At 51.0% G+C, this 121,454-nt stretch overlaps 5 protein-coding genes, 1 long non-coding RNA gene and 1 pseudogene across 11 annotated transcripts; 3 read left to right on the plus strand and 4 right to left on the minus strand.

Annotated features, from left to right (window-relative positions):
- Nucleotides 1-3,802: 3,802 nt before the first annotated feature.
- On the minus strand, nucleotides 3,803-6,004 carry LOC148118420 (NADH dehydrogenase [ubiquinone] 1 beta subcomplex subunit 2, mitochondrial pseudogene; annotated as a pseudogene).
- Nucleotides 6,005-8,247: 2,243 nt separating this feature from the next.
- On the plus strand, nucleotides 8,248-16,136 carry Podnl1 (podocan like 1). The gene is given in 11 exon segments (XM_048444483.3): nucleotides 8,248-9,283; nucleotides 9,420-9,638; nucleotides 10,238-10,331; nucleotides 10,613-10,677; nucleotides 10,792-10,901; nucleotides 11,683-11,839; nucleotides 12,097-12,212; nucleotides 13,496-14,153; nucleotides 15,543-15,665; nucleotides 15,667-15,692; nucleotides 15,764-16,136. Coding segments are annotated over 11 exon segments (1,761 nt in total). The 5' UTR covers nucleotides 8,248-9,238; the 3' UTR covers nucleotides 15,912-16,136.
- A 251-nt stretch (nucleotides 16,137-16,387) lies between these two features.
- On the minus strand, nucleotides 16,388-33,490 carry Cc2d1a (coiled-coil and C2 domain containing 1A). Of its 2 annotated transcripts, none has more exons than XM_048444479.3 (29): nucleotides 33,226-33,490; nucleotides 31,872-32,007; nucleotides 30,148-30,260; nucleotides 29,990-30,055; nucleotides 29,613-29,747; nucleotides 29,305-29,518; nucleotides 24,816-24,934; nucleotides 24,521-24,593; nucleotides 24,246-24,317; nucleotides 24,024-24,154; nucleotides 23,882-23,954; nucleotides 22,846-22,979; nucleotides 22,293-22,404; nucleotides 22,035-22,207; nucleotides 20,617-20,739; nucleotides 20,477-20,535; nucleotides 20,285-20,401; nucleotides 19,395-19,468; nucleotides 19,262-19,320; nucleotides 19,110-19,161; nucleotides 18,563-18,662; nucleotides 18,389-18,479; nucleotides 18,134-18,271; nucleotides 17,985-18,046; nucleotides 17,462-17,525; nucleotides 17,251-17,377; nucleotides 17,000-17,076; nucleotides 16,856-16,903; nucleotides 16,388-16,788 (listed from the first exon to the last, which is right to left on the minus strand). In XM_048444479.3, the coding sequence occupies exons 1-29, from the start codon at nucleotides 33,283-33,285 to the stop codon at nucleotides 16,768-16,770; spliced, it is 2,823 nt and encodes a 940-aa protein (XP_048300436.3). In that variant the 5' UTR covers nucleotides 33,286-33,490; the 3' UTR covers nucleotides 16,388-16,767. The 2 variants fall into 2 exon arrangements, with proteins under 2 accessions (XP_048300436.3, XP_048300437.3); XM_048444480.3 differs by having other exon boundaries at nucleotides 31,872-31,979; nucleotides 33,226-33,489.
- Nucleotides 33,491-33,599: 109 nt separating this feature from the next.
- On the plus strand, nucleotides 33,600-54,881 carry Brme1 (break repair meiotic recombinase recruitment factor 1). Of its 2 annotated transcripts, none has more exons than XM_087900192.1 (9): nucleotides 33,600-33,949; nucleotides 34,386-34,436; nucleotides 40,819-40,996; nucleotides 43,767-43,845; nucleotides 46,434-46,538; nucleotides 48,612-49,724; nucleotides 52,443-52,540; nucleotides 54,118-54,210; nucleotides 54,507-54,881. In XM_087900192.1, exons 2-9 carry the CDS (start codon nucleotides 34,406-34,408, stop codon nucleotides 54,631-54,633), a joined length of 1,824 nt encoding a protein of 607 aa, XP_087756318.1. In that variant the 5' UTR covers nucleotides 33,600-33,949; nucleotides 34,386-34,405; the 3' UTR covers nucleotides 54,634-54,881. The 2 variants fall into 2 exon arrangements, with proteins under 2 accessions (XP_087756318.1, XP_048300439.2); XM_048444482.3 differs by having other exon boundaries at nucleotides 40,822-40,996.
- Nucleotides 54,882-55,863: 982 nt separating this feature from the next.
- Nucleotides 55,864-66,375, minus strand: Nanos3 (nanos C2HC-type zinc finger 3). 4 transcript variants are annotated; one of them, XR_015735911.1, is made up of 3 exons: nucleotides 66,044-66,375; nucleotides 56,651-61,257; nucleotides 55,864-56,096 (listed from the first exon to the last, which is right to left on the minus strand). XR_015735911.1 is itself a non-coding variant. In XM_085682191.2 (3 exons), exons 2-3 carry the CDS (start codon nucleotides 59,460-59,462, stop codon nucleotides 56,029-56,031), a joined length of 537 nt encoding a protein of 178 aa, XP_085538317.1. In that variant the 5' UTR covers nucleotides 59,463-61,257; nucleotides 66,044-66,373; the 3' UTR covers nucleotides 55,864-56,028. The 4 variants fall into 4 exon arrangements, 3 of the variants coding, with proteins under 3 accessions (XP_085538317.1, XP_085538318.1, XP_087756319.1); XM_085682191.2 differs by having other exon boundaries at nucleotides 58,994-61,257; nucleotides 66,044-66,373; XM_085682192.2 differs by having other exon boundaries at nucleotides 59,006-61,257; nucleotides 66,044-66,367.
- Nucleotides 66,376-82,680: 16,305 nt separating this feature from the next.
- On the plus strand, nucleotides 82,681-90,900 carry LOC146890351 (uncharacterized). Its single transcript, XR_014999223.2, has 2 exons — nucleotides 82,681-83,130; nucleotides 89,834-90,900. It is a non-coding gene; the product is annotated as an uncharacterized LOC146890351 (long non-coding RNA).
- A 1,233-nt stretch (nucleotides 90,901-92,133) lies between these two features.
- On the minus strand, nucleotides 92,134-114,908 carry Zswim4 (zinc finger SWIM-type containing 4). Its single transcript, XM_085682193.2, has 14 exons — nucleotides 114,740-114,908; nucleotides 112,860-113,061; nucleotides 110,191-110,547; nucleotides 108,580-108,728; nucleotides 108,353-108,503; nucleotides 107,088-107,255; nucleotides 106,157-106,510; nucleotides 104,217-104,354; nucleotides 103,700-103,954; nucleotides 103,205-103,340; nucleotides 100,163-100,317; nucleotides 97,627-97,790; nucleotides 95,176-95,257; nucleotides 92,134-93,970 (listed from the first exon to the last, which is right to left on the minus strand). Exons 1-14 carry the CDS (start codon nucleotides 114,875-114,877, stop codon nucleotides 93,111-93,113), a joined length of 3,309 nt encoding a protein of 1,102 aa, XP_085538319.2. The 5' UTR covers nucleotides 114,878-114,908; the 3' UTR covers nucleotides 92,134-93,110.
- Nucleotides 114,909-121,454: the final 6,546 nt, after the last annotated feature.

A 121,454-nucleotide genomic window follows, 5' to 3' on the forward strand; every position in this document is an offset into this window, starting at 1 on the left:
TGCCTGCTCCTGAGGCTGATGACCTGAGCCGGGTCTGCAGGCCCCGTGTGATGGTAGGCCAGGACTGATTGCTAAAGTTTCTCTTACCTTCACATAAGCATCTCTGCAAGAATGTGTACACATGTGCACACACAATAAATTAATAGCATGTCATTTTAAACATTAAAAAAAAAAAGCAGTCAGGCAGTGGTGGCACACACTTTTAATCCCAGCACTAGGGAAGCAGAGTCAGGCAGAGTGAGTCTGAGGCCAGCCTGGTCTACAAAGTGAGTTCTAGGACAGCCAGGATTGTTACACAGTGAAACCCTATCTCAGAAAAATAAAACAAAACAAAAACCAAACCAAAACAAAAAAAAAACCACATGAGATCTTAAAGTATAAATTCTAGCTGTAGTCGATGTAGAGTACACACTAAGCTACTGGGTTCCTTACAATCCAAGTTCATGTCTACAGTTAGCTTATAATACAATCTGTTTGGGTTCAGCACCATATCCCACCAGCTAAGGGCTTAGTCCCACAAGACTGCCATAGTTCTCAATACTAATTGCAAGTACATGTTGCTACATGTATTTCTGATTAGTCATTGTCTTTGGGTTTCTGTTGCTGTGATAAACAACACTACCAAACATAACTTGAGGAAGAAAGGGTTTATTTCATCTTTCAACTCTGTGATCACATCCTGTCTCTGAAAGAGAAGTCGGGGCAGGAACTCTAGGCAGGAGCCTGGAGGCAGGAACTGAAGCAGAAGCTGCTCCCTGGCTTGCTCAACCCGCTCTTTGTATACTGAAGACCACTGGTGTGTAACAACCTAAACGCACTATAAAAGAGCCACAGGGGACTAGGGTGTGTCTCAGTGATAGAGCATTTGTCTGGAGAGCATGAGACTGATGGGTCCCCAGAACCGCTGTGGCTGCTGTCTGTTCACACACATGTAAACACACACTTGCACACACACACTCACATGAGTAATTTACCTTGCTTTTAGAATTGCGTCCAGATAAATCTATCATAAATCGAAGCTAATTGAGTTGACAGTGCATTGAGCATGTCTAACCCATTGGGTATTGGTTCACAACCCATCCACTCTGTGCACTGCAATGGGGCCCTCTGTGTACTCCAGGATCCGTCTACATCCCCGCCTGTAACATGGTCTGAGCCAGGATCCGTCCACATCCTTGCCTGTAACATGGTCTGAGTTATCCCCTGCATGCTTCTTCAGTTCTCCACGCATGCTTGACACAGTCAGCCTTGTTTTCTGGTTGCTGTTGTTGTTTAGTTTGGTTTTTGGTTTGTTTGAGACAGGAATTTTCTGTGTAGCCCTGGCTGTCCTGGGACTCGCTCTGTGGACCAGGCTGACCTCAGACTCAGAAATCCGCCTGCTCTGCCTCCAGTGCTGGGATTAAAGATGTGCGCCTCCATGCCCAGTACAATCAGCCTCCTTTAAATGCGCTCTCCGCCTCCATGCTCAGCACAATCAGCCTCCTTTAGATGCGCTCTTTGCCAGCATCATCTGTCCTCTCGGGAACATCTGAACTACACATGTCTCCTAGTTATCAAGAAGATGCACCCCACGTGTGTCAGTACAGATTGCTGCAGCTGCAGCCCTGGGACACTGCACGTGTTCTGGTGTATTCTTCTGTGTTCTGGCACAAGACTTCCAAACCCTCAGATTTTACTTTTGTGGCTCTTGGAACATGGCTTGTGACTCAATGCTTGGGGTGGCTCAGTAGTCAAAGCCCGTGTAATACAAAGACAAAGACCTGAGTTCACTCCTCAAACCACATAAAAAAAAAAAAAACAGGTGTGGTCATTTAAATCTGCCAGCCCAGAACTTGGGAGACAGAGACAGATGGGTCCCTGGGGCTGCCTGGTCGGCCAGCCTAGCATAATCAATGAGCTCCAAGCCAATGATGAGCCCTGGTTGCCTGAGAAACAACAGTTGAGGTGAACATTTACCCTCTACATGCATACACATGTATACCTCTCCATGTATTCCCATACACATGCATATTCCTCACATACATGCATGCATATACACATCCACATATACATGCATATCCCACATATACCCATATATGTGCATAACCACATACATGCATAACCACATATATACACATACATATACACATATATGTGCATATACATGAACCATGCCTGCATGATTCCAGGGATTGACCTTTGGCGTGGCAAGAGAATGAAGAGACAGAGACACAAAGAGAGAAAAAAGTGATGTAAAGTGGTCTGGGCTCTCAGATGAAGCAGTACTCTAGAAGCCCAGCATGTTATTAGGAACAGATAAACCAGGAGGTGGGGTTATTACTTGAGGCTGAACAAGAAGGCGGAGTTGGCTAACATTAGCAGAAGCAGGCTCCATAGGGGAGAAGTCTTCAGGTTGTCAACATCTGGGGAAGAAAACCACAGTGGACGTTTTCTGCATAAACTCTCAGCGTTGGCACTCAGGGCAGAGAAAGGATTTGCTATCGCTCCCATTCTCAACAAGGAAAGGTTTTGCCACTCCCATGGTTCTGAGGCATTAGGGTTCATGACACCTTGTCAAAGAGCAAACATTCACTCTGGGCTTCACTTCTTACTCCACACGTATACATTTCCACACACGTGGACACACATGAATTCCTACACACATGTATACTCTCTCAGTTTCTTTGCAATTGGTGTGATAAGATACCGTGACCAAGGCAGCTTAGAAAAGAAAGAGTTGAGTTGTGCTTACGGTTCCAGTATGTTAGAGTTTGTAAGAGGCAGAGCAAGGACATGGTGGCAGCAGCTGGAGCAGCAGCTGAAAGCAGCTGAAAACCCACAAACTGGAGACAGAGGGCACTGAGCATCTTGGAATCTCAAAGCCCACCTCAGTGACACACCTCCTCCAAAAGGCCACACCTCCTAATCCTTCCCAAACAGTTCCACCAACTGGGGACCAAAGATTCAAACATAGAGCCTAAAGGGACCATCCTCATTCAAACTACACACATACTCACACAAATGTGTATACACACGAATACACATATGTGTGTACACATGCGTGCTTGGTCTCCAGAATCATAGTGCTGAGAGCTGTCGGTAACTTTAAGAGGTTTTTAAGGAGAAAGGGGTTATTGTCATGACTGTATTACTCATAAGAACGGTCAAGCTACCTTGGGTATCCAACCTCCCTTGTCTCTTGTCCTTCTGCTGTCCACCAGAACTTAATGTGACACATGGCTCTCACTCAAAGCCCACAGATGAACTGCCTGATCTTAGACTTTCAGATCCAGGATCTCTTACTCTAGAAATGACCCAGCCTCTGGTGCTCTGTGGTAGCAATGAAACGGACTTGGACAGTGCCCGAATAAACCGGACCCCATGGAGTTCATCTGACCCTCCCGGCCATCTGTGAGCTGAAGGTCGGTCCTCACTATAACCAATCTCCCTGGAATCCGGTTCTCCCAGTCCTCAGCTCTTCTCACTGGGAAACAGTATTTAAAAATCGAGAAGACTCTATTGTGGTGGCTGTGATGTGCGCCAGTCCTCAGTAGATTGGGGCAGGAGGATCAGGAGTTACATGCCAGTATGGACTCCATAGTGAGATCCTGTCTCAGTCAACCAAGCAACCAATCCATTAATTGATCAGTAAACCAAGAGTCCAATGTTAGGTGTGTTCAATACTATCGTAATGTCATAAAGGGTACACTTTATTCTATGGTTCTGGGGATGGAACACATCCCCGTGCACGCTAAGCAGGATTTCTGCTGAACTGCACCCCAGTCCTAGGAAAGAAGAGACTTTTTTTTTTTAACTTGGCAAACCACTTTAATATACAACTTTAAATATGAAGGCTGTAATTTCTTTTTTTTTAAAGATTTATTTATTATGTATACAGTGTTCTATCTGTCTGTATGTTTGCTGGCCCAGAGAAGGTACCAGATCTTATTATAGATGGTTGTGAGCCACCATGTGGTTGCTGGGAATTGAACTCAGGACCCCAGGAAGAGCAGTCAGTGCTCTAAACCTCTGAGCCATCTCTCCAGCTCCCAAGGCTGTAATTTCTTGAAACTTCTCACCTTGCTCTTGTCCAGAGTTGAGTTTATACTTTCAGGCCTCATCATCAGGAGGGACCCCCAGTTCTTCATCTGTTCACTGCGAAGGATCTGGATATGAAAAGTGACCCAGCACAGCGTCCGAGTGGCGCCAAAAGCGCCAGAGAATCCAGACCCACATGAGTGATCTTAAGAACTCACCCTGGATCACCTGTTCCCGGGTAAGTTGGGGCAATTTTCTGTACTTGGGTGGAATATGCACCTCACCGCCAGCATTACTGACTCCACGATCTCTCCAGCCAGCCTGTGCTCAGCAGTCCCCAGCAAGCAGCCTCCAGCCTCCGAAAGGTGCAAGCCGCCGAAAGGGCAGACAAAGTAGTGGTGAACGGAGAACGCTCTGAAAGAACAAACTTTTAAACTTTTTTTAGTGTATATTTATTTTGATGTGATGGTGTATGCCTTAATTTCTAGCACTCAGGAGGCAGAGGCAGGTGGATCTCTACATTCAAGGCCAGCCTGGTCTACAGAACACGTTCTAAGACAGATAGGGCTACACAGAGAAACCCTGTCATGAAAAACAAACAAACAACAACAAAGATTTATTTATTTGAATGTTTTGTCTGCATATGTGTACTATGTGCATGTCTGGCACATGTGAGCTCAGAAGACATTGGATTCTTGGGAGCTAGAATTAATGACGTACTTCGTGGGTCCTCTGGAAAACCCAAGTGTCTAACTGCAGAACCTATCTCCAGCCCCCTAGAAGACATTTTTAAAAAATGTATCATTATATTTTATGTGTGTGTGTGTGTGTGTGTGTGTGCTCGCACACGTGCGCACACATATGCCAGGGCATGTGTATGGTCTGAGGACAATTTTGAGGTTATTTCTCTCCTTCCATCACGTGGACCCCAGGGACTGAACTCTAGTGCTCAGGTTTTGTGTCAAGGGCCTTGACCCCAAGCCATCTTGCCAATACAGAATACATTGTATTCAACACCTCTTTCAATCTGTGATCTGTAACGTTTCCCTTCTGACCCCTCAGGAGGCCTCCAAGCTACCCACCTCTTCAGTCTTCTCTTTCACAGCCTTCTTCAACTAGGTGACCCTCTCCCTTTGCCAACGTTCTCTCCTCTTCCCCGGAGGCTTTCCTTCCTTTCTTGTGGACTGTGGGAGCTGGAGAGATGACTCAGGTTAACAATCTGTACTGCTCTTTCAGAAGACCCCAGGTGATTTCCAACAACCATGTCAGGTGGCTAAGAACCACCTGTAACTCTAAACTCCATGCCAGAGCCCCTGTGGGCACCTGCACACATGCACATACATTTATATAGTTAAAATCAATTAAAAAAAACCTCAAAAAATAAAGAAAAGGTAGGGCAGTGGTGGTGCTCGCCTTTAATTCCAGCACTTGGGAGGCAAAGGCAGGCAGATCTCTGTGAGTTCAAGGTCAGCCTGGTCTACAGAGCAAGATCCAGGACAATCAGAGCTACACCGAGAAATCCTGTCTTAAAAAAAAGAAAAGAAAGGAAGGAAGAAAGAAAGAAAGAATGAGAAAGAAAGAAATAAAAATTCTACAGAGCACAGGCTTTTTATTTATTTATTATTATTATTATTATGATGATGATGATGATGATGATGTATATATGTCTTCATTAGGGTTTCTATTGCTGTGAAGAGACTCCACAACCATGGCAACTCTTTTTTTTAAAAAAAAATATTTATTTATTTATTATGTATACAATATTCTGTCTGTGTGTATGTCTGCAGGCCAGAAGAGAGCACCAGATCTCATTACAGATGGTTGTGAGCCACCATGTGGTTGCTGGGAATTGAACTCAGGATCTCTGGAAGAGCAGCCAGTGCTCAAAACCACTGAGCCATCTCTCCAGCCCACTACGGCAACTCTTACAAAGGTAAACATTTAATTGGGTGCCTTACAGTTCAGAGGTTCACTCCATTACCATCATGATGGGTCATGGTGCTTTACAGGCAGACAAAGGACTGAAGAGGTAGCTGAGAGCTCCACATCTTGTGCGGGGCAACAGGAAGTGAACTGAGACATGGGATATGGCTTGAGCATATGAGGCCTTAAAGCTTGTCCTCCTCCAACAAAGCCACACCTCCAATAGTGCCACTCCCTTATGAGCTTGGCGGGGGGGGGGGGGGGACACGGAATGGACGGACCAATTATACTCACACTACCACAGTGTGTTTGTACCATGGCATGTGTGTGGAGAACTAAAGACGACTTGCAGGCATCAGCTGTTTTTACCATGTGGGGCCCAGGGATTGAACTCAAATTATCAGGCCTGACAGTAAGTGCCTTTATCCACTGAACCATCTTGCCAACCTGGCATGTTTTTTGTTTTGTTTTACTTAGGGTCTCATGTAGCTCAGAGTAGTCTGAACCTCATGATTCTCCCCTGCCTCCTCCTTTTGTGCTGGGCTCACAGGTGTTATCACTGAAGGCTCCCCATGTTTCTGGTCACAAGACACATTCCAGAAGACAGCTGTCAGCATGTCCCAATGACGTGGGTTCAGATGAAAATTACAGCAGTGTACAGTATGGCAGACCACACTTTCTGTCCTCTGAATCACTAACCAGACGCGGAAAACAGGCCCAGGGTACAAGAGAAAAGCACATGAAATTAGAAATTATGTAACCCAATGTCTTGGTTAAGGCTTCTATGGCTGTGATAAAACACCATGATCAAAAGCAACTTTAGCAAGCATTTTATCTTACAACTATCAGGTCACATTCCATCACTGAGGGAATTCAGCACAGGAGCTCAGGCAGGAACCTGGAGGCAGGACCTGATAGAGGATCCATGGAGAATCCTAACCTAAGCCTCATGGCTTGCTCAGCGGCTGCTTCCTAACCTAAGCCTCACGGTTTGCTTAGCTGTTTTCTCATATAACCTACAGCCACCTCCCCAGGTTGGAATTGCCCAACCCTACAGGCCAACCTGATGAAGTGGCTTTACCAACTGAGAGTCCCTCTTCCCAAATGAGTCTAGTTCAGAGCATAAAACTAGTCAGCACACACAGGCCGGCCTGGAACTCAACACGCAGCTGAGGACGGAATGCTGGGATTCTAGGTGTGTACTATCAGACCTGGCTTATTTAGTGCTGGAGATGGAACCCAGGGTCCAGCGTGCGCACTAGGCGAGTACTCCACCCAGCCATGCCTTTGGCCCTCCTGTTTTTAGGTTATTTTATTTTAATGTGTATGACTGCTTCCTCTGCGCAGTGTGCAGGCAGCTTGTCTAGTATTTTGCAGTCAGTGCTCCTAAGCACCTTAGCACTCACAAGGCCCTCAAATTCTGAGTCTTGTTTTGTTTTTCAAGACAGGGTTTCTCCCTGTAACCTTGGCTGTCCTGGAACTTGCTCTGTGGACCAGGCTGACCTTGAACTCACAGAGATCCACCTGCCTCTGCCTCTCAAGTGTTGGGATTAAAGGCTTGTGCCACCACTGCTTGGCCAATTTCTGAGTCTCAAGGAGCCTCCTTTACATAGCAAACTTTCTTGTAGGACTATCTTTTGCGGGACCATCAGCTCCCCAATAACGACCCAGAGACTTACTTTTAATTATGAGAGCTTGGCATTAACTTAGGCTTTCCCCCAACTTAATGAACCCATATTTTTTACATATGTTCTACGATGTAACTCTGTTACCTCTTCTTAGTAAGGCACATACATCCAACTTCATCCGAGTCGGCTGGCGAATCTGTGCACCTGGATTTCTCCTTCTCTTTCTCCCCGGAAATTGGCCTATCTTCTCCTGCCTAGCTATTGGCCATTCGGCTCTTTATTCCACCAATCACAGCAATACATCTTCACACAGTGTACAAATCTCCCACAGCACCTTTAGAGCTGCTTGGGAGTTCTAGTTTCTTTTCTATCACTGACCAACGCAACTTAACAGCAGAAAAAGGTTCATTTTGTCTAATACTTGTAGCTCTCAGTCCTGTTGCTGAGGGACACTGGGGCAGGCACTCACAGGGGCTGCGTGCAGAGGAAGGCTGCGTGCTAGTCTTCTCTCTGACTGGCTCAAGCTTCCCTACCTGCTCAGATCTCCAGGAGTTCCATGAGTGCTGGGAACTATGGTCTGTCCTCCGGAAGAGCATCAAGAGCTCTGAACCACCTCTCTAGCCTCGGTTGTTTTATTTGACAGCCCTTTGAGGAAGGGTTTTTTTGTTTTTTTTTTTAACATACTTCTGACACCTTGTTTGTTTTTGAGACAGTGTCCTATGCAGCAGGCACTGGCCTCTACTATGATCTTCCTGCCTTAGTCTCCCTCAGCTGGGACAGCGGGCGGGCTGTGCTACACACCACCCACCCAGTTCCAGCATGAGCTTATTGAACTCTACAGTGTTTCTGGAAGGTGAGACAACCTTGACAAAAGGGGAAGCTGAAGCCAGCTGATGGCGGTGCCTACCTTTAATCCCAGCACTTGGGAGGCAGAGGCAGGTGGATCTCACTGAGTTTGAGGCAAGTCTGGTCTACAAAGCAAGTTCCTGGACAGCCAGGACTGTTGAACAAAGAAACCCTGTCTTGAAAAAAAACAGAAACAAAACAAAACAACAACAAAAACCTCAACAACAACAAAAAGGGAAGTCGAGGCACAGAGACCCGGTTCAAACAGGCTGACCAGCTGCGGGCTCACATGGACAACCACCAGCCTCTGCTTCCTTTGCATTTATTTCCTTCTAAGAGTAGTGACTGTTTTGGGGGTGGGCTGTGGTTGCCAGCCAGGCATGAGAAGGGAAGCCCAAGCCTCCCTTGAGCCCCCCTGGTTGGCTTCATCTCCTTGGGGACCCTCCACTGCCTCCCCCATCCACTGGCACCCCATTCCTGCCTGTGGTCAGCCCAAATACCAGATAGGGTGAGTCTCAGCCATTCTCAAACATTCCTCATCACTGTGGCTCAATTTAGGCTGGCTGAGGTTATGAAAATAGAGCGGGGCGGTTGGAGCAGGAGGGAACTGGAGGGATGGGCTAGATGGGCCTTGCCACCCTATCCAGCCCTCTGCCTCCTCTCTTCAGGGAGGGGATGGTTATCCCCTCAGGCCCTGTGGTATAGCTCTGTGTGTGTGTGTGTGTGTGTGTGTGTGTGTGTGTGTGTGAGCATGCGCGTGTGTGTGTGTCCTGTGTTGAGAGATGGAGGACAGCTGTAGTCACAGGGGAAGTTGGAGAAAGTGAATGCTGGAACGGAGCGTGAGGAGAGGCAGCACTGGGCTGATTATGGTAAGATGGGCAGGGAGGGTCTGGAGCGGGTCTGCCCACCCCTGGCTGACTCTGGTTGCTGGTTAGGTGGCCAAGCCTACCCTGTATGGGGGAACCCCTCACCAGACTGGCCTGTTGATCCCTTGCTTTACCCCAGAGGCCTCAAGAGCTGCTGCTGCTCCTGATGTTGAGGTGGGCCGGAGCACAGATGGAAGACCCTGCCTTCCCACACTTGGGTGACAGCTCACAGCCCCTGTTGAGGGCCTGTCCTTGGCGCTGCTCGTGTCCCCGAGACGACACAGTGGACTGTGCTGGCCTGGGCCTGAGTGTGTTCCCAGACAACATCACCAAGGCTGCTAGGCACCTGTCCTTGCAGGTGAGGGCCCAGGCAGGGTCCAGGTGGGAGGTCCACGTGCCAGAGCTGAGCCTGGCCAGGCCAAGGGCAGACATAGAAGCACTGTGTGTCTGGAGAGCTGAGTTTGGGGTCCGCATCTTAGAAGGAGTAAAGTTGTTTTAATCAAAACACCGAGTTCCGAGTCAACCATTGTGATGTTGGGGGTGCTTTGGGAAGATCTGGGAAGATCTGCTGGTAAGGATTCTGAGGCAGGAGGATGGACACGAGTTTGAGGTCATCCTTCACTGCATAGTAAAGCCCCTGTGTGGGGAAAAAAATGGCTAGGGAAGTGTCAGAGACCAGGTTGGAAATTAGCAGCCTGTGGGGCTTGGGGACTCAGGGTAATTGTGTTGACTGCGGGTGTAGTAAGGGGCCCAGTGCCTTGCAAGTCTCAAGGTTGTTTGGGGTCAAGGAAGGGGATGTTTTCTTTCCTCCTCCTCGTCTTGCTTTTGGAGACTTTAGGGATGAACTCAGGGTCTGCGGATGCTAAGCAAGGGCTCTGCGCCCGGCCACACCTCTAGGTTACTAGTGGAGGAGCGAGTGGCAGGCCTTGGTGTGAATGTCTTTTCTCCATGCTGCAGAACAACCAGCTGCAGGAGCTCCCCTACAACGAGTTGTCTCGCCTCAGTGGCTTGCGCACCCTGGACCTGCACAGCAACCTCATCTCCTCAGAGGGTGAGGACCTCGAGCTTGGAACAACCAGGTCCCAGCTCCTCTCCACATCCGCTGTTTGCCCGTTGTGGCCAGCTCTTCGGGGGTTTCCACAACTGCTGAGCACGGTGGAATTTCAAGGGTTGGGGGATGGTAGTGGCTGTGGCTTTTGAATAAGGACAGGATGTGTACGGGGTGGGGGTGGGCAAAAGCCTGGGAACCTCTACTAGTCCCGAGCCCTCGGAGTTGGGGGGGGAGGCTAGACATGCCGGTTCCCTCATATTGCCCACCGTGCTCCCACCCAGGTCTGCCTGATGAGGCCTTTGAGTCCCTCACCCAGCTAGAGCACTTCTACGTGGCTCACAACAAGGTGAGCCTGTGAGAGGGTGCATCCTGGCTGGGGTCACCCAGCATGCAGGACCTGGGTGTGGGGCTGGGGAGGTGGGAAACCCGGCCCCGGGACCAGATGCTGTTGCTGTTGCAGCTCTCTGTTGCACCCCAGTTCCTGCCACCCTCCCTGCGTGTCGCCGATCTGGCTGCCAATGAAGTGGTGGAAATCTTTCCTCTCACCTTTGGGGAGAAGCCTGAACTCCGGTAGCCTTAGCGCTGGCTCCGCCCCCATCCTTTGATTCCAGGATCCTGCCCCCAGAGGCCAGGGAGAAAGAGGCCTGCTCTGGGAAGCATGCACAAGGCTTTGCATAAGGAAAAACAGAGGGCAGCCCTGTTTTGGAGGGTCTGAGGCACAGCTCTGCCCTGCGGGTGGGGAAGCAGAGAAGGCTGGGTTCTGTTCTGGGAATCCTGGGACAGGACTCTGCGCTTGGGGGCGTGGGAGGAGGCGGGTGGCAGGGTGGACTCAGATCAGTTTTGGAGGGTCTCGGGCCCTCAGCTCAGTTTGTGGAAATATGTCCCTAAACTTGGGATCAGAAGGGCATCAACTTTGGGGAGTCTAGGGTTGTGGCCATGCAGTGGATGGGGGGGGCTTGAATGGTAAAATAGGGTCCCATACACTGTATCAAAAGTCTAGACTAAGCCCAGCAGTAGTGTCTCAGGCCTTTAATTCCAGCCCTTGGGCGGCAGAGGCAGGTGGATCTCTGAGTTCGAGGCCAGTCTAGTTTTTCAAAGTGAGTTCCCAGATAATCAGGGCTACACAGAGAAACCCTGTCTCGAAAGAAAAAAAAAAAGTCTAGACTAGGACAGATATCATCTACTTCAACATACACACACACACACACACACACACACACACACACACACGCTCACCCTTCTCTCTCAGACAGAAGCAGAGGGCAACTCCAGCTGCAGTTGAGGGGCAGCAGCGTTGGAAAGGGTGGTGTGCGCATGCCTGGGCTGGTAGCTGCAGCCTTACCCTTCTCAGGTCTGTATACCTCCACAACAACCGACTGAACAACACTGGTTTGCCACCTACCACCTTCCTCGGTTCGGAGGCCATTACCACCCTAAGTCTCTCCAGCAATCAGCTCAGCTACCTGCCACCCAGTCTGCCATCCTCTCTGGAGCGGCTTCACCTGCAGGTACCCTGCCCACCATACACACATGCCGGGGCCCAGGTCTCTTAAGGGCAGCCTGTGGGGTTCCTTTGCCTGCTCCTTTCCCATCCTTTCAATGGCTCCTCAGAAGCCCAGATGTTAGAACAATCAGTTTAGAAAGAAACAAAACGTGGCTGCCTTGTACAAACAAGACAAGTTCCTGGACACCTTCTCTCAAGAGCCTCCTGTGGCTGCTGTAGCTGTCCAGCCAGACGCTCCACTTCACTCTCTCCTTCCTCCAGAACAATCTTATCTCCAAGGTGCCCAGAGGAGCCCTGAGCCTCCAGACGCGACTCCGGGAGCTGTACCTCCAGCACAATCAGTTGACAGACAGTGGCCTGGATGCAACCACCTTCAGGTAGGCACACAGCAGTTCTGTGCTGACAGCAGCCCCCAACCCAGTTCTTCATTCAGTGAGTACCAGTGCACACCCAGCTGCCATGAACATGAATGGTATTAGTTTGGCAGTATCTCTGTCTCCTGGTACCAGTTCTTGAGATTCTATTACCCAATAGTTGTGTTTTCTTATTCTGTGTGTGTGTGGTGAGGAGATGGAATACAGGTTTTTCTTTCTTTCTTTTTCCTTTTTTTTTTTTTGAGATAGGACTTCTCTGTGTAACAGTCCTGGCTGTCTTGGAACTTGCTTTATAGACCAGGCTGACCTCTAACTCAGTGAGATCCTCCTGCCTCTGTCTCCCAAGTGCTGGGATTAAAGGCATTCACCCAGCTGGAATCCAGGCTCTTGCATATGCTAGGAAACAAAACAAGTCTTCCGTCTACACCACTATCACCCCTGCCACACACACACACACGAGTTCTAGACAGGGAGACAGCTGTACCTCAGCTGTTTTGTTTTGTTTTTTGAAACAGGGTTTCTCTGTAGATTTGGAGTCTGTTTTAGATTGTTTTGTTTTTTTGACAGGGTCTCTCTGTGTAGCCACAGCTGTCCTGGAACCCTCTGTAGACCAGGCTGGCCTCCAACTCATTTAGCTCTGCCTTCCTCTGCCTCTTGATTGCTGGGACTAAGGATGTATGCCACAATGCCCAGCTTAATTTACTGTTATGTGTATGAGTGTTTTGCCTGCATGGATGTCTGTGCATGTGCGCAATGCTTGAAGAGCTGTAGGAGGGTGGCTGATCTCCCGGGACTGGAGTGAAGGCGGTTGAGAGCTGCTCTGTGGTGCTGGGATCCTAACACTGGTTCTCTGGAGGAGCAGCCAGTGCTCTTAACTGCTGAGCCATCTCTCCAGTCCAGCCCTAGATCTTTTGAAAGAATCTGGCTTAATGCAGTCCAGGCTGGCATGGAACTCACAATCCTCTCAATCACCTCATGAGTGCTGGGATTTCATACCTATACCCACGGCTGTTCTGGCCTTCCATATGTATTTCTGTATCATATCAATCTAGCTTTGTTGCTACATCGCTCTCAACCTGAAATCTCCAGTTTAAAGGAATCCTAAAACCATTCCCTTCCTTTCTGGTAAGATCTATAGGGGTGTCCTCCCCCACCCCCGGCCTCGCACTCATAGAGATCCATTTGCCTCTACCTCCCAAGTGCTGGGATTAAAGACGTGAGTCAACAACGCCCAGCGGGGTTCTCTTTCTTGAAGTGACCATTCCATCACCCCTCTCTCCCATCAGCAAACTAAGCAGCCTTGAGTATCTGGACCTGTCCCACAACCAGCTGACCGCTGTGCCCGAGGGTCTACCCGGAACCCTGACCATACTGCACCTGGGTCGCAACTGCATCCAGCAGGTGGAAGCGGTGCGGCTGCACAGAGCGAGGGGCCTGCGCTACCTGTTGCTGCAGCACAATGAGCTGGGGGCCTCGGCGCTGCCTGCCGGGACGCTGAGGCCTCTGCGGGCTCTGCACACGCTGCACCTCTACGGCAACAGGCTGGAGCGCGTGCCCCCAGCACTGCCCCGCCACCTGAAGGCCCTGGTGATGCCCCACAACCGCGTGGCCGTGCTAGGTGCTCGGGATCTGGTTTCTGCGAGAGCCCTGGCGGAGCTCAACCTGGCCTACAACCGCCTGGCCAGCGCGCGCGTGCATCCGGGTGCCTTCCGCCGCCTGCGCGCCCTGCGCAGCTTGGACCTGGCCGGCAACCAGCTGAGTCGGCTGCCGGAGGGCCTGCCCCCAAGTCTGCGCTCTCTGAAACTGCAACGCAACCAACTGCGGGCCCTGGAGCCAGAGCTGTTGGCCGGCCTGAATAAGCTGCAGGAACTGAGTCTGGCGCACAACCGGCTCCGCGTGGGCGACATCGAGCCGGGCACCTGGCACGAGCTGCAGGCACTGCAGGTCAGGGGTTAACTACAATGTGGTTATCTCTACCACACCGTTGGCCCAGCTACTCCCCAGTTCTGAGCCCAGGCATGCCACAGAGCCCCATGGGAGCAGCATGAATGGCTAAAATAGACCCTGTTTGAGTTGTTGCTGGTATGTCCCCACCTCCTCTATTCTACCCAGCTGGGTACAAGACAGGGCCCATATGTAAGCACTGGGCTCAGATGGAAAGGGATCCTGACAATGCAGAACCAAGGAATACTGAGTGCTACAGCTCGGTGGAAGCTGCTCTGGCAGTCGGGAGCCAGGGCACAGGGCACAGGGCACAGGGCACAGTAAGGGAAGCAGCTTGCAGCCCTGCTCTAGGGACGGTTTCCCCAGGGTAACAGCTCTGCTAGGGCAAGAGAGGGCTTCCCCAGCCAAGTTGTTACAGCTCCGCTGCTCAGCTCCATTCTCCAGGGTAACAACTCTGCTCTGCTAGGGGAAGGTTTCCCCAGCGAAAGTGTTACAGCCCTGCTCTGATCCCTAGTCTCTGGCATCCCCCCACAAAGTAACAACTCCACAGCTCTGGCGGAAGGTCTTCACTCAAACCCTACTCAAGAGATTTATTGGGAGGGAAGAATCCAGGAGAGTGGCTGCCTCTGCCAGCGTGCAAGAAGGGCAGCCACAACCAGAGTATGAGCAGGGCTTATATAGGGCTTCCTAAGGGAGCAGTGTTTCCAGGGAGATTTTCAGGGTGGGAACTGGTCAGATTTCAGTCTCTTGAGCTCAGATTGGCTAGCTCTCTGCTCAGGGATTGGCTTGTTTCCCTGCACAGGGATTTGGGCTAAAGCATTTCTTTCACTGGCTTGGTTTTCAGGGCCAGGGGTGGGTTTCTTTGGCTGGCTCCTTTCTCCTACACCTTCTCTCTTTCTGACCCTAAGCATCCTAGTTAGGACAAAGGGCCATCTGGGCAATCAGTGTGATAGAAGGTAAGGAGCATGGCCAGATATGGGGACTGCACCTGGCTGCACAGCTCAGGGAAGGCTGAAGTAGGAAGGGGGAAGCCAGCTGAGACTACAGAAAGAAGAAAGAAAAGGAAGGGGAGGTGGGAGAGGTATGGAGGAAGGGAACTGAAGAAAAACCAAGGGTGTGAGTGAGGAGGATGTGAAGGACCACCATCCTCACATTCTGTGTCTTGTTGAATCAGACTGGTGGGGACCAGATCTACCTTCACATCTCATAAGTATAACAGAAATAGATCAGGCTCAGCAGATCTCTATGGAGTGAAGGAATTTGGCAACCATTATCAAATAAGAATCTGGAGGAAGCCTAGCTGGGCATGCAAGAGGCAGAGGACTGGGGAAGAGAGGGCTGGAAGCTCTTTGGCTGTGTGAGTCTGCCACGGTGCTGTCTGCCTGTCAGGTGCTGGACCTGAGCCACAATGAGCTCTCTTTCGTGCCCCCTGACCTGCCTGAGGCCTTGGAGGAGCTGCACCTGCAAGCTAACCGTATCAGCCACGTGGGCCCAGAGGCCTTCCTCAGCACACCCCCACCTGCGTGCCCTCTTCCTGAGGTGAGAACGGGAGTCTGGATAAGACAGTAGCTCTTCCATCACTGCCCTGACATCCCTGCCTCTCTGCACAGGGCCAACAGGCTTCATATGACAAGCATCGCGGCCGAGGCCTTCCTGGGGCTTGCACATCTACGTGTGGTAGACACTGCAGAAAACCCAGAACAGGTCCTGGTCCAGCTGCCACCCAAGAACAGGGGAGCCCTGACCCCCAAGGGCTAGCCAAGTAGCCCTGAGCGCTGATGTACTGTGGACTAAGGAAGTTCTCAGTTGGGGCCTTGGAGGCTGGGCCTGTTCTGTCCAGAGCTGGTCAAAGCACTATGAACAGGTGTCTACTAGGGGTGGGGGGTGGGGGCTGAAGCAGGAAGCATGCTGACCTGAACATTCTGGGGTGCAGACTATGGTGATGGGGTAAATAAACTGGACCCCTTTCCACGTTCACACGGACTCACCACCTCAAAGGACTGACCTTCCGTCCCTGAGATCAAGTTGGGAGACAAGACCCTAGAATTTGAAGTCAGTCAGTTTGGTCCCACGGCCAGTGACTGATGTGGATGACCTGAGACAGGTAATTAAACCCAAAAGGCCCAAGCCACAGGCTCACCCAGGCCTTTCCAGAGAACTGGGCAGTGTGGGGAGCCCAGGCCAGCCACTGAGTGGGCCACATCAGGGAAAAAAAGGCAGAGCGGAGGCGGGCATGGCCTTGGCTGTTTATTCTGTGTTGGCCCTGGGTCAGCACAGCCCCTGGAGAGTCAGCTGAGTTTGACAGCCGCAGTGGCATCTTTGGAGAGGGCTGTGGGGTTCAGACTGGGGAGGGGCAGGAAGTAAAGTGCTTGCAGGGCCCTCTGGGCTTGTGTCCCAGCCACCCTCTGCTCCAGATGCTCCTGGATGTGCAAACAGGACTCTCCAAGGCCTACCCAGATACACTGGGATGAGGGTGCTGTCGCAATGTCCCTGGGGCCGGCCTGGACAGGGTGAGTCCAGAACCAACTGTCCGCTGATTGTCTGCTTGTCTGCTCGGTGGCCCTGGAGTTCTGCCTGGCACTGGACTTTGGGGCCTGTAGGCCAGAGATGAGCCTCACCTGCGGAGTCGCTGCAGCTGGGGAAGACATAGAGGGTCAGGAGACCATCAGCACATATGCCCCCCAGCCCCTCTAGCCACTCACCTCGCTCTCCACCAGATTCCGCCGGTACAATGCTTCCTTCGCAGCCTCCTAGAGGAAGGGACGATTAGCTGACAGTCTAATTAATATAAAATAGGGGCAGAGTCTGCCCCATACCTGAGTATCCACCACATGGGTTCGGCTTACCCTGCTTCCGTCATAGCCCAAGCGCCGGGCGGCCTCTGTATAGAAGTGCAGCTGACGCTCCAGATGGGTTGCATACTCTTGAGAAGTGGCAGTGGGGTTAGGGTCAGGCAGTTGCTTCTCCCCACTCCCCACTTTTGTCTCTGTCCCATTCCATGGGATCCTCAGTTTCTGCACACAGGTCTCTCCCCAGCCCCCTTCTTCAGTTCCTCCCTCACTATAAACACCCTCCCCAGGCCCACTCAGGCTCCTACCCTTGCGGATGGCAGCGCCCCCCTGCTCCAGCTGTGCCCTCTGCCACTGGCTACGCTGCACTACGTCCTGGTACTGCTGGGCCACTTCTGGAGGCACAGGCCGGCGTGCCTGCCTCAAGGCCAGGATCTAGAGGGTACAAAGGGGACTCTGAGCCAATCTGAAGTCCACTCCTAAGCCCACCGCACTGAGCCCAGCAGGCCAGGCACCCACCTTCCTTTCTAGCCGCTCTTGGTCAAAGGCCAGCACACTCAGGCTATGCAGGGGACGTGCTGACCTGCAGGGCAGAGGAGAATGTCGGGCTACAGAGGAAGTGGTGGGGATCCAAAGGAGTCAGCTGGGCAGGGGCACAGGGGGTAGGGGATCTCAGAGGGGCCTCAAAGAGTCCAGAGACCAGAGAAAGTAGACCTGATGCTAGAGGTTCTGGGGCATGTCTGTCACCCCAACACTCAGGCAGGGGGATCATGAATGAGTCTGAGACCTGTTAGAGGAGAGAGACAGAAGTGGACATGTCCACAAACTGAGAGGAGGACAGAGTGAAGAAAGAGGGGCTGAGTATGTTGACAATGGGCAGATCACAAAAGGACACATAGAGGCTTCTGAACCCAATTCCCCAGGGGGAGGATTCGAGACCGGCTCTGAAGCCAGACAGGACACGGTCTGATGTGCCATGGAAACCACAGAAGGAGCTGAGAGACAAGAGCGTTCCCCTCAGTGTGACCTCTCCCAGGCTCACCTGTTCCCTGAGTCCCTCCAAGAGGTAGCAATGGGAGGCACCTTTGCTTTGGGACCAGTGACCTGTTTCAGTGGAGAGAGCCAGTCTAATGAGTTCTGAGTCCCTGAGCCCAGCCTTCCTCTCAGGGGTGGCTGATGAGCAGGACTCACAGTGGGCACAGCTGCTGGGAGGTGGTCAATGACCAGCCACCTCTCCGTTGTAGTCTCCAACTGCTGGGCTGTCAGTGGCTCCCGGATCCGGACCATCACTTCAAGTCGCCCCCCAGTGGGCCGTCGTCCATCCAAAACCTAAGTAGGAATAAGGGGTGCTGTGGGCAAGAGCAGTCATCTCACACAGGAGCTGGGGGTGGCGCTGGTGACAGCAGACCAGCATGCTCCAAGTCGACATGCACCCACTGCCCTCACCTCCAGGATCTCATGGACTTCACAAGCCGTCTCCAACATATCCAGTTTCAACTGGGCTGTGCCCAGCACCCTGTCGGTCTTGAACAGCCCCCTGTGTAGGAAGGTGCAGGAAGCTGTGAGGCAGGCAGGCTGCTCCACAACCCTGGAGCCTAGAACCTGCCATCTCTGGCTTACCCCTTGTGGACCACTTCGAACTTGATGCCCTTGGTTTGGATGGCCCTTCGGAAACCACGGTGGCCACGGTTGATGCAGAGTTTGAACTGTTCTTTAAATTCTATGCAGGGAAGGAGGGAAGAATGAGAAGAAACCGGCTGTGTGGGAGAGTGTGTGTGTGTGTGATTGTAGTGGTCAAAGCACCACCTCAGGTGTCAGTCTTCATCATCAGCCTTGTTTGAGACAATGTTTAATTTGTGCACCCCAGCCTAAGGAACCCACAGGCTTGCTTGTTCTCACCTCACTATAGGAGTGTGGGATTACAGAGGCATGTTACTGCGCTACCTTTAAGTCAGATCTGGAGATTCGAATTCACACACTTCAGCTTGCACTGCAATTGCTTTACCTACTGAGCCATCTTTCTGTGTTTTTTTTTTTTTTTTTTTTTTTTTTTTTTGAGAGTGCTAGGGATGAAACCTGGGGCTTGTGCATGCTGGGGTACACCTAAACTACAACCTGACTCTGGCCCCAATCCCAGATCTTCTTCTACAGCAGACAGGTAACTCACCAGGGGAGTCTGTATTTTTGATCACACTGGTCTTGTCTTTTTGAGCTTCTTCCTGTATCAGGGAGGAGGAAGGAATGATCAGATCCAGGCTAGACCTGGACTTCCTGCTTGTCTTGCTTCCTGGTTCCCACCTACTCAGAGATTGCACCTACCACATTGGGATAAGGGAAGTCAAACCGGACAAAGGCATCCAGGTCACTGGGGGACAGCCCTGCAGGTAAACAAGGGTCAGACCTTGGGAAAGAGACCAGCCCACCCTTGCTTCTGAGCCGCTGCCAACCTCACCTGTGGGTGTGGGCAAGTTGATGCCCTTCACGATAAATAGAAGCATGTCGTTGTTGCTCAGGTCCGGAAAGATCCTTTCAGTAAGCAGGGAAACAGAGGCGGCACCTCAGCTTGAGCCTGTAGCTCTCATTTCCCTCTAGACTGTGGGGTGTCACTCTAGGGTTCAGGCTGTAGAGTTAGGCATTCCCTTACCTGACTTCTGGGCTCTGTTCAGTGCTCATATATTTATTTGATACTCACTTCTATTTATGTTTCTGTATTTATTGTGTTTACATACATGTGCATGTGTTCGTGTGCATGCATGCAGGTGTGCCATGTCATACATGTGAAGGTCAGAAAAGAAGCTTTGAGAGTTCTCTTTTTCTTTGAACTCGGGTTGTCAGGCTGGTGGCAGGTCCTTTACTTACCTGCTGACCCACTTCACCAGCCCTCGTTGGCCAGTTTTATTTGTGCACCTACTGTGCAAACAGTGGCATTTTAGCTGCGCCGTTTACTCTGTATCCCTGGACCAGCCAGGATTCCAGCTGCTGTGGAGCACAGGCTAGCCAAAAACTTACTTTGTAGCCAATGATGACCTTGAATTTCTGATCCTCCTACATGTACTTCTGGTTCAAGGTCCTGGATTCCAGGATCTCATACATGATGGGTAAGCATTCTACCGACCAAGCTAGACACCCAGTCCCTTCCTTTCATTTAATAATCATTGTCTGAGTGTCTCCAGGTGTCAGCCGGGGACCTAGTCAATGCAGCACTGCATGCACGCCCAGAGCCTCGGCATGTCTGTACTCCTACCATGCATTTACTCTTGACCAGAGTTGAGTCCTGCAATAGCTTCCAGAAGTGTAGATCCCTCCCCAGCAGTACCCCAGTCAGGGGGCTGTGGGCCCTACTTGATAACACTGAAGGTCCTCTGCTCAAAGCGGGCAGCAGGTGTGGGCAGACTGCGGGCAAAGGCTTGTTTTAGGGTGTCCATGCTCCGCTTACAGTCTTCTGCCAGCTTCTCGAACCTGCAGGAAAAGGTATTGCTTGGGGCCCTGGTCAGCTGGGCTGCCAGCGCAGGTACCTGCGAGGCAGACACTTACTTGATAGTTTCAGCAATGTTACCCAGATGGGTGAACTGTGTGGCGTGGTTCAGACACATCTGCGGGGGAAAGCGCTGAGTATGAATGGAAGGCCAGGAGGAACAGTAAGGGACAGGATAGGGTCATGGGTGGGACCTCACTTCATGCTGCTGTCTCAGGAGTTTGGTAAGCTCCCCGTAGCGCCGCACAGCCTCCTGAGACAGGCCGGGGCCAGGCCGCTGCACCAGCACAAAATCGTCCTTGTTGACAGGAGCAGGTGGCACCTGTGGAGGATGAGGCTGGTAGGCAAGAGGCTGCTGGCCCACTAGGAGCAGCTTGTCTGGGGATCTGTCTTCTTCCCTGCCCCTTTATCTCCAGTGTCTGGGGTCTCCCTTCAGTTCCTACACTGCCTGACATAACAAAGCCATCCTCTGGGCATCCAAGCCTGTCTGGGCAGCCCCGTACATGTGAGGTCCTGATCCGTGGTTGGGGGACTAGGGATGCAGCAGTGAATAGAGACGGTGGCCAAGCACGGTAGCACACCAGTGATCTTAACACAGAGACGGGGGCAAGAGAATCGGAAGTCGGAGGACAGCATGGGGTACACAGTGAGTTCATAGCCTGCCTGTGTACAGTACAGAGACCCTATCTTTATTTTAAGAAAAATCAGAACTAGAAATATAAGAAGAGGGAGTTAGTCCAACAACTATCCAGCTTGGGGTGCACTCCAGGGTGAGAGGGCACGTGGGAAGGCCCTGAGGCTGGAGTGGGCCTGGGGTCTGAGACGGAGAAAGTGAAGGGTAAGGCAGATCATGCAAAACCATGGGCCACAGGAAAGCTCTGTGTGCCGCTGTGGTCTCCCTAGCTAGAATGTGTTGTTCAGCATTAGGTTCCCAGGACCCAGTGTGTGCTCCATACAGATTTTCTGTCATGGATGCTGCTGTCTATCATAAAAGGCATTCTGAGATCCTGCCTGATTTTCAGGTGGAAATCAGCTTTCAGGTCTCCGAAGACTAAATAAATGTTCTGAGTGAACAGTGCTAACCAAAGTGGCAGAGATTTGAGTCTCTTCCCTAGTGTTGGCATATAGCATTGCTCCAAGCCCCAGAAACCTTTGCAGTTCAGTATGGCCACATGGCTAGCTCTGGCCAATGGGAGATAAGCAAAAGGCCTGGGTTCTGGAGGCAGCAGGGGTGTTTTGCTGTAGAGAAATAGAGGTCAGGGCGGCGGTCCTGGGGCCTGCAATGACTCCTTTAAGCCACTCTGTCCTTTTACTCCACCCTTTCCATGGGCAGAAGGCAATGGGTTGGTGATCCATTTGGATCATAGGGACTAGGGTAAGTCCCTAGGAAGACGAAAAGCCTGGAAGCCACAAAAGGGGCCTGGGCCCCTCAGGCACCCTGTTATTGAGCCTAGCCTGTCCTAAGCTGACATGCAAGAAATAATTGTCTCCTTTCAACTACTGTCTTCCAGGGTCTATTTGTTACAGCAGCTTAGCTTAAAGGATGACCAATACATTCTAGGTCACATAGTTGCTAAAGGGCCCACAGGCGGTATGCGTTGAGTATAGAGGTCTCACCTTGGCGATGTCCACAGGCAGCCCATTGCGAGAGGCCTCTAGCATGGGCTCTAGCCCTTTGGCCTGGCGCAGATGCATCTTGGCGCCCTCTACGTCGTTCTTTTGCTTGGCACGCAGCGCAGCCTGCAGGAGCTGCTTCTTACGACCCTCCAGGAAGGCCAGTTGCTGCTGGGCTGTAGGTAGGGAAGCTTCAGTGGGGGCTGCCCAGCCCATGGGAGTCAGGCTGGCCTGGGTAGCCAGGGCAGGTGGGGTACTTACCCCTGGTGGATGTACCCTTTGGAACTGCTTTGCCTGTTGGGGCTGGTCCTGATGCGGGTGCTTTGGAGGGTGAGGACTTCAGCTGGGTTGTGGGGGCAGCAGGGGTATTTTGCTGCACAGGGATAGATAGAGGTCAGGGTATTCCCAGGGCTGCAACGACTCATTCTCAAGTGTCAGAACCCAAAACCAAGGACCTGTCTCTGTCCTCAACAGGGTGGCCTCACATTCATTATGTAGCCAAAGCTGGCTTTGAACTCCTCTCCAGGGCTGAGATTCCAGGTATGAGCCACCGTGCCTGGCTCATTCTCAGCACTGCCCACATCTACAGTCCTGCTACTGTCTACTCTCTGCAGTGGCCCTGTACAGGGCGGCTACTCTGCGCCCACGCTGTAGATGAAAGGACTAAGGCTCAGGGAGCAGAATGGTCTGCCCACAGCCCCACAGCCAAGGAGGGGCAGGCCTATGGTGTGGGGCTGCCTCACTCCTACTTGGGCCCAGGCCTCCCAGAGCTGTGTCCTGTTGTCACACCCTACCTCAGCCCTGACCCTTGCACCTTTTTAGGAGCCTCATCCTCTTCCTCCTCTGAGCCTTCATCGTGGTTAGCAAGCTTCATGGCAGTTTCCAGAACCCCCGCCAGGCTCTGCTGGGTGGGCTCTGCATTCTCCAAGCCCTGAATTGGGGGAAAGCCTGGACAGCAGAGTAACCTGGTCAATGCCTTCCGACTATTGTGAGGATGACATCAATCCCTCCTCCCACTCTTTTGAGGATGTCATCAGTCCCTCCTCCCTTAAGGAACCCAGGCCTTTCTTTTTGTTGGTTTTCTGAAACAGCCTCACTAAGTAGCTTGGGTTGACCTTGAACTTGCAATCCTCCCTGCCTTAGCCTCCAGTACTAGCATTATAGGTGTGTGCCATGCCAGTCTTCCTGCTTTCTACATACCAAAGATGGACTCTGGGGCTTTGCGCATGCTAGGTAAGTGTCTGACCACCGCTGGACCGTCCAGCCTGCCCTGAGACTGGGTGGAGGAGTGTGGGGTCCTCTAAGTACCAGACTCCTCCTTCCCACGGTACTTGCTTCTCTTGCTGAACCTCCAGGTCTCAGGCAGGTTCTAAGAGACTGTCAGGTGGGCCTCAGCTGGGAGAGGGCTCCCAGAAGTGGAAGATGACTTTCCACAGGTGACAGGTAGGCAGCTGACAACTTAAGAGGTTTCTACTCTGAGGACTGGCGGGAGGCTGAGGGAGGTTTTGGAAAGTCAAAGCCTGCGGCTTGGCAGGGGTGAATGGAATGAAGTCGAGAGGGAGGGAGGGAGACAGCTGGAAGATAGAATAGGCTCCAAAACAACCTCTTGATTTTGAGAACTTTCCAGTTTCCCTGATATAAACATTTTTGTCATGACTCACTTCACTCTGGTTAAGAGGCTTGCAAAGCTCCCAAGTGCACAGCCATGGCTGTGTGAGGCAGCCTGCAGGCAGGAACAGACCAGCAAAGGCCCAGTGGAAGAGGGTGTGGGATGGGGGGACTACCTTGGGATAGACCTTACCTGGGGGGAAACATAGTTGGGGTAGGGCCTTCCTAGAAGTGTGGCCTACCTGGGGGTACTGGCAGCTCAGTCACATCCACAGCACGGCCTGCCTTGTGGGCTCGAATGGCGTCTTGGTATTGCTACAAGGCACAGAGGTGTTAGGAGGACCTGAGAGAAGTCCTGGGAGCACTCATTGGACCCCTACACACCTTGACAATGCGTTCGTGCATGCGTGCCTTCCGCTGATCACCTTTGGCCTTGGCCTGGGCCGCAGCCACATGGTACCGCTCCATTCGCTGCTCCAGCGCCTCCAGGAGGCTCCTTGGAGGTTGGGGAACCTCTGGGCCAGAGGAGGGGGCAAGCAGATTAAGGGTGGAAGGAAGTGGAGCACAGGCCCCGTCTGCCCACCTCCAAGGATCTCAGCAGCCTACCTGGTCTGATGGGTGCTGAGGCAGGGGTCAAAGGTTGTGCTGCTGGCAAAGGGGGCTCTGGAGACAGCTGGTCTGGAGACAGAGAGGCCCAGCCCAGTGAAGGGCTTTGCTTGGTGATCTTTTTGGCAGCACCAAGATGAATAGAAGGAGTAGGAGAGGGCATGGGATAGGGTCCTCACCAGGAGGAGGGGGCATGGGATAGGGTCCTCACCAGGTAGAGGGGGCGTGGGATAGGGTCCTCACCAGGTAGAGGGGGCGTGGGATAGGGTTCTCACCAGGTGGAGGGGGCAGGCGGGAAAGGTCCACCAGTTCCCCACGGCTCAGAGCCTCCAAGACAGGGTCGAAACTCTGGGAGAAAGAATGAGATGGGTGGGGAGGGGGCTACCAGGATTCCAGGGGGTGTTCCATGCCCTGCCACTCCCTGGGGCCTCCCTCCAATGCCCTCCAATACTGAGGCATGATGCCGGGCACAGAGGAAGGCAGCTGACTAGAGAAGCTAGCAGAATGGAAGTCTGCCCTCTGTCTCTGTCTCCTTCCACCAGTAGGGCCCACCTGTGGGTCAAAACACACCTTGGCCACCCTCAAGTGTCTGGTGGCTGCAGCAGTGTCGCCCTGATGCTTGGCATGGAGGGCAGCCAGTTTGTACTCATGCTGGAGGCTCTGCAACTGGGCGAGGGGGCTGCAGGGACCTAGAAAGAAGAGGAACACTGCCCATCAAAATCCCTGCAAAATTCTTCACAGACCTTGAAAGAACGGTACTCAACTTCATACGGAAAAGCAAACAACCCAGGATAGCCAAACAATCCTGTATAATAAAAAAACTTCTGGAGGCATCACCATCCCTGACTTCAAACTCTACTACAGAGCTACAGCACTGAAAACAGCCTGCTACTGGCATAAGAACAGACAGGAGGACCAATGGAACTGAATCAAAGATCTGGATATCAATCCACACAACCTTCGAACACCTGATTTTTGACAAAGAAGCAAAAAAATATCAAGTGGAAAAAAGAAAGCATATTTAACAAGTAGTGCTGGCATAACTGGATATCAACATGTAGAAGAATGAAAATAGACCCATATCTATCACCATGCACAAAACTCAAGTTCAAATGAATCCAAGACCTCAACATAAAGCCAACCACACTGAACCTTACAGAAGAGAAAGTGGGAAGTACACTTGAATGCATTGGCACAGGAGACCACTTCCTAAATATAACCCCAGCAGCACAGACACTGAGAGAAACAATTAATAAATGGGACCTCCTGAAACTGAAAAGCTTCTGTAAAGCAAAGGACATGGTCAACAAGACAAAACAACAGCCTACAGAATGGGAAAAGATCTTCACTAACCCCACATCAGACAGAGGTCTGATCTCCAAAATATACAAAGAACTCAAGAAATTAGTCATCAAAAGAACAAATAATCCAATAAAAAAAAAATGGAGTACAGACCTAAACTGAGAACTCTCAACAGAGGAATCTAAAATGACTGAGAGACACTTAAGGAAGTGTTCAACATCCTTAGTCATCAGAGAAATGCAAATCAAAACAACTGTGAGATTTCACCTTACATCTGTAAGAATGGCCAAGATCAAAAACACTGATAACAATTTATGCTGGAGAGATTGTGGGGAAAAGGGAACGCTCCTGCATTGCTGGTGGGAATGCAAGCTGGTACAATCCCTTTGGATGTCAGTGTGGCAATTTCTCAGAAAATTAGGAAACAACCTTCCTCAAGACTCAGTAATACCACTTTTGGGTATATATCCAAAGGATGCTCAATTGTGCCACAAGGACATGTGCTCAACTATGTTCATAGCAGCATTGTTTGTCATAGCCAGAACCTGGAAACAACCTAAATGCCCTTCGACCGAAGAATGGATAAGGAAAATATAGTACATTTACCCAATGGAGTACTATGCAGCAGAAAAAAATAACAACAGCTTGAATTTTGCAGGAAAATGGATGGAGCTAGAAAACATCATTTTGAGTGAGGTAACCCAGACCCAGAAAAATAATTATCACATGTACTCACTCATAGGTGGTTTTTAAATATAAAGCAAAGAAAACCAGCCTACAAACCACAATCCCAGAGAATTTAGACAACAATGAAGACCCTAAAAGAGACATACATAGATCTAATCTACATGGGAAGTAGAAAAAGACAAGATCGGGGGCTGGGGAGATGGCTCAGCGGTTAAGAGCATTGCCTGCTCTTCCAAAGGTCCTGAGTTCAATTCCCAGCAACCACATGGTGGCTCACAACCATCTGTAATGAGGTCTGGTGCCCTCCTCTGGCCTTCAGACACACACACATACAGAATATTGTATACATAATAAATAAATAAATAAATATTAAAAAAAAAAGAAAAAGACAAGATCTCCTGAGTAAATTGGGAGCATGGGGATCTTGGGAGAGAGGGTTGAAGGGGAGGGAAAAGGCAGGGAGGGTAGCAGAGAAAAATGTAGAGCTCAATAAAAATCAATTAAAAAAGAAGAAGCAGAAGAAGAGGAACACACAAGCAGCCCAGGCCAAGCTCACCTCACACTGTCTACTTGATTCTCACCACTGAGTTTTGAGCCCATTTTATAGATGGACACCTGAGGCTTAGAGAGGGCATGCTCTCTGCCAACATCACTCAGCTTTTAGGTGGCATGAGGGACATTCAATCCTAGACCTGGAGGTTCTGCAGAATTCTTTAAAACCTGCTATAAAATCTGGGTGGTGGTAGTGCATGCCTTTAATCCCAGCACTTGGGAGGCAGAGGCAGGCAGATCTCTGAGTTTGAGGCTAACCTGGTCTATAAAGTGAGTTCCAGAACAGGCCCCAAAGCCACAGAGACACCCTGTCTCGAGAAAAACAAAACAAAACAAAACAAAAAACCCTACTATATCCCCTTTTAATCTGTCAGAGATCTTAAAGTTTAAAAGTAGCCAAAACTATTAAAGTACCGTAAAATTATGAGCATTATAATAACTATGTGCCTTTTCCCGCTTTGTGACATCTGGTGTTTTCAGGGCTGATGGTGGAGTGGAGGGCCTCCCACATCCTAGGCTAACTATACCACTGGCTCCAACTCCAGTCTTTCTGACCAGGAAATGCAGCAGATAAAGGCATCTGCTACCACCTGGTAGCCTCAGTTTGAACCCTGGAATCCACATTGTAGGAGATGAGAACTGACTCACAAGGATTATCCTCTGATCTTTGCAACCATTCCGTGGCATGGACAACCCCACCTTCAATTAAAAAATGAAAATTTAACCAGGCAGTGGTGGTGCACGCCTTCAATTCTATTCAATTCAATTCAATTCTTGAGAGGCAGAGGCAGGCAAATCTCTGTGAGTTCAAGGCCAGCCTGGTCTACAGAGTGAGTTCCAGGACAGCTGAGACTGTTTCACAGAGAAACCCCTGCCTCAAAAAGACCAAAATAAATAAATAAATAAATAAATAATAAATAAATAAATAAATAAAGTGAATTTAAAGTGATTGGAAACTCAACAACATATACTTTAATGAACAGGTTTAGATTCATTTGTTTCACGTGTACGAGTGCTTCGCCTGCAGACATATATGTGCACCACATGTGTGCCTGGTGCCCTATGAGGCCAGAGATGGCTTCAGTTCCTTTGAACCTGGAGTTACAGACAGTTGTGAGCCACCATGTGGGAATTGGGAACCAAACCTGGGTCCTCTTTAAGAGCACAAATGCTCTTAACTGCTGAGCCATCTCTCCAGGGATGAGACAAGGTCTTATGAAGCCCTAGCTGGTCTAGGCTTGCTATATAGACCAGGCTACCAGGCTGGTCTTGAACTCAAAGTGATCCGCCTCCAAAGCACCGGGACTAAAAGGTGTGTGTCAGCATGCCAGGCTCTACTTATTTTGCAAATTAGAGCAAAATACATAAAACTTACTTAAAATTTTATACTTTTCTTTCTTGGGGGGGTAGGAAAGGTGGCATACACCTTTAATCTTAGAGCTCAGGAGGCAGAGACAGTTCTAGCTCAGTTGAGTTCACAGCCAGCCTAGTCTATGCAATGACTCCCAGGACAGTCAGAGCTACACAGTGAGACCCTGACTCAAAATAAATAAATAAAAAATAATAATAATAAAAGCTTTCAAAAATTCTTATTACTGTCATGTGATGGTCAGCTGACAATTTTATGTACTTGGTTCTCTTTCCACCTCTTCTGGGCCTCATACTTTATCCACTTTCCAGATCTCTCTCTCCTGCTGAGGTGGGTCTTCTATAGCACCAGATGTCCTCCAAGTGCAATCCTCCTGCACCAGGAACTGATACGTATGTGTCAACGTGCCTGACTTGTTGTAACCACGCTTTTGTGTATGTTTTATGTGTGGATGTGTGCCTGTTGAGACCAGAGGCAAACATCAAGTGTCTTCCTCAACTTCTTTCTCAGACAGTCTCTCACTGAACTTGGAGCTCACCGACTGGCCAGACTGGCTGCCCAGCAGCCCCAAGGATCCTCCTGTCTCTGCTTCTCACTGCTGGGATTGTAAGACATAGATAGCATCATGCCCCTTCCTACACAGGCACTGGGCTTTGAACTCATAACCTCATTCTTATACAGCAGGGACTTTACCTACTGACAGCCATCTCCCTATCTATTAACTACCTTTTTAAAAGACAGGGCTTCTCTGTGTAACAGCCCTGGCTGTCCTGGAACTCTTAAGTTCATAGTCTGGTGGCATTACACACATCCACAAAATAGTGCAGCCACCCTCACCAACTCTATAACATATTTCTCCAAACTAAAACTCCACCCCCGTTGAACACTCCCTCCTGACCTCCCCCCAGCATGCCACCTGACATTCTACTTCCTGTGCCCATTCCTTCCTGGGAATGGGATTAGTGGCCTGTCTTCCATAGCTTCTTCATTTATAGTGTGTCCTAATGGCTCTTCCATGTGAGAGCACGCTAAAAAAAATGAAAACATTCCCTTTTATGGTCAAATAATATTGTAAGCACAGCCCGTGTTCTGAGGTCTCTGAAGAGCCCACATAGATCCTGTATCATCCTGGCCCTTCCCACCATTTACCGGGAGGCTTGGCAGGGGTTTGTGTGGTGCTAGATGGGGTCTCCAAGGTGACACTGGACTCTACGGCTGGCAGGTTCACAGGAGCCAGGTGGGGAGTAGCATGGGTGTGGCTGTGCCCGGCTGCTGGTCCCTTCCCCAACGTGACAAGTGGCGGGATGTCTGCTTCATTGATGATGTTGCCCTTCCTGGAAGAGGCCAGCAGGTTTTCCAGTGTCTGAAAGAGGGTGTGGGCATGAGTGAGAGGAATTCGGAGCTCAGTGCTCCTGGGTCCAGACAGAGTCCTAGCACCCTGCCCTTGGCCTGCTCACCTTGAGCCCCCGGTCATAGCGTCGCATCTTGGCACTGTCCCCAGCTTGCCTGGCACTCTCCACTGCAGACTGGTAGAGGACGAGCCTCTCCTGCAATATGGCCTCTACTCCTGGGTTGGAACCTGAAGGCTTTGGCTACAGGAAGAATGGGGGTACAATCTGGGTGGTAACCCCAATCAGACCACCCTAACCAGCCCCTCATAGTATGAACACGTGTCCCCTGGAACAATCTTTCCCACCCCTAATGATGGAGACACCACAGTTCAGAGGTTCAGAGGTAGTATGTCACCTGTGCCCAAGGCCACATGTAGAAGCGGGGAGAGGTGAGCCTTTAAACCCCAGACTGTGTGTGTATGTGTGACTTAGGGAAGGCATACCTGGGCCACAGACTTCAGGGGCTCCACAGCCTTCTGTTCCTCCCCAAGGACCTCATTTAGCTCTGCCTGCAGGGATACATGGCCAGGGTAGGAGGTAGAGGCTTGCTGGACAGGGCATTGGGACAGTAAACTGCCACATGTCCTGGCCCTGTGCTCACCAGCAGGTCCTCATCAGCCTCCACATCGTCCTCATCCGTCCCCTCCTCATCCTCATCCGGGTCCCTCATGCAGAGCCGGGCCATCTTCTCAATGGCCTCCATTGGCAAGGGACCTGGAGGCAAGAAAAAGGTTCAGCTAGAGCAGGAACTTCCCAGAGCCTCAGCCACCCCACACTCATGGCCCTGAAGAACAGACCCCTTTCCCTGAGCACCGTGGCGTACCACCATCACGGAGCCCTTCGAGACTGCCGCCATCTGCCGCCTGCCAACCCCAACCTCCAAGCATTCATTTCTTCCCTATCCAGTCTCAGCTATGCTGTCAGGCACCCTGAGTTCGAACCTCAGCTCTGTGATGCTCTCACTGTATGACCTTGAGCAGTTACTTCACTTCCCTGGGCTACGGGAGAGCAATAACTTAACAGTAGACTGTGGGAACTAAAGGTGAATTAAATTCTGGGAGCAGCAAAGCCTATACCGTCCCTGCCTCATCCGCAGAGAGCAGCACCTTCCTCCCAAGGCTTGTGCACTCCAGTGCTTGGGGATATGATCAAGTAAAATAAAGGCTTCTGTATAGCTTGTTGGATAAGCTAGACAGCCACAAGATAACTAGCAGGTCACCTGTGTGGCAGACACAACATGGATACACGAGACAGAATGACACTCATCCTGGAGAAGGCAGCTGAGATGTTATCCTGGCATCCAGAGCATCATGCAATTTGGGTTATCAAATGAACCTCCACACTGGATGTAGGGAGGTGAAAACACAGAAAACAAAACCACGAATCAAGCAGGCTTTTGTTGGCATGGTGTTTATGTTTAAGGAAACAGTAGTCTGTACAGTTCTATAAGAGAGTGATTTGCCAAATACCGGGAAATACTACTAGGGTTGGATTTTATATTTATTTAGTTTGTGTGTGCACATGCATATGTGCAAACATTGTGCTACAGCCCATGTGTAGAGGTCAGAGGGCAATTTTCCAGGGTCATTTTTCTCCTTCTACCATGTAGGTCCTGGAGACTGAACCCCCAGGACTGAACACAGAACTGTCAGGTTGGGGGCAAGCTTCTTTATCTACTGAGCCATCTTGTTGGTCCTCTGGCCATGTGTTTATTAACCAATAACCCACAACCTTGCCTTCTGTGTGCTTCTATCTAAAGATTTTCTGTATGCTGACGAGTGCACACTGAACAGGTGACCAACAGACCTGTGGCTCCCAGCTAACGCGCATGTTACTTCCCAAAGGGACAGGGTTACCACCCCAGCTTTGAAACACCAAGCAACACTGTGCTTAGGGCCACTGTGAATACTGAAATTACTCGGGGCTGGGAAGATGGCTTGGGTTACGAGTGCATACTGCCCTTGCAGAGGACCTGAGTTTAGCTCCCAGCACCCACATGGGGTGGCTCACAACTACTTGTAACCTCAGCTCTGGGAATCTGACACTCTCTTCCAGCTTTCATGTCTGTCTGTCTGCACATGTGGTATACTCACACAGACATACACAGACACACAAAAAAATTCTTAAAAAAAGGAAAGTTGTGGCAGAAAACAGATTGGATAAGACTCAGCAGCATCCACAACTGACCCTGTCACCTAGACCCCAGACTTCAGGAAGCGGGGGGCGGGGTATCTTGTTTTCCTCCCCCACTTCTAACCCAGTGCCCAGCTCCAAGTACTGTCCACAGCAGAAGCTCCAAGTTCTCAAGTGTGTTGAGCATCTCACCTTTGCCTTTGAGTTTCTCCAGGGCCTGGGGCTGGTCCCCCACCAAAGCCAAGAACTCAGACTCCAGTTCCTCATCATTTACCCCATCCTCAGGGATCATCAGGCCGTCTGGGGAAAAATCAACCAGCAGGCCGAGCTGTGGGTATAACCATTGTCCAGTTAGACCTTCCATACACCATTCAGCCCCAGGTGGCCAGGATGGATCCAGAGAGTCCCCATGAAAAGTAGGAACCAAATCTCTAAAAGTAAACTGTTTCTTGGGGAGACTAGGAGGCTGAGACACACATACCAAGCAACAGTGATTAAGTGCAAGCAAGGCTCAGCAGCGGAGAACCTGCCTAGAATGGACCAGAGTGGGGCTGGTAGATGCACTCATCAATAAAGTGCTAATTCTAACCCTAGCATGTGCAAAGCCCTGGGTTCCATACCCAGCATGGCAAGGAAAAAAAATTAAAAATGAAAGCCCTGACCACAACGTTGAAACTGGGTCTTTTCTATATTCCTGCCTTCCTGTTTTGGCTAATGACCAATAGAATATGATGAGTTACATGAAATTACCCTTTCTATAGGTCCAAATTGGCCAAATACTAGCAATTATGCATGGTTTCACCTACTGGGAATAATGATTACATACTATGTTCTAGCATTTTTCATAAATATCTCAGTAAGTCCTTACATTCGTCATGCCATTTAGGGACTCTTCCAGGCCTCCATTCCACAGGTGGTAAAACTGAGGCTCAGAGTTACAAATATATCTGTCAAACGTACCAAAGCCAGGAGGGAACCGGTGGTCAGAAAGATTCAGACCTGAACACTGAATTAGGCCCTGGGCTCTCTGGTTCAAAGTTGGGACAAATCAAAATCTCACAGGCTCTGTCTGGATCTGGGAGCATGACGTTGCGCCAAAGTCCTGTAGGCTTTCCTGTACGCCTCTGGACTGACATTTGTGTCTGGCCAGCCTGTTCATTCTTATGACCTTGGTTAGATGACTTCTTCTCCCTGAGTCGCGGTGTACTCATCTATACAATGGGAGTAAGGAGTGTGGCCTGGCCCAGTTGATTCAAAGGCTTGAAAAGCAGGTCTGATTGCTGTCTCTTCCAGGCTAAAACTGCTGCAGCAACAGGTGTTCTCCGTAACCAGGGTGGGGAGCCAGAAGCTGGATGGCCCAGGCCAGTAGGCCCTACAGTCGGGAGCGAGCCTCACCTCGGGGGGCGGGGACTTGGGCTCACCTGATGGCGAGAATCAGGCTTTTCTGGGGGTGGGGCACTCCCCGCGAGTGTGAAGAAGGGTGAGGCGAGACCCTGAGGAAGGGTGGGAGGAGACCCCCCAGGTGGGCAGAGGGTCGCACACTCACCTGGCGAGCGGTGACAGCGCCTCGGCCCGGGGGTGCCGGGGGTCCATTCCTCTTGTGCATCTTCCCGGGTCGAAGCCCGTACTACCAGCCCCGGCTCCTTGGCCTTGCCCTGCCTCTTCCCTGAAGCTGGGTCTCTGAGCTCGCCGTGTTCCTGAACTCGGAGTCCCTCCTCCGAGCCCGGCCCCCGGGATTCGCGAGTTCTGGCAGCCCGGCTTCCGCCTTGGCCTTCGGGAGCACGGCCGCAGGATTCGCAGGATCTCAGTCACGAAACTACAATTCCCGGCAGGCGGTGCGGGGACGCGCATGCGCCTAATATGAGGCGCGCGCGGAGAGGAGGCGGAGCATGCGTAAGGTGCGGTGAGGGTGCTGCGCGTGCGTGGGGCGGGAAAGAGGTGGAGGGCTGCAGGTGTGAGGGCGCAGTGGCGTGACGAGCGGAGGGCCGTAGCTCTCGCCACTGTGCCCTGTTCTGTCCCGCTTTGTGGGAGAGCGGGGGTGTTACTGCTGTCGGTCACTGTGGGGCAGGTTGCGGGGAGCGCTGCGTCCATGCTACCGGGCCTCAGGCCTTCGGGTCCCCCAGCGCCAGTCGACCACACGATTCCGTCTGTTGATGTTGTCATTTTCTCAAAATGTCACGCAAGTAATTTAGGCTATTTATTCCCCATCAGTTGGAAGCTGATCTCGTCCCTACTAAGGACAGAGTGACTTCGTCTCTGCTGTGGCCCAGGTTGGTTCTGGTTTGCCTTGAGTCCCACAGCCCGAAGACCAGAAGCGACACCCCTGCCTCAGGTGGCCCTGGTTAAAGTCACTTTGGTGGTTCACCAGTGGTCTCTCAAAAGCTTCCAAGTACTCCACATCCCAGATACATAACTTTAGGCCTTGTCGGGGTCGGGTGGGGCACAGTCGTCTTCATCCCAGAGACTAGAGTAGAGGTCCTGAGGAGGACAAAGGTAGTTCCTTCACACAGGGAAAGGGTGTGAATTCCTACCTGGCCATTGCCCAAGATGGCTATGACCCAGTGTCCCAGTTCGCGCCCTGCAGGAATTAAGCTGATCCCCCTCATCAGGTCGCCAGATGGGCCCGGTGGAAGAGGGAGACCACTGGGTACACACGGGGACATAAAATGCTGACAACAGCTATAGAATTTTGTTTGTTGCTTTCAGATTTCTCAGGGAAAGATAAAATGAATAAGAAGAAGAAGCAGCGAGACTCAGGTATTTGGTTTATTAAAATTGGCATTATTACTATTATGTTTCATTTTGCTTCATCGACACAGGGTTTCTTTGTGTAGCCCTGGCTGCCTTGGAACTTGCTCTGTAGACCAGGCTGGCCTCGGATTCATGGAGATGCAGTTGCCTCTGCCATCGCTGCCCAGGGCACCACCACTGTCTGCCTTCAAGTTGGCTTTTTAGTATTCATTTATTTGCGGTACTGGGCCTAGAACATAGACCTTCCTGCATGATAAATGCTCTGCCGTGAAACCACATCTCTGTCCCAAGTTGACCGTTTTATTTTTGATGTGTGTTTTTGAAATGGGGGTGTATTCATGCCATGTGTGCTGACTGTTTTATGTCAGTGTGTCTCAAGCTGGAGTCATTTGAGAAAAGGGACTCTCAACTGAGAAAATGCTTCCAAAAGATTTGCCTGTAGCTAAGTTTGTAGTACATTTTCTTGATTAATGATGAGTGTGGGTGGGCCCAGCTCACTGGGGAGACATAGTGCATGGGGGGAGGCAAGTAGTCCTGAGTTAGATAAGAAAGCCAGGAGGCTGCTTCCCTCCTGCCTCCCTTTGATGATGGACTATGATGTAAAAGTGTAATAAACCCTTTCTTCCTCAATTTTGCTTTTGCTCACAATAGTAGAAATCCTAATTAATATATCATGTAGCTCAAGCTGGCTTTGAACTTGTTAGCTTCCTGCCTTAGCTTACTGTGCACTGGGATAAAGGCCTGTAGACCAAGCCTAGGTGTTTTGCTGTTTTATAAATAGACAAATTCTAACTCTGGGGCTGCAAAGGTGGCTCAGTAAAATGCTTGGCAAGCAAGCAAGAGGAGCCCAATCTCCAGACTCATTTTAAAAACACCAGGTATGATGGCCCGTGCTTGTAGTCCCAGTGACTTCCTGGCCAGCCAAGTCTAGCCTACGAGGCGAGTTCCACATCAGTGAGAGACCCTCATAAAACAATGTGGGCTGAGCAGTTGGCTCAGTGACTGACGAGCATGCTGTGCCAGCACGAGGACCTGGGTCTGGATTCCTACCACTCACATAGGAGCTGGATATAATGGTGCCTGATTATGACCCCAGCACTAGAGGGGGAGGAGACAGCTAGTCTAGACGCAACAGGGAACCCTAGGTTCAGGGAGAGATCTTATCCCAAAAAAATAAAATGTAGGACTGGAGAGATGGCTGCTTTTCCAGAGGACCCGAGTTCAGTTCCGAGAACCCATATGGAAGTTCACAACCAATTGTATGTAACCCCAGTTCCACACCCTCTTCTGGTCTCCAAGAGCATGCATGTGGTGCACAGACATACGTGCAGTCAAAATACCCAAACAAGTAAAATTTAAACATTTTAGAAGTTATAAAGGAAGACACTTAATACTGACTTGTGACCTCCACATGCTCAGTTGTGATATTTTATTTGTATTTTAATAAATTAAGCTTTGCCAGAATGCAAAACGGCCACACTAGTCAGCCAAACAGACCAGGCAGTAGTGGCACACACCTTTAATCCCAGCACTAGAGAGGAACATAAGGTGAGATGAGACAGGAACTCGCTCTCTTTCAGTCTGAAGATTTCACAGAGGTAAGAGCTCTCTAGTGGGTTGGCTGCTTTGCTTTTCTGATCTTCATCTTGAACCCCTGGATCTGTCTCTGGGTTATTATTGTTTGTGCTACACTCACACTCAGGCAAAAGCACTGGCATACACATGTAGGTAACACACACACTTACATCAAGGTAGAAAGCTCTTGAAGAATGATGCCTGGTGTTGTGTTCTGGCTTATGCACCTGTACTCTCTTCCACACACTATCTGATGAATCTGGTCCTGAACTCCTCTGGGTTCAGGTGACTCTCCTACCTTAGTTTTCTGAGTAGCTGGGACCACACATACCACTACCACCATACCAGCTCTTGATAGCGCTTAATTGGTGCTTTTCACCAGAATGCTAATATGATGACCTTAAGCTCCTTAAAAGATGGTGAAGTTTAAGTACAGGCAAGTAAGAATAACAGGAATTATGAAGGCTGTATAGTAGAGTGAAGGTTTTCTATTAGCCACTGGTCCTAAGGCTAGGGGACCAAGAGGTCTTTCCCACTTCATTCAGGTTTCAGGACGGAAGTATAACCACTCAGCCGCGATTCCTGCACAGGGCCAATGCCAGATCAACTGCTGTGTGGCTGTTTCTAACCTAGATTTCAAAAGATTGGCTGGTAGAGCTCTGTTCCCTTCATTGTGGGTAAAGTAGTCTGTGCCTCAGGTCCCAATCACGTAAACCAGTACAGGAAATGCAGCTGCCTTGATTTGTGTTTGCAGTGCTGGGGATGCACCAGGGCCTCGTGCCGTGAGCCAAATGCTCTACCACTCTGATTACCGCTAGCATAAAAGCCAGATAAAGGCATCCCTTGGTCTTCTGACTGACTCTGGGTATGTCTTTGGGTGCCAACTGCTGTCCCCCACTCATGGCAACTGTGACAGTGTCGCCAAGGTTAGCCATCTCATGACCTGTTGACCTGGCCCTATCTAAATAATCAAACCCACCTGTCGACAGTGCAGTTTCCCTGCTAGAGGCCACTAAGCAGCCATTGCTTGGCTCCACAATCTGTGTGCCTTCACGAGAGGAAAGGGGCCCTTGGTTCCTGATGTCCTAAACTATCATGTGATGTATATTTGTGGGTGGAGTTTTTTGTTGTTTTTTGTTTATTGCGCACCTGAGTATTTTGTTGGAAAATATCATGAATGGTTATGAGAAAAATATGTATTTTTCCCCTTCAAACTGAAAACTTTAAGTCTACCATTTCTTGATTGCACTGAAAAAATAACTACCTAGCCTTGTGGTTTTCCCATTGCTAGCCCAGGATCTGTCTCCCTTTTCCCTCGTGTGAGAGGCCACCATTCCCCACACTGACTGGTTTAGCAGAGTTCCAGTGGGATTTTGAAACCCGTGAGTGTAACACAAACAATAAAAACCCAGAGACAGATCCAGGGGTTCAAGCTGAAGGATCAGAGGAGCAGAGCAGCCAACCACTAGAGAGCTCTTACCTCTGAGAAATCTTCAGACTGAAAGAGAGCGAGTTTCTGTCTCATCTCACCTTATATTCCTCTCTAGTGCCGGGATTAAAGGCATGCACCACCACCGCCCGGCCTCTATGACTAACTAGTGTGGCTGCTGGGATTATAGGTGTGTGCCACCACTGCCTGGCCTGTTTGACTGACTAGTGTGGCTACCTTTGCACTCTGATCTTAAGACAAGGTTTATTTATTAGATTATAAACAAAATATCACCACAGGTAAGGCTAGGACATGGAGATTTTGAGAGGATGTTACTGTTGCTAGTGAATTCCAGTATAGCTAATAGTTGGTTGCATACTTTTTTTTTAAAAAAGTAAATGAATTTTCCATGATTAAATGTAAAATTTGTGACTGAATATAAGATGTTAACATATTTTAAGTCAATAAATAAGATCAAATCCATTTTCCAGGCATTGAGGGATGGTTCAGTTGATAAAGTGCTTGCCTTGTAACCATGAAGACATGAGTTCAGTCCCCACACCCATGTAAAAGCTAGGTATGGTGACATGTGCTTGTATTCCCAGTAGTGGAGTGGAGGAGCAGACACAGGCCCATTACTGGAGCTTATGGGCCAGCCAGCCTAGCCTACTAGGCAAGTTCCAGGTGAGTGAGAGACTCTCTAAAGCAAGGGACAAAACCTGTCTTAGCTTCTGTTCTGTTGCTGTGAGAGACACTATCACCAAGGCAACTTAGAGAGCACTTGATTGGGGACTTGCTTACAGTTTCAAAGGGTGACTTCAAGACCATCAGGGCGGGGGTATAGCAGCAGGCAGGCATGGCATTATAGCAGTAGCTGAGAGCTTACATCTTCCATGTGCAGCAGGCCCAGGGGAGGTGGCAAGGAGAGGAGAGAGAGAAAGACTGAAACGAGACCTGCTGTGGGCTTTGGAAATCTCCAACAAGACCACACCTCCTAATCCTTCCTAAAACAGTTTTGTCACCTAATCAGTGCACAGAGGCAGTTTACCTCTGAATTCAAGGCCAGCCTGGTCTACAGAGCGAGTTCTAGTACCTCCAGGAGCTACATAAAGAAACCTTGTCTTGAAAAAACAAAATGAACTAATCTTTTCTTTTTTCTGTGCTGAGTATGAACCCAGGCCTGGGACATACCAAGCAAGCTGCTGTTTGTGAGCAATTTCAGGCAACCAGACAAAGCTATTTACTTTTGTCTTCTGCGGCAGAGAGGTGGGGACATAGAAACATAAGGAATTCCTGGGCCCTCAGTGCTGGTTGGAGAGGATGGTCTGGGCAGTGGTGTGGACAGAGGATGGAGCACACCCAGGAGTGCAGGACACCTGCAGGGTCTTATTGAAGGCGCTGCTCCGCAGATGCACAGCAGCAGAGCAGAAGGAAGGACTGGAGGGCTGGGGCGTGGCTTAGCAGTAGAACACTTGGCAAGCGTACCTCAGGTCCCCAGTTCCATCCTACCCCTACAGTTGTTCACGTTCATGCAATAGGTGTAGTGCATGTGCATTTGTGTATGCCTCTGTATGTAGAGGTCAGTGTCAGGTGTTTTCTCGGTCACTCTTTGAGTCAGGGTCTCACCAATTGGGCCAACAAGCTCCAGAGATTTGTCTTTCTCTGATCCTACAGAGTGGGGACTACAGTCTTAGGCTACCACTTCCTGACTCTTTTTTTTTTCTTTTTGTTTTTTTCAAGACAGGGTTTCTCTGTAGCTTTGGAGCCTTTGTAGACCAGACTGGTCTCGAACTCACAGAGATCTGCCTGCCTCTATCTCCTAAGTGCTGGGATTAAAGGCGTGTGCCACCACCCCCAACTCTATTCCTGGCTCTTACATGCATATTGTAGATCTAACTCAGGTTCTTCCCGTGCTTGTACTGTGTAGCAAGTCTGACTGAATTCCAGAAAGACAATATTCAGGTTTGGTTTTTCTATTTTGTTGTAGGAAGAAGCCCAGTATGCAGTAGGTGCTCTATAAATGTCCAAAGGACTCTTATAATAAGCTTCCTTTTGGGCCACTAACCAGCTCCCAAGTCATGATACAGAAACTTGTTATTAGTTATGAATGTTCAACCTTATCTTAGGTCTTGTTTTAATCTGATTCTCTTTATCTACATTTTGCTGGAGGGCTTTTTAATCTTCCTTCTTTCTGTAAATCTTACTTTCCTGTTTGCTGTGTCGGGCTGACTGGTGGCTGCCTGGCTTCTGACCTATGTGTTTCCCTTTCTTTCTCCTTTATTCCTTGAGCCTAGACTTCTTCTCCTTATTCTCTCTGCCCACCAATCCCACCTATCCCTCTACTGCCTAACTCTTGGCCATTCAATTATGTTTTTTATTAGAACAGTAAGGAGCCTTAGGCAGGCAAGGTGAAACAGCAACATATCTTTACTTAATTAAACAACTGCCATTGGGCTTTTATTGTTGTTGTTGTTTGTTTGTTTGAAAAAGGGTCTCATGTAATCCAGGCTGGCCTCAAACTCTCAATCCTTCTACCTTCGCCTCACAAGCGCTAGAACTAAAGGCATGCACCGCCACCTGACTTCTGTGTGTGCTCAGCGCTTTAGACTACTGAACACTAGTGCTGACTTGTAATTCCTCTACTCAAAACAGAGGAAGAAAGAGGACAAGCTCAGCTTGTATGTGGCTCAGTCATAGGGGACAGGTGTAAAAAGCCGAATGATCTTGTTCCATTCTGTAGCGCATGTGCCACTACAAGACAGTACGGTACTTGAGCCAGGAACTAAGCTGGAGACTTAAAAACACATAGACAGAAACAGACAGACAGACATGGACACGAGTCATTCTTGATAAAAGAATGCCTAGAATGGCCAGTTTATTGTGCTCAGGGGAAGCTTATATAGGGATCCTTAGCCTACTTGATGAGAGCCGCTGTCTCAAACAATAAGCCGAGTGACTCCTGGGAAATTACACTATATGTTCACCCCTGGCCCCCATGCACATGCACATGCACAGACAGGTACATTTGCACATGGACACATAAAGCCCTTGAATCAGCTTCCAAAATGCGAGCTACCTATCATTCCTGCATTTTGGAAGCTGGGGAAGCAGGACAGAGAGTTCATGGACAGCCTGGGCTACAGGTAAGATCCTGTCTCAGCAGATAAAAAAGAACCTGATTGTATGACCACATGAGGAAATAGGTCCTGTGTCTTGAATGGGGCTCCCTTCCATCTCCCCATCACCAGGTTAGCACCAGAACTGGCCTTCCTGCCCTCAACACAGACCCACTCACCTATAGTCTAGCTGTGGCTCTCCTGTGCTAAACTGACAACCATGCTGTAGCCTGGTCTGCCCTCCTGCCCCTCACTTCCCTCTCCAAAGCAGGGGTCAGCCTCCCTTCCTCAAAACCTTCTAAGAACCCACGGCTGAAAGACCCCCAGGGAAGCTGCCAGAGCTCCATGCTGATGCAGTCACGCCGTTCCAGAGAGTCAGAAGACAGCCCAGAACCTGCTGCCTCTGGAGAGCCAGGTGGGGAGGAATCACGACCCGCAGCTTCCAGGTAGGTGGCTCCATTCCCCCAGGAGAAAGGTTATAGTTAACACTGATCCAGTCACATTCTCAGCTGTACTACAGGTTGAGGCTGGGAAGACAGCTCAGTTGGAAAGGCACTTCTTTTCACAAGCATCTCCAGCATCCATGTAAAAACATCTCAGCATGGTGGTGTGTGCACTCCTGTAATCCCAGTGCTGAGGAGGTAGGACAGGTGGATCCCTGGGGCTCACTGCCTAGCCAGTATAGCCTAATTGGTGAGTTTCAGGCCAGTGAGTGACTCTGTCTCAAAGTGCCCTGAGGATGACACCTGAGGTTGTCCTCTGTATGCATGTATGTACATATACACACATAAGAAAACAGGCCAGTTATGATGACATACACCTTTAATCCCAGCACATGGGAAGCAGAGGCAAGTAGATACCTATTAGTTTGAGGCCAGCCTGGGTTACATAATGAGACCCTATTTCCAAAGGAAAGGAAGAGATGAAAGAAGGAAGGAAGGAGAAAAGTAGAATTAGGAGGAGCAAAATGACTGGTAACTGATGTCTTTGAGGAAGACAGTGTGGGCTAAGTGACCACATTTACTGAATTAAAAATATTGAGGCTTGGAGATGGAGAGATGGCTCAGTGGTTAAGAGCCCTGACTGTTCTAGAGCATCCGAGTCAATTCCCAGCACCCACGTGGCAGCTAGCAAATGTCTATAACTCCAAGCTCTTGACACCCTTACACAGACATACGTGCAGGCAAAAGGTCAGTGCAATTAAATAAAAATCAATTATTTAAAAAAATATATTGAGGCTTGTGCTCAGCCCAGTATAAGTTCTCCATGTATGTCTGTCTGATTTCAGGTCACAGCAGACTTGCCAACAGTGGCACCATGAAGCCACAAGTGTTGGCTCTGCAGACTTGTGTGAGCCACACATCACCTAATCCTCCCTCCCAGAAAGTCACAGAGATTTAATCCTCTTCTAAACCAGTAGGGATGCACTGCTATGAGGCCTTCCAGTCTACAAACATAGTGGAAGGGACAAGAATTCTACCCATCTTGTGCTATTTTTTTTTAAATGTACTAAGAAATGCACCTGTGGGGCTGAAGAGATGACTCAGTGAATAAGAGCACTGGCTACTCTTCCAGAGATCTTGAGTTCAATTCTCAGCAACCACAAGGTAGCTCACAACCATCTATAGTGGGATCTGATGCCATCTCTGCCATAACATTGTACATGCAGATAGAATAATATACATATTATTACATGTATAATGTAATATAAAATAATATTATTTTTTATAATATTACATAATTAATAAAATACATAAAATACATAAAATAAATAAACCTCTCTTTAAAAAAAGAAGAAATAGCACATATAGAGAATAAGAAAAGAAAACCAATATAAAACAAACAGCAAAATGTGGAGAAGAATCTTGCTGGTGCTCCAAAAGCCACACAAATGACCTCAATGTAAAACTTGTTATTCCCTCTGCAGTGCTGGGATGGAATCCAGCCCTCATGTCCGTGTTCTACCGAGCTATCCCAGCACCTAAAAATATTTTTAAAAATATTTGTTTTGAAACTGGGTGGTGGTGGCGCACACCTTTAATCCCAGCACTCAGGAGGCAGAGGCAGGTGGATCTCCGTGAGTTCGAGGCCAGCCTGATCTACAAGAGCTAGGTCCAGGACAGGCTCCAAAGGCACAGAGAAACACTGTCTCAAAAAACAAAACAAAAAACAAAAACAAAAAAAAAATTGACTTTGAACTCACAGAGATCTGCCTGCCTCTGCCTTCTGAGTGATGGGATTATAGGCGTGCACCACCATGCCTGGTTAGAATTCTCTTTTCTTTTTCTTCCCTTTCTCTTTCCTTTCTTGGTGTGTGTGGATGGGAGCTGACTTGCAGCACATCATCTGTGTGACTGTCAGAGGATATCCGGGACAACCTATGGTGTCAGTTCTGACTTCCCACTTCTTTGAGACGGTGTCTGTTGTTCTGCTGTGGACAGGCCAGCTGCTCACAGGCCTTCAGGGGTTCCCCTGCCTTGTCACAGGGTGCTGGGATTACAGTTCTTGTACTACTCCCTTAGCTTTTATATAGGTCTGCTTGTGTGGCAAGGGCTTTTATCCATGGAGCTATCTTTCAGATTCTTATTTTTTTTTCTGTTTTGTTTGCTTGTTTGTTTGTTTGTTTTGCTTTTTATTTGTTTGGAGACAGGGTTTCTCTGTGTAGCAATCCTAACTGTCCTGGAACTCAATTTGTAGACCAGGCTGGCCTCAAACTCACAGAGATCTGCCTGTTTCTGCCTCTGCCTCCTGAGTGCTGGGATTAAGAACATGTGCCACCAGGCCTGGCCCAGATTTTTATTTTATTGCTAAGTAATACTGCACTCTGTAAATCTCACCCTGTCAAAGCAGATGATGTGGGCACTTGCATAGCAGGCGCCAGGCTCTGGGTTCCATCCTCAGCCTTGTGTAGGGGAAATGGAACTGATGTGTTTTTAAACCCTAAGAAGCAATTTCCAGGCCCTCCCTGGAAGATTCAGAATTACTTTTCGTTTAGGTTCTCACTTCCCTTTGTTCTTGAGAAAGTAAGTGTGTAGGGATATGTTGTGGTATATGTATTTGTGCCTGTGTGTCTGTGTGTGAGCATGTTTTGGGGATAGAACCCATAGCCTCACACACTAGGCTCGACTGCTGGAGCTGCACCCACTCCCATTGTCTTGGTATTTACATAACATCTAGAAGGACTTCAAATCCTCTCTTTTGCCTCTTCTCACTCAGCTGCCTTGTGGAGGACACAAGAGCTGCCTCTGACCTCCTGGAGTCAGCAGAAGAGCTGGTCCCCTTGCCTCCTTCCCAGGTGAGCCTCCTCCTGTATGGTCTATATCCTGTTCCTGTTCGCGGCCAGCAGCTCTTACTGCCCACAGGGATGCAGGGACATAAGACACTTGTGTGAAACTACAACAAAAGAAGTCAAAGCAAGACATGGTGGTGCACACCTTAATTACAGAACTTGGGAAACAGAGGTGGGTAAATCTCTGAGTCCAAGGCCAACATGGACCATATAGTAAATTCTAGACTAGCTTAGGCTATAGAGTAAAGCCTTGTCTCAAAAAAACAAGATAAGCTGGGGCTGGAGAGATGACTCAGCGGTTAAGAGCACTGATTGCTCTTCAGAGAATCCGAGTTCAATTCCCAGCACCCACATGACAGCTAATAACTGTTTGTAACTCCAAGATCTAACACCCACACACAGACATACATGCAGTCAAAACACCAATAAATTATTTTAAAAAAGAAAAACAAGGTGACAGGGTTGGGGATGTAGGGTAAGAGGAGGAACAGTTGGAGATGTAGCTCAGTTGGTAGAATGCTTGCTCTAGAATGCATGAAGAACTGGGTTTATCCCCAGTGCTACATAAAACAGGCATGATGCCCGTAATTCTAGCACTCCAGAGAAGAAGACAGGAGGACCAGGAATTGAAAATCAACCTCGGCTATATATCAAGATCAAGGCCAGCCTAAGTTATATGAAATCTTATCTCTGACAAAGAAGCAAAAAATATCAAATAGAAAAAAGAAAGCATATTTAACAAGTAGTGCTGGCATAACTGGATATCAACATGTAGAAGAATGAAAATAGACCCATATCTATCACCATGCACAAAACTCAAGTTCAAATGGATCAAAGACCTCAACATAAAGCCAGCCACACTGAACCTTGTAGAAGAGAAAGTGGGAAGTACACTTGAATACATTGGCACAGGAGACCACTTCCTAAATATAACCCCAGCAGCACAGACACTGAGAGAAACAATTAATAAATGGGACCTCCTGAAACTGAAAAGCTTCTGTAAAGCAAAGGATATGGTCAACAAGACAAAACAACAGCCTACAGAATGGGAAAAGATCTTCACTAACCCCACATCAGACAGAGGTCTGATCTCCAAAATATACAAAGAACTCAAGAAATTAATCATCAAAAGAACAAATAATCCAATAAAAAAAAAATGGAGTACAGACCTAAACTGAGAACTCTCAACAGAGGTATCTAAAATGACTGAAAGACACTTAAGGAAATGTTCAGTATCCTTAGTCATCAGAGAAATGCAAATCAAAACAACTGTGACAGTTCATCTTACACCTGTAAGAATGACCAATATCAAAAACACTGATGACAATTTATGCTGGAGAGATTGTGGGGAAAAGGGAACACTAATGCATTGCTGGTGGGAATGCAAGCTGGTACAACCCCTTTGGATGTCAGTGTGGCAATTTCTCAGAAAATTAGGAAACAACCTTCCTCAAGACTCAGTAATACCACTTTTGGGTATATATCCAAAGGATGCTCAATTGTGCCACAAGGACATATGCTCAACTATGTTCATAGCAGCATTGTTTGTCATAGCCAGAACCTGGAAACAACCTAAATGCCCTTCGACCGAAGAATGGATAAGGAAAATATAGTACATTTACCCAATGGAGTACTATGCAGCAGAAAAAAAATGACAACAGCTTGAATTTTGTAGGAAAATGGATGGAGCTAGAAAACATCATTTTGAGTGAGGTAAACCAGACCCAGAAAGACAATTATCACATGTACTCACTCATAGGTGGTTTTTAAATATAAAGCAAAGAAAACCAGCCTACAAACCACAATCCCAGAGAATTTAGACAACAATGAGGACACTAAGAGAAACTTACATAGATCTAATCTACATGGGAAGGAGAAAGTATAAAAAGACAAGATCTCCTGAGTAAATTGGGAGCATGGGGACCTTGGGGGAGGGTTGAAGAGGGGAGAGAAAAGGCAGGGATGGGAGCAGAGAAAAATGTAGAGCTCAATAAATATCAATTAAAAAAACGGGCAGTGGTGGCACACACCTTTAATCCCAGTACTTGAGAGGCAGAGGTAGGAGGATCTCTGTGAGTTCGTGGCCAACCTGGTCTACAAGAGCTAGTTCCAGGACAGGCTCTAAAGCTACAGAAACCCTGTCTCAAAAAACCAACAAAAAATAAGATAAAATAAAATTAAAAATTAAAAAAAAAATGGAATCTTATCTCAAAATTCCAGTGGGGGTACAGCTTCAAAAAGGAGTAGCTGGGCAAGGTGATCCACACCTTTAGTCCTAGCACTCAGGAAGCAGAAGCAGCCTGCTTTACACAGTGAGTTCCAGGACAGCCAGGGTCGCATAGAGAGAGCTTGTCTCAAAGAAAGAAAGAAAGAAAGAAAGAGAGAGAGAGAGAGAGAGAGAAAGAAAACAAATAAATAGTACGGGTTTAAGGGTTGGTCCGTAACTGAGTAGTTGAGCACTTCGCACTTCCTAGGATGCAGCGAAGTTTAATCCTGAGTACTGAAAGAAAAAAACGGGGTGGGGGTGTTGGGGCTGCTGTTCCTAAGACCCCATTCTTCCACACTGCTGCTTTATTCTTGTGTCCCTTTTACAGAACTCAGGTGGGAGGTTTGTCCCCCAGTTTGCCAAACCAAAGAAGACAGTAAGAAGAAAAGCCAAGGCGTGGGAAGAGGTTCCAGAGAGCTGCACCGGAAGCCAGGTAAGAGCCTCCCTTCCCTTAGCTGGCTGCTCCTGCTGATTAACCGTGGTCTTCCTTGACTTGGCAGTCACACTCAGGCTCCTGGTTTGCACTGTGTGCTAAACAGCACATCTGAGACCACTCTGTACCATGGCTCAGTTTACATGGAGATAGTCAAATTCAGAAAGGTAGTATATTTTTCCTGACAGCTTCCTCTGCTTCTTGGGGGCTTCTGTACAAGTCAGGAACATTTAAAAATGTGGGGGCTGGAGAGATGGCTCAGCAGTTAGAAGCACTAGCTGCTCTTCCAGAGACTCCAGAGTTGGAGTTTCAGGCAGTTGTGAGCCCCCTGAAATGGGTGCTGAGAATCAACATCAGGTCCTCTGCAAGAATACTATACACTCTTAAATGCTTGGCCATCTCTCCAGCCCTCAAGAGTCTTAGGATTGTCCTTGCCATCATGAATCCTGGGGTTGACAATGTTGTTGATGTGACATGCCCCTGGAGGAGAGTACATAGTGGCCTTTGCTGCAGCAGTGTTTGTAATACTCCCCAACTGGAAACACTCTGGATAACCATCAGTGGGTGAACGTTAGGGTTGGGGAATGGGTCAGTGGTAGAGCACTTGAGTAGGCAGTACACAAATGTAAATAGATCGCACAGAACCCTGGGTCATCTATCCCCAACACTGCATAAACTGGGATGGTGCTTGCTTGAAATACCAGCTCTTAGAAGGTATATGGAAATGGGAGGATCAGAAGTTCAAGGCTATCCTGAGCTATGTACCAGCTTTTGAGATCAGTTTGGGCTTCGTGAGAACTAGTCTTGGGAGGGCCGGGGATTGGGAGTTGGGATTATAGAGTTACGGCAAACAGGTGGTTGACAGGTAGGAAAGACAGTGGATAGCATGTGGGAGAGGTGGAATGCGGCTTTTTTTTTTTTTTAATTATTTTTGTTTTATTTCTTTTTATTTCTTTTTGTTTTTTGAGACAGGGTTTCTTCTGCATAGCTCTGGCTTCCTGGAACTTGCTCTGTAGACCAGGCTGGCCTTGAACTCACAGAAATCCCCTTGCCTCTGCCTTCTGAGAGCTGGGATTAAAGACGTGTGCCACCACCACCTGGCTTAGAGTGTAGATTTTTTTTTTAAAGAACAAACAAATGAACCTGGGAAGTGGTGACACATGCCTTGAATCTCAGTACTTGGGAGCCAGAGACAGGAGATCTTTGTGAGTTCCAGGACAGCCAGGGCTACAAAGAGAAACCCTGTCTCCAAAAACAAATTAAAAAACAAAAACAAAAACAAAAAAAACCCAAACAGCTATAGTTGGACACATTGATGCATACTTGTAATTGCAGCACTCAGGTGTCTGAGACAGAATCTCACTATGTGGTCCAGAACAGCCTCAAACTCTGAACCCTTCCTCAGCCTCTCAATGTGATGATATATGTGTGCCACCAAGTCCAGCCCAACCCCAGCTTTTTTGTAATGGCGTTTTTATTACCTGTATACATATGTATGTTTACGAGTATGGGTGTTCGTGAGCCACAGTGTGCATGTGAGAGTAAGAAGGCAACTTTATGAAGTCTGTTTTCTCCACCATGCTGTGACAGAGAGTGCCACTCTACCCACCAGGCCTTCTCACTGGCTCTGGTGTATCTTATTTAAGTTGATTAGAGGCTGGTGTGATGGATCAGCAGGTTAAGACTCTTGTCACCAGATCAGACAACCTGACGACCCTTGTAGTGAAAGCAGAGTGACTGACTTCCACAAGCCGTCCTCTGGTCTCCATATGTACATTGTGGCAAGTGTATGCACACACACACACACACACACACACACACACACACACACAATGTAATAAGCTGATGTGTCTCAAGTGCCATTGGGTCAACTGGAAGCAGAGCCTTTAAACCCTTCATTGACTCTCTGGGGGTGAGGGTAGAACTCAGAGCCTTGTGTAACTAGGCAAGTGCTTGCTGTACCTAGTGGTGGGTGCAACCATCTGATCCTGAGGACAGGGCTTGTACCAACTAGAAAATTCTTCAGAGTGCTTGATTATCTGAGGCTGGAACTGAGTCTTCTTATTTCCACAGGAAACATGGCCAGAGCTGGGTGCCCTCCAGGCAGGAAGCCAGCCAAAGAAGGAGTCCCCAAGGTTCCCTCTCCACGATGCCCGGAGGCCAGAAGACCAGACATGGGCAGATGGTGCCTGCTCAGAGGAGAGAACTATCTCAACAGATGCTGGAAGCCTAGGGAACAATGACTTTGAGATGCAGAGGGCCAGGGTTCAAGACAGTACTAGCCAGGAAAGGCACCTGTCAGACGGTGATGCTGAAGGGAGAGAGGCAGATGGCAGAGCCCCACAGGAAGGAGGTGCCCAAGGAGGGGAACCCCAAGAAGAAGGCATCCTCTCCATTTCAGCACCAGCTCCTGCCTCAGATCCCACTGTACCTGTCCCCACGCACATACTCAGTAGCACAGACGTAGCACCAAGCTGCAGCAACCCAGCAGATGCCTCTCTTACAGACAATGTCATCACAGCTGTGAGCTTAGATCCCTCTGTGCTGCAACAGAGGGCTCCAGAGGTGGCTGGGCTGCCAGGCTCTCCAGATGGGCAGACCCCTGGTGGAGACTGCACTGGGACTCTGCTGGGCTACACACCTCTTGCTGAGGAGACCACAGCAGGCAGAGAGGTCAGGCCGGAAGAGGGGTCCCCTGGTGACATCCTGGCCAGCCTTACCGAGACTGCAGTTCCCGAGAAAGAAGAGCCCATGGTGGATGCTGGAGATCCAGGCTGTACAGAACAGGAAATGGGTCCCGCTTTCAAGATCAAGGACCCTGACTCTGATGGGCAGTTGCCAGGAGGGACAGGAATGCTGCCTTTACAGGCACAGCCCATGAACCAGAAGGTAGTGGAGCTAAGCAGCCTAAATTGTCATCAAGACTTTGAGGACCTCAGTTTGTCCCCTCATACCTCCTCTCAGCTAGAACATAGCCATGCAGCTAGTGACCTTCCCCAGAGGACCAAGGCCTGTCATAGCAGTCCAGGAATTCCCATAGACCTGGCAGGGCAGCAGCCATCAGTTCCCAGTTCTAGAGATCAGGCTGCATGGCAGGAGTCCTCAGCAATGGAACTAGACTTCCTGCCCGACAGCCAGATACAAGATGCCCTGGATGCCCCCAATGTGGAGGCCCTACCTGAGCAGGTAAGAGCCTTCCTGTGCTCAACACACACAAACACACACACCCCACACCCTGGTCAGTGAGGTTCAAAGGCAAGATGGGGCTTATGTGTCCGACACTTCATATATGCAGCATAGGCATATGGGGGTGGAGGACACCCAGCAGCCTTGAACACGGTGGAATCAGGTTTTCCTGAAAGGCAGACCTGCTGGCTATCTGTGTGGGCCTGACTTATGTGACTGGGACCCCTGCTGTAACTAGAGCCCTCGGCTGTGCCACCCAGCATCTGCTCCTGGCTGGCAAGGGGATGTGGGAAACCACTACAAGTCGCACACCTGAAGAAGCTAGATGGAGGGAGGAGATTCACCCTGAACTGGAAAGAACCCTCGCTCCCTTGAGACTTGCTGGGAATCTTGACAAGATTTTCCTGTAGACACGTGAGAAATCGTGCTTTGTATTACCATTCCTAAGGGTCTTGTCCACTCACAGCTGCTCAGAAGTGGCCTTCTGTGCCTCTGAGCCAAGGCCAGCCATTCAAGGTCATTTGTCAACCCTTCTTCCTGGGAAAAGCCAGCCCTGCTGTCTGTTGCTGCACTGGACCTGACAAAGAGTTGTCTGCCACACCCTGAGACTAGGCAGGGAGTAGTACAGAGGCTGAGGGAGGCCAGGCACCTGCTGGAGAGGAGAAGCCTGTGGGGTATGTGTTCTGCTGGAGTCTAAAGTTGCTCTGTCTTGGAACGGAGCTTGGTGGTGTCCAGTAGACTATGCGAGTATCCTCCCAAAAAGCCAAGATTTCACACTGAGCCACAACCTCCTGTTGAGATATTTAGCTAGTCCAGTTTGCCACTTTGAGAGAAGCTTTTCATAAGACACAATCCCTCAATGCAAGCAAAGAATTGTACCTAGTGCTCAATGCAAGAAACAGGCAGCCATGCTTCAAGGCTGAGTTCCATCCTAGTACCAAAGGGATGGAGAGAGAGCCTGCCTTTCCATCCTTGTTGGGGAACTTGTTGGGCTATACTTCTCAGGACACTGGGCCTGTGGTGTAGGCCACCGTGACTTGTCTTAGTACTATGAGAAGCCCGGGTTCCATCCCACCTCTGTAAAGAAAATCTATCAGGACCAAAGGAATCTGGCATTTAGCTTGCGTCAGACAACAGACAGCGCCAGCCTGGGTGCGCCTATCTTTGATAATGGGTATTTCTGAACAAGTCAGGGTGACCCAGTCACTGAGCATGTTCCCACTAGAAGGCCATCAGCAGCCCAGCTCAACTGGAAGGCAGAATAGGACACCTAGGACCAAGAAAGGGTCTCCTGCTGGCCTCGCAGCCATTTCCACAGAGGACATGACTGTAGGTCACTCTGCAGTGACAGTCTCAACCTTGCACAGTGCTCTCTTGCCAGAGATGTGGTGGCTTTTCCTCACAGCTCCAGTGTTGGTCTGAAGCTGGCACAGCTGGCATGGCTGAATGGCATGTGTGGGGCTTTGGGCTCCATCCCTAGTACGTCAGGAAAACAGATCTTTTCATCCCTCCTAGGGTTTGGGCATTGGCTGGTCATATTTGGATGAGGCTTTCAGGGCTTCAAATACCATAGCCCCTTTTGTCAAAGGCAACACCCCCACAGGTATGCTAGAAGTGTGGCCCCTTTTAGAGGGGGACTACTCCCCACAGATGAGCAGTGTAGTAGAATGGGCAAATGTGAACATCCAATTTTATTTCATGGTTTTAGATGGTTTTGCAGGTTGCCCTGGCTGGGCTCAAATGACCTTCCTAGGTCTGTAACGCCAGTCCAGTACTGTCCCCTGATGAATTCCCATGCCAGCCTGTTTGCAGACTTTTCCACATAGGACTCTCCTTTATGAGGCAGGTAATAGCACGTCCTTTCTGTCATTGCCACTTGGGTTCCGAGACTGTGTCTCTGTAGGCCATGTTGACCTCAGACCCCCAGAGTTACATGTGCCCAGCTCCAGGGTCTTTTTTCTTTTTTGAAAGGAGGCCGAATCTCAGTCTCACAGTAACCACACTTGCACAGGGTAGCCTGGAACCCAGGAGGCTGGCCCCAAACTCACAAGCACCAATCCTGCCCTCACCCCTAAGTTTCTAGGACTACAAGTGTGTACCACCATGCCTGGCCATGGTTTTTGTTTTTTTCAAGACAATTCTCACTATGTAGCTCTGGCTGTCCTGGAACTCGCTTTGTAGACCAGGCTGGCATTGAATTCACAAAGATCCACTTGCCTCGGCCCCCCGAGTCCTGGGGTTAAAGATGTGCACCACTACACTCAGCTTTGCTCCAGGATGTTTGAGATACTTTTGGACACTTCCACAGTGATTGGGGTAAAACTCATCAGTGTATCTCGAGATGTATAGCAGCCTGTTGCAAGAACAAGAAAGGAGGGCAGAGGGGCTGGAGAGATGGCTCAGTGGTTAAGAGCATAGGCAGCTCTTCCAGAGGTCCTGAGTTCAATTCCCAGCAACCACATGGTGGCTCACAACCATCTGAAATGAGATCTGGTGCCCTCTTCTGGCGCACGGGCATACATGGAGGCAGAATGTTGTATACATAATAAAAAAATAAATAAATCTTTAAAAAAAAAGAAAGAAAGAAAGGCGAGCAGAGCAGATGTCTGGAGCTCCTCCTAAGCATCATACTTCCTCCTTAGGAGCTCAGCTAAAGGGAAGTCTTAGGTCTCCCTCTGCCAGCTTGAGTGATTCACACACTATCCCTGCTCCTTCCAGGGTTCTCCTGCAGGGAATGTGCCAGGCCTTGGCTGGTCTGTCCCTATCCCATATGCCGTCGGAGGATCCCCAAAGGCAGTGGCCAAAGCTCATCCCAGGTAGGCTTCCCAGTCTTCAATTCAGAATGAAAGCTGGGTGGGCTTGCTCTTTCTTTCTTTCTTTCTTTCTTTCTTTCTTTCTTTCTTTCTTTCTTTCTTTCTTTCTTTTCTTTCTCTCTTTCTTCTCTCTTTCCCTCTTTCCTTTCTTTCTTTCCTCTCTTCTCTCTCCTCCTCCTCCTCCTCTCTCTCTCTCTCTCTCTCTCTCTCTCTCTCTCTCTCTCTCTCCTCTCTCTGTGTAACAGTCCTGGCTATCCTGTAACTCGCTTTGTAGACCAGGCTGGCCTCAAACTCATGGAGATGCACCTGCCTCTGCCTCCCACCCAGCTTAGGCCTGTCTTTCAAAATGCCATGTGCTATATATCCTGGGAACTCAGGTGGCCTATGGTCCACACTCAAAGCAGTGCCTGTTCTTAGGAGCTGAGTCCCCTGGGGCAGTCCTCCAGCACCTTAGATTGGTGTCCTAAGAGGAGGAGCCTGGGTGGTCCTGAGCTCCATAAACAGGTGTCTAGTCAGGGCTGGGAACTGTGAGTAGAAACAAGTCTGAGGGTGCCCAGCTCTGGCTCTGGGCAGGTACCCTAGGGACTACCCCACCCTTCCTTACTACCCTGTCTGGCCCTCACAGGCCCTCCCTCCAATTACCTTGCACTTGAACCTGACCGTGTCTCTGCAGAGGCTTATCAATGATTTACTGCCAAGTTTCTGTTTCCACCAGGTAATCACAAAAGAGGGCTAGAATGGCACCCTGACCTCCTTGGCCCCTTCCCTCCTCCAGCCTTCCGCCTGCCACTTGTCAACAGCCCCTCCCCTATGTTGCTCACTTTCCCTTCAGTGTGCCTGAAGCAGGTTAGCCATGTTACTACAAAACATCCCAGTCAGTGCTGCTCCAGTGTGGGTCCTGGGTCCAGTGGGTGGCCTGGGGCTGAATGAAACTCTAGCCAGCTAAGGACCCAATAGGTAGCTATCATCAGGTGCCTGGAGCCTGTATGGCAGAACCGGGACTCATGAGTATAGGAAATTCAGAGGGAGACAGTTGTTAGCCTGAGCTGACAGGGTCCTTATTCTGCCTGTACATATATATAGATTGCACATCCCTATGGGAAATGTGGCATGTCCCCTTCCAGATTATCTTGAGTGCTGGGGATTATGGGGAGCAAATGGGGTAGCTCAGCTGGGCAATGGGGGCACACGTGCGCACGCCTTTAATCCCAGCACTCAGGAGGCAGAGGTAGGTGGGATCTCTGAGTTCGAGGCCAGCCTGGTCTACAAAGCGAGTTCCAGGACAGGCTCCAAAACAACAGAGACCCTGTCTAAAAAAATCAAAGGAGAAAGGTGGGGGTGGGGGGCTAAAGAGTTAAAATCTAATGATCAAGTTACTGGAAAAGAGTATTCCAGAGTCCTCGAAGAATGGCCAGGTGGGGCCCATTGGTGAGGAAGGCCACGGCAGCAGCACAAGCATGGCAGTATGTGGTGGCAGGGGTTGGAGGGAGGGATTGGGTCGGCCATTATAAGCCCCTCAAACCCAATGAATGGCTGACTCCTGAGTACTCGGGCCATTCCTTTCTTTCTCCTCCTAACAGACCGGCTGCGGGGACCTGGACTCAAGAGGCCTGCAGGATGCAAGATGCCACAGACACAGTGCGTGGCCTTGTGGTGGAGCTCTCCAGTCTCAAGTAAGGGCAGCTCAAGTCACCAGAGAGGATAGGGAACAAAGTAGAAACTGAGGCAGGACTACAGGGGAGGGAGTGGAAATGGGTATCTGGTTGTCCTGTCTCTGCCTCCACATTTGTGTGGTAGAATTTCTACTATCACCTCTGACCTGCATGGCTCAGGCTTTTACGTTCAAAGGGCAGGATGTGCCTGCACCTGCCATTTATGCACCTGTGAGGAGCCACCTGGCAGGTGTGGTCAGGTCGGCCCTGTGCATGGGAGCCCCAGCTAGTACTCCTTATTTTCCTTTCGTCTACAGCCGGCTGGTTATGAGCACCCACCGGGAACTGGAGGCCTTCAAGCGCAGGAAAGCCAAGCCTCTGCCTTACCTGACAAAGGGGTTGGGGAGCCTTGCTAGAGGGGATCAGGGCTGGAGGGACCTGTAGGCTGTTCCAGCCTGGACCCCCTAAGCCTTCTAGGCCGTTGGGGGTCAGTTTACCTGGGCTCCATATGCCAGAGGCTGACAGCTACCCCAGGTGCTCATCCCGCTTCCAGAGCCTCCTGAGCTGAGCTGCAGTTGCTTTTCCATTTGTTTCGGGAGGCGAGAGGTGCTCTTTGTTCTTTTCCGTTTTTGTCCATGTTACTTTTGGGAAAGCGGCGAATAAATGGTGCAGTCATAGCCCGTGAATCACAACTGTGTGGTGGAGACGTTCCCAGCTCGTATGTTCTGCCCACAGACCACTCTACCCTCCCTTCCACCTTCTGAAGGCTAGGTATAGGGCTAGCCAGGACCACTCCTGCCAGAACACAGGTCAGGGGCTCCCCACAGCTCAGTGTCCCAGGTTTCTAGGAGGATGGTTGTGTGTACACTGGTCACATCCATACACAGGTGGAGAGCACAAAGACAAGGTCCCAGGCAGGGTAAGACCCCAGCCTACTGCTTAGGAATGAGCTCTGATCATCTACCTTCCCTTACTCTGCCTCTGCACATGACAGTGTCTGGCTGCGACTGTTTGCTGAAGTACATGCCTAGTTGGCTCAGGCCTCCCCACTGAGCCTCTTCCTAGGGAACCCTGTGAGACAGGCAGGGTATGACTAACCCCACAGTTCCTCCTGTCTCTGGGCTCAGACTCTGGATGTTGGGCTATGCAAGGAGCTGTTGCTGCCCCAATGCCACTCACAGACCCCAGGCTACTAAGAAGCCCTTCTCCAGTCACTGTCCTCTTCCCTGGCTCCCAGCCCACCCCAGACCAGGAACAATGAGGGTCCCAGGAAGAAGAATAGGGACTGAGAGTGAAGCCTCAGGCCAGTAAGATGAATGCAGGAAGTGCTCTTCCCAGCACCCCCTAGGACATGTGGAGCTGAAGGAGACGAAGGTGTGATGACCCAGTCAAGCCTGTCACTGCGTTTATGCCAGCCTGTTTCCCTCAAGTCCTGTGAGCCTTCAGTGCAAGGGGAGGCCCCTATTTTGCATATCAGTATGCAGTGGGTGGCTGGGAGTTTACACACCTCACAGCTGCCCTAATGGTGCCTGCTCCTGATTCAGCTCCCCAAAGTGACCCCAAGATTTAAAGAGCAGTTTGTTAGATGGGAGGTGACGGAGTGAGGATGTGGTCTGTAGAGTAGAGGGGTCCCTGCCAGCCAGATTCACGCCAACTTGTCCCAAGACCAGGCTCCACTCTTTACCATTTATTGGGTGCTGTTGCAACAACACAAGCAGGACTAGGGTGGGGGAAGGGCTGGCGATCTCCAACAAGACTGGCCAGCCTCAGTGCTAAGCAAGGTCCAGTCTCCAGCATGCCTTGGCAAGGGTACCCCATGGTCCTCCCCACTCCAAGCTCCTAGGCCATAGTGGAGGGATTGCAGGCCGAGGGTGAAGGTCCAGAGGGCTTCCTGCCACTTTTGGAACCTGGAGATGGAAAGCAGAGGAGAGAAATGTGAAATGAGGGGCTCAGATAGCTGAGCAGGTTACTCATGATGGCACTTGGGGCCTCCCGGGCTGCTGAGCCACCTGGTGACCACACCTGGGATTGTCATCCTGGGACCCAGAGCAAAGCACAAAATGCCACTCAAGTGACAGTGATATCTCAGCCAGGCTGCATGGAACCTTGCATTTCTTACACTCCAAATGCAATGCTCAGCTTGCTGTGACAGCATGCTAGTGAGGACACCCTCCAATACCAGGAAGGTGTTCCTCTCCCTTCAGAACTCTGAAACCATCATCCCCATGTAACTCCTCATCGTGAGCTTCTCAGGGCTGAGTCCCTTCAAGATCCCACTGGGAGGAATGGGGCTGTGGTGCTGCATGCAGAAGGCCCTGGGTTCCATCTCCACATAAGACCAATAACATAAAGTTCTTAACAGGCAGGCATGGGGATTCATGTCTATTCCAGCATAGGAGGCTGAGGCATATTCAACTGTCTCGACAACAACAACAAAAACTTCACAGAATGGGATTCTCACCTGCAGATAACCGGCCTCTAACCAGAGTTCCACTGCAAGGTTTATGGAGACACCCAGTCCACTGCCACCCTCTCGGAGTTCCCAGACTACCCAGGGAGACAAACACACAGCGAACAACCAACCATGGTGAAGCAGCCAGCAGAATACCTGAGTGTCCCACCCTCAAAGTTTCAGTTTCCCTCCTTAGGCCTCAGAGGAAATGAGGCCTGCAGAGCCATTAGACATGCAAGCACCTGCCATCCCAGCACACTACAGGACAGCCTGAGCTACAAAGTGAACTGCTGTCTCAAAAAGAAAGAAAGAAAAAAAGAGCTAGATTACCAAAACCCAGCACCTTTGCAGAGGACCCCGTTTGGTTCTCAGCACCCATGTGGCCGGTCACTCACCACCAGCGTGACTCAGGCTCCAGGGCTTCTCATATCTCTTCTGGACTGCTCACAGGTGGCACACAAACATACGTGCAGGCAAAACATCCACACTCACCAAATAAGATTATCTGCATCTCAGCTGGGTGGTGGTGGCACACGCCTTTAATCCCAGCACTCCGAGGCAGAGACAGGCAGATCTCTGTGAGTTGGAGGCCAGCCTGGTCTACAGAGTGAGTTCCAAGACAGCCAGGGCTACACAGAGAAACCCAGTCTGGAAAAAAGAAAGGAAAGAAGAGAGAGGGAGGGAAGAAAAATAAAGGGAAGAAAAGAAAGAAATGCCAGGACAGCATGCACAGGGGTGCTATGCTATATATAGCTAGACCCTTGCCTCTGAAATCCTGGCCCTAGGGTCCATTGGCATGTAAACCATTAAAACTAAATAGGGCCATCGAGAGCTAGTTTTATAGTTAAGAGTGTTGGCTGCTCTTCCCAGAGGACTGGGATTAAGTTCCTAGAACCCACATGTTGGCTTCTAACCATCTATAACAATTCCGGGGGATCCCACACCCTCTTCTTAAGTGCACGGGCACAGATATACATGAAGGCAAACCACACACACACCTAAATCTTTAAAAACCTTTTAGTTTTAGGTGCTAAGGCCTGGCCTTGGAGGGTGTTGCTCTCATTTGTCGGGGAGATGGGGAGACCCCACACTGTAACAGCACAGATCCACCAAGCAAGTTCCTGAGGGGTCCCCATCCCGTCCCCCCCATTCCTACCCTGCTGGCTTGGAGCAGAGTCTTCAGGTCCATGACAGCCATGGGGCTCTGGAACCCTTCTGAGAAGCCTCCTTGCTGTGTTTGTGGTGTGGAGGTCAGAGGACACTTGAAGGAAATCTCCTCCTGTACGGACCTCAGAGATCAGCATTACAGGAAATCTTTACCCACTGAGTCTTCATGTTGGCATGGCACCCCAAACTTTTTATGTTTCTGAATGCAGAGCAAACTCAGGGTCTCTTAAACACTATGCATGAGCCCTAACTTCAAACTCCCTTAAGTGACACCCCAAAGATCCAATTATCTCTAGCCACCCCACAGCACATACCCAGTCACACGGACTGTATGATAAAAGTTTCCAAGAAGCCCAGGCCACACCTCCCACCTCCAACACCAGAAATGAAGGAATTAAGACTCCTAGAAGTCACCTTCTCCAGGAAGTCCTGGGTGGCACCCCTTCTTCTGAACCAAGTGCTCCCCGTTCCAGGCGTGAAAGTATTATTTGGCAAATGAACAAATGATGTCTGGGTTCAGGAAGGGTTTAGCAGCTTCTCCCAATCTTTTTTTTTTTTTAAAAAAAGATTTATTTATTATGTATACAGTATTGTATCTGCCTGCAGGCCAGAAGAGGGCACCAGATCTCATTACAGATGGTTGTGAGAGAACTTAGGACCTTTGGAAGAGCTCTTAACAACTGAGCCATCTGCCCAGCCCCAGCTTCCCCAAATCTTCACAACTCCTGATCCCCAAGTAGAAATCAGAACTCACCACCACACCCTAGAACATCTGACTACCCCGTGCCTGAGTTGTTCAGAGGGAGAGTGACTTTGTTTTCTGTTTTGTTTTTCCAGGCAGGGTTTCTCTGCATAGCTTTGCTCCATAGACCAGACTGGCCTTGAACTCACAGGGACCCACCTGCCTCTGCTTCCCCAGCGCTGGGATTAAAGGTGTGTGCCATCACCACCTAGCAGGAGAGTGACTTGTGAAAGACCACACAACAACATACACCCCACACTCCCGAGCCATGCTCCACCACACAGCAACATACACCCCACACTCCTGAGCCACACTTGAAGAATGCTGTCAGTTCTACACAACTGGTTGCTTAGCTTGCAAGATACTGGCATCACACACACGTAAACACCCCAAAGAGCTGAGAGCCTAAAATGGGTCCCTTCTCCACCCAGTCCCTACACCACCTGCATAGACACCTGCTGCTGTTTCTCCTCCAGGGCGGTGGCCAGCATCCTGCGACTTTGCCTTGTCCGGCCGGGTCAGCTTTTTGCCTGCAGAATTCCGGGTGGTGTAGCAGTAGACAGAAGTGTAGCCCTGGCCGGTGAGTGGGCAGAAGCGTCGAGTGTGGGCATGCTCCTGAGTGGCCCCACACTGGGGACACACATAATCCCTCAAAATGGGACACAGCACCCGGCCAGCCTCATCCTTCAGGACGTGGGATTGGTAGATGGCACGGGACTCCCCGTTGTGCTTGCAGAAGGAGCACAGGCGTTCAGGAGCTGCTGAGGATTCCTTGCTGGCCTTCTGGCTTTCTGGGCCTGGCTTGGGCTCTGGTTTGGGCTCCAGCCTGACATCAGGCTCTTCTTCCTCATGCAGAGCCCCAACCAGGCTTGCTAGACCCAGGTAATCTGTCCACAGATTGAAAGTCCCCATGGCCGGGCAGAGGAGCAGATTGAGGGAAATCGCTGCCTGGCTCCTGCTTCAGTCTCTGAAGCTCAAGCTTCTCTGGCTGCTTTTCTACCTTGAGGGGATGTGAGTGGGTGGAGCAGGCAGGCTCTGGGGGGTCCCTCATTGTCACTGGGGGCTTCTTACATACCTGCCCAGGGGGTATATGGTGTTTGTGTGGGCTGGAGGTAAACCAGGAGCCACTGAACCCCCAAGGCTTCCCCTCCCTGTGGGAGGTGGTCAGCTAGGTAAAGAACTCTGCCCCAGGGCCAAACACATTGACCGTGGTTTACTAATTTTTTTTTTCCCTCTTCCTTCCCCAGGGCTGGAGAAGAGACCAGGTGGCCTTGGAGTTAGCAATCCTAGAATTTAGGAAGGGGCCTGTGCATGGAGGGGGGTGGGGCGAGGACTGGGTCCCAAGGCTCTGGCTTCACTAAGGGACTTCTATGCCCACTTCAGCGGCTGGGAACGTAGTCATCAAGTGTGAAGGACAAAAAGAAACAAAAGGAGGACATGACTGCCCCTGCGTGGTGGAGAAGGCTGAGTGTAGATAAAAGGGACAGAACAGGCAAAGGCAGAGACATCTGCAGAGTTCAGAGTGGACATGACCAGCAGATTGAGCCCGGTCATGTGAGGAGAGAGGGAGGGGAACTGGGAATGGTGGCCAAGAGGCAAAAAAAAAAAAAAAAAAGTAACCAAAATGGCTGGGTTATGTAGGAACCAGAAAAGCTGGGGGAAGGGCGGCCCAGCCGAACTAGAGAAGTTCAGGGTAGGTGACAGGGTATGCCAGCCAGGAGGACCTGTAACAGGCAGGGACTACAGAGGGACACTGGGAAAACCTGGCAGCCAGTGTCAGCTCTGATATGTTAACAGGCACCTCAGCTGTTTGTCCTGTGACAAAGTGGAGACTTCCTCCTTCAGTCAGCTCAAGGTTGCCGTCTGCGAGCAATGAAGAAAGGGAAAGAGCCCTCAAGCACAGGCTGGTAGGCTGCACCCCAGCGCATACCAGCCCTCTGACCCCCAACACTGCTTGCAGTCAGAGGAGGCCTCAGCCCGAGCCTGGAAAAGTGAAAAGTGCTTGGTCGGGAGTCACCAATGGCTGGGGCAGACTTCTGCCCATCTGTCACATGCCCGTCTACCAATCCACCCATTCCAGAAGTCTCACTGAGCAAACATCCACCCTTCCAGGAATGGTTTCTGCCCACTGAGTCCCCACTTTATTTCCCAATTTCAATCTGTCCATCAAAATCCCAGATACCAGTCCATCTCTCAAGGGGAGCAAGTGACAGGCTAAAGAATTTGGGGATACCTAAGGGGTCCTTTCCTCCTCCTCATCCCTGAGACAGTTGTATGGCCCAGCCACAGTGACATTCATCCCCCGGTGGGTCTGGCCTCCTCCTCACAACCCACCGACAACAATGAATGTTGATTGTGACCTTTACTGTGGCCTGAGAGAGAGGCTGCCAGGCTGCCTGGGACATCTCCCAGGTCTAGAAGGGTCAGGATGGTGATGGGGTAGACGGCAGTTCCAGGTCTCGGGGTCCACTCAACGGTCGATGGTTTGTCTGAGCTGCCCAAACTCACCGACAGGTTGAATGTTCCCCCAAACCCTTGGCAAGTTTCTTGGAGAACTGGAGTGGGGAGTGGCCTGGAGAGGTGACGGAGAAGCCAGCGTCCCCTGGACTCCCGTGGAACCAGCCATCAGTTATTCAGCATCAATTGTCTTTGTGGAGACTCAGGAGAAGCAGCACAAATATAAATCATAACGTTAAAAACGTGGTCCCTGCAACAGAGGCGACAATGTGCCTGTCTCAGTTCATAGACTTTATTCAAGGGATGTACCCAAAGTAGTGGCCCTGACATCTCAACAATGAGGCTTAGAACTGCTGCAGCTCCTGGCCAGCCGGGGCTAAAGAGGGAGATAAAAAGAAAGCCTTCCAAAGCGGTCCTGAGGTGCAGATTCCTCCACTAATTCGTGGAGGGGGGGAACGAGGCCAAAAGAGCACCGAGGGAGATTCCTAGCCACCCTGGAAGTCTGCTGGCCACCAGGTTCTGGTCTGGGAGGCGACTGAACCGTAAACAAGTTCCTTTGAAACAAAGTAACTGCTTCTCCTCGGGCAAGCTTGATTGTGAGATAAATAAAGGGGCAACACAGTGTAGACCTTTCTACTTTCCCATTGTCCCTAAACTTAAGTTTCCTCCTGAGCCCACCTCCCGCCCTTGCCCTTAGCAGCCCCAGCAGTGGGCTTAGAAAGGAAGGCAGCACTGCCCTCTACCCACCTACCTCCCCCTACGCCCAGGCTTCTAAATGGTCTGAGGACAGGACAAGATTCCCTAGGCCGCTGGCTGCGGGTGGTGCATGTGCCCACCTGGCACTGCCAACCTGAGGTCCTGACACCTGAATGAGGGATGTGGTTACCCTCAGGGATCTCCTGAGGTCACACAAGACAGAGTCTGAGCACCAAGTGTAACCATGCTTGTGTGAACTGGATGGTGGGGGGACCAGTTTATGTAGCACCAGACTTGCCCTCAATTCAGGCCTCTGCCGGCATCCCTAGGACCCTCCTGCAAGCCGGTCCTTTGAGATCTGCCTCCAAACTCAACCACCTGAGGGGTTAGGTCCCACTGTCTATCACCTTAGTGCGCTTCCAGAGCACCCCCAGAAATCCTTTAGAAGCTCAGCTCCTTCTAAGGTCCACCCCAATCCGCTGACCCAAACCAGACCCCAGAAACCAGCGAGGCTCAGGAAGCACTCCCACCTGGTAGTGCCCTGACCCTACTTCCTCAGCCCAGTTCCCAGGAGTGGTCCTATTCCCACCCCGGAGGCCCGTGTACCTGGCCAGCAGCCCCCCTTTTGAGGCCAGAGGCTAGGGGCAGCCCTTCGTAGGAAAGGCGGATCTCCTGCCTTGGACGCTCTCCGCTCTGTGGAGGTACGAGCCTAGATCGATCAGCGGAAGGTGAGCCGCAATCAGTGACTTTGTACAGGTCGCTACTATACCCCTGGGGAAGGGAACGCCGCGAGTTCAGAACAGTTTATAGGGGGCTTCTGAAAGCTAAAATGGATGTGCAGGAGGCACACAAGACACTGAGCAATGCAGGGCATCTCGCAGATACCCCTCTTTTATTTCTATCAGTGCATTCTGCTTACTGGCCCTTCAGAACTCTGATTTTCTCCGTACACAACGGGAGGTGTTTGCTGTGGGAATTCCCAGCAGGACAGCGTGCCTGTGGGAGTCTGGCCTGGGGGACGGGGCGGAGTCGCCAGGCCCCGCCCCCTCCTGTCTCTTTGTCTGCAGGCGTGGTGCAGGCTTCCCGCCCTGTTTCTGTCTGCGCTTGCTTGCCCTTTGTCAGCGGGGGTCGCCTGTCTGGGTCTGACTGTACCCTTCCTGCGACTGTGTGTCTGTCCCTTCTCTTCCCGGTGCGGTCTGTGAGGTTGTTGGCAGCCATGCCCCCTGGTGTGTGGGGCTCACAGCCCTGCTCTGAGTTCCTGGGCTGGGGGCTGATCGCATACTTCCGGCCACGTGTCTGCGGGCCTAGGGTGCTTGGGCGGGAGGGCGGGAGGTTTGACTTTGAAGTCCCTTAGGGTGGGGGTGGGAAACTGTCTCCTCCCATCCTCAACTCCAGGTCCTGGTGCCCTGGGCACCGCAGCGAGAGGGTCTGTCTGGGAGTGCCCTGGGTGGGCCCTGCCCCTGCCCCAGGATCACTCTGGGCAGCTAGAAAGCTGGGCAGCTGTCCTGGCGGTCAGGTTGAGGTGAAATGCCAGTGCCAGCCAGATGGGGCTAGCTCGACCATCAAGGGGCAGGACTAGTGGAAGGGTCAGCTCTCTGCTGTATAGAGCTCTTGGGGTCTGCAGTGTTCGGTGTGCAATGCCTATGTGTAAGTCAGTGGGGCAGAAGGGAAGAGCAGGTAGGACCTGGAAAACAGAGGACTCATTATTGGGGTATAGTGACAAGACACATGGGGATCTCTATGGGGTCATATGGTCCAGGCTGGCTACACCTCTATATGGCTTCTCAGGTACCCACCCTTCCCACCCAAGCTTCTCCAGGGTCTTTGATAGGGGCACACAGACAGGAGCTCCTGTGTCCTATGCAGCCTATGGACAGTGGGTAGGCCAAAAGGCCAAAATTCCAGACTGGATGGATGGGAGGCCAGGATTGTGGATGAGAGGGGCCTGGCTTCTCCTGGGTTGGGAGCTACGATGAAGGGCTCATTGGAGCTCCAGACACTTGAACTTCTGATGTTCAAGATGCAGGGTGGTCTCTGGCCTGCATCAAGGTGGCTGTCCTTACAAACTCACACCTGTTAATGGGTTCCTGGGGAGTTTTCGGCTCTAAGCTCCTATGGGCTAATGGAGCTCAGTGGGGGGTGGGGTGAGTCTGTGTGCCCGCCATAGTGGGTGGTGCTACAAGTGTGTGGGTGTCAATGTATGTACATCCCTCCTGTGGGTTTGTTTGTGTGTAGATGCCAGCATTATTGTAGGTGGGTGTGTCAAGCTCCAGTTTAATTGCAGGTCGCTGTGTGAGCAGGTGTATGTGGGCGTCTGGGCTTTGCTAGAGTAACTGGGTGACTGTAGTCTGTCGGTGATGGCATCCCTCAGGCCCAGCCCCACTAAAGGCAGGGAATTCACTGAGTCATAGGTGTGTCCCCAGAGTCAGCTGCTGCCTGGCACACAGTAGCTAGCTGCTCAGTGTTAATGGACATGGTGACTGTGAGACCTGTCTATCACCTCTGTGCTTATTGATAAAAGCCTGAGATCATCTAGTGAGAAGCTAGCAAAAAAAAAGGGGGGGCTGGGTGTGGTGCTGAACACCTGTATCCCAGCACTCGGGAGGTAGAGGCAGCAGATCTCTGTGAGTTTGAAGCCAGCCTGGTCTTTCTACAGTGAGTTCCACATGGTGTGACCCTGTCTCAGTAACAACAGTAAATTTTTTTTCAGTTTTTTGAGACAGGGTTTCTCTGTTTAACAAACAACACAGGCTGTCCGGAACTTGATCTGTGGACCAGGCTGACCTCACAGAGATCTTCCTGCCTCTGCCTCCCGAGTGCTGGGATAAAAGGCGTGCGCCGCCACCACCAGTCTTAACTACAAAATATTAAACTGTTGAATATCTGTGTGGCTTCACCCGTGCGTCCTTTCTCTGTGGGTCTCTCTGTATGCATGTAACCAGCAATGTCTTCATGTGTGTAATGAAAGCATTAGGGTAGGAGACTCTGGGTCTAAATTCCATGAGTCGTTTTTGTTTTGACATCAGCACCAAACCCCAGGGCCTTAATCCTCATGCCAGGTTGGTACACTGCTTTAACACTAACGTCCCACATCCCCGGCTAATTGCTGATTTTGATGTCTGTGGAGGTCTGTCTGTTTTTTGTTTGTTAGTTTGTTTGAGACAGAGTCTCCCAATGAATCCCTGGTTGGCCCAGGCTCAGCTCTGCCTGCCTCTGTCTCCCGAGTGCTGGGATTAAAACTGCTCCATCACAACTGGCCTCCACTTTTTAACTTTTTTTTTTTTTAAGACAGCCTCTAAATTGCCTAAGTTGGCCTCAGATTCACTCTGTAGCCCAAGCAGGCCTGGAGCTACCCCTCAGCCCCCACCCACCTCCCAAGGGCTAGGAGGAGAGGCCTGTGCCACCATGTCCAGCTCCATAAGGAGTCATGGCTCTATGGGTGACTCTGTGGGTATCTGTGTCAACTTGCACACCTGTGTTCTGGTGACTGTCAGGATTGCTGGGACCTGCTTTGGCCTCATATGAGGGGTGTCCTTATTTGGAAGTGGGTTTGGAAACCAAGTTACGAAGGGGACCATCCTGCACCTGGGGTTGTTAGTTATTCTGACCATGTGAGTGACCAGGTGAGGATGGGCACCACTAGTGTGTCTCTACATTGTGCCACTCTCTGGTGACTGTTCCTTTGCGGAGGTATTTTTCCAGCCTTTGTGGGTGCAGTGTGTGCACGGGTGTCAGTGTGCGGTTGACTATGTGCTTAGGATTTAAGATTATTAATTGGATAGTGTGTGTCTGTGTCACACTGTGTGGCTTTTAGGACTTTGTCTGATGACTTGAGACTAATTTTGGTTTGGCAAGTGCGTCTGTGAGCGGTGGGGGATGGGTGGAAAGAAGATGGGGAACCCAAGTGTGATGGGGGTACTTTCTCAGCCCCCAGTTGGCCAAAGAGGTGGCTTCTGCAACCCCCAGCCCCAGCATGCATGCCCTCCAGGGCGAGGTCCCTGGGAAAGGCGCCCGGCCGCTTTAAAGCTAGGGTTCCTCAGCAGAGTGATCGGGGCCATCTTTCCTTTCTACGGCCACTTTTGGAGGGCGGGTTCTAGTCGGCAAACCTTGTCCCCCGCAATCACCGTGCAGATGCGGTCCGTGCCCCCGGCCGGAGGCGGCCTCCCGCCCCGCGCCCCGAGAACAAAGCGCCCCGGCCCCGCGCCCCGGTCGGCCCGGCCCAGGCGCTCGCAGCCGTGTCCCAATGCAGGCGGCGTCCCGGGCCGCACGACCGGGAACAATGGAGGCCTCGGCCGTGGCCGTGACCGGCAGGTGCGCCCCCCGCCCCGGTCCGCGCTCACCTCATCTCCGCCGCCGCAGCGCCCTCCGCTCCGCCAGGGCCCGGGAGCCCGCCTGGCCGCCCGCGCGGGAAGGCACCGAGCGGTTCGAACCCGCGGCCACGCGCCCGCGCCCCCGAGGCCCCCGCGCGGCGCCGGCCGGTGGGTCCAGCTGCGGCTGTGCGCGCCCCGGGCCGCCTGCAAGTCCCCGCGCTGCAGGCTGTGGCTCGCGGGAGACCCGAGGCGCGGGCAAGGACCCGGGCTGCACACAGCCCTCCAGGCGCGGCGGGAGCACGCGCGCACAAAGGCACGCGGGCCACAGACAGGGAAGGTGCGCGGGGGCCTTGGGGCGTACGCCTGCCGGACGAAGGGGGTGGCGGCCACACACGTAGGGATACCTGGGAGCGGCAGACGCCACTCTGAGGGACAGCACGGAATGTTCTGAGAACTGAATATGCCCAGCCAGAGCCCAGTTTCACAGCTCACACCCTACCATGTACACATAATCGGGTGCACAGCCCAGAAAAAAACCTGAAGCTGAAGTCACAAAACCAGAACACGGCTGGTGAGCTACTCCACACTTCTAAACCCCGGAACTCAGGAAACTGAGGCAGGAGTACCGCAGTTTCAAGCCAGCCTGGATTAGACTGAGTTTCAGACGATCCTGAGCTATAATGTCGCAAAACAAACAAAAACCAAATAAGCCAGAGCATGTCACAGAGACCAGCAGACAGTCTGAGAGCACACACAGTTATTGAGAACACAAAATACCCATACAGCTTTCGTGATTACAGAACAGGGGCAGGCCCATCAGGTTCTTGGTAGGAACTAACACTTGCTTCTGGGACCATGGGACAAAAAGCATACATGCAGTCTGGTTGTGCAAGCTCCTTTTGGGATGAGGCACACACTGGGTGGGGGAGGGCTCCAGGTCTGCCAGAGCCCCTAAAAGTGGCAGCTACCCCCAGCAGCACACCGGCAGGAAGCACTGGCAAAGCCCCTCCAGAATCTTCACACACCCACACATAGTTCTGCCACAGCCTCAGCTGCTTGGGGGAAGGTCAGACCAGCCTGGGGTTGAGCCAACAGATGACACTCGTGTGTGTGTGTGTGTGTGTGTGTGTGTGTGCGCACGCGCGCACACCCCATCCAAGCCGAGCCCCAAGCTGAGGACTTTGAGCCCCCTCAAACTCAAGCCTTCACTTTTGTAGGGCTCCAGTCCTGGTCTTCCTGGCCACCGCCTGCCTTCCTTTAACTCCAATCCTGCCTCAGTTTCTCCTTGATAGGCTCCCCCTCCAGACATCCTCCTTAGAAAGACAGGTCTTTAGAAAGACAAGTCTCAGCTGGCCCAGGAAAATCCTCTGTGGGTGGGAAGGGAGGAATGTGCAAGGACCTAAATGGGCATATAGAGTGAGTTAGTCGAGTGTTTACCCAGAGTGCAGAAAGCCCTGGGCTCCAGCCTAGCATAGCACTAACCAAGCATGGTGGGACAGTGTTTTGGAGGTCGACAAAGGATCAGAAGATCAAGAGCATCCTTAGCTACATAGAATTTAAGGCCAGCCTGAGCTACAAGTTCTCAAAGAACAAATTAAAAAACCCAAACACCTAATAGTAATTGGGCCTCTGTACGTGAGGTCACCTTTGTCGACACCTCTGTGTGCCCCACCCCGCACGAAATTAAGACTGCCCTTGAACTTCTGATTCTTGGCTTCCACACTCAAATGCTGGGATTACACGCGTTGCTACCACGCCCAACCTGGAAGGGGTGGCTTTGGAATACACGCCCATTCACTCGCTTATCCCTCTCACTGATTTTGGGGAGACAACATTGGAGCGGTTTGTATTTTCCCTCAGAGCTTCAAAGAGTGACATCTCAGAGCCAAACCAGCAAAGTCAGTGAAGGGGATATTGTCCTCCTCGCAGAGGAGACAAATGGGACACAGAGAGGCAAGCCTCTTGCCCTAGGCGGCACATTCACAGTGGGAGTCTTGTGTTTTTCTCTTTTCCCGGTTGGGCTCTCCGGCTTGTTTAGTGCCCTGTAGGGGGCAGCAGACTCCAGCGCGCCTCAGTTTTTGGGTCAGGCTGCTCTTCAGTGAGCTTTCCCTCCTACAGCAAACGGGGACTCGACCTCGACCTCCCGCCCCAATCTGGGAAACAACCCACTCCGCTTCCCCCACCCCCACAGCTAAAACGCTGAAAGAGCTCTTCTGAAATAATCCCACCCCTAGAAGTGACGTCTGCACCAGACTCACTCTGAGGCGTCTCTCGGAACGTCTGGCTTCCCTTCCTGTGGTTTATTTACTGGGCCTTGGCAGACGCCTTTGCATTCCGGAACCGGTTACTGTCCTGGGAGAGGATTTCTCATTGCTAGCTAAGTGACCAGTCTACGCTCCGGTTGTCAGACCCCCACCCCCCACCCACCCCCAAGAGCCCACGACAGAATTAGAGCCACAGGCAAGCCCGTGCCTGGGCTGCTGTTTGCAGGGGGAGAACTCCCCGTTCTTTCCGATTGAGCTCTGCGAGGTTCCCTGCCTCCTTTGGGTCTCCTTGAGGACCCAGATGTGGCCACCCTGGACTTCAGCATCCCCGTCGGCAGCTCTGGGCGTAGCCCACGGGTGCTCAAAAGCATGAGGCTCGCACACTTAGAAGTCATTCGGGAAGGAAGGGGCTGCCTTCTTTGTACCCCCCGCATGGGGCCCAGGCGGCGACACGAAGGAGGCTGGCCGTGAAGTCTCAAGCCAGCTTCTGCCACTTGCGCTGCCTGCAGAGACGGCAGCACCATCCTCTCAGCTGCAGAGGCCAAACGTTTTATAACGTGCAGCGAATTCTTAAGTTTGGTTTCCGGTTTCCTGTGTATGCATCTAGAATCCTGCTTCCCTAAGCCCCGGCCGGGTCCCCAGTAGCATTTCTTTTGGACAAGTCTATTTGCTACCTGCCTGGTCTTCTCCCCCCCTCCGGCTGTTCCTTTGTGTTCACCAGGGGGCGCTTGAACCACTCAAAGCTGCTCAGAATTAAGGCTTTGCCTTGCCTGTCCACCCAGCCCCTGCCAGCCTTCACTTCCTCCATTGCCCACCTCTCCCTCCGTCCTCCTGCCAGGCCTTAAGCTGAGCATAGTCTTGACACAGCTGTTCCTTCCACCAGGGTCTGTATACCCCTGGTGCTCGGACCGAAGGTCTGCACCCCCACTCTCAGGCTTTGAGCACAGTGAAACCTGGGGCTCCCCTTGGGCGTGACTAGCTTTCCAGTGAGCCCCAGAGGTCCTTTTGTCTCCATTTCTCCAACATGGGGATTACACACATGTGCCAATGCCCAGCTGTTAATTTTTTTTCTCACATCCCAGCGCTCTGTGGAGTTGACACCAGCCTGGTCATATAGTGGGTTACTTGTGTGTGTGTGTATGTGTGTGTGTGTGTGTGTGTGTGTGTGTAGGAATGTGTGTATGTGTGTGTCCTCAGAGGACAACTTGCACGCGTGCGTGCGGGGTGGTGGTGGTGCTTTTCTCCTTCCTCTATGTGAGTTCTGGGATGGGACTCAGGACTGCCTGGTGGCAACTGCTTCTGCCTGCTGATTGTTCACCAACCCACTGCCCTTTTGTATGGTGCTTCTGTGAACACTCTCTTGACTGAGCTATCTCCACTCTCCTTTCTCCTTCCCTGCCTCTTTCTTTTACTTCCTTTCTGTCTTCATCTTTCTCTGCTACCCTCCCAAGCGTCTGTCTGTAGCCCAGGCTGCCCTTCCTTCTCTTCTGTGTGTCCTCTGGACCCATATATCGCCTCCTCCAAGTCAAGGATTTTGGTTCGGTTTGGTCTTTTCAGGACCAGGGACTGAACCTAGGCCTCTTGCTTGCTAGAAGATCCCCACCACTGAGTTGGAGCCCCAGCCCTTCAGTCTTCACCTCTCTTGTGTAACTAAGAACATCTGCTGAGTTCATAATCCATAATTACCAGCGGACAGAACAAATGTGAAACCTGCCTGCATCCCTCGGAGAGGGGCAAGCAAGCCGCGGGCTTGTGAGGCTTGCTCATCTGAGAACTCTGGAGGCACAGGAAGTGTGGGAAAGGCTCAGGATCATGTCTGGAGGACTGAACAACCAAGGAAGGGTGGAGGCGCCGTGGCTGAGGGAGCAGGGCTGCAGAGAGAGGAAGCATGGAGCTCTGGAGGTTACAGGACAACTTTTCCGAGTCCTTTTCCGTCGTGAAAGTCCTGAGGACCAAACACACCCTCAGGCGGATGATCTTACCCTCTGAGCCATAGCGTCGGCCAGCTTTTATTTTTCAGACAGGTGTATTGAGATTATTTAATATACACTAAAATTTACACTTTCTACACTACTAACGTTTCATTTTTTAATTTTCATTTTTATTACTATTTTGGTGTGTGTGCTTGTGTTCTTGAGAAAGTGTTTGACTGTAAAAAGTGTTAGGCTTACCTTTAGCTCCCGATCCTCCTGCCTCAGCCTCCCAAGTGTCCAGCTGTTTACTGGAATTTCAAGTGACCGGTGGCCACATGGATAGTGCAGCAGCACTAGCAAGCAAGCCTTAGGGCTCCATCTGTCCTCATGTGGCTCCTTGGTGCGGCATCACATCCTGCCCTCACTGGAAACTTCGGTATTGGCTTCCTTGGGGATTTCTCTCCCTCCCTCCCTTCCTTCCGTGGGGGTGGTAATGGAATCCAAGGACTTACTGTAGCTACGCCCTTTCATGTCAATGCCTATTTTCTAAGTACTGCTCCATCCCACCTTCCACAGAAAGACTTGTATACCGTGCGAGACAACTTAGTGCATGCCCAGAATCTCAGCTGCTAGGGAGGCTGAGGCAGGAGGATTCAAAGTTCAGGCCAGTTTGGATTAAAAAGTGAGTTTCAGGCCAGCCTGGGAAACTTGGTTAGATAGACCTGTCTGGAAATTTTCTTCTTTCTTCCTTTCTTTCTTGTTTGTTTGATTGGTTGGTTTGTTTTTTTGTTTTTTTTTTTTTTAGTTTAGTTTTGGTTTTGGTTTGTTTTATACAGTTTCTCTGCTGTAGCCCTGGGCTGTTCTGGAACTCACTCTATAGATCAAGCTGGCCTTGAACTCACACAAGTCTGCCTGCCTGTGCCTCCCAGAGTACTGGGATTAAGGGTGTGTGCCACCACACTTGGTCAAAAATATCAAGTTTAAAAAACAGTTGGGGTTGGGTGACTCAGAGGTGACTGTTTGTTTAGTGTGTGTGAGCCCGGATCCAGCCCTCCAGGACACCATCATCATCCTGGTGTGGGTTCTGTTTGTTTAGTGTGTGTGACCCCGGATCCAGTCCTCCCGTGCACCATCATTATTCCAGTGTGGTTTCTCCACAGGTCAGTATTGCTCAATGATTGGGGAAATGTTCTGGTCCATGCTACAGTTGTGGGTGAACCTACAAAGTGAGGAAGCCCCATCCTTGAGACCCATTTATACACAGACACTGAGAGCCCGGGGTTGCGGGACCTATCTGGTGTCTAGAGAGAAAACAGAAGTGATCACTAATGAACTCAGGGTTTCTTTGAGGGTGGTCCTAAATGGATTGTGGGCCAGGGTGTGACACCCCAGTTTGGTCCCAGTATTTGAAAGGCTGAGGCAGGAGGCTTCCATGATATCTAGTCCTCCATATGGTGTGGGCAACACAGCCAGACTCAAAAAAAAAAGCACCCTGACCCTGAGAGTTAGCACTCTGGACTCCAAATTTCAGCAGACCAGGTCCTGACCCCTCCCGGGGGGGGGGGCGGTTAGGACCACTCCCACAGAATATTTAAGTGAACTCCCAAAAGAGGAACAACACCACGTGGTCTCTTTTTCTTCCTCCTGGTGGTCGTGCATTTGCGAGACCCAAGAGTGCAGAACTCCCATTAAACCTGGATATCTCTTAATTTGGCTTGTTTTGATCTGGCTTGATTGGGATTTTGGTCAGTGGAGAGCTCGCATTAGGAAAATATTCCTAACAATAGGGCTGGCATCTTGGCTCAGTGGTTAAAAGTAATGGCTGCCATTTCAGAGATCCCAGGTTCAATTCCCCTCACCCACATGGTGGCTCACAGTTCTGAGATCTGATGCCCTCTGCTGGACTCCAAGAGCACTGCACACACATGGTGCACAGACATATACTCAGGTAAAACACCCAAACAAATATAAATAACATTTAAAAGTGCCAAATCAATCAGGTAGTGGTGGCACACACCTCTAATCCCAGCACTCGGAAGGCAGAGGCGGCGGATCTCTGTGAGTTCAAAGCCAGCCTGGTCTACAAGAGCTAGTTCCAAGGCAGTCAGGACTATAACAATACAGAAAAATTGTCTCAAAAAAAAAAAAAAAGTCAAGGGCTGGAGAGATGGCTCAGAGGTTAAGAGCATTGCCTGCTCTTCCAAAGGTCCTGAGTTCAATTCCCAGCAACCACATGGTGGCTCACAACCATCTGTAATGGGGTCTGGTGCCCTCTTCTGGCCTGCAGGAATATACACAGACAGAATATTGTATACATAATAAATAAATAAATTAAAAAAATAGTCAAGTCATATAAAATACCACAGTGATAATGTGCTACAGGCCTGCATCTCAGCGCTCTGGCCTGCCTGGCCTACCAAGTGAGAATTTGTTTCAAAATAAACAAGAAAACCCACAAAAACATTGTTTTGTTTGTTATTTAAATTTTGTTTTTGCTTTTTCAAGACAGCGTTTTTCTGTGTAGCCTTGGCTGTCCTGGAACTAGATTTGTAGATCAGATTGGTCTCTGAAACTCAGAGATCTGCCTGCCTCTGTCCGAGTGCTGGCTCTAAAGGTGTGCACCATCTCAGTCCGCAAACATTCTTTTAATTATCTGTACCTGAGTACAGCACCCTCGGAGACCCCTGGAGCTGGAGCTACAGGCTCTTGTGAGCTGAAGGTCTCACTAGCTACCGATAAAATTAATAAAGAAAATAATACAAAGTGTGCCGATGGTCTGCCCACGTCTGTGTATTTATGTTAATACATTTGAACATATTAGCAACCTAGTGGTGTGTGAACTTTGTTTTCTAAATTTTTATTTATTGGGGGTACTTACAGCATGTCAACACATATAGGTGGAGGTCGGGGGCAATTTTTGGAAGACAGCTCTCTTTTTTCACAGCATGTTATTGGAAATCAAGTGGTGGCAATCGACCATTTTTTTTTAAGATTTATAAAAAATATTTCTTTCTTTATATACAATGTTCTGCCTGCCGGCCTGCATGCATGCATGCCTTTATGCCAGTCACCAATGTGGTTGCTGGGACTTGAACTCAGAACCTCTGGAAGTGTAGCTGGTGCTCCTAACCTCTAAGCTATCTCCCCAGCCCCTCTGCCCCTCTTGCTATTTTAAGAGTTCTCACTGTGTAGCCCTAACTGGCCTAGAACTTGCTCTGTAGACCAGGCTGGCTTCAAAGTTACAGAGCTCTGCCTGCCTCCCAAATGCTGGATTAAAGGCGTGGGCATCATGAATTCTACTTCCATACAGCTTTTTTTTTTTAAAGGTTTATTGTCACAAGACTTCATTTAAAACATCTTGGTTGCAAGCTGGGCAGTGGTGGCTAGTTCCAGGACAGGCTCCAAAGCTACAGAGAAACCCTGATTCGAAAAACGAAAAAAAAAAAAAAATTTTGGTTGGGACTGCAGAGATGACTCAGCAGTTAAGAGTACTAGATGCTTCCAGAGGCCCTGAGTTCAATTCATTCAGATAAGTGCCCATGCACACACACACACACACACACACACACACACACAACTTTGTGGCTTTGTGGTCCCAACCTTCTTGGAACTCATGGACCAGACTGGCCTAGGATTCAGAGATCTGCCTGCCTCTGCTTCTGGAGAGTGCTGGGATTAAAGATGTGTGCTACCATGCCAGGCAATAAACAAATTTAAAAAATAAAAACATCCATGATCAACTGCTTTTTTTGATGCTTTATTAAGTTTCTCTCTTAAAACGATTATTTGTAATTATGGGTGTTTTGCTTGCGTGCAAGCAAAGAGAGCGTCTGGTTCCCTGGCACTGGAGTTTCTGACCATTGTGAGCAGCCCTGGAGCTGGGAATTGAGCCCAGGTCCCACTGCTGAGCCACCTCTCCAGCACTCCCCACCCTGCCGCTGCCTGGGAGTCTCATTCTGTATCCTGGCTGGCCTGGAACTGCTGTGTAGACCAGTCTGGCTTCAAACACGCAGAGAGCCACCTCCTGAGTGTTGGGACTAATGGTATACACCCCACAACTGGTTGATTTTCTCTCTCTCTCTCTCTCTTTTTTTTTTTTGGAAACGATTTTCTGTACAGTCCTGGCTTGTCCTGAAACTCTGTAGACCAGGCTGGTCTCGAACCCACAGAGATCCTCCTGCCTCTGCCTCCCAAATGCTGGGATTAAAAGGGTGCCCGCCACCGCCACCACCACTGGCTAGTAGCTTCTTTTTAAACCTTGAACCCATGTGGAGACTTCTTGGTGTCCTCAGGCCTGGCACGGTTGTCTGTATCCTGCCTGAGAATGCTCTAAAGTCTCAAGGAGAGAAGGCCCCTCAGACTAGTATGGTCCTGAAGGCAGGGAGATGCCTCCAGCACCCGCTTTTTCTTCCGACATCAGACAGCCTGACTCAATTAGGCTGCTGTGTGCGTGCGTGCGTGGGCCCTGAGAAAATGATCTTTTGCTGTCCTGGCAGTGACTCAGGGCCAGGAAGCCCCCTCTCTGGGAATGCCAGGCCCTGCATGGTGACTTTCCACACATGTGGCAGACACCCAGACCCAGGCCAGGCTCCTGGGGGCAGCCCAGAAGTGTCTATGCCCACAACTAAGACCAGAGACAGCCTGGGGGCTGGGAGGGGATGCGGAGCTCTACTCAAAAGGTCCTTTGTAGGAGCGGCTGGTGGGGGAGGTGCCGGGGACCCCGCCCTGTGACTCAACCCCATTGCTGGGCAATGACTCATGCCCAGGCCCCCTCCGGACGCCACCCGCAGCAGGTGCTGCCCGCTCCAGCTTCCACAAGTGTCCTCTACAGTCACTTCCATAGCAACTACTTGGGCCTATGACCCACACCCACTTCCGGGAGTACCCACGTTGCTCGGACTGCTTTGTGTTGCTGGGTACAACCATGGAGGGCACCTACACCCTGCTCCTCCTGTAGCAACGGGCTGGGCTGCTGGGGTGTGCTCGCCTTTGACTCACTTTTGATAGATGGAACTCTCAAACCGGCCTGGAGGTAGCCTCTTCTTCCTCCTTTAGAAGTGGGGAAACTGAGGCTACAGGATTCTGAGCAAGCGGGAGACTCAAAGTGGTCTGTGGGGGCACCAGAAATGGTTGCTTCTTCAGCGAGGCCATTTTACTGATGTAAAAGGTAAACTGAGGCAGCAGCTCAAAGCCCAGGCCTGCCCTGCTGCGCCCCCGCCGCAGTCCTCTCGTCGCCGCCAGCCCTGGGCTGGCTGCCAGCCCGCCCGGCGCCCGCCCGTCCGCGTCACGCCGCGGTGAGTCACCGCCCGCCCCGCCCCCGCGCCAACAAACAGCGCGTTACCCGGCAACGGCCGCCGCCAGCCTGCTTCGGTCTGGGTTCGAGCCTCCAGCCAGGACAGGCGCCAGGCCGGGACGCTCCCCTGGTGGTCTTCCCCAAGTCAGAGTTCAGATCACGCCAGCAGTTCAGATGTGCGCAGAAGGTTAAAGGGTTAAGAGAGACATCGGTGGTCCCGTTCGGGGTTCAAGAACAATCAAATTCTCAAACCAGAAGCATCCCTGGTTCTCTGTTGAAGTCGGTGGGAAGTGGACTTTGACAGTCAAAGCTGCTCTCCTAGAAGCAGACTGCTTGGGTAGGGATGGCAATCCAAAGGCTGCCACAGGAGCATATCCTTTTTCCCCCGGAGTCTAGGCAGGTGTTGGACATCAGTCATTAACAAATTAATTGGTACAAATTAATTGGGTTTTTTTTAGAGGTGGAGGGGTGTTGCTTGGTTAGATAGGGTTTTTTGTAGTACAGATTGACCTGGAACTTGCTATGTAGCTAAGGATGCCTTCCAACTTCTGATCTTTCTGTTTCGACCGGGAGCTGGGATTACAGACCTGAGCCACTATGTTTGGCTCACTTAACTGGCTAATTTGGCCTATGACGTACCTGGGCATTCCTAGTTTAAGAAACAATCTCAAAGCATTGCCATCTCTTGAGGATACTGAACAGAATCCCAGGTGGATGATTGAGTGATTGCTGGAATTATGTCTGGAATCTTCTAGAGTGTGTAGGTATGAATGCCAATTCCACACTGGAGTTGGGTGCTGCTTTTGAGTTCTGGACACAGAGTTAAACATTGTGCCTCCTGGGTCACCTTCCCTGAGGAGACCCAGAGAGGGCTCCCTAAGGGTCAGTGTCAATCACTCTAGGCTCCCAGCACCCCATAATAGCCATCACCTATGTTTTCGGTCTGGACATGACCCACTTGCCTAAGATGACTTTTGTCCCACTTAGGAAATGTTTAGGAGTTGGAGAGATGCCTTAGTAGTTATGAGCATTGGTTGCTCTTACAGAGGACCTGAGGTCAGTTCCTGGCACTGAAAACTGGTGGCTCACAACTGCTTATAACTGCTTCCAAGGGATCCGATGCCCCCTTCTGGCCTTTGAGGGCACCTGCATGCATGTGTGCACATACACAATCATGATTTTAATTCCTAAACTTTGGATTTATTTTATTTGTACAAGTGTTTTGCCTGCATGTATGTATGTGCACCCGTGTGGAAGTCAGAAGAAGGTGTGAATTCCTAGGAATTGGAGTTACAGGTCGATGTGCTCTTAACCCATGAGGCATCTCTCCAACACCCCATATACTCATAATTTAAAATAAAATCTTTTTAAAAAATAAAAAAAATTCAGCGGCAACATGATGATGCATGCCTGGGAGCCTATCACTCTGGAAGGCAGAGGCAGGAGGACAGCTGTAGCAACTTTTCTTGTTGGACTCTCTTTGGATTGCCAGCTCACGAATAATAACCCAGAAGCTTAGTTTTGATTATGAAACCTTGGCCTTATTCCCAACTAGTTCTTAAACTTAGCCCATATTTTTAAAATCTATGTTCTACTGTGCGGTTCCATTACCTCTTCTTCGCACATTCGACTTGCTGACAATATCTTGTGCTTAGATTTCTCTTCCCAGTCCCTACCCCTGCCCAGAAGTCCCGCCTATTCTCTCCTGCTTAGCTATTGGCCATTTCGCTCTTTATTAAACCAATCAGAAGGTGACTTAGGCAGAGACACATATTTACAGTGCAAACAAATATTTTGCAACAGACTGCTTCAAGTTTGAGGCTAGCCTTTGCAGTATGGCGAGTTCTACCAGGCCCAGACCACACGGCAAAGTCTTGTCTCAGTTTCCACTTCTAATAAAGAGTGATGTTTAGTTAGCGTCAATGGTGTCATACAACCGTAATCCCAGAATTTATAAAGCTGAGGCAGAAGGATTGCAAATTGGGGATATATACTGAGACTTTCTTAAAAATAAGCAAACAGGGCTGGGGATGTGGCTCAGTTAGTACAGGGCTTTCTTGGCATGCACAGAGCCCTGTGCCAGCCAGCACCATATAAATGGTAGAGCTGTGCAGGGCCTGAGGATGTAGGATGGAACAGGAGGGTCAGATGTTCAAGGTCATCTCTGGCTACCTATGGGGTCTGAGGCCAGTCTGGGACAAAAAAACAAGCCTTCCACACTAAAAATCCAGCATCTAAGATAAAATCCTCCCAAAGTTCAGGGCAGAAGTGTACAGGACAGGAGGTGGAGCTGAGGAACAGGCAGGGGGCGGGGGCGACCAGGACAGCATTGGACTGGATTCCACTGTAGCGTTTGAGAATGGAAGGGGGAAGGGAATAGATCAGGTGGGGAGCAGGGAGCTGATGGCTGTTAGAGGGCACTGTCCCCTGCACACAAAGATGCAAACACACACACATAAATAAAGTTTAATTTTTAAAAATTCATTCTGGGCTGGTCGGTGGTGGTGCACGCCTTTAATCCCAGCAGTCGGGAGGCAGAGGCAGGCAGATCTCTGTGAGTTTGAGGCCAGCTTGGTCTACAAGAGCTAGTTCCAGGACAGACTCCAAAGCCACAGAGAAACCCTGTCTTGAAAAAAAAATTCATTCTGGGAGCCAGGTGGTGGTGGAATCCCACCTTTAATCCCAGCACTCACATGGTAGAGGCCAGTCTGTGAGTTCAAGGTCGGCCTGGTCTACAGATTGAGTTCCAGGACAGCCAGGACTACACAGAAACCCTGTCTCAAAAAAAACAAGAAAAAAAAATCATACTGGACCAGGCCATAGTTACGCATGCCTTTAATCCCAGGCAGAGGCAGGCAGATCTTTGAGTTCAAGGCCAGCCTGGTCTACAGAGAAAGTTCCAGGACAGCCAGGGTTACACAGAGAAACCCAGTATAGGAAAGAAAAAAAATCATGCTGGGTGTGGTACACACCTTTAATGTCAGCACTCAGGAGGCAGAGGCAGGAGGGTCTCTGTAGTTTAGCCTGGTCTACAGACTGAGTTCCAGTTAACTAGGTTTACACAGTGAGACCCTGTCTCAAAAAATTCATTAATTAAAATAAGAGCCGGGCAGTGGTGGCACATACCTTTAATCCCAAGCAGAGACAGAAGGATCTCTGTAAGTTCGAGGCCAACCTGGTCTATAAAGCAAGTTTGAAAAACCAAAAAAACTAAAACCAAAGCAAACAAAGCATTAATTAAAATAAAATGCACTTCCAGTTACAATTGAATTTCTGATATAGAGTAGATCACTTTTGGTATAAGTTTTTGTCTCTGTTTAGTATATCTGCCTACTAAATATTGCACAGGGCAGTTACATATTTTTTGTTGTTTTTTTTCGAAATGATCTCACAATGTGTTCTGGAACACACTGTGGAGACCAGGCTGGCCTCCCAAGTGCTGGGATTAAAGGTGTGCACCACTATGCCCAACTCACACTCAAATGGGAAGCAGACCTATAACAAGACTGTGGCGTGGGCCTGTAATCCCATCACTTGGAAGGCTGAGGGAGGAAGGTTGCCAGGAGTTGTAGTCTGAGTTCCAAGTCAGCCGGGGCTACAGTAGGAGCCCCTGTCTTTCAAAACACGCCCTCCCTGCCCAGCGAAACAGAACTCCTCCGTGTATTTGGAAATCTAATGGAGCTGCATGCTTTGTGATCTGGAAACCCCACTTAGAGGGGGATATCAGGCACACCTGGAGCTAACTCACTTAATTGGCTTTGGCCCCAACCTAGGCTCCCTCCCTGCACCTGGCAGAAGGCAACAGATGCCAATCTGTTCCTGTCTTGGAGGTTAGGTGAGGCCCAGGAGTAGGGGTGGGGGATTATCACTAGTTTTTAAGTCCCTGGCTGATGGGTTTGGCGGGTTCGGTGGGCCCTGGTCCTCCCTGTGCCTCCTCAGGTTGTTGCCTGTCAAGGCTTTCTTTTACCTCCTCCCGCAGCCGGCGACAGGAAGTGCACACGCGTGGGTGCGGCGGGGGCGTCCGCGCTCAGTCCCCGGGTCCGGACTCCTCTCCCAGAGCCCCGGGACAGGAATCCCCCCCGCTCGGGCCTCGGGACCCCCGTGCCGAGCCCCGCCCCTGCCATTGTTTACTCCGCCGCCGACTCCAGGAAACTTTGCTCGCGCCCGCAGTAATTTTATTTGGGAAAGTCGGTCGGTTGCTGTAGCAACCACACTGACGTCAGAGGGGCTGGGGCCCGAAATCCCCCGGAAGGGAGGGGGTGTTGAAGAGGGGAGACCCCGAGAAGGGCTCTCTTTAACCCTGCACGCTCCAGCGCCTAGCGGCCACGGGCAACCATATTAAACATCTCTCGCCTCCCCTTCCTTACCCTGGCCAGGGCTCCACGTCAGTTACTGGTGCTGGGTTAGACCTGGGGCCACTCCTGTGTCACCTACCCCAACAGCGCTCTGGCAGCTCCCCATCTCGTGGGCCACTCTTGTGTCACCCACCCCAACAGCGCCCTGGTAGCTGCCCATCCCTTGGACCACTCCTGTGTCACCCACCCCAACATCGTCCTGGCAACTACCCAGCTCATGGCCACCCACCCCTCCAGAGAATCTAGCAAAGCCGTTGGTCTCCGGGGGACTCCCCTGAGCCGCAAAAGTCAGGCCACTGTGCCCAGCACTAGGCCCCACACCGGCGACTGAATGACAGAGAGCTGGGCGCCCTCCCCGGATGCGGGGAGCGGCAGTGCCCCAGCGAGGGGGCAGGGATCTGGTGGGCCCGGGACAGTCCACAACACAGCCGGTCGCCACGGCGACAGGAGGCGGGCTGCCTGACGGCCTGAGGAGCCAGCCGCCAGCCAGTGGGGAGGAGCCTCCGAAACCGCAGTGACGTGCGGCTGCCCTGTTTGATGTCTCTGTGCTGCGTTGCCATGGGGCCCGGGGCGCCCTGCGAGTGCGCCCGGATGACCTGTGGGGCGACCTTCAGACCTGTCAGGGTCCCTTGATGTAGCCCTCCCCGGCTCCACCAACCTGGTGGGATCTAAGATGTTCCATTTCCGTGGGTCAGAGCATGACAGAACAAGAGAATCAGCGCCCAGACATTACAGTTGTAGGTGTGTGCACACGTGTGTGTGTGTGTGTGTGTGTGTGTGTGTGTACACGTGTGTGTGTGTGCGCGCACACAAAATCTGGTCGCAGCCTGTCCTGGACCTCTCCATTCTCTTCCATGGCAAAAGAGTCAATAGCCGAGTTTGGTGAGCTGAGATGCCATTGGCTCCTGTCTTTGGTAAGGGCCGCTACCCCGGAACAGACAGTGAGGGTCAGGGATCCTAGGAACCCCTTCTCTGGGGCTGGAGGTTTCTGCGTGACCCAGACTGACCCAAGCCACTCACGAGAGTGATAAACCAGTTCACTCACTGGTGAATTTTGGGTGTCCCCAGGCCAGGTGTGATAGTTTATGCCTGTCATCTGAGCACTGGGGAAACTGAGGCAGAAGGCTCATGAGTCCCAGGTGAGTTGAGTCTGGGGTACAGAGTGAGACTGTCTCAAAACAAAGCAAACTGGAAAGAAAAAAGACGTTCCCAAAGGACAGATGAGACTTCGGTGTGATGGGGGTCTCCATATGGTCACGTAGAGGGCCTCCCCAGAGACTGGTCAGTGCCTGAGTCTGTGTTACTTCTGTATGAACTGTGTGTCCATAGGACACCAGGGGAATCCCGTGTTCTCTCTCTCTCTCTCTCCCTCCCACTCCCCCCCTCCCTCCCTGCCTCCTTTCCTCCCTCCCCTATTTATTTAGAGGCTGGGTCTCCTATAGTTCAAGCTGGTCTCAAACTTACCGCGTAGCCCAAGGATGACTTTAAACTGCTCTTCTGCCTCTACCTCCCAGACTCAGTCACATTCTGCAGTCCAGGCTGGCCTTCAACTCCTCATTCTTCTGCCTCAGCCTCTGGCGTGCTGGGCTGACTACCTGGAACCCAACTTTTGTCTTCACTTACACCTCCCCAGGGGGCCATGAGGCCATCTCTTCCACCTTCCATGGCGTGCCCTTAGGTGGAGAATTCTATGCCACCCCCAAATCCTCCCTAGGGCCCCAGCCGGGTGGGCCGCTCTTTCCCCTCATGCCCCAACCTGTCAGATCCTGCAGTCTGGGCCAGTCTGCCTCTTGTGCCCCACACGGAAGGAAGGAAGCTGCTGAGCCCCCAGGGCTTGGGCCTCTGGGGTGACAGCTTAATGCGGCTTCAACCCCAATCCCATGTGCACCCCGAAGTGAGGGAAAGCTGAGCTGAACCGGGTGGCAGTGGGTCACCCCGTACCTCCAGGGCCCGACCTGGCATGTGCCTATCACCCATCTTCCCTAGCATTATTCAAAGGGCACAAGATGGGGCTCCGCGGCAGTCTTTGGAAATGTTGGAAGTCGTTGGGAAAAACTGTGCCCAGAGCAATAACCTCTTAGTTCTGGGGAGGCCCTGACGCATGTTGTGACATGGTGTTCAGTGTGCTGCACCCGAGTCCGTTCGCTTCTGTCCTGCCCTGCAGAGGGCCAAGTGATAGTCCAACATGCCCAAGGAGGCTTGCGTGGCCGCACGGCAACCTACCCCTCCTTGGCTGGGTTTTGTTCCTGGCCCCTTACCTGGGCACCAGTCCAGGCCCTGAGGCAGGGCCCCGTCCAGGGGAACAATGCCACCGTGTTCCTGATGGTGGAGGGGAGGTCTAAGGATGAAGAGGGAAAGGCACACATAGAAAAAGGGAAGGATGGGGTGGGGGAGGGGGCTTTTTCTCAGGGATAGACCCATAGCTGTGGAGTCTCCCAGAGGTCCCTGGTGGGTGGGGGAGGGTGCCGGGAAGCCTGGAAAGGGAAGGAGCCCAGAGTCAGGGGTCACCTGGCCTAGAGTCAGAAATTCTTTTCCACAACAGCAAGAGAGGGTTGAGTGAGATAAAAGGAAGGACTTCCTAGACTGGAGAAGGTTCTATGGAAGTGAAGATTCCTGTTGGGCAGGACCCCAGAGTACCCAGGCTCATGCCCATTCCGGATATGGAGAAAGTTGGGCCTGAGTTGGGGGACAGGAGAGAGAGAGCATGGGGCGGGCCGCCTCGGGGGCACATGACGGCGGCGCCCGCCCCGCCCCGCGCCCGCCCCCTGCCCGGCCGTGGGGGGAGGAGACGCGGAGGTTTTAAAGGCGATCTGGGCCGGCCGGCGGGGTGGGGCGCGGCCGGCGTCGTCTCGCCCGCGCGCAGCCCGGCTCCCCTCCCCCGCGGGGAAGTGGGGTCCGACCCGGGAGAGACTCGCGGGGCGCGGGCGGCGACAACTTTCCCGCGCGGGCCGGGAACGAGAGAGGGGCCGCGACCGCCCGGCCCCGGAGGCAGGAGCTGGATCTCTCTGCGGGCGGGCGACAGCAGGTAGACTGGCGGGGGCTTGAAGGCCTGACCCCGGCGTGGAGCAGCCGAGGCCACAGCCCTTGGTCCTCACGAGAGGCCCGATGTCCTGTGCTGGCCCCAGACTGACCTCTAGATTTGCAGGCCACCGAACCCCTGAGCTGTGAGTGACCTTCCTGCCCGGCCAGGCCCTACTGGCCATCTGAGTGTCTAGGAAGTGCCCTGGCACCCTGTACCTGCCCCCTTCCCAGCCTCCAGCCGCTGCCCGCTCTGGCAGGGTGGCCTGAGAAGGTAAGTGTAAGGACTGGAGGACCCTGGCACCGGGCTGTCCCCGCCAGCCCAGCCCGAAGCCGCGCGACCCGACAGGTGCGCAGGCTTCCAGGCGAGGTGATGTGGGCTCGCCCGGGCCGCTCACCCACGCACTGTGCCCGGGCCAGCTTGGGCACATGTGTTCACACCACCACAGTGCTGGGAAGGGAGGAGCCCCGGCGCCGGTGCCCTAGGGAGCATCGCAGCTCTCTGTCTTTGTCGGTGGGGCCCCTGAGAGCATCCTCAAGACCCCCCTAATTGGTCAGGCCTTGCTTGAGGACCTACTAGGGGGCCTTAAAATAGCTGTGGGCCCAGCCCAGGGCTGGCACGCGGCGCATATGCGTGACAGGGCGTGTCCAGGGGATCGGGCCTGTCTGCGCTGGCCCGGCCTCTGAGCCTGGCAGATTCTTGCTTGCTGGAGAGAGGCAGCCAAGGCGGATGCCCCATGAGGCACCCCCATGCCATGGCCACCCTGTGCCTGTTGCAAGTGGAGACCAGATGTTCCCAGCAGGCCCCAGCTAGCCCCATCCTTCTACACTTCCCTGCAACAGGCCTGTGTGGGGACGGGAGGGTCTCACTGGAGCCCAGGCTGAGTCAGAACAATATGTGGCCCAGGATGGCTTGGAACTCACTGCAATACTCCTGCCTCAGCTTCCTGAGCAGCAGCACCATGCCTACCCGTTCCGACAGATAGCAGCTTCTGTCTAGTTGTTTTGGTTTTTGTGTTTGTTTTTTGAGGTAAGAGTCCCAGGCTGGCCTCAAACTTGTGATGCTCCCGTCTCCACTGCTAGAGTTGCTAGGATCACAGGCCTGCACCACTCCTGGCCTCCAGAGTGCTGGTGATTGAACCCAGGGTCCGTGCATGCCAGCCAGGCAAGCCCTCTATCTGAGCTCCATCTCCATCCCTTTTTACCTGATGGAGGCAGGGTTTCTTGTAGCCTGGGCTGGCCTCAAACAAAAACGGACAATGGTCTTGAGCTCCCCATTCCGTCCCCTCATCTCTCAAGGATGATGGACTTGGACCACTGACCGTAGCTTGGGCGTTCCTTGTGGAGGGACTGGAGACCATGCTGAGACGCTCTCCACCTGTTTCCCCATCTGTAAATGGGAGTATTTGGAGAGGCAGTGTGGCAGTGTACACCTCTCCCCTTTAGTCTCCCTCTGGTCCTGAGTGGACGTGGAGGCGTGTCATGGGGAAGGGTTGAGGGTGGTGGTGTGGGCGTGAGAATTCTTGGGCAGGGAAGGACAGCCGGGCATGGTTGAGTCACACTCTAGCGGCGCCTTGCCTCAGGCTGCTGGAGTTGGCGCCACCCTGGGTGTGGCTACTGAGCTGTGGCCCTGGGCAGAACAGGGTTGGGTGGCCAGGATGGGCACTTGGGCCTTGAGGGGCTGGGGGAACAAATTTGGGATGCTCCTGGTGACTCCCTTTGGTCTCTAGAGTTGCCTTCCAGATCTGGGGGTCATCCAGCCACAAGTATGTTTTCAGGGCTCAGGAACCCTAAGCCTCGGGCCTGGGAATGGTAATTATTAATCCTATTTAACAAAACTTTTTTTGAGGCACGGCCCTAGGTAGCCCATGTTGGCCTGGAATTGAAGTAGCCCAGGCTGGCCTTGAACTCCTGATCCTTCTGCCTCCACCTCCTGAGTGCTAGGATTACCTGCAGACACTATTATGCAGAATTTGTGCTTAGGACGGAACCTGCTGTGCCTCCTGCAAAGTAGCAACACTGTACCCCAGTCAGTTTTGGGGGTTGAGACAGTCTCTTTTCATAGCCTATCATGGTCTTGAATACACGGCAATCCTCCTGCTTCAGCCTCCTGGATGGTAGAATCACAGCCATGCCTCACAGTACCTGGCTGGTTCCTGGAAGTTTTGGAGTGTTAAGGGAGTGAGCCAGGGTCTTTCAGACTAGTGATGGAGGTCCCAGCTCCCATCCCCTATCCCAGGCCAGGGCCTGGGATGAACTTCACCCAGCGACTCTGATTGGCTTGAGGGAAACTTAAGAGTTGGGGATGTGACTCAGTGGTAGAGCACTAGTCTGGTGTATGCCAGGCGCTGGGTCCGCCTTCAGCACCGCAAAAGGAATTTTAAGAAATGGAGTAGGGGATTTGGTTGGACTGTGTGGCTGGCAGGCAGCGAGGGTGGGACGTGGCTGTCGTCTTTCCCTATTTATACCAAGTGATTCAGCCCTCCCTCACCCCTTCCTGCACCCCCTCTACTCCCGGGTAGGCACCGGGCCCACCCACTTGCTCATGCCCTGCCCCCCAACCCGAGCGGGTTGTCTGTCCCTGCGCGGGGACGGGCGTGGAGGGCAGGCATCTGCGCCGCAGGTCGGGTTGGCCCCGGCCCAGCCGCCAAGCTCCTGGGAAGAGTCTGGGCCATTAGCGAGCGCTGGTGACCGGGGCGGGGCGGGGCGGGGCGGGGCCAGCAGCCCTCGGTATTTTCCGATCCTCGCTCTGCTCTGCGAGGGTGGAAAGTATTTGAGGATCAAGCTTGGGGACGGCCGCAGGGCCTCTGCCCTGGTTCCTTCTTGGGGTCCACTATGGGTTCTCCAGAGATGCTGGGGGCCTGTAGGTTATGTGTACAGACCGACTGGGGTGCCACTGTCCAAGACCCGCCCTGTTCCCCAAGGCCTCCAGTGCCAGGACCTCTGTCCCTTTGGGTCCCGCCTCCTATGAGACAGAGAGGCACAGTTTTTGGTACAGGATGTCCCAACTCCTGGACACCTGCGTGGTAATGCCCCTCCACACCAGACACAGACCCCTGGTGTGTGAGGATGGGAGTGGCCTTGGCCGCAGCCTTGGCCTCTTTGTAGGGGAAACCCCACAGGAAACCAGCCTGGCCAAATGGCCGCCCTTCCCGTTCTAGTCCCAGGGACGAATATGCTGTCTCACTTCCGGAGGTGACTGGGGAGGCTGGCCAGCCTGAGGCTCTGGGCTGCCCCCAGACCCCAAAGGGACAGAGTTGGACTGGGGCGTGGTGGGAAGGAGGGTAGCCAGCATGTGTGCGTGTACATGTGTGTGTGTGTGTGTGTGTGTGTGTGTGTGTGTTCAGGGAGACACCGCAGGACATCTCTCAATCCCTATTCCTCAGAGAGAGGTAATGCCAGATCTAGCCATTAAGAGCTAGATTGTCTTGCCTGTCATTGATGATATGACAGAATCCTTCTGTCCTGATGTCCCATATCACCAAGGACTCTCCCAATTATGTACGAAGTAGAGATTTTCTTTCTTTTTTAAGATTCATTTTACTTTTATTTTTGTGTATGTGTTGGGTATGTGCACGTATGCGTAGGCGCCAACAGAGGCCAGAAGAGGGGGCCAATCCACTGGAGCTGGGTTCTCAGCAATATGCAGTCTAAACCCCTGAGCCATCCTCCCAGGCCTAAGATTTCGTTTTGAGAGTTTCACAAATCCCAGGCTGGTCTTCAGCTTGCCCTGTAGCCAAGAATAACTTCTAATTTCTGATGTCTCCACCTCCTGAATGTGAGATAACATGCTTGTACCATCACACCTCATTGATATGGTCCTGGTGATGGATCCAGGCCTGGTGTGCTGGGCCTCCCCCTCAGTTGCTTTTTTTTTTCTCCCTAATTTGAAATCATTTAGCTGGGTGGTAGTGGTGCATGCCTTTAATCTCAGCACTTGGGAGGCAGAGGCAGGTGGATCTTTGTGAGTTCAAGCCTAGCCTGGTCAATGGAGCTAGTCCCAGGACCACCAGGGCTGTTACATAGAGAAACCCTGTCTTGGTGTTTTGTCTGCATGTGTATCTGGCACCTGCACAGTCCAGAAGAAGGGGTCAAACTCCCAAGACCCGGAGCGCAGACAGTTGTCAGACACCACGTGGGTGCTGGGAATTGAACTTGGAACCCCTGGAAGAGCAGCCAGTGTTCTTAACCCCTGAGTCATTTCTCTAGCTCCATTGTTTTTTGTTTTTTTAACAGGGTCGCATTTGATAGCCCAGGCTGGTCTCTAGGTTGAGATCCCCCTCCATCCCTCCTGGATTCAGCGATTACAAGTCCATGCCCTCATTCCAAGGTCTGAGATAATTTATTATTGCTGTTTTGCAGATGAAGAGATTTGTCCCAGAGAAACTGTGTTCTTTGACCATGTCGACAGCTCACTTGCAGGCAGACAAGCTCCAGAACTGAGTTCACACAGCCAAAGGCCTCCCCCACTCCTTTTTCTCTTTCCTTTTGAGGGGGGGGGGTCACACTATGTAGACCAGGCTGGCCTCAAACTCACAGAGATCTGCCTCTGCCTCCCAAGCGCTGCAATCAGTGTGTGCCACTGTAAGGCTTTTATAAGACCTGGCCCTGGTGTGTGGCATGGGCTGTCTGAAAATCTTACCCTCCTCCCCATGAGGACAGAGAGTGTGTGTGCGTGTGTGTATACAGAATGCAGCCTCAAGTGCAGGTTCTCTGGAATGTGTGTGTCTGGTGTCCTAGGTCAAAGACGCTGGGTCTCCTGGAGCTGGAGTTACACATGGTTGTGAGGCATCGTGTCTTTAAGAGCAAGTGCTGCTAGGCACGGTGGTGGCACACACCTGTAATCCCAGCACTTGGGAGACAGAGGCAGGGGGATCTCTGAGTCTGAGGTCAGCCTGGTCTACAGAGTGAGTTCCAGGACAGCCAGGGCTACACAGAGAAACCCTGTGTGTATGTGGGGGGGGGGGGGTCGTGGCAACAGGCACTCTTAACCACTCGCCATCTCCCAGCTCCCTACCTTGGTTTCTCAGACGGTATCTCACTGGGACTGGAGCTGGACAGAGAGCTGTGGAATAGGGGTTGTAAGCCCTAGGGGTCCCCAACACTGGGGTTATTAGTGTGAGCTTCGTGCCTGGAATCATGCAGGGTCTTGTGCTTGCATGGCAAACACTTTATTGACTGACCTATCACCTCAGACCCTGAAATCTTTTCACGATATGTGTGTGTGTTGTCTGGTCTGTGTGTAGGTTTGTGCATGCTGGTGCAGTGCCCTCTGAGACTAGAAAAGGGAGCGAAATCCCCTGAAGCTGGAGTTACAAGCAGTTGTGAGCTTGCCTGATGTGGGTGCTGGGAATCAAAACTTAGGACCTCTGCAAGAGCAGTACCTGCTTTTAACCACCGAGTCAGCTCTCTATGCTTTATCCGAGACTTGGTCTTACTGTTCAGCTCTGGCTGGTCTGAAACTCCCTACATAGTCCAGCCTGGCCTTGGATTCACAGAGATCTGATGGTCTTTGCCTTTCAAGTGCTGGGACTAGCGGTGTGCACCACCATTCCTGACAGTTTATTTTTATTGTATGAGTGCTTGCCTACATATATGTATGTGCACCATATGTGTGCCTGGTACCCGTAGAGGACAGAAGAGAGCATCATAGCTCTTGGAACTGGAGTTATGGATAGCTGTGATTGTCTTGTGGGTTCTGGGAAGGCAACATAGGCCCTCTGCTAGAATAGCAACTGCTCTTAACTCCTGAACCATCTCTCTAACCCTGAATTCAAAACATTTTTAAATTTTTACATATGAATGTATGTACACACGTGTGTGTGGTCACAAGTGTAGAGGTCAGAGGATGACATGCAGGGGTATGTTTTTCTACTATGTGATTCTTGGGGTCTGAGCTCAGGCCCTGGGCTTGATGATGAGTCTCTTTACTTGCTGGAGCATCTTGCTGGCCCCTGAAAATTTTAATTGCCATGCAGGAAGCTATTCTACATTGGGTAGGTCCTAGATTCTGTGGCTTGCCCTGGTGCTGAGTGCCAAATAGCTTCTTAGTAAATTTACCCTGGCCTACCTGGTAGAGAGTCTTGCTTTGTGTGTGTGTGTTTTGTTTTGTTCTTTAAGACTAGGGTCTCAGACTGTAGCCCAGTTTGGCCTAAAACTCATTATGTAGTGTTAAGTAGGCTTTTGGTTCTTGGCAACCTTCCTTCCTCAGTCTCCTCAATGCAGAGATGAACTTGAGCCACCGACTGCAAGTGTTCTTGGTCTACTTTACAGATGGGGAATCTGAGGCTTGGAAGGCCTCTGGGAAACTCCAGGAACAGGGACTTAAACTTTGTTAAGGTATTGGGATGAAGAGGCCTGCTTCTCCCAGTTTGGGTGCTGGGGTGGGGTGTGACTGAGCTGCCTGGGGAGGCATAGGCAGGAGGTGCTGGAGTTCCCTCTGCCCTTCAGACTTCTAGGAAGTGGCGCCAGCTGGGGTGAGGTCACTTCCTCCCCCCAACCGCCCACCTCCCTCAGCTTCCTCTCTCCACGGCCCCATTTGGCCTGCTTTGGGCTCAGGGCTGTGAGTTGGGAGAGAAAGAAACTGGGTGGAAAGGAGCCGAGAAGGCTTTGCATCCTCTTTGGCCTGTTAGGCTTTCTGGGCACCTCCGACTTGTAGGGCTGGGGCTGGAGGCTCTCCTGTGCGCCCCAGCATCCAGTGGGCTCACTCCATTCTCCCTGCTGACGCTCCTGTGGGGAGGCTCCTTCCCTCCTGGAAGCAGATGGAGGACTGGGGTGTGGTTCAGCAAGCAGAGCTTAGGTTCTGTCCCTAGCACCATGTAAACCGGGTATGGTGAGGTGAGCCTGGAATCCTAGACTCCAGTAGAGACAGGAGAATCACCAGCCCAGAAGCTGCCTCAGTAGTGAAGTAGATAACAAGACAGGCTGGCAGGTGGGAATGTTCCCAGTCTCATTCTCTCTCCTCTTTCTCCCCATAGGTTGCTCCACTCCGATCCCACTGCTGTCCCCCTCATGTGCCTCGGCCGGCTGGGGTTCCTGGGGATGGGATTTGATGCCAGTCACAAATCACATTGCCAGGGATTTCCAACTGACCCTGTGCTCTGCCTTGGGGACTCCTGTTGCTAAGGACGCCTGTCCTGGGTACCGGGTGATAGAGGAGCCCAGCATGACAACTGGCCTGAGGAGCAGGGCTTAGCTGCTTGTGAGCAAGGTCCACAGCAAGTCCTGTTCACAGTGGCTAAGTTCCGCCCCGCCGGGCCCCATCTCCTCAGACGCTGATGCCCACCCTGCTCTGCCTCCTCCTCCCTGGGCTCTGCCTCCTGTGCCTACTGAGCTGAAACAGTTGGTTCCAATGCACTGGCTCAGTTCAGCAGGAACAGGAGTCCAGCCCCCTAGGAGCTGGCACCCTACAGAATGTCTGCCATGACCTGAGACCTGGATGGAGCGGGGGTGATCAGCTGTGCCTGGGCCCAGCCCTCTGCTGTAGGCCCTTCCTCTAAGCCTGCATCTGGGGAACCCACCCCACATGGCCACACCTTGAGATTTTTGTAGTTCCCACAAAGAACAGGTGGATGAGTGGGTGGTCCTTGCATAAAAAGGCAAGTCAGTTGTGTCTCCTCAGGGCCTGCAGCCCCTTTCTCTCCTAAACCCAGTGGGACCCAAGCACCACCCTTTCTTTACACACCTTCTCTGTAGTCAGTTACCCAAGAGGAAGCTGCTTCAGGCCCTCTGACCGTTAAATGCCAACTCCCAACTTCCGCAATAAGGCACTGGCTCTATCCAGCGTGCCCAGCACCCCATGAAGCCTGCAGCATTCCACTGGTGACAGTGATGCAGGGAGCAAGGTCCACATGGCCCTCAAAGGGACATGGACAGACTCTTCCCTCTCCACTGGGTATTGCTGCTTGTTGGAGTTGGCATGGGGCTGAGTCCCTTCCCCACTCTGGGTGGGGGTAAATGGAAGCTCAGGTGGAAGAACAGAGAGGCGAAGCTTGTATTTGGTGTTGTGCCTGATTTCCAATGAAATAAAAACTGCCCAGCTTCATTCTTTAAGGTGTGATGTCTCTTTATTCCTGCCTTCCACCATGGACTGCTGGCTTTTTTCCCCTCATATTTTGAGACAGCGTCTCTGTGTGTAGACCAGGCTGACCTGAGTTAGTCCTCCCTCAGTGTCTGGAGTTTTGCGATCTTAGGTGCACCCCTATGTCGCTAGGTGCCCTATGTCTATGCCCCACCCTAGCTCCGGACCTCATCTATCCCCAACCCTGTCCCACCTGCTCCCAGGAAAGTGTAAGTTTATTTCTGTGGTCAGAGGGTGCTGTGTGGGATCTGAAGATCCTGGGCAGGTGACATTTGGGGATGGCTTGAACCAGAGGGATAATTCAGGCCTTGGGTGTACGAGAGAATGAATGTGGAAAGGAATTCTGGTTTCAGTTGTGACATGAAGTCATTAGGTGTGGCAGGGCAGCATTATTGGCTGGCAAACCTGTGCTACACCCCAGTTCCGTGAGGGAGTATTGTGCGATTGCGAACGCTGAAGCAGTGTTCAAGAAGGTTATCTGCATACTTCAGGATGCACTGGCCAACATGGTGCCAGCGATTCAGGCACCTTGAATATTGAGGGACCTGCTAGGTGGGGTTGACTCCGATTGGCTCTTAAGCAAAGGCGCACCATGAGCCTAGACACGGTCAGCTTCAGTAGTGCCCGACCTTGTGCGCTGCTATAGCAGCGCCCCATAGCGGCCAGTGCGCCACCCCCAAGTATCCTCGACCATGACCGAGTCTGTCAGTGGCTAAAGGATACAAAGACCCAAGAATGAGAGGAAAACCAAGGCAACGTCCCCGGGATGACTCCATCTGAGACCTGGGAGGCTCATTCGCTGCCCAGGTGCGCAACGGGCATCCCACTGCGGGCCCAGGAGTAGCCCGCCGTCAGCACCAGGCGTCCCCAGCAGCACTCTGTACCTGACGCGACCTCCGGAGCTTGTTATCTGGAGCCAGGCGCCCCCTGGTGGACATTTCTTGCGGCGTCCAGGCCGTCAATCTGGGTGTACTTTGCTAGAGGCATTGTAAGCGGCTGACTCAGAGGTTGTGACTTGCTGCCAGGGAGAGATTGCTTTGTGTCAACACATGCTACTGGAGAAAGCCAGCAGCCCTCCTGTCCCACTCTTGAAGCTGTGCCAAAAACCAAAATGGAATTCTTTTTTTTTGTTAATGGAACAGCCCCGGCCCTGGTATGTGTGGGGCAATGTAACTCAATCTCAAAGTTAAAAAGAAGTTGCGCTCAATTTTTTTTTTTTTTAAAAAAGGAAAGGAATACAGTACGGGATTCAATAAATAGGAAAAAAAGTTACAAAACGATGCCAACTTTTTCCTTAATATACAAGAAAGAAGACTGGTTCATTTGGGGTGGAGGTGCTCCCCCGCTTAGGCCAAGGCCTGGGGTAAAGGAATGCCTCTATCAGCAGCCGGGACTCAAGAGGAAGAGAGATGCAGAAATGGCTAAACTAAAGAAGTGGAGAAACAGAGATGGCCATGTAGAGCAAAAGGAAGACAGGGTGGGATCCCTGGCTGTCTGTCTATGCCTCCCACACAGGTTGGAGGTCAGCCTGGTTCCTGAGTTGTGTATCCAGTTACTAGTGGTGGGGTCCGGGCAGCAGAGAGCTGTCCCCAGCCTACCCTGTGACCTTGGTGACCAAGACAAGACAGGTCCTGGCTGGACAGGGTATTTGGGGGTGAGGTATGTGGCAGAGGCCTAAAGCCTCTTGATTCCTTCAGTGGGGGTGAGGCATTGACTTGTGCTGGCGGCTTGGGCTGGAAGTGCAGGGCAGTGGACAGGACCCCTGAGCTGTAGGAGAGGGGATGAAACACACGGGGTTTAATACCCTGATGTGACGTCCCCAGGCACCTGGGTGGGCTCTGGAGGATCTGCTATACTGAATTTAAGAACTAATATCTGGAAAGTTCTGCCTCCAGCCCTTCTCCTGGTAGCCCTGGCTAACCCTGTGAGTTTGGGAGAGCCAGAGCTTGCCTCTTGACTGTGGGGCGCCCAGGCACACCCCTGCAGGCCTCTAGTTAGCAGTATGGCTTCAGACCCTCTGATCTCCCATTTGTCTGCACACTCCTAGGCACACACTTGGAATGCTGTCACTACCTGCCTCCCACATTCCAACACTGATCCTGAAGTAGCCATGGGCCTCCTGCTTTAGGAAGGCAGGCCAGGGGATACCCATGCCCCCAGCTTGCTGCAGCCCCTCAGCCAAACCGCTCCCGAACCAACAGCATTAGCTTCTTCTTCCCCTTGTAGGTCTGCTTAAGGCTCTCTAAGAACTGCGCAAACTGGAGGTGCCCGTCCGGAGCCAGAAGGAAGGTCTCTCGGGCTTTGCCCAGAAATTCAATGAAGTCACCATAGTGACGTGGGCTGATGTGGGTGAGGCGTGAGTGGCTGGTGGTGATGTAGGCAGCTACTGCAGCATCCAGGAGCTGGCAAAGTGGTGCCCTGTCAGTCCCTAGTGGCTTGGTAGCCCTGCGGGCCCCCAGTGGGCCCAGACCGGGTGCTGAGAGTGTCCAGCGGCGCAGGATGTCTGAGAGCATAGGTGCACAGTGGATGCTGCGGATGATGAGAGGGACAATGGCTGACAACTCGTGCCGCCCCAACGAATGGCTGAGTGAGCAGGCCCACAGCACATCGTTGACGGCGGGGTGGCTGTCTTGGTTGAAGGCAATGCTGAGTTGTGCCAAGGCTAGTGTGGCCAGCTTGTAGGCCCGCAAAGGTAGGCCTCGATGCTCCATGTATCGTGCCACCGTGAACAGATGGGCATGGCCAAGGCCACCAGCTGCGGCATCTAGCACAATCTGGTAGGCGGCCTCGAAGGCTGCATGATTCTTTTCACACAGGGTCAGGGCTGGCAAGGCGCAGTTCTGGGGGTCCTTCATGGCGCACTGCAATGCCAAGGTGCGGGCACATGCCCAGAGCTCCTCTCGCCCAGCTGTGTCTAGCTGCAGTCGCAACAAAGTGGCATGCGTGGTGCCTGTCACTGCCACAATAGTGACTGCCTCCACTGGGGTGAACAAGGAGTACCAGTTCTTCATGATGCTCATCAGCGCTGGTGGGCCTGGGCGGGGGGAGAAGGAATTGCGCAGGGTTTATGTGCGTCTATGTGTAAGACTCTGCCATTTCCTTTCCCACCCTGCAACCACCAACTCTAAATCTTCCCAGCTTCACCATGCTAAAACTTTTTTTTGTGTGTGTGGGGTCTCATTATGCAGCCCCAATTGGCATTAAACTCAGAGATAAACCTGCCAGTGCCGCCCAAGCGCTGGGATAACAGGTACGGGCCATCACGCCATCTCCTGGGACGAAGAGATGCTTAGTAGTTAGTTAGTTCTGCCCTTCCAGAACCTGGATTTGATCCTAGCACCCACATGATAGCTCACAACCATTGGTGACTCCAAGGAATACTCTGGCCTTCAAAGATACCAGGTACACATGTGGCACACAGACACACACAGGTAAAACACTCATACACATAAAATTAATTAATTAAAAACAAACAAGGTCTTATAGTCCAGGCTTACCTCAAACTTGTTTTGTAGCTAAGGATCAACTTCTGGTCCTTCTGCCACCACCTCCCACATGCTGGGATTAGACATGCACTGCCATGTCCAAAGAACACAGGGCCTAGTGCAAGGCCTTCACTCTATCAAATAAGCTGCAACCCTTTTCTGCTGGTGCCATGGAGCTGCAGCCGAGAACCCTGCCCTGCCATGTGATCACCCTGTTGCTGAGCCACACTTCTAACTGATGGAGTCTTGAGATAGGGTCGCATTATGAGCCCAGGCTGTCTACAATATGGGGACTCCAGATTCAACCTCCTCAATGCTCCAGGTGAACCACTATGTCTGCAGAGAAAAATTTCTCTTCTGCAAAGGAGCAGGAGTGGCTGGACTTAGAGAAAACCATGGAGGTGGCTAGTATCTGGAGCCTCCTCCCCACTCCTAACCACTTCAGTTTGGTCAACCACCAGACTGTGTACCTCCATCTATCCCATGTGATGCTCCCTCCCAGGCTGACCTAGAGCTGGCAATGGGGAAGGACCTGCTTTTTTGTTTTGTTTTGATTTATTCGCTTTGAGACAGAGTTTTACTATGAAGCCTTAGCTGTCCTGGAACACCCTATGTAGCCCAGGCTAGCCTCAAATTCATAGATCTGCCTGCTTCTGTTCCTGAGTGCTTGGGTTAAAGGACTGCACAGCATTCCAGTCAGGCCAGTTTTTCTGGGGCCTGTCTGATTTCCTCAGTGGTCCCTCCATGTACTCACCAATCTCCGTGGCACAGCTAACTAGCCAGCGCACCATCTCTCTGCGCCGCCAAGTCATTGTATTCAGTGTCATCCGCATCACCTGCAGGGAAAGAGGAGGGTGGGTCCTCAGAGCCCTGCTGTGCCCAATGGCTTAGGCCAAGAAGGCTGGAGGCAGAGCTACTGCAGCAGACCTGGGTGAGAGCCCTCATCTCTCTGGCCTCAGTTTCTGGCTCTATAGAACAGAGATAAAGGAGAGAAGGCCCAGTGGTTAAGAGCACTGACTTCTTCCAGAGGGCCTGGAACCCTTCCAGCAACCAAATGGTGGTTCACAACTGTCTGTAACTCCAGTTCCAGGGGATCTGGCTTCTTCACACAGACATACATGCAGGCAAAACATCAATGAACATAAAATAAAGATAAATTTAAAAAAATAGAGATAAAAATATAGACTAGGTTGTTTCTTCAGTTGTGTGCAGGCCTCGCGTGCACAGAGTGCATGCACATGCAGGTTGAGAGCAACCTTGGGTGCTGCCGCCCAGGAGCTGTCCACTTCGTTAACGTCTCTAAATGGCGGTGACACATATGGAGGCAGAGGCAGGTGGATCTGAGTTTGAGGTCAAAGGACCCAAGTTCAGTTCCTATCACCTACATCTAACAGACACTACTACCTGTAACTCTAGTTCTAAGGGACCAACTCCTCTAGCCTCTAAGGGAGCCTGCACTAACATGCACATACACATAATTAAGAACACTTGAGGGGGGAGTTTTAAGACAGGGTTTCTCTTATAGCCCTGGCTGTCCTGGAACTCACTCTGTAGACCAGGCTAGCCTTGAACTCATAGAGATCCACCTGCCTCTGCCTCCCAGTGCTGGGATTAAAGGTGTGCACTACTATATGCAGCTGATTATAGCTTTAAAAATTTTTTTTCTTGGTTCTGAGAACCTAATTTTCCAAACAAGCACTTTATTGACTGAGACATCTTGAGAACCACTCTTAGGTTCTTTGGTTTGTCTGGTTGTTTTTGAGGTTGGGTCTGTGGTCTGACTGTCTGCGAACTCGGATCCTCCTGTTCTGTCTCTCTAGTGCTAGGATGGAAGGTGTGTGTCACCACATGAAGCTATTTTTCACATACTCCGTCCCTGCAACTATCTGGGGCCCCATAAGCAGGCTCATACCTGTCTAGCCCTTCAGTTTCTAGCCACCCTAAGGCCCCAGGTATCCATGTCCTTTACAGGTTACTCACCCATGGGCTGCATGCAAGCTGGCCTGGCCCTTGCCATAGCTGGACAGTGATATTCAGCTAGAGGCCTTGCTGACAGAGCTCAACCCCAGGAAAATCCCTCTTTGAAGCTGTAAACCCCCAGCTAGCATTACTCTGTATATATCACTCCCAAGGGTGTTCCTTATTGGCTGACTCTGCCCTATTCATGGTCTTCATTTTATTTATTTAGTGTGTATTGGTGTTCTGTCCATGTCTGTGTGGTGACAGCAGAGGCCAGAAAAGGGCATCAGATCTCTGATTCTGGAGTTATAGACTCTTGTAAACATGCAGGTCTTGGGAAGTGGACATGGGTCTTTTGGAAGAGTAATCAGTTTAACTGTTGAGACATCTCTCTAGCCTTACGGTTTTTCTTTTTTCTTTTTCTTTTTTCTTTCTTTCTTTCTTCTTTTTTCTTTTTGGAGATACTTTCTCTGTGTATCTTTGGCTGTCCTGGAACTCATTCTGTAGACCAGGCTGGCCTTGAACTCAGAGATCCACCTGCCTCTCCCTCCCTGTATGCTGGGTTTAAAGGCTTGTGCCACCACTGCCGGGCTCATGGTTTTTATTTTAACCAACAGCACCAAGAGGCAACCTCAGGATCTATTTCTTTCTTTTCTGATTAAAAAATTTTTTTATACTGGGGATGGAATACAGGACATAGTAAAACCCACTATAGCCTTGTGGAGTCGCACCCCAGCACCTGGTCTGTGTTCATGTTTTGATTTTTATGGGTTTATTTATTTGAGACAGGATCTCAAATAATACCTCCAGGCCTCCAACACTCTACATAGCCAGGGTTGACCCTGAACTTCTGATCCTGTCTATACCTCCTGAATGCTAGAATTACAAGTATGCACCAACACACCTGGCTTATGTGGTGCTGAGGCTGAAACCCAGGGCTTCCTGCACATTAGGCAAGCATTCTAGCAGCACTCTCTGGCCCTCTTCTGTCCCCTCTTGGGCCCATCCCCTGGCCTGCAGACCCCACCCTGCCCTGCCCACCTGGGCCCTCTCTGTCTTTAACCACAGTCCTGGAGATGAGCTCTTACACAGCCTCAAACCTAGAGTGATCTCCTGCCACTCAAGTTTGGTCTATAACTCCACCCTCAGAAGTGTGACTCCTGTATAAGCCTTTGCTCCAGGAGCAGGGTTCCCACTCATCTATTCCAGGCCCACAGCACTCTCCTGGTGATGTTAGCTGGCGTACCTGCAGCCCAAGCTCCAGTGCGATGCCCAGCAGCATGGTGTCTGGTGGCGCGCTAGCTGGTGTGGCTGTCTTGCAGGCGTCCTGTGCCAACTTGAAGAGCAGGGCTGGGGAGTGGATGTTTTGCTGGACGGAGCCCAGGACTGCATGCAGCCACTTGGTGTCTCCTGGGTGGAAGGAGTAATAGAGGCCGCAGTTGGAACACCAGCATAAATGGAGCTGAATGACCTGCCACAGCGATTCTCCACACAGGACCTCGTGTGTATGGCAGGAAACTGGCAATGCTTCTGTGAAGAGGCAGCTCCAAGATGCTGTTTTCTCTGTTTTGAAAGGCTAGGGATGAATCTGGTGTGTACTAACCATGTACTCTACTCAGGAGCTATCTCCATAGCCCAGTGCTGCCTTTACCAGAATCCTCACCACTGTCCTCGATTCCACACTCCCATCACTCTGCCCTGGTCAGACCAGTCTGCTTGCACTAGTGTAACTGTGCAGTGCTGGGGATAGGCTAGGTCAGCACCCACCACTGAGTCACAACACTCCCAGCCCATCACTGGGGGATTCTAGGCAGGAGCTCCACAACTGAGCTTCACTCCCAATCTCTGACCTTCTCTTGTTCCTCAGACACCACAGGTGGAACCCAGCCTTAGGGCTTCTGCTCTGGCTGCAGCCCTCTGCCTTGAATGCTCTTGAAAGACAATGGGGATTAAACTGTGGCCCTTTCTCCTTCCAAATTCCCGTGCTGAGAAGCCCTGATGGGATGGGCATCTGGGTGAGCTGAGGTCAGAAGGGTGGGACCCTGTGTCTCAGGTGGATCTGTGTTTAAGCATCCAGCGGTTTAGGTGGGAGTGTGGTTCAGTTGCAAAGTGCTTGCACAAGGCCTGGATCCCACCTCAGGTACCATAGGAAAAAGACAAGGCTGCCTGCTTTAGTGTCCTATGTGACATCAGTACCTTCTTTGTGTATGGTGATCTCTGTTTATTGTCTGCCAGTTTTGTGTATTCATGTGAGGGTGAACACACGTATATACGTATATGCATTTATGTGGAGGCTAGATATCAAGCTTGAGTGTCATTCCTCAGGCACTGTCTACCTTTTAAAAATTATTATTATTATTATTATTATTGTGTATGGGTGGTTTGTCTGGTGCCTGCAGAGGCCAGAAAAATGTGTTCGATTCCCTGAAACTGGAGTTCCAGATAGTTGTGAGTCAATTCATAGTTGGTGGGAATTGAACTCTGGTTGTCTGCAGGAGCAGACAATGCTCTTAACCACTGAGACACCTCTCCCGCCTTTTTCCCCCAACATTTTTTGGAAACAGGGTTTTTCTTTTCTTTTTGAGACAGGGTTTCTCTGTAGTTTTGGAACCTGTCCTGGAACTAGCTCTTGTAGACTAGGCTGGCCCCGAATTTACAGAGATTCATCTGCCTCTGCCTTCCGAGTGCTGGGATTAAGGTATGTGCCACCACCGTCCAGCTCAAACAGGGTTTTCCAGTGGCAGGGAGCTCACAATTAGATCAAGGCTGGCCAGATGGCAGATGCTGGGGATCTTCTGTCTCCCCTGACAAGTGTATGCCATCACACCTAGCCTTTTTTATTTTACTTTAGAGACAGAGTCTTATTATGTAGCTCTGGCCAGCCTGGAACTTACTGTGTAGACAGGATGGCCTCAAACACTGAACTACACCTGCCTCTGCCTTTACTTCCCAAGTGCAGGGAATAAAGGCAGGTGTATCTAGCCTTAGGCCCATCTTTATATGGGATGTGAGGACTAAACTTAGATGTTCCCTCATGCTTGTGTGGTAAATGCTTTACCAAATGAGCTGTCATTTCCCTGGCTCATTTGTTTGTTTGTGGTGCTGTGGAGGCTCAGGACTTCACACATGCTAAGGAGGGTCTCTACAACTGAGCTCCAGGGCCTGGTCAGTTGATTATACACCTTCACAGAGCATAGGACTTAATTTTGTTGGCTGCCACCTCCCAGCATTGAGCAAAGACACTGCTTGTTCCTTACAGAGGATGTGCAAGTAGTAGTGGAAAAAGTAGTCTGGTAAAAGAAACAGAGCAGGTATGGTAGGAATGAGACTAAGGGTAGAAGATCATAATTCAAGGCCACTGTGAGCTACACAGCGCATTCCAGGCCAGCTTAGAATTCACTGTGAGACCACATCTTAAAACAAAAATGGGCTAGAGACACAGCTCAGAGGTTAAGAGCACTGGCTACTCTTGCAGAGGACCAGAGTTTGATTCCTATCCATGCCTAGCACCCACATGGGAGCTCACAACTGTCTATAACTCCAGTTCTAAGAGATTGGATGCCCTCCATGGGCAAAGCACACACACGATGCACAGACATATATTCAGGTAAACATTCATACACATAAAAAAAATCAGTGAAATCTAAAAATAAAAAAGAAAATTAAAAACAAAAACAACAAAGAAATGGAGAATATAAGTGAAAGAAATGAAAGAGGAACAAGAACAAGAAGAGGTCAGGGGAACACCAGGGCACCAGAAGGTCGGTTGTCACTGTCCTCACCCTTGGCAGCAGTCAGCATGGTGGAAGCCAGTTCACACTGGCGGGTCTCCAGGTGGCCGAGGATGAACCAACGGGGGAAGCGGTTGCTCATGATGGAGTCCAGTGGGTTAGGGTGAGCTTCTCCAGCTGGGAATGTTGTCTCGAGTACAGGCAGCCTGGAACAGGGGGAAAGCAAGGGGGAAAGGGTGAGCTGGGGCTGTTACTTCTTCACTCTGTCCCTGCCTAGAATTTTCAGTGAGGCATTGGAGGGGGGTGGACCATGGATCAGTTGGTAGAGTCTGCTAAAGACTCTGGGCTCCATGCCCAGCACTGTAGCAAAAAAAAATGCCTAGAATTTTAATGGCTACTATCATACAGAGAAGATATATGTATGCTGGCAAGGATGGGGAGAGAGGGGAACTTGTTGCAGTGCTGGGGTCTGAGCTCAGCATTAGAACAGTTGCCTAGTAAGCACAAGGTCCCACATTTGATCCTCTAATCTAAAAACAAAACAAAACAAACAAAAAAATCAGAAGCTTATCTACAGTTGCCATGTGAATTAGTATAACCATCATAGAAAGCAGAAGTTCCTGGGGAAACTAAAAATAGAACTACCATATAACCCAGCAATCTCACTGCTGGGCACATGTCCACAGTAAATAGTATGTCAAAGAGACAAGACATTACCACAATTCGCAATGGCCACATGTGATAATCAACACACATGAACATGATAAACAGCTACAGAAAATTTAACACATACCTACAAAGGAATATTATCTAGTCATAAAAAAGAATGCAACACCACCACTTGCAGTCTGGAACAAGATGGCATTACATTCACTGAAGTAAGTCAGGCCCAGGGAGGAGCACCATACCACTTCAGACATGAACGGGAGATAAGGCAGATAAACAGGCCAGCCATGGTGGCCCACACATGCCCTGGCAGCACTCCAGAGGCTAAGGCAAGAAGTTTGAAAGTCTCAGGCCAGGGCCAGGAGAGATGGCTCAGCAGTTGAGAGCACTGGCTGCTCTTACAGAGGACCCAGGTTCAATTCCCAGCACCCACAACTATCTGTAACTCCAGTTTCAGGGGATCCAACACCTTCACACCGACTACATGAAGACAAGACACTAATACACAAAATGAAAATAAATAAATTACTTTTAAAAAATAAAGTACTTTTAAAAAAAGTCTTAGCCAGGTGGTGGTGGTGCATGCCTTTCATCCCAGCACTCAGGAGGCAGAGACATGAGTTCAAGGCCAGCCTGGTCTACAAAGCAAGTTCACAGAAAACCCCCACCCTCTGCCCCCCAAAGAGAGAGAAAGAAAAAGATAAAAACAAATAACAGGTACTATTCTAGAAGGGATGAATAGAAATTATGTTGGAGCTTCTGGTGGGGGGTTGGGAAAAGTTGGATCATAGGTGACAAAATACATGTATGTCTTTATCATCTATCTAACTCTAATTATCCACACATTCCCCACTACCATCCCTTCTCTTTCTCTTTCACCATGTATCAACTACCTAGGTTTTGAGATCCAGTCTCGTTATGTAGCCCAACCAGGTATGGGACTTGAGATCCCAACTCAGACTCAATGTGCTGGAATTACAGACCTCTGCCATCATTCACACCTGGCTGCTAAGAAAATGTATTTAAGATGGGTGTGGTGGTGTACACCATTAGTCCCAGCACTCCAGAAGCAGAGGCAGGCAGATCTCTGTGAATTCAAGGACAGTTTGGTCTACAAAGTGAGTTCCAGGACAGTCAAAGTTACATAGAGAAACCCTGTCTTGAAAAACAAAAACAGGGCTGGATAGATGGCTCAATGGTTAAAAGCACTGGCTACTCTTCCAGAGGTCCTGAGTTCAATTCCCAGCAACCACATGGTGACTCATAGTCCTTTATAAGGAAATCTGGTGCCCTCTTCTGGCCTGCAGGCACACATGGAAGGAATGTTGTATACATAATAAATAAATAAATCTTTTAAAAAAAACCAAAATCAACCAAACAAAAGAATCTCTTTAACCAAGACTGGTAGTACACATCTATAATCCCAGAGGGAAGAAGAAGGATCAAGAGTTCAAAGCCAGCCTTGACTACTAGAGAATTTGAGGCCAGCGTAGGCTACACGACTCTGCTTCAAAACAAAAACAAACTCCATCAGAGGACCAGACACTGTTTAGATGTCCTGGGAATCCACCAGTTTGTGACAGGAAGGAGCTATGTGTATGCATATACACCCCTGTATCATTCCCTCCTCTCGCTGGTTGGTATCATTCCCTCTTCTCGAGCTCAGAAAGTACATTTCCTTTATATGAGCTATCACAAAAGAGAAAGTGATAACTTCACTGCTGCAGATGTTCTGGGAGTCTGTGTGCCCACAGAGAGTTAAAAGAGGTTCCACCGGGCAGCCCAGGCCTCTGCCTGGAAGACCCCTCCTACACAGCCCTTCTAAGCTCCCTTCCACTGTCTTGAGCATCTTTCTGCCAGGTTCCCTTGATACCCTGCATATGAAACCAAGTCCTTCTTCTTTCTGCTCTTGTCTCCCATCTCCTGGAGCACCATCCGCACAAGGCAGAATGCACTGACTGTTTTACTGATACTGCAATTACAACCACTATTTGGTCCACAGTTAGGGCACAAGCATTTGTTGAATGACTTAATGTCGCCACTAACCTATACATATTTCAAACATAAACAGAAGTATTAACTGCAGGAAAAACATACATGTCATATGTGCAATGCTGGGCACTGACCTCACCCTTAGAACACCCAGGCAAGCAGGGTACTGCTACATCATTACCCCAGTGCAGGAAACCAGCTACCCAAGTCTCCACTTAGTCTCAGACAGGCTGACACAATCCTCCTAGAAAAGGACTGCACGTTGAGCACACGTGTGGTCTGTAGCTGTGAATCATTCTCAAGTTCACCATATTATACATTTCCATTTAACAGAGAAACACACTCTGTTGCATGGACCGCGGACCTCATTAACCAGACTGAGACCCAGCTTAGAGGTAGGGCTCGTAGCTCCTCACTCCCTTCTCCTGCCCTTACCTCATGGCTCGGAGTGCCAGGCGAAAGGCCAGATCTGGGTCGTGGGGCAGCAGTGCAGCGAACAAGTATCGGGCACAGGTGTGCATGGGTACACTCTCCCGGAAAATCACTTCGCCGAAGCCACTGAAAGGGCCTCCTAAAGGGACAAGGTGATCTCAGTCTCCACTATCTCTGAGTTCCAAATACATTTAGAGAAGCATAAGAAGAGACGGGTCCCTAAGCAACACTGCAGGGTGAAGAATGAGGCTACAGAATGAGGAGACACGCCAGCCCCAGCAGCAGCAATAAGGGGGAGAAGACTTAGCAAGGAACCAATAGGGTCAGAGCATGGGCGGGGCTAGAATATGGGGCGGGCTTTACAATGTGGTGGGTTGACAGGTCTTAGCATCAGAAATGGCTTATTCTTTGGATCGTGGAGGAGCAGACCAAGGCCACGAGGCACGACCTCACACCTAATCCTATAGGGCTATGAGTGTTGGCCGAGACGGGACTCACCTTCCAACAGCAGCTCAGCCTGCTTGCGCAGAACTTGCACCAGCCGCTCATCCAGTTCCACCTCCTCCAGCAGGGCCAGCAGCTGCTCCTCATTGCGCACCACTTTGTCCTGGGCATACAATCCCTCCGGAAGGGCCCGCTGCTGCCCCAGCCCCAGCAGTGCCACTTCCAGTGCCAGAGCCAGGTAGGACTCTCCAGGGCTCCCTGGCACTGGCACGTGCTGGTAGGACAGCTTCCGCTTCTCTGTGGCCAAGTCTAGGGGAGATGCATCCAAGTTCGCTGAGGTTTAGATATGCTCCCACCCTTCGGCCCCAAGCTGGGTGACAGACGTGGAGAGAGGTTTAGGGAGAGTCCCAACTCTCTTAGCCCCGGCCATGGCTGCCTCATTTTGAGAAAGCTAACCCTACTGGCTCCTGGCCTTGGGAGGACACACAGCCAAAGCTAAGCTTGCTATGTGACAATATCTGGCCACCAGAGTAGGTATTGGTCCTCCTGCAGGGGTCCTCGGGGTGGGTACCTGCATAAAGAGAATGAGGCTCCTCCTCCAGTCGACAGGCCTCCAGCAGTGCCCTGCAGAGGCAGCCAATGGGATCCAGGGGATGGCCCACCCATCCTTCAGTGCTTGTGAGGCAAGTAGCACCTTTTTGGAGCAGTTCTGTATGGGAAGAGGTGGGCTCCATGAAGCCACCCACTCAACTCTGGAGGCTTTTTCTCCCACCCCACATCAACTCTGTCTATCTGCCAGTCTGTAAGTTACCCCCTCTTCCTCAAACAGGCAAAGCAGTACTCTCTTCTCCTAGTCTTACCCCCTCCCCATCTCTGCAGCCAAGCTCAAACACCTTGGAGGCCTCTCAAGGGGCAGTATGGGATTCTTCTATGATAGAAACCTGAATGCCCTGTAAGGCCGCTCATCCACTGACCTCCCCTGATCTTGGAACTCTGCCTGTGTTGTTCCCTAAGTCATCTGGAGATTAGCTCTGACAACTCCATTACAGAGCCCATTTCTCCCTTACACACTTCGCAGCTTCACTGCCAAGAACTCAGACAGTGGCTTCCTTCTGTTCCCAGATTTAGACATAGCATCTTTCCTTTTGTTCAGGGTGTTTGTGTGCATGTGGTATATGCATGTGCACATGTGTGTGCATGCCCCATAGATATACTGAGGATAAAGTTCTGGGTTGAGAGCCTTCTTCCAGGCAGCTCTATCTTTTGCAACAGGAGCTCTTTGGTAAACCTTCAGTCCTGGAGCCCACCTTCTCAGCTAAAATGGCAGCCAGCAAGACCCTACGATCTGCCTGCCTTCAACTCCCAGCCCTGGGAGACAGTGACATGCCCAGCTTTTATATGGGTAAAGGATATATAAACTCAGACCCTCAGATTCTCACGAAGCACAATCAACCAGCACCTTACCTACTGAGCCAATTCTCGGCCCTACTTTTTTATTTTACTGTATTTGAGACAAGTTCTCAGATGGTCTAGGTGGGCCTTGACCTCTGACCTTGAAGTTCTGACTCTTGTTTCTCCTTCCTAGGGTTAGAAGCATGGGCCACCATACCCAACTTATAAAGTGCTAAGGTATAAAATACTTGCTAGGTAGGCACTCCACCAGTGAGCCATACCCATAGCCCTTTTGTTATGTTTCAAATGTTTGTTATATTTGAAACACAACTCAATTTGTTGCCCAGGTTTAAGTGAGCAAATTCTACATCAACTAGTCTATTCTTCAGGCTTCTCTCTTTCCACCCTACAACCATATTCTTGAGGGTCATGCTGGGGAAACCTGTCCACTACAGGGTCTGGAAGCGTCTACATTTCCCAGCCTCCCTTGCATGAAAAGTGGATAAACAATGGGAATGCTACCATTACTCTGTGGCAGCTGCCCTGTGTGTGAATAGTGGTGGCCAAGGCAATGTGCAAGATGAGGTTCTGGTGGCCAGTTGTGGTATCTTCTTGGGAACTGGCCCAAGAGCTGTACATATCTATTAGCAGTTTGACCTAATTCTTATTCTTTTCTGTCCTTTTTCTTTTGTTGCTAGGACTGAGACCCAAGGCCTCAGGCATTAATTAATAAGATGCTTCTACCATGGCTGTTTTTGTTTTTGTTTTGTTTTTCAAGATGGGGTTTTTCTGTGTAGCCCTGGCTGTCCTGGAACTCACTCTGTAGACCAGGCTGGCCTCGAACTCACAAAGATCCACCTGCCTCTGCCCCGAGTGCTGGGATTAAAGGCGTTCACCATCAATGCCTGGCAAGGTTTCTACCATGTAACTGCACCAGACCCATAGAATTCTCCCACCACGCAGTGCTTCAGTTTCAACCACCACTTTTTATGATAAAATTCTTTCTGTCTGTGATACAGAGAGTGGGAGCTGGGGTGGTTCCCAGCCCTTCTTTGCCATCTCTCATGGGCTAGCCCGTGTCTTGGGCACCTGGGTCCTAGAGCCTGTGGCCTCACTCACCTTTTTTTTGCTGCTTGTAGTTCTCAAGCTGGTGTCGCCGCTGCAGCCGCAGAGTGTTGACTATGGCACATGCTAGCCGCAGAGCCTTGTGGGGATAACCATGGGCACGCAAAGTATCCACCCGTGCACAGGCAGTAGGGAAGGGTTCACCCAGCCAGATGGGGTGGCCCTGAGGGTCAAAGGTTGGTTTGTCACCTCCCATATTGCCAGTGAGACTTGGGCCACAGGAATCACTGGCCAGGATCCTCTGCAGGTGGCTGTCGTTCCAGTGCAACTCCCCAGCCTGCAGTGCTCGGCTGAACACTGTACGACGGGGGCTGGTGGCTGTCACCTCTTCCTCTTCATCCTCTGAGCCTACAGGAGGGTACCCGATGTAGAATAGTGGTGCTGGTGAACAAATTGTAGCCAGCTTCTCCCACCAGGTGCCAACTCAGGGTTCTACCCTAGCTACGCAGGTGATGGACATGAATTCTTGAAGTAAATCTTCAAAGGGAAAGTGGGGGCTGGCATCTGTCACAGCACTGGCACACAGGTTACGGACATCTCTTTCCTCCCTGCTAGCCATTCTTGTTCCGTCTCTCCTCAGTCTCTCTGCTTCTTTCTAATCTCTCTTCTGTTTTTCTTCATCTCTCTCTTCACTTGTCTTGCCCACACCCACATCACTGTCCCCTCCCCATCCCACCGCTGTTGGGTTCCTGTCTTTTCCTATCCACCATCTCACTTTTGCTAACTGGAGTCCAGCAAGCACTGTGTCACCATCCTCAAGGACATCATTACTTTTGCCCTTAGCACTTGCTCCCTTTGGCTGGAAGGACAACCAGTGGGGCCCCTTTCCTATCTCCTACCCTCTCTCTTGGGACATGGTAACTGTGACAGAAGGTTGAACTGTGATGATTTTTGTCAGAAACAGGTGGTAGGGCCCTTCTCCTACCTGTCCTGGAGATCAAAGTAGGCTGTAGGCCGGGGATGTCAAAGGAGTAGTTGCCCTCTTCCAGTGGGCACACATCTAGCTTGTCCCATGCGCCAAGCAGCTGCAGCCAGCCTGACCGCTCATCTGGTTTGCAGTGGGGGCTCAGAATGACGCAGACCCACAAAGCCCCTGAAGAGCAGAGAGAGGCTCAGCATCTAGGTCAACATCATGAACACAGGCTAAGAAGCAACTGCTGCAGCCTAGGCACATGTCCCACTCTGAGCATGGGCTGCAACTCAGTGTCTCCTCACATTATGGTAAGGAAATAAAACAAAATGTGGCTAACGAGAGGGGAAAAGTGCTTGTAACCAAGAATAATAATCTGAGTTCAGTCCCTCGGACCCACATGTGAAAGGAGAAAACTAAGCCCACAAAGTAGTCCTTTGACCTCCATGTGTGTACTATGGTATGCCCACACATATACACACAAATATAAATAAATGTAACTTTTAAAAAGAGAAAGAGAGAGAAGCTGAAATATGGGAAACAAATTCCACTCGTCCTGAGTCATGCCACATTTAAGTCAGGGCTCAAGCCCGGGTTTGGTGCCTTGTGAGTTTTAGTGTTGCTTCTCCCCCACTTTCCACATGGCCTCTTATCACCTGACACAGGGCACAGCTGGAGTGCTGACTACAAAGCCCCAGTGCCTGGGAGGTGGGGAAGGAAAAGACCAAGAACTCAGGGTCATCCCTGGCAGTACTGTGAGCTTGAGATCAGCCTGGGTTACACTGAGACCCTTTATCAAAAACAAAACAAAACTGTACAGAAAGGATATGCATAGACTCTCTGTAGACACTGTATGGTTTTATAAGGGTCTTGAGCATTCCAGATGTTTGTGTCTTAGAGGATTTGGGACCAATTTTCCAAGGACCAAGGGACAAAACTGTACAGTACTTAAACATCCATGCATGGACGCATCCTCCCATCTACCCACCCATCCATGCATGTATCTATCTAGACTTGCTGAAGATGGAATTCATGGTCTCATACATGCTCAACAAGCCTGCTACAACTGCGTTATATCTCCAGCTCTAACCATGTAATACTACTCCCAGAAGAGCCAAGAGCCAGATTTTATGTCTTGTTCTCTCTGGGAGTTTCAGGACCCAGTAGGGTGGCCAGCATGCTGGGGGTCTTAGTAGTGTTAAGTGGAGGGAAGATTGGGTACAGATGCTAATATGAGTGGGAGCCGGGGTGTGGGTTTCACCCCAGGGTCTAGGCCTTACCCAGCTCATCCCACAGCTGCCGGCACTTGTCTGTCATGCCAGCACCCTGTTGCCGCCATAGGGCCAGGCGAGGGTCCTGCAGGAACTGCTCAGTCATGAGGATTAGCATGCGTGCCCCATTAGAGTCTCGTGCCCGCAGCATCTCCCGCACCTGTGCAGAGTAGCAGGTGGTAAGACAGGGAAGGGCACAACTGGACCTCTGCCCTGTCCACCCCCAGCCTTGGCACCTTGCTGAACATGGAGCGCAGCTGCTGGCTAGCCCCATAGTGGCCACCATTGGACAGCAGCTGCTTCACCTGCTCCTGGATCTGCTCTTCATCTAGATGCCAGCAGTTGGCATCTTCTGTGCCTGCACCTGCCGTGGGATCTGGAGCACCTGGGGTGAACAAACAAGTGTAGAGTGGGAGAGACGGTGTCAATCCTCCCTCTGTCCACTCCTCCAAAATCAACACTCTGTCCCTCCAGAAGCCACCCCACCAGGGCACCACCTAGTAACTCACCACCAGTCCACTTGCCACTCCACTCACTCATTCACTTTGTCCATCATCCCACCCATCTATTTAACTGTTCATGAATATATCTTAGCCGGGCGGTGGTGGTGACCGCCTTTAATACCAGCACTTGGGAGGCAGAGGTAGATGGATCTCAGTGAGTTTGAGGCCAGCCTGATCTACAAAGCGAGTTCCATGACAGCCAGGGTTGTTACACAGTGAAACCCTGTCTCAAAAACACCAAAGATAAATCTGTCCATTGGTTCATCCATCTGTCCATTGCCTAATTGTACCGAACACTACAAGCCCCTCCATTCATTCAGGTGCTCAGTCCATTTGTCTGTAGAGACTGTCTGTAGCCACTCGTTTACTCCTCCATCCTCTCTCCTGGAATACTGCCCATCCATACTAGCCAGCTTCTATGTATCTCTTCCCCTCCAAACCAGTTCCTCCATGTCCACAGCCTAATCTGACCACTCAAAATACCCACCTCATTCATCTGTCAATCAGCCACGTTGTTCACCCACCAAACTACTCCAGCTCACAAATATGTTCCTCCCAAACACCTACCCATCGGTCCCTGGTGTATGCACCTGTCTTTCTTCCTTTCTTCCCTTTTTTTCTTCTTTTGAGTTTTCAAGACATGGTTTCTCGTGTATCCTTGGTTGTCCTAGAACTAGCTCTGTAGACCAGGTGGTACTGAACTCACAGAGACCCACCTGCCACTGCCTCCTGAGTACTGGGATTAAAGGTGTGCCCACTACTGTCTTGTTTCTTTTCGTTTTTTAAGACAGGGCCCCACTCTGTAGGGTCGCCCCACTCACCTGCCACTGCACTCAGCTACCCATCTGCTCATCCCCCATGCTCTTCCATGACATCAGTTCCCCCTGGTGATGAATCATAACCTCCTGGAACCCACATGACTCCTGACCCACTATAGCACCCACCCACTACTCATCTACCTGCTATCTTCCCACCACTATAGTCAAGCAAACCGGCAACAGATTCTCCCCAACACCTCCTAGATGTTGCCATACCTCACCATGACACTCACCTTTCAGCCTTTACCCTGGAATTCTGAGATGCCCCGCCCTCTGTGGGGCACCTCACACTAGGATTGAACCCTCCTGCCTTTGCACACTGTTTGACTTCAGGGTGTCACTATGTTTCAAGCTACCTCAGCCTTCCCAGTCCTGAGATAACAGGCCTATGCCCTATGTCAGGTGCCCTACGGTCGGACCCCTCCAGATGTGCCTCTCTCTAGGTGTGTGACAGCCCCTAAAGCAGGACATGATGGTACCTACTCTGCCGGCCTCTGTATCACGGCCCCACCTTCTCTCCACTCACCATGAACCAGGTTGATCTCAGAGCCCAGAAGGAGGATCTCATCAGCAAGGCGCTGGGCAGTGGGTAGCACCTCAGTGTGGTGTGCACTGATGAGATACTGGACGAACTTCTGAAGCTGATCACGGTTCATTTGAGAGAGGGTCTCAGAGATGGGCAGCCGCAGCTCCACCTGGTGTGCATGACGGATACGATACAGTGACAAGGCCACCACATGCGCACAGTAGAAGAGGTCTCGGTTGTCACAGCCACAGCTCACAGATGTGATCTTGCAGCGGTCAAAGCTGATGGAGACGTGGTAGAGGTGCTCTGGCTCTCCTGGGGCCCCCAGTTCTCGAATGTTCCCACTGAGGTGGAACCCTAAGAAAAACACACACACTGTGGAGACCGGATCACGCCAAGACCTGGATACACAGCCCTGCTGAGAAAATCCAGTGCAAACCATCTAACCCATCCATGCCTCAGTTTCATCATCTGTCCAGATGCAGCGACAACGATCTCCTTGTGCGGCTCTAATAAATGAATGAGTTACTTGTGATAAGCATTTAGAATGACTTGATGTGAAGTTAAGTCTCAAATAAACCCCTATCTTCTTGGGGAGGGGTGCCTTAATTGTTCTTTGCCTTGTTTATCTTTGTTTTTTTGAGACAAGATTTGTCTATGTAGCTCTGTTTCTTATAGAACTGCTATATAGACCAAACTCACAGGCGTGCACAACTATACTGGGTTTCCACCTTATTTTCGAGATAGGTTCTCTCCTTGAACATGAAGCTAGCCCCTTTGACTAGGCTAGCCATGGAGATCCTCTTGTCTCTGTCGTAGTGTTGGGGTACAGGCATGCAACACTGTGCCTTGCTCAGGATGCTGAGCACCTGAACTTAGGTCCTCTTGCTTGAGCAGCAGGCATTTAACCAAATGAATCCTCTCCCCTGTTTTTTGTCCTTATTCTAATGATCAATACATAGTATTATCAATGTAGACACAATGTTTGAAATGCATTAGGTTGAAAGCCCTTGGTTGCTATGGTTACAAGTGAGCTTTAGAAGCTCTGAACTTCCTGAGAAGATGCCAAAAGCCTGTGGCACTCGAGGGCAATGGGATGATGGAGCAAGTTCTGGGCAGTCCTGAGTGTCTGTCAGGCTCATCCGACTGGTTGGGCAGCCTGATGCAACCTGCGTCATGCAAGGCATGGCTTCCTCATACCAGGGGTAGCCATGGGGCCTGTGGCTAGGTTATGCCCAGGCAAAGGGGTACAAGGCTGCCAGGCAAGGTCACCACGCCTGAGCCATGACCTGCTACCATGGGAAGCCAAGAACAGTCTTATTCATTTTTTAGCTCAATCACTACTACTCCTCTTCTAAGCTTGTCTAAGGCCTTTTCCCTCATCTTCCTCCCTGTTTCCCTAAACCCAGCCTTCTCTGCTCATTTTCTTTCCTTCTGCTTCAGAACCATTTGGGCCCACTGCCTGAGGTCTGAGTCCATTCTCATAGCCTTAGCCTTGTCATTTTCTCCATCAGCACATAATAGTTGTGCACATTCATGATATACGATGTGGTAACTCAATAGGATATACAATGCATGGTGCTCAGATCAGGGTAACTGGCTTTTCCTGCTCCTTCAACAGTGATTATTTCTCTGTGTTTGGAAGCTTCCAACTTCTTCCTTTTAGTTCTTTATAAAATACACAATAAATTTTTGTCAACTATAGTCACTCTACTGTTCCACATGTGGCTGCAAACCTTTGATCACAATCTCTCCCAGGACACAGCCGCCCAACCTCAAACTCTCTGACACCGAGTTTGTGTGACTGGTTTCTCCCTGGGTCCAGCCACTGAGGCCTATGATCATCCTGTTTAGCACTGAGACAGGGTCTCACTATGAAGCCTTAGCTGGCCTACCTATTTCTGCCTTAGGCATGTGCTATTGCACTGGGACCATTTTGGTTTCTGAAGCAGAGTTTTACTGTTTTGTCCAGGGTGGTCATGATCTTGAGACCTTCTGGTCCTAGCCTTCTGAGCACTGGGGTTACAAGTGTGTACCACCATGTCGAGCCTTAGCATCATTTGTGCCATGCAACACAGATGCTCCATCTGAGGTCCAAAACTGGCTCTTCCTTGGGATTAGTCCTCTGTTCCTTCCTGGGATCCTGCTTCCTCTTTCTTTTTTCACCTCTTCTATTCCTCAGCTCAGCTGTCTGAGGTCCACCTCTCCCCTCCAGTGCATAATCCTGTCTCCAAGGCTGGCATGAAGCCCAAGTTCTCCAACAACTGTCATCAAGTCTCAATCCCTCTAGCAGGCCCCTCCGAGATCCAAGACCAACTCCACCTGTCTTCTTCCTTACCTGGGTCCTCCTGTCAATGCCTGCTCCTTCTCTACCCCACTTTCTAGTTCATCTTCCTCTCCCCCAGTCTCCCGAAGTTCTGATTGATCTCTGACATCTACCTAGCTTTATATAGCAGGTGTTTAGTATCCCCATACATTAAACTAGGCTCTTACTATGCAGATTAGGCCACCCTCTCCATCACTAGCCTCTCCTCCCCAGTGCTGTGCCTGACGAAAGCCACAGTGTCTCACCCAAGCACATCTGGGCCTTGAAGCAGGTGGATTGGGACCTCCCTCGTTCATCCTGCCCCGACCCCTCTGCCTCCTCCAGGATAGAGATGCTCACTCACCCACTTGTAGCACTCGATCCACAGCCCCACTCTGCAGCAGGTGCAGCCCACGGGTAAATGGCACCCGGGTGTCCTGCTCGCCTTCTGGGGGCTGGTAGCCCAGTGATGAGTACATACAGATCTCCCGCTCACTTCGTGGAAAAGACCAGAACACAATGCGCTTCTGAACTGGCTCCGGCACCCGGGAGAACCGCTCCTCCACCTGTGGGAAGAGCTGGCGGGTCAGGAACCTGGGCTGGAACCCTGGCCGTGCTGTTTACAAGCCCCCTGACCTCTCTGAGCCTCTGTTTTCCCACGGGTAAAACAGGAATGTGAAAACCAACCATCCTACAGAGACTGGGGAGATAAAACGTATACCAGTGAGTCCTTGAAATGGTGGTGCACCTTGAAATCCCCACTACTTAGGAGGCTGCACTTGAGCCAAGTAGTTCAAGGCCAGCTTGGGTAACACGGTGAAACTCCCAGCAACAGAATAGCTTTCAATACAATAGTATTTACTTACAATAGTGCCTGGCTCATAGTTAGCATTCTACAAGCGTTTACAGCCAGTTTCCCAGGGGTCTGGGGTTAAAGCCCTTCTATAGCTTGGGCAGTGTAGCGGACAAAGAAGAAGTTAGACGCAAGTGTAAGAATAATCAAGGACATGAAGTCCTAGCATTCTCTCGGTTCAGCCCTTAGAGATGGCTTCTTATCCTCACAGGGACACAAGATGCTGAAACCACAGCACAGGGTCAATGTCACAGCTTCGGGATTTCTCTGTGTAGCTTTGGAGCTGTCCTGGAACTTGCTCTGTAGACCAGGCAAACTCCTCTTTTCAGGATCTCTAAGCCAAGGAGCTCAGCTCCCAAGACCAGGTCCACCCTGGGGTTTCTTCCCCTGCCTCTTCCCTGAGAAAAGCCCCTAGGAGGGAAGGGCTGTCCTGACGTCTCCTGTAGGCTCCAAGGAACAGAACCAGCTGTTTGAGGCTGTGTTTTGATCTGAGCTGGCTAGTCACCGACTGGGCACCCTTGGACAAGTTTCTCAACCTCTCTGTGCCCCAGTTTTCTCAATGTGAGAGCAGCTCCCAAAGGGTTTCCGAAGCTCTGCAGAGTTCTCTGAGCACCTGGCGGAGCCACGGTAGATCTGTGGGCGCCTTGACGATGGTTTTAGGGTTATTCTGAGCATGTCACACAGGGTGAACAGCACAGAAGCCCTACCCAGGTTTCCAGGAGAAGGGGGAGTCAGTGACTGGGCTGCTGACAGTAGGCAGATGACTAAGGAGGGATTTCCCGGTCGTGAATCAGCCCGTTCCATCCACAGTCAGCCGAAACCCACCCGTTCTAACTCAGGAAGAGTTACCGAGCACAGAACACTCTCAAAGTCAGACTACAAGTCGCCGGTTTGGGACTGACGCCCGTATCCTCCCATCTCCTTGGGGGACACTAGGGCAGGGGGGAGGGGGTTTGCGGGGTTCCACCCACAAGTCACAGAATAGGGGGTTCCAGGTGTTCCGGCCCAGGTACCCCAATCTTGGCTCGCGAATGACTGGAGGGAGGGGGAGGAGGGATGGGAGGAGGGGCACAGAGCCCTTCCCTCAGTGACCCTGCCTCTTGTCCCACAGTGCGGGTATCTGGGGAGGCCAGGTGGGTCTGGAGGCTGGAGCACGGGGATACAGGGGCGTCTTGGGTAGGCCCTGCAGACTGGGGTGGTCTCCCTGGAGGACGGAACAGGGACACGGAAGGCAGGAATGGAGCAGTGCGAGTCTCCGGGCAGGTGTCCCTCTCAGGAGAGAAGCGGCCTGAATGGGGACCGGGTGGGCCGCGGGCGGAGAGGCGCGGGGGGTGGGGCTGGCCGCTGGGGAGGGGGCGAGGTGTGAGGCCTGGGGCAGGCCGGGGCCTCACCTGCTCGAAGGCCCAGCTCTCGGCCACCCGCTTGGCGCTGAGGTCCAGCAGCGGCTCGGGGCGGCCGCGACGGGCCCCGGTCCCAGGCTCGTCCCCCGCGGGGCAGCCCCGGCTGCGCTTGGCCGCCGGGGGCTCCATCCGGCCGGGCCGGCCGGGCGACGCGGCCCCTTTAAGACTCTTCACAACAATGAAGCCGTCTCTGCAGCCGCTGCCTCCTCAGCCGAAGCCCCGCCCCCACCGCCCTGCCTCTCCCTCACCATTGGTTGTCTCTGCAGACCCGCCTCCTAAGAGCCGCTGTTCATTCGGTACACGTCACGTCCGTCTTTCGGGTGCCATCCAATGAAAGGTCGCAGGACGAGGCGCTGTCCATCACGGAGCGGGATGAACCAATCAAAGAGACGGGACCCCACGGCTCGGCCTTTTGAGGAGTTTCGGGGCGGCCCCACGTTCATTCACAACATTCCTCCCCCGCCCCCATGGGCCGGCCTACGAGCCTGGAGGCTGAGGCTGCGCCTACACACGGCTTTGTTTACGGAGGGTCGCTTCCGGGCGTCGAAGGGCCCCTGCTGACGCTCTCCGCGCTGTGTGACCCCCAGAAACTCACGCAGCCTCTCTGGGCGACCGTTACAGTGTGGATGTCTTAGGAGCCGGCTGCGGCCCGCACAGCCTTCCTAGCAGCGCAGTGGGCTCGTCACTTACGGGTTCCTCTTGAGCTGCGAGCTAAGACACTTCTGCATCCAAGAACTGAAATTGCCCGGTGCGACCATTTCAACCCAGGAGAATGGCAGTTTCGTTCAGTTCGACTTGATGCGTGTCAAATGCCCCACCTCGAATCGGGAAGCCAGCCACCCCACCGTCTTCTCCACCCTGCCCCATGACATAAGAGAACCCTGCGTCTTCCTACCCTCGCGGCTTCTCCACCATCATTTATTCATCCTGTCCAGTATCGCACTCCACCCTCCTCTCCCTTCTCTCAGCAAGGTCTCATTATGTAACCAGGGCTAGTATCCTGAGTGGAGAGCCTCCTGCCTCATTCTCCAGAAGGCTGGGATGCCAGGTTTGTGATGGGGTAATCTGGGCTCTGGGCTCCTTGGAGCGATATGCCCTGGGGGGACACGGAGCAGTGCCCAGCATACAGTAGACACTCCTCCATCCTGGACTTGTTGACCCAGCCACTTTATGCTGTGATTCCTTTGAGTTGACACGATCCTGAAAGCAGGAAAAACCTAAACTGGCCCCCAGAAGCCGGCTAGGAACTGTTGCCCCTCCAGGCCTCACAACTGCACTATCTGGCAATGGTCCACTGTTCCCTTCTGGACCTACCCCATATCCCCACGATGGCAACCAATAGCCTCTAGGCCTCAAGATCCACCTGCCTCTGCCTCCTGAGTGCTGGGATTAAATGTGTGAGCCACAGCCACCACCACCTAGTGCAGACTGTTTTCTTACATAACTAACCCATGACAACTTGCCCAGGGATAGCTCTGTTCACAGTGGGCTGATCCGTCATTGATGAAGAAGTGCCCCCACAGTCTTGCTTATAAGCCAAGATGATGGTCGCAGTTGAAGTTTTCTCAGTTGAAGTTTCTATTTCCCTGGCGACTCTAGCTTTTGTCAAGTTGACAAAAAAATAAAAATAAGTGAAATAGAAAAAAAAAACTAACCAGCACAAACAAAGAAATCTTTATTAGTTTTTGAGACAGGATCTCTCTACATAGTCCTGGCTGTCCTGTAACTCACTCGTAGGCCAGGCTGGCCTTGAACTCAAGAGACCTACCCTCCTCTGCTGCCTCATTAAAGGCATGCACCACCACACCCAACCTGAAAACGATTTTTAAAAAGACTTTTAGGGTAAAATAAGATGGCTAGCCCAATGGTTCTGAACCTTACTGAGCCTAGATTCTTTAATACAATTCCTCATGTTGTGGTAACCCCACCAACCATAAAGCTATTTGTGTTGCTGTTTCACAACTGTAATTTTGCTACTGTTATGAATCATAATGTAAACATTTTGGGAGACAGAGTGTTGCCAAGGGGGTTGCGACCCACAGGTTGCGATCCGCAGGCTTAGTGGGTAAAGGTGGTGGCCACCAACGCTGAGACCCTGAGTTCAGTCCCTGGGACCCACATGGTGGAAGGAGAGGACTGATTCCTGCAGGTTGTCCTCTGATGTGTGCCGTGGCACACACATGCCCTGCTGTGTCCTCTGATGTGTGCCGTGGCACACTCATGCCCTACTGTGTCCTCTGATATGTGCCGTGGCACATGCATGCCCTTCTGTATCCTCCGACGTGTGCGTGGCACATGCATGCCCTACAGCCACAATAAATAAAAACCTTTAAAGAATTTTTAGAAAGTCAGGTACGATGGTACCAGCCTGCCATCCTGGCACTCAGACAGCTTAGGCACAGCATCACCTGATGGTGCGGGAGAATTATCTGTATTCTGTCAATCATATTTTAATAAAACGCTGATTGGCCAGGCAGGCAGTATAGGCGGAAAAGCCAGATAGGAAGTAGGGGTGGAGCAAAGAGACTGGGAGTATTCTGGGAAGCAGGAAACTCCCTAGCCATTCCTGCACAGACCACTGAAGAGGCAACATGTAAGCTGTCACAATGAGAAAGGTACTGAGCCCATGTGGCTAACATAAATAAGGATAATGGGGTAACATAAGTTATAAGAGCTAATAAGTAGCCTGACCTAATGGGCCAATCAGTTTATAACCTAATGTAGACTCTGTGCTATTTTTTCTTTGGGCTTGCCGGTTGTGGGGTACTGGGCGGGACAGATACCCCAACAAACCAGCCTGTCATGTTACAACCTGAGATACATGCTGAGATCCTGTTTCAAAACCAAACAAAACCCAAGAGGAGCTGGGAGAGATGGCAGTTAAGAGCACCATGCTCTTCCAGAGGACCCCACTGAACTTCCAATACCACGCGGTTGTTCACAACTGCCTGGAACTCCAGCTCTGGGTGACATCACACTCTCTTCTGGTTTCCAGGAGCACCAGACACACACATGATGCACAGACTTACGTTCAGGCAAACCACCCATACACACAAAAACAAATTCCAAACAACCACAAAAACACAACAAGCCTATCATGGTGCTTTTAATCCAAGCATATTACTATTTTCAGCATAATCATCTTCCTTTCATGTTACTATTTTTAAAAAATTGCTCATTTATTATTATATTGTGTATGAAGCATATAAAGAGGACCGAGGACACTGGGTCAGTTCCTTCACTTTACGTGGGTTACGGGAGGCAGACTCTGGCCTCCAGGTGTGCTCCGAAAGTGCCTCTGCCTCGAGTCATTCGCCAGTCCTCCTTTCATTATTAAGAAAAGGGATTCGAGATTTTACTTATTTCTATTTTATATGTTTGGATGTTTTGTCTGCATGGATATCTGTGCACCACGAAGTGCCCATAGGGGCCAGAAGAGGCATTGGACCCACTTAACAGCAGGGCTCTTAACCTGCTTAACTATCTCTGCAGTCCCTCATGTTGCATATTTGGTGGACTGAGCTGGCCTTAAGCAGCCACTGCCTTGGGGCCAGCAAGACAGTTCAACAGATAAAAGCGCCTGTCACCAAGCCCGACTGCCTGGGTTTGCTCCCCAACCCGAAGGGTTAAAGGAGAGGACTGAATCCTACAAGTTGTCATCAGACTTCCTCACGCACACTGTGGCGTGTGCACACATATGTACACACAGACACAGAATGAGCAGTAACATAAATAGGAGTCACTGTCTTGGCTGGGGTGTGGCTCTGTGATAGAGGGTTGGCTTTGCTTGCTAGGCCCAGGGTTCAGTAACAGAAAGAGGAGGATGAAGGAGGGGGAGGTGAAAGGAAAGAATGAAACCCTCAAAGCCTAGCCACAATGACAGAGACAACCACCTTCCATTTCTCAGATGAGGAAACTGAGGTTTAGAGAGAAGAGAAGAGCCACTTGCCTGAGGCCACCCAGTGGGGGAGGTGCCTGGAAGGGCTGCAAACCTGGATTACTGGGTATCTATCTTTATTCTTAACTTTCAGTTGGCAGGTTGGGATAGCTCCATGCTGAGCATGCTGGGGCAAAGACAGACCCATGGGAGGAAGTGACCAGGGTAAAGGGAAGATGGGGGACTTAGGGTCCCCCCTTCTGAGTGGGCCTCAGGGATTGGCTGCCCAGGGGACTAGTCAGAGGCTGATCATGCTCCTGGGTTTAGGCATCAATTGTCCTAAACATTACTCAACACAGGGTGAGGACAACTTTTATATTTTATTTCATTTATTGAAACAGGGTCTCAGAGGACCAGGCTGACCTTGAACTCTCTGTATTGCTGAGAATGACCTTGAGTTTCTGATTCTCTCATCTTCACCTCTGCAGTGTCAAGATTGTCAGACCTGTGCCAAAACACGACATTTATTCGGTGCTAGGGATCCATCCCAGGTATTCACGCTCCCAGCAATTGCTCTGCCAAATAAACTTTATTTTTTGAGACAAGGTCTTACTATGCAACCCTAACTGGCCTGGAATTTGCTATGTAGCCAAGGCTAGCCTTGAACTCCTGATGCTCCTACCCCAGTTATCCAAGGGCTGAGATGACAGGTTTATTCCAGAATGCCTGGCTGCTTATTTTCTTTATTCTGTCATAGTTGATGGAAATATTGACAACATCCCATTTCACAAGTGAGACAGCTGGGGATCAGAAAAGCTGACTGGGGTTTGGAGCTGAGTTCAGGGAACAGGACAGATGAGGGAAGTGAGGTCCAGCGAGGTCAGGAAGCTGCCCACAGTCACACAGAGATCTTGATAAAATATGGGTGTCAGAGGAGAGTCAGGAAGGTTTAGGGTGTCCCCTGAATTCTCAGCGCTTGTTTCGAGCATGCCCTCTTGAAAGCAATACTTTTAGGAAAGGAGATGGTAGTGGTGTTGTTCCAGCCACTGATGCCCGCCCTCTGCTGGAACACAGAGGTTCTGGCTTCAGGAAGTGCCAGCCATGTCTACTCTGCCTATACCGTGAGGTGAGCTCACCATCTAGGCACCTGACCCCAAACCCAAGAGCTCCCAACCCACAGGTGAAGTAGGCTGCCCTACGGGCTCAGGTGAGAGAGGAGACACAGATCTGCAACTTGGGGGACATGTCCACCCTGACTTTCTGAGGGTCCCTGTTCAGCCGGCACGGCCAGCAGCAGCCAGCTGACTCAGGCAGTCTTGCTTGTGGTCACGCCTCAACCCGCAGCTCTGCTGGCTACTTCTACTTTGTGACTCTGCTTCCTTTTGGAAACACGAGCTCATGGGAAGTGTTGCCAGGAAAAGTGACATTCCAGACAGGGAAAAACTGAATCTGAAATCACATTCAATGGTCACCTGACCCTGGAGAAGGAGTCTCTAATGACAATTCATGACAACACTAATGAGCCCCAAGTACTCTAGGCTCTTGCTCTGCCCAACTAGGGTGGGATGGTGGGACCCCATTTTAAATAGATGGGGCCATGGTGGCTCAGAGAGATTAAAAGACTAGCTGGCAGTCTCTCACACAGTCAGGAGGTAGAAGAACCCGGCACAGACTGACAGACATGGCTGGGCCTGCTTGTTATCACAGCACTGAGGCCAAGGTAGGTCAAGTTTGAGGCCAGTCTGAGCTACACAGAACCATCTTAGAACACAAGAACAAGCCAGGCAGTGGTGGTGCACTCCCTTACTCCCAGGACTTGGGAGGCAGAGACAGGTGGATCTCAGTGAGTTCAAGGCCAGTCTGGTTTACAAGTGAGTTCCATGACAGCCAGGACTGTCACACAGAGAATCCCTGTCTTGAAAAACTAAAAAAGAACACAAGAACAAAGCATCGTCATGTAGAATTTGAGGTGCGGGAACTATTGATTTCACGGTGGGCAAGGGGAGGAGGTGGGGAGAGAGGAGGCTGTCAAGGAGGCCTAAGGGACAGGTGTACTATCATTCCCGGTCCCTAGCCACTGTCCTTTTGAAGAGGACTGGCATCAGAGTCACAGGACAGCTATTCTCAGGGCTTCTTGGTTTGCCTGCAGAAGGCTAATGGGTCCCCAGCACCCACATGGTGGCTAATAGATATCTATAACATAGTTCCGAGGGATCCAAATCCTTCTTCTGGCTTCAGTGGGTACCAGGCACACATGTGGTGGTGCACAGACATGTATGCAGGCAAAACACTCACACACATAAATAGGTTGAAACTTATTTTTATTTGTTTATTTTTGGTTTTTCAAGACAGGGCTTCTGTTTAGCTCTGGCTATCCTGGAACTCACTCATGTAGACCAGGCTGGCCTCGAACTCAAAGGTCTGCCTGCCTCTGCCTCCTAAACGCTGTGGATTAAAGGTGTGCACCACACTGCCCGGTAGAAACTTTTTTGAAAAAGAGCACACTATGAAAGCATCTAAGAATGTGCCTGTGCTTGCTGAGTGGGGTGGGCAGCAGCTCAAAGGGGCAAGGTGTGGAAGTGTGGAAGTGTGGAAGATGAACGACTCTGGGGGCAGTGGCTCCCTAGGCAGCAGCAGGCCCACCTGTTGGAGCTCACAGCTCAGGGCTGCTCTGCAAGTTCAAGGCAGCAGCAGGGCTGGAGAGGGCAGCGCAGCGCCCCAACACCAGACTTTCTCTCTTGGAGGAGACCCTTTGTCCCCACTTCTACTCTTCTACACCCCTCTGTGTACAGGTTTAGATGGGAAAGACCTGAACTAAACCAGCAACGA

Source organism: Myodes glareolus, chromosome 22 (assembly GCF_982192425.1).
Source record: "Myodes glareolus chromosome 22, mMyoGla1.1, whole genome shotgun sequence".
NCBI classification, from domain to species: domain Eukaryota; kingdom Metazoa; phylum Chordata; class Mammalia; order Rodentia; family Cricetidae; genus Myodes; species Myodes glareolus.

Bases quoted from the DNA above. Each gene is read 5' to 3' on its own strand.
- Cc2d1a (XM_048444479.3), bottom strand. From the start codon at position 33,285: ATGCACAAGAGGAATGGACCCCCGGCACCCCCGGGCCGAGGCGCTGTC. The intron at 24,935-29,304 runs GTAAATGGTGGG...TCTTCTTTCTAG, and splicing joins AACCCCTGCCAAGCCTCCCG to GTCCCTGCAGCCCCCTCGCC. The intron at 24,594-24,815 runs GTGTGTTTTGAC...TCTTTCTCCCAG, and splicing joins GACACTTGAGGGTGGCCAAG to AGTTTCGACCCTGTCTTGGA.
- Nanos3 (XM_085682191.2), bottom strand. From the start codon at position 59,462: ATGGGGACTTTCAATCTGTGGACAGATTACCTGGGTCTAGCAAGCCTG. The intron at 56,097-58,993 runs GTGGTGTAGGGA...TTCCATCTCCAG, and splicing joins AGCAGCAGGTGTCTATGCAG to GTTCCAAAAGTGGCAGGAAG.
- Brme1 (XM_087900192.1), top strand. From the start codon at position 34,406: ATGAATAAGAAGAAGAAGCAGCGAGACTCAG. The intron at 34,437-40,818 runs GTATTTGGTTTA...CCCTCTCCAAAG, and splicing joins GAAGAAGCAGCGAGACTCAG to CAGGGGTCAGCCTCCCTTCC. The intron at 46,539-48,611 runs GTAAGAGCCTCC...TTATTTCCACAG, and splicing joins AGAGCTGCACCGGAAGCCAG to GAAACATGGCCAGAGCTGGG.
- Zswim4 (XM_085682193.2), bottom strand. From the start codon at position 114,877: ATGGAGCCCCCGGCGGCCAAGCGCAGCCGGGGCTGCCCCGCGGGGGAC. The intron at 106,511-107,087 runs GTAGGAGAAGGG...ACCCTCCTGTAG, and splicing joins TACTTTGATCTCCAGGACAG to GCTCAGAGGATGAAGAGGAA. The intron at 103,341-103,699 runs GTGAGTCCCGTC...TTGTCCCTTTAG, and splicing joins GGCTGAGCTGCTGTTGGAAG to GAGGCCCTTTCAGTGGCTTC.